This window comes from Dreissena polymorpha, chromosome 1, assembly GCF_020536995.1.
Source record: "Dreissena polymorpha isolate Duluth1 chromosome 1, UMN_Dpol_1.0, whole genome shotgun sequence".
NCBI lineage: Eukaryota > Metazoa > Mollusca > Bivalvia > Myida > Dreissenidae > Dreissena > Dreissena polymorpha.
The window spans coordinates 178,079,912-178,224,090 of NC_068355.1; the positions used below are offsets into that span (position 1 = coordinate 178,079,912).

Genomic DNA, 144,179 nt, shown 5'->3' on the forward strand with positions numbered 1-144,179 from the left:
TATGTATGTTGTTTTTTGTCATATAATGTACCAGAACAGCATGCCACCCGTATGAATTGTATTACAAACATCAAACATCAGAGCCGTGAGGCAAGGCATATAAGGAACAAAGACAACCATACGATTAACGACCTGCAGACACTGCAATAACGCCGGACGTTAGCAGAACTGGCGATAATTAATGCACAGGATTATGGTCAACCTGATTGATGTACCGAACCCATTGACACTTGTCCTGTTTATCATCACTAGAACGACAGGTCAATCTCACAAAAGCTCACATTTGTCATGCGAAGCAAATGTGTACCAGCTTCTATTCAGGCATTATAGTGTGGAACGGAAACTCGGAGCATGCCCCACAGTCTGCTCACTGCAAGGCTTCAATGAGCGCTGATAACAATTCCGTAGAGCGGGGACGCCTGTGTGCATACCCCCTTTGAAGGAATAGGCAATAAGCAGTCACACTGTCCGTCTATCTGCCTTGCACACGATTCCGTGTCAGTCATAATTGTGTCATATATTAATGAAATCTAAAATATATTTACACGAATGCAATCATAATCAGACGACGATTCGTCTCCCTATCTCAATGGTCATACTAGTAATAACTATTTAAAAATAACTTGCTTCTATTGACCACAATAAGGAGACGCCATGTCGTGTGTAACACCTGTCTCATTACCTCAATGATTATGTTCATAAATTGAGTTCAAATGTCAAAATTTGCCAAAAATCAGTTTGTCCGGACTACAGCTATGCCATTCAGTGTGCAATTTTAAATAACTTACCTTACCACCATAAAGAGACTGAGTGTCTCTTGTAGAACCCTTTCTTATTACATGTACCACATACTTCAAGGTCCCACTTAGAGAGCAACCGTCAAATTTGCCATAAAATGCTTGTGTTTGAGTCAAGTGAAGTTTTGCGGCAAAAGTGATGTGTGGGGGCATCCGGATCCTATGGGCACATGTTTTGTTGATAATTTATTCGCGCCTAAAAATCTACCTTGTATTGTAAAGCGTCCTACTTTACCCATGGGTAACATCATTTTAAATATAACATTCCGTTCCTCGAGTTCGTGTGTCGTGCATTACTAGAAAAGTATTGCTGCTAGAAAGATGAAACCTTTCAGAAAAACACCAACATGTGGACTTTCTGGCCGAACTTTTTTACCCCCGCACGACGAAGTTTTAAGGGGGAGGGTATACTGGTTTCTAGTTGTCCGTTAGGACGTCGTCCGGACAACGGATTTTTTGTCAGCGGCATACCTCGAAAACGTTAAAAAGTATAAACTTCAATTAGATCTCATCGGGTAAGCAGGCTGTGCACATAAAAAACATAATGAATCTGAACGTAGTATTTTGCTTAAATATTGATGAAAAACGTTACAAAAGCCTGATATTTTCTACGATTTCGATTTATTATTTCCTTTTTTGAATTTATGGCATTACTTATTTTTTAGTCTATGTTTTAATTGCCTTTGCAAAAGTGTGAGCACGTCCCTTAAAAACATAAATCAACCAATTATTTCATTCGAGGTATGTTCACAAACTTTAAAAATAAATATATTTTTAACGGATTATGGTATCTTTTTGTGACTAGAGCACACATTGCACAATTACTTCCCTTGTTCAAGGCTTTGCCATTAAAAACAGACGGTAATTGGAAAATAAACGCGTGCCTTATACAAAGGTGAAATCAAATGTTCATTATACGAAGAAAATTAAGGAGGACACAAGGTTGTGACAAATGTAGTGGTAAATTCAGTCGTACATTCCTAAATTTATCTATTTACACTTCTAAAGCACATTCGCACAAATGCGCACACTTAATTAATGCTATATTCCTCTTGAGCCCTGGATAATCTTCGTAATGAAATTACATCACAAATGTTTTTAATATATGACCATGAATCATTATAAACATAAGTATTAACCTTTATATTGTCTGGTCTTAATAATTTGTTGCTTTTTCAGATAGTACTGTCTGTAAACAACAAAATAACTGATTGTGTTGATAGTTACTTGATAGTGTCAAAATGCCATCTTGAAGATAAAGGTTCTTCTTGACCTTTGGATTTTTTGACAAGTCTGTTAAAGCTGTAACTGTTATAGATATCATTACATAATGATGAAGCCTTCTTATTGTGGGTTGAAATCCCAGTGCAATAACCTTTTTCGACAATCAGCTAAATGGCTGGAAAAACAATTTGATTAACTTGGACTAAATAATCTTATAAAAAAAGTACATTTTAGGTGATTAATATTAACAGAATGTTATGCCAGCTTCTGAAAATGGCTTAAAGCAAAGAACACCCTGGCGACTATTTCCGAAGACTATAGAGTCACTGGTTAATAATTTTGCATTAAACAACGATTTATAACCATAACACATGGTGCACAGCATTTTCTACAAACTGCAGGCACGGATTTACCAGGGTGTGTGTGGGGGCAAGAGGGGCACTTGCCCCCCCCCCCCCAACCACTAAAGCCTTTTTTTTCGTGTAAGTGTTTTTTTGTGCAACCAACTTGGTTCAGATTTCCCCCGATTTCCGACAGAGGGGTGCCCCTACTAACCAAACTGTCTATTATCCACAGGGGAGAGGGGGGGCACCTGTAACTGTTGTACGTTAACACTTCATTATCACGGTAGCAACAATCTCTTAAACTTGTAATATATGCGCTCCTTTCAGCAGTAGATCTTAAATGTCTGCATAACATTAAATAAGTGTCTGGATGACCTCCTACATTGTGTTGATGGCAATTATACCAATTAACAATGTGTTGTCAGATGTCATAACCCTGGGAACGATAAATAAGGAGACGTTTCTTGCGTTATATAAAACAGCATTTCATGGCACTGTCTTCTTAAAAATGAAGCCCGCTGGATCAATTTGTTGGTCCATCCAAAAAAACAAAAAACACAGAATCAGACTCTGAGCCAAAGTTGTTTAGTCTAAGGTAAGAATTTATTTAAAAATAATAATTTTGTATTATAAACTGTTTATTGCGCTAAGTTTAGTCAGTATGTTGTATGTTAAACTCTAAAATAATGAAAGAACAAAGAAAAATTGAGTTTAAAGTGATATAATGGGCTTCTAGCAGTTTATAGGTGTCTATTGCAACCGTTGTTTATTTTTGTTGGTTTCACTTCATATACACTTATATTTGTTAATGCAGCATCAACATACTAAAACAATATCCCGGAAAGAGAAACATAATGCATTTGAATATCAACCGTACTTTCGTTTGAAAACTGATCATGAATGTACGATGTGAACCTAAATTTAGTTTTAGTGCAGATTTGTTCATACGACACAAAGACACAATTTTGTTTTTACAGATCATTTCGGCTAAGAGGACTGGGTGAGTCACGTAAGAATATTGAATATAATATTATATTTTTATAAACAACTGGTAGCAAAATGAGTTGCAGATAATTGGTCAGTAACCACATTTTAACTAACTCTTTTTACCTGTTAATTCTTTTCAGCTCAATTCAACAGTGAAAAATGCCCATAATATCACTTTAAATTTATTAAAAAATGTATTTATACTGCTAGTAATATATTACAAATAAAGCACATACATATATGCCTGATCTGCTCTATATACACTTTTTAGATATACGTCTTATTAAAATTATTGAACTTTTTCAAACGTTTTGTGCACTTTTTTTCTGCTTTTGCATTTTTAACTAATAATATTAACATTTTATCACGCTCTGATAAAATATTGCTTATTGAAATATTGATCAGACTTACAGTATTTATGTATATTTTGAAATAAAATGTTTGCATAGTTAATTTTTATTCTGAATTTTACATTTCTAAATACTCTATCTTTTTATTTTCAGAACTCATCATGAAGATGACTGTAAGTATGTAAGAGTCCACCTACCAACTCCAGTGTGGTTAAAGCTGCCAGCCCCCTACCAATTGGAGCAACAGTGTATTTGGTACTTGTTGTACTGTTTTAAATTTACAATTTTAAATAAAAATCTTTAAACATCTGTAACACACAGCGTTTTATATTTACTTCTTTATGTTGAAATCACCTATATTAAGTGTTAACGTATTAATATATGAGTTTATTATGACAGTTCATTGTACACTGCCTCCATCCCCCCCCCCCCCCCCCCCCCCCCCCCCCCCCCGCAAATTGTGTGCCCCCTCCCCAGTTATGTCCTCTCTTGATTCGGCCCTGGACTGGTTTGTCTTTTTGTTATATCCCCAACCATTTTCGGATCATCTAAAGGGTTTCCAGCAAATAAAATATCAGCATTGCTCAAGACAGGATAATCTTTTGGTGTATGGCAAGAAAATAAATCATTTCTACAAAGCAATGTAGCTTTTGTGTAGTTTACCAACACTTAATGGCATATGTTCTGCTCCAAATACAGAACTTTCCACAATGTTTTAATTATATCAAACTTGACACTAGGAAATATGTCCTACTCTTAAACAGTTGTTAAAGTGAATTTTAAACAATATAACATATGATCAGATGGACGTTAACGTTTTATGTTCATTAACTGTGACAGATCTTGAGCATAATGGGCAAATAAGTCCATCTTTTTTCTTCAACGTCCTGGTATACATTGTTAATGACTTTGAGACCATAGGGCCAGTAGTTTGTGGTAATAGGGTCTTAATGAAGCCTTAATTGTAATATGTTTTTGAAATTCCTTTAGAAACAGATAACCAATTTGTTAAAAATAGTTTAAAAACAATAAAGTAACCAGTGATACCATTTAGATTTTTGTTTAGTATTGAGGCAGATTAGAGAAGACCCAGTTTTGTTAATCAGTGTTTGTTGTACAATACACTATTATAGCATGTTTAGAGCAATGCTTGGCCTCTGGTACTATCCATAGTAGCAGACAAACAATTGTTTTGAAGAAAAAAGTCAAATATTTCCTTTTAATTTGCTTGATTTATGAATGATAGAACTTTTGAATGGTAAAATACACCAATGTTATCAAGATTCCGATAAATTATGATATTTTATACCGTTCTTATTGTTGATTTTACATTCTATAAAGTTGTTGTTGCATTTATAAACAAAGTGTGTGCGCGCATACTAGTGTCTGGTTAAACCCGGTATAAAATAATGTATATCTGTGACTGATCGAATAAGGTGGTTCTTGAAAAATGGAAGTGGGGAATACATGTATGTTATATCATATTCATGTTGATCAGTCACTGAGTATGGTCAATGCAAATGAAATTTCATATAAAGATGTTCTATAACTTCAGTCTTTAAATATACCAAGTCACCAGAATGCAGGATTTTATGTTTCATTTTCAAAATGTTCTAGGGGGGAGGACCTCCAAACCATGATTGCAGGAGTACAACAATGGGGACTGTGTCAAAAAAATTCCGTAACACCTGCATCATGTGCAAACGTTCTATCAAGAGATTTCATGTGATCTCTATTCCCACGACTCAACAACAACCTACCATATCTATTTAGGCTGTCCAATTACAGCGATGTTTTTTCCCCATTGGGAAAAGTACTGGTACCAGCCCAAATTGGGAAAATTGTGCACGAAAAAAAATGAAATTGGCAAAAATTCACGTCTTGAAGTCTTCATATTGGGGAATTGGTGTATTTGATTTTTTGCTCCCAAATACTTTCAAATTGATAACTAAATGCTGTGAAGTTGTCATCATTTTATTTACCTAGATTCAAGCCATAGAGCTTCATAGGGAAACTAACTAAATGCTGTGAAGTTGTCGTCATTATATTTACCTAGATTCAAGCCATAGAGCTTCATAGGGAAACTAACTAAATTTTTTTTTTTTTTTTTTTCTTTGAGAAATTCGGAAATTTTTTGACAGCAATTCGGAAATTTGTAGTATTTTCCTAATTGTGTTGTGTTTTTTTTTATTCAAAATCAGGTCCAGGGGTGGTTTTCCAGAAGCATCTTAAGTTAAAAAAAAAAATTATCCTTAAATTGGGAATTTTTCTTAAGTGTTTCATTTCATACTGCAATAGTAAGGCATCAAAAATTACATCAAAATAACATCATTATGTCAATGTTATTTGAGGAATACTAAAAAAACATGCATGTCTGTATTGAGTAAAGAAATACAAAACATTGTAATTTTTAACTTAAGTGAAAATATTTAAAAAATTACTTAAGATGTTTCTGGAATACCACCCCAGTATTTGGCCTCATTCCTCAATGGACAAAGGTATATATTATTCCCAGATGATACCTACAAATTCCAAAATTAATATACCCCCCCCCCCCCTCAATTTTTTTTGGGGGATTTCAACATTTTGTTCATCTTCCATCCAGCTATATAACTTAATAAATGAACACAGCTTAATTCTCAATTTTTAAGTATATGTTACCAAAACAACAACAACACTAATTTCCCAATTGAAGTCGAAATGCTGCAAAATTTCCCAATCCAAAGGGACCAGGCCCCATTCCCTAATGGTAAAAAAAAACACTGTATGTTTCCACTAATGGTAAAAGGTTAAAGGTGCGGTTTATAATCTGCTTCGATATAGATCTTCAGCCGACTTCGACATTAACCCCCCGATCACTGGGATCTAAGTCGTCCGTTTACATATGGCGCACAAGGCAGCCACGGCACATTGGCTTATTTCCCTCACAGGTACCCATTTATACACCTGGGTGGAGAGGAGAAAGCGTGGGATTAATTTTTTGCTCAGAAAAATCCAGTGGCCTGGGCGGGATTCAAACTAGGGTCCTTTCGATCCCTAGACCAGCATCTTACCACTAGACCACTGTCCCCATCAATATAGTATTTTTTGTATATAACAAAAATTTCATGCGGACAAATATAAATGATTTTACAGTTATTGAGATCAGTCACATTCTTCAAAGACCATTGAGGACATATGGCCTACCACTGTGTTTTTTGTCGTTCAAATTTGGGTCCAATTTGGGGACCCATTCCCAATGGGAAAAAGTATATATTTTTCCCAAATGGGACCTAAAAGTTCCCAATTGAAGGTTTAAAAAAAAAAAGAATATTTATTAAATAAATCTAAACATGTCAATCATCTCCAAATCCAGCTCTACATGTATAAGTTGAACCTTGGAAAATGTAATCTTGAAATCACTTAAATTATCAATTTTTAAGCATTTGTAATCATAAAATCAACAACATTGATTTCCCAATTTTAGTAAAAAGGATGCCATATTTCCCAATTGATAGGGACCCAGCCCAGTCCCAAAATGGTAAAAAAAACAACACTACATAAAACAACTCTCGGACTACTTATCTGCCAACCTACGGTTTGTTTATAATTGATTATTCAGTAAATTTACGGTCATAATTGATTAATGACCTATTCCAATTGGTTTTAATGGAGACATAATTGATTACTGATATGGACTGATTGTGATTAGTTCTGCCATGGAACTGAAAGCTAGTCAGGTACAACAGTAACAAATTATTGATCCTATCAGCAATAAGTCAACAGGCCTTTTCCTGGACATTTAGGGAAAAATGCAATTTTGGGATCGTGATTTTTTCGCGCGAAAGTCCATTAATTTGAGAAAAACTAATTTAATATAACTCTTTATATTTACTTCAAATTATAAGAACAAAATCATATAAATTATGATTATATACTTAACGAGATTTTATTTAAATACTATTGAGATATATTTATCATAAAATCATAAGACACTTATTAGATTTTTTTTTCTCAAATTGGGATTTTTTAAAACCATTTTGCTTTGGGAATGGGTCAGTTTAACGAACTTGTAGACTAGATACGCCAGGAACAGACCTGGTCAGGTACCACAGTGAAGAGTTATTGACCCATAAGCAGGTACATGTGGGATGAATTGGATATCTTTGGAGCCGTGATGCAAGTACAATTATTGGTATATTGATCTGTACTCAGGTTTAATCTAACAGTTCCCATTTGGACGCAGTCAGCTGTTTTCATATCCCTGTGACATAATTCTGCTGACAAGTGTTCAGGGATCTATACCATTGATTTGTAATTTAGTATTGGCAGTGTTTGCCATTGTTTTCTGTTCATATCAGCTGGGATTTCCAATTTCCTGCCATGGTTGACAAGAATAACATGGATGTGCAGGTGAGTCGATATCTACAGAGTGATAGGTTTATGCAATATTCAAACAATAGAGATATGGATTACCCATTCTTACCAATTTTGCTTTTTCGTATTCAGAGTTAATGAGCATGGATCAATAAGGAATAAGGAATAGTCATTTGTATTATGCATCATTTTGTGATGATGATTGATGACAATTGAATGCAAGACTGTAACTAGATAACTTTTCTATAACAGGTACAATATTTTGACGCTGGAACATGGATGTGTGTGTGATAATAAAAGAAAGGTACAAAAACATACTAGTATCCAGTGATTTGTTTTACTATTTTGAAAATGGGGTGGGGCCCTATGGATTTGGACTTTAATTGGAAAATAAGTTTTGTTTCTTTTTGCTTACAAATACTTTAAAATTGAGAATAAGCGTTTTGAAAATATTTACCAAGGTTTAACCCATAGAACTGGATAGGGAAATGAAATGTTGAAATTCATGTAATAACACTGTATTATGTGAATTGGGAATAAGACATCAATTTGGGAATAAATTGAGTTTTATCAAAAGTGCATTATATGCAGTTTTATACGTTGCATTTATCTAGTTTTACAAATTATAATTAAAACATATACTTGCATATATAATAGCATCATTTAAATTGATTTTACTTCAAAACTGGATTTTTTATTAATTTAAAAAAAAAATCTCATTAAATGAAACTGTGTCCATGCCGCGCATGGACACGGTTTAAAAATACACTTTAAATGATACAAATTCAATCACTGTTAATGACAAAGTCATGAAAAATTTCTTATTAAGCTTAAATTATAGATAATATATTACAAATATATGTGCAGATCATGAAATGAATGGTTTTGTTTGAGAAAATCACCAAACTGATGTCCATTCCCAGTTTGATGTCTTATTCCCAATTCACATAATACAGTGTTTTTTTTTAAATATTTTTTGTGGAAACCTTTAAATGAACTTGTGGGCAGTAATTTTGGGGGCTGAGTTTTGGCCCCAAATTTGACCAAAAAGAACACTTTATCAGGAGACCCCTCAATCTGACTTTGATAGCAAGTACAAATGTACTCTATTTGTGTGATTTTAAATCTAGAGTGTTTGTAATCTGATATCTAGAGTGTTTTTCTCAGTTGGACATATCCGTTTTTCTCGCATTTTGCTGTTGACAACACCGGTGCAGTGTGTTGATACCATTCCACCATTTCCAGTGTAGACTTTCCAGTGGTCATTGTTGCAGTGACCAGTTGCTCGAGTTGTTGCAGTGGCAGAATTTCAACGGACCACTGACTAGAGTTGCCAGATTAAAGTGACCGTCAGCAGTGGCCAAATTTCAACTGACCAGTGACTTTCCAGAGTGGCTAGACTATAGTGACCAGTGACAGAATTACTGACTGACTGGTGGCGGGAGTTGGAGTAACCATGGTTACCAAGGACTGCCTGCATGTACGGCGGGTGTGCACTGACCGGGTATCACTACCTGCTATTGATCACCAGTATCAAGGTATCAACATGTAAGTGTCATGTAATTGGATTTTCAGAAATTACCGTTGCCTTAATACAGTTTAAAGGCACTTGTTCACTGATTTTTGTTCTGTCAAAAAATATAATGAAATTTATTTACTAACAAAACTTTAATATTTTGCATAGTTTTAAATAATTTTATTAACAAGGAAAAAGATAAAATCAAAAAAATGCCTTCCTACCATGGACATCTAGAAGCCAAAGATAACTTCTTTTTTTTTGCATTTAAAAATCTTTTTTTTTTTCTAAAACATGTTTTTAATTTTCTTCGTAAGATATTACAGACATACATGCAAGCATATTTTCACATAATATTTTAAGACATGTATTAGCCAAAAATAACTTGATGCCAGTACAATACGCCAGATTACAACATTAAAGGTTTATAGTTTAAACCCTATGCTGGTTATAAACATTTTGGCTAAATGATCAACATAAAAATTTACAAAACTTAATGCTTTATTATATTTTTTATTAAGGTTTATAAATAAATAAACATATACTTTAAACATTTTTTATAGTCAGGTGTGTTATTTAGCTTGTTTGAATTGCATGCATTTGTTTAGATCTATAAGGTTTGTTTGTACTGTCACTTTGCCAAACTGTGAACTAGTCACTTTAAATACTCTTTAATTATTAACATAAATAAATTATGGACATTCAATATGCCCATAACATGTTAAGAAAGATATATTGATAAATAAGATTCATTCATGCATTTCTTTATTTCATCTGTTCGCTCATTCATTGATTTCTTTATTTATTTCATTGATTTATTCATTTATTCAAAGCATACTGACAACTTTTCATGTTTACATAAAAGGGTATTAGTACTGTTAAGTCATTAAACCATGGTTGTAAATACGTTGCCCATATGCCTCATTCACACTTGAGCACATAAGCAAATACTGCTCTGTTTATTATTTGGACTCAGATATGGGTTTGTAAGTCCATCGGTAAGGTTAGAATGAATCATTTGAATTCCTGGGTCAAAGCAAACGACAGTTCTTTTATGTCATGGTATTTCATTAATAATAAGCTTGTTTAAGTTAACTGGGTTATTGTCACGAATTCTAAAGTTCCATAATTGACTTCATAACTTTTCACCTTTTGTTATGTCCTTTACAAGGCCGCAATTTCAGTTTGTTTGCTTTTTGAAAATTACTTAGCGGTTTTAAGTGCATGCATAAACAAAAGGAGAGGAGATATTTAATCCTGGATGAAAATTTTAGTAGATAAGCATGCATGGAATTGCATAAATTAACAAAAACCAAAGACAAAAAGGTGACAGGCACACGGATAAACTTTATCTCATGGGGAATTTTAACTAGAAATCAGAATTAATTTTTTGGCATGTAAAAACCAGTGAATTACATAGATATTCAAAGTAAAAAAAAACATTCTAGAATGAGCACGTCAAATCTTTACCAAAATTTTTCAAGATTTAACACACTTAAATTTAAAACTCCTGCGTAAAAAGCATAGATTTGAAAAACTAAACAGCTATATGTCTTACCAGCTTATCAAATGTAACATCCTAATATCTAAAAAATGACTTAATACAGTTTACTATCAATAATCAACTTTTTTACGATTATGAATTAATTGAAATCAAAGCTTAAACTTAACGTTTTCAAGCTTCAAATCCCAAAAAGAGATCAGAAAGAGAAGGTTATATCTTAAAAGCAATTTAAGACATTGTAAAAAATCAACAAATTAAATCAGGTAAGAGCTTAATCTATTGCACAAAGAGCCCTAAATCCTTGCATAAGTTTTCCAATATTGTTACGTATTTAAAGTTTCATTCAATATTATTTAATTTCAACACACTTAAACAAGTATTGTTGTATTTAACCCATTTATGCCTAGCGTCCTGAAAAAAGGACATTGCAAACAGCGTAGACCCAGATGAGACGCTGCATTATGCGGCGTCTCATCTGGGTCTGCACTGTTGGCTTAAATGAATTTCTTTATGAATTATTCTCAATATAGAAATAAATATACTTGACACCCCTAATTTTGGAAATAAATTGATCCAATTTAGAAGGATGGGAGAGTCCACTTGGCATAAATGGGTTTAAATTAGAGCGTTTGTTGTAGGTTTTATTTTCTATAATTATGCCAATAATATTTCCAATATTGTTACACAATTTAATCTTTATTCCTTCACACACTTATGAGAAGTTGCATTGTTGCATTTAAATCTTCAAGATATTGCACATGTTTTAGGATTTATTTTCTTTAATCTTAGCAATCAATATATATTAAATCTTCAGTGCATTGTGTGAGATTATGTGTCTTGTTCTGAGAAAACTGGGCTTAATGCATGTGCGTTAAGTGTCATCCCAGATTAGCCTGTGCAGTACACACAGGCTAATCAGGGAAGACACTTTCTGTTTTTATGACATTTTTCGTTTAAATGAAGTCTCTTCTTAGAAAAAATCCAATTTAGGCAGAAAGTGTCGTCCCTGATTAGCCTGTGCAGACTGCACAGGCTAACCTGGGACGACACTTTACGCACATGCTTTAAACCCCATTTTCATAGAACGTGACTCAATATATTAAATCTACAGTGCATTGTGTGAGATTATGTTGACACTAGGCTTACGACGGTCCCATTGATATCTCGGTCTCTATACATGAGCATTGCCGAGTTCAATAGCAAATCAATAATTCAATAAGTCTGTTCTACTATCAGATCAATGTATAGGCAGTGTGTGTCAGGTAGACTGGAATGGACTTGTAGGCATTTCTTTCTCTTTAATTATTGTGTGTGATTGTGAAATCCATAATGGTGAAATCACTGAGCTCCATAAATGGGGAATTAGCTTATTTAATTTAACTGGTTAATGATTTAATGATTTGTTGTTGTTTTTTTGTTACATTTGTTCTGGTGGAATATTTGTCTGACAGCTTTTATGCCACCTGAGGTGCACAAATTGGGCATTGGCTTTAATTTATGTGGTTAATGATTTAATGTGTTGATTTATTTTTGTTGGATTTGTTCTGGTGGAATATTGTTCTGACAGCTTTGATGCCACTGTATGATGTGATATGTCATCAAAAAGGTAATAATTATACATGTATGGTGTTGAACATTTCAATTCCTGAAAATTGTTATTGTGTTTCTGATCAACATCTGAATTTAAAATAGCTGTTAAATAGATTTGATTCTATTTAAAAACAAATTGTTAGTCTGAATATCACCTACATTTATGCCGTAATTTATGTCTATTATAAACTCAATTATTTCAATTTAAATTATTATCATTAGTGCAATTATTATTTTTATTATTTTCATAACTGCATATTATTCCAATTACTTTTACAATTATTTCAATACTCAAATATTTCAATTATGTATTACATTAGTCCATTAAATAATTTGATTATGCATTCAATAAATAAATAAATAAATATAAATATATATAAATATATATATATATATATATATATATATATATATATATATATATATATATATATATATATATATATATATATATATATATATATATATATATATATATATATTATATGTGTGTGTAATGTTCATTATGAAGTGATTGGTATGTTACATATAGACTTAACTACACGTTTTGACAGTTTTTGTGTTCATGTAATGTTTTGTTATACCTGTCATCTCTTTGACATTAACATTGAAACAGTTTGGTATTTATACTTAAATGTTAATGTTTTATATGTTACATGTTGAACTGAATGGTTCTGCACGATCGATTAAAAAAAATATAAGACTTGTTTGTGGAGAAAAAGTGCTTAATGCATGCAAAGAAAGCAAAGTCCGTGATAAGCCTGTGCAGTCCACACAGGATAATAAGGGAGGACACTCTTGGCCTCATCTGATTTTTTGTTTAGAAAAGTGTCTTCCCTTATTAGCCTGTGCAGACTGCACAGGCTTACATGGGACAATACTTTACGAATATGCAAATATATCCCGGTTTTACCACAGCGGTCCCGCAGTGCCTGGACTTTAAAAGCAATTTTGCCGGGGTGCATGTTTTTCCGATCATGTCACAGTGACGCTTGAAAATTTCACAAGCACTTGCGAGTTGAGGAATAATACAGAAAGAAAGAAAGGGTTGTTTTTTAAATAGCATCAAAGTATTGTAGATTTTTATTAATTGCATATAAAAAAATCGACACGTGGAAGGGGGCGCACACCCTTACCCACCAACCCCATTCCGCCACCAACCCCATTCCGCCACCAACCCCATTCTGCCACCAACCCCATTCCGCCACCAACCCCATTCTGCCACCAACCCCATTCCGCCACCAACCCCATTCCGCGCTGTCTGGCCGCTGTGCCTGAGAACAATCCTGGAGAATAGCTTGAGGTACCATAAACAATCATTGAGCTCTTTCATTCTTATATATACCACAAAATATGTTAATGGTATGATGTCTAAAATACAAAATAAAAAAAAGAAAATGTGTGAACAATACATAATAAAATGGAAATCTGTGATATATATCAATAATAGGAAAATCTGTGAACAATAAAAAATAATACAAAACTCTGTAAACAGTAACAAATACAATGAAAATCTTTGTTAGAAACATCCCTTTAATGGTTCCATACTATTAGCAGTACATGTACTGGATGTTATAATTATTGGACTTACTTACATGCTTTTTCATTATCAACGTCTCTGCAATCAGTGAAAAGGTACTTGATAGATAGCTAGTGACAAATGACAACATAGCATTGATAACATTCAGGGTATCACTTATCTTGCAATATTTTCTCTATGTGCAAAAACTGTAGGAACCGATTCATTAACAATACATTCTTTGTGGCGTTATCAATAGAGAACTCCAATATGTTGACTCAGTATTAACCCCATCTGAAGTTTGTGACCAGAAAGAGATACTTTCGTCATGTTTTGGGGATTAAGAATCCATAGAAGTACAAACATTTACACATGACAATTTGATAAGACACCAAGTTAAAATTAAGAATGCATAAAAGTGAAAACATTTTCAATGAATAATGTGATATTAGACACCAAATACAAATTAATGAAAATTGCTGGGTTTTGTTTAAGTTTACAAGATTTCTTTTTGAAAGGTCAGCTCTTTTAGAGTTACATAATTTATATGATACTTGTCCTGGGAAAACAGGCCTTAATGTATGTGTGTAAAGTATCGTTCCAGATTGGCCTATTCAGTTCACAAAGGCTTATCAGGAAAAATACTTTTATGGAATTTTTCATCCAAAGAAGTCTATTCTAAATGAAAATCCAGTTCAAAAAATGCTGTCCCTGAATAGCCTGTTCAGACTTCACAGACTAATTTGTTAAAATACTTTACGCATATGCTTTACCACATTTTCCAAGAGCAATACATTTAAATTTCAATATTATCTCTATCTCTAAATTTCAACATTATCTCTATCTCTAATTGTCAACATTATATCTATCTCTAATTTTCAACATTATCTCTATATCTAAATTTCAATATCTATATCTCAATTTCAACATTATCTCTATCTCTAAATTTCAATATTATCTCTATCTCTAAATTTCAACATTATCTCTGATGCGTTTTCTTCTGTTTCAGTGAGCAAAGAAAGCTGCAGCAGTTGATTGGACTTTTGAAGCAGACAGAGCCGCAGAAAAAGGTGAGCTTTACCTTTCACCACATATATTCAGGCATTTGTAGTCCGTTAGAGAGTTCAATTTAATTTAAGACCTTTCTTACTAGATTCAAGTTTTAAAGACCTCATTTCCAACCCTTAGATTCTGATGAGCAGTAAACATCATAAAACCTGAACAGACTGCAAGTTACTCGCAGGCTGTTCTGGTTTTATGCTGTTTGCACATCGCCATTTTCACTTTGCTTCTGAGAGGGAAAGGGTTAACTCATGCAGTTTTATGCTTAAACTAATCTTCCCCCAAGATTTTTCCTTCCCATGCAATTACTTGATATACAACACATGCCAAAAGTGACTTTATTTTCACGCAAAATAAGGTGGTATAAGGTCCAAAGTCCCTGCAGGTGAATAAAAGTCAAAGAGTCAAACACAATTTGCAGTGTTGTATTCTGGAAAAGATTTGGGCCCAGCTCGATATCTCTGTAACTTCTGTGGGTATTATTCAATTGAAACTTCTGCGTGTTTAGGTCACTGTCAAAGCAGGCTCATATCTCTCACCTACAATAGAGAAGTATTATTCCCCTTGTTAGGTCCCTTTTTCATGAAATGAGCCTCATTCTGGGTAAATAGGGCTTAAATCATTTGGCTGAAGTGTCCATCCGCAAAGGCTAATCAGTGACAACACTTCCTGCTTTTATAAACAATTTTGTTTTTAAAAAGTCTTTTCGTAACAAAAATCCAGTTTAAGTTGAAAGCGTTTTCTCTTTATTAGCCTGTGCAGACTTCACAGGGCATTCTGGAACAACACTATGCACATGCATTAAGCCCTGTTTTCCCAGAACAAGGTTCATTTTAGAATACCTACATTGAAGTCCATGTTTTAGGTACTAGACAGCAGTCCAGCGGTCAGTCAGACTGGACAGTGGCCGAGTGTTCACAGGGTGAAGGGTCAGAGCCTCCCACCAGAGACCTCCGAGCTGCAACGCTTCTGGTATGCTTCCACTCTGTTAGATCCAAGCAGGGATTTTTCACTGGTACTGTAAAATCGTTGTTATTCATGGGACATAAATATTTGTTGAGTGTATGGGTTGGCCCACAGGTTTTGGGCGCGTGGCCAATTCATATAATATTGATAGTGTTTCAGTGAATTGGCCACGCGCCCAACACCTGTAAGTTGACCAGTCAACAGATTCAACACAAAAACATTGAACAAATGACAGATGCAAATTACTATTTTTTTAACCAAAATCAGAAATCCAGGAAAGTGTCCACAAAAATGCATTTTTTGAAAAAACATGAAATTAATACCATCAAATTTAAATGATTTAACAGTATTGGAATGACTCTGTCAAATTGATTGTTTGTCCATCAGTCTGCATGAAATATGGGGCAACTACCTTTATATTTGTCAAGGGATGACATTTAATCTTCCTATACGTCAACACCATGTTTTGATGTGGGAGACAATTTTGATCCCCAGTGATTTGTCATAGTTTTATCCTTGTGATGCTCAAATTCTACAGTTTTTTTGCCCTTCAAGAGAGCTGCAAAAGTGTTTTGGATGTATATTTTATGTTTGTGACAAACCCTAGTTCTGGTTTTGTTTAAACCTATTTGTTTTTAGCTCTATTGCTTTTCAATCCAAAGGGTTATTCAGACACTTGAGTTCATTTCTAGGTAGGAACCAGTACTTGATGCCTTTGGAGAAATGCTTGAGTGGGGATTGACCCCGCAACATTTCAACTAGCTAAGCGGTTCTTTACTCAAATCAGGACTTAAGGCTCAACTGGTGAAAATTAATTGATGGCTTATACAATATAGTATAAATAGCATGTTCCTCATATTATTATTATAACCCATGAAAACAAAAATACCTGCAACTTTTATTTTAGCCTTCAGAACCATGGTGTATTTTAGCCTACGGTGCTATGTTGGTGTATTTAGCCCACATTACCATGTTTGGTGTAATTAAGCATACAGAACCATGCTATATTTTAGCATACAGTACCATTATTGTGCATTTTAGCCTTCAGTTCCATGTTGTATATTAGCCTCCTGTAGCATGTAGATGTATTTTTGCCTACAGTATCATGTTCTATTTTAGCCTACAGTACCATGTTGGTGTATTTTAGCCTACAGTTTTGAGTATCCTAAAGTATTGTGTATTTTAGCCTACAGTACCATGTTGGTGTATTTCAGCCTACATTTCCACCTTGGTGCATTTAAGCCTGCAGAACCATGTTGTACTTTAGCCTACAGTACCATGTTTTACCATGTTGTATGTAAGCCTACTGTAGCCCCCCTCAATCAAGCCCTTACTAATTGTTAGCCAACATTTCCTTCTTTGGTGCATTTTAGCCTACAGTACCATGCTGAGAGGAACTTCAGCAAACATGCTTGTCATAAAAAGTTCCTGGAGCTGTTTACACTGCTTATCAAGCTTCGACTTTGCAACAGGTTGGTCCACCCGTTGAACTCCCACGTAGAACAATCTGTTCAAGTGTTCGCAGATGTTAACTTTATAAATTTAGTCTCGCTCTAGGATAACTGGGCTTTATGCATGTGCGTTAAGTGTTGTCCCACTTTCTGCACAGGCTTTAAATCAGCAGTGTTGTTTTTTCATCATTTTGGAAATGAGGCTGGGTCCCTATGAATTGGGAAATATCGCGTTCTTTTGGCTAAATTTGGGAAATTAATGTTGTTGATTTTATGCTTAAAAATACTTTGAAATTGATAATAAAAGTGATTTCAAAATGATATTTTCTAAGGTTCAACTTCTAGAGCTGGATTTGGAGATAATTTTCATGTTTTTTGGAAACCTTCATTTGGGAATTTTCAGGTCCCATTTGGGAAAAATATATACTTTTTTCCATAGGGAATGGGTCACCCTACCGGACCCAAATTTGAACTAAAAAAACACACTGATCAGTGACAACAATTCCTGTCTACACTAGATTTTTCATCTAGTTTCAAATATTCCATAAAAGCTGAAAGTGTTTTCCCTGATTATCCTGAGGACACTTCACACACATGCATTAGGCCCGTGTTTTTAAGAGCTATTCTCAAATCTGTTTAAAACATATACCAGCTTACAGCAAACATGTTCACTGCCTTATATGTTTAACAAAGTTTAAATCCATAAAATAATTTGCTTTAAAATCATACAAATGTTCATTCCTTTATTTCAATTACTATTTAAAATAATATTTTAACAAGGTTTAACGCTTTCCCGCATAAGAAGGGAATTGAAAATGGCTATGTGCAAACACCATAAAACCAGAACAGCCTACAAGTAACTCGCAGTCTGTTCAGGTTTTTATGCTGTTTGCTGCTCATCAGTATCTTAGGGTTGGAAATTAAGCCTTTTAAACTTTAATTTAGTAAGAAAGGTCTTAAATTAAATTTAACTTTCTATCTGACTACAAATGTGTGAAAATGCATATCTAAGTGGTAAAGGGTTAAAAACGTATCTAAGTGGTAAAGGGTTTAATACATATCTAAGTGGTAAAGGGTTAAACACGTATCTAAGTGGTAAAGGGTTAAATATGTATCTAAGTGGTAAAGGGTTAAATGATGCGCATGTTTTCAGTGCCTGGATGGTGGAATCTGTCCCGGACTCGGTTCTTCAGCTGCTGATGTGCCTGAGGATCATGCTCCGGGATCCGGTGTACCAGGCGCACTTCTTCACGCTCCGGGCTGAGGACCAGCTGTCTGGGTACATGGAACGGGCGACCGGGACATACCTGCAGTTTGGGGAGACTCACTGCATGGTGGACATACTCAAGGAAATGACCAGTAAGTGGAGTGGGTTAGTGAAATACATGAGTTATGCTCTGGGAAGATGTAGCTTATAGGGACCATTTCATGTTTTGGTAAATTGACAAATTAAAAAAAGTTGTTTAAGATTCGCAAATTTTTGTTTTAGTTTTGATATTTGTGAGGAAACAGTAATACTGAACATTTAACATGCTCTAAAAAAGCCATTATTTGCATCTTTTGACGATTTAAAAACCTGAAAATCATAAAGCGTTGCAACGGGAAACGATTGAATAATTTGGAGAGTTCTGTTGTTGTTGTTATATTTTGTGAAACTACTAGGATTGCTTATATAAAGTAAAAAATACATCCTTTATATCATGAGCACGGATGGTCGAGTGGTCTAAATGGTATATTTTTACTCCAGGGTCGTTCGAGCCCTGATGAGGGTTACTTTTTTTCTTTTTTTTAATTTTATTCTTGATTTTTTACTGGACCTTTTTAAATACAATGTTTACATTTATCTATATAACGCATTTAATGACAAATTTCAATACATGCCAAAATCTGTGAAAAAGCCCCTTTAATGCATGTGCGTAACGTCGCTGTCGTTCTCAAACCTTGTAGCTACATAATGCCAAGTTTTCAGGAGAGAGAAAAAAACGTCTTATTTTTAATCAGGCAGGACACTTTCTGCTTTGATTTGATTTTTGTTTAGAAGAGACTCTCTTTAATCGCATTTTTGAAGCGGAAAGTTTTGTCGCGGATAAGCCTGTAAGCCTGGCGTATAAGCCTGTCCTGGGACAACTCTTCAGGCATGTGGGCCCATTTGTCCCGGAGCAAGGCTCAAATATTCAGGGTTTTCATGCATTGTAGTTGCGTTCTGAGAAAACTGGGTTTAATGCATGTACGTAAAGTGTCGTCCCAGATTAGCCTGTGCAGTCCACACAGGCTAATCAGGGACGACACTTTCCGCTTTAATGGTATTTTTTGTTTAAAGGAAGTCCTTTTTACCGAAAATCTTGTTTAGGCGAAAGGTGTCGTCCCTGATTAGCTTGTGCGGACTGCACAGGCAAATTTGGGACGACACTTTTCGCACATGCATAATCCCCAATTTTCTCAGAACAAAACACATTTTATTGCCGTGTTGGTCAGTCCTATAGACACATTTTTAGCTCGGCTGTTTTCGAAGAAAACCCGAAGTATTGTCATAGCCAGCTCGTCCGCCGAAGGCGTTGTGCTAAAACCTTAACATTGGCTCTAAAATTACAGGGCTCACCTACAACTTTGAAACTTCATATGTAGCTGCACCTTGATGAGTTCTACAAGACACATACATTGTGGGGTCACTAGGTCAAAAGTCAAGGTCACTGTGACCTCTACAATTGTTTAATAATTTAAAACTGCAACCGCAGCTGAGCGCTGGCACCCGCTATGCGTTGCTCTTGTTAGGTATTATACCATTGTGTGGTTATCATTTCTGTGTGTCTTTTTTTCACCATTTTGGGAATGGGGTCGGGTCCCTTTGGATTGGGAAAATTTGTGGCGTGTTGACTAAAATTGGGAAATTAGTGTTGTTGTTGTTTTGCTAAAAAAGGATTCAATATTGAGAATACATTTTTTTAGCTCATCTATTTTTTGAAAAAAAATTATGAGCTATTGTCATCACCTTGGCGTCGGCGTCCGGTTAAGTTTTGTGTTTAGGTCCACTTTTCTCAAAAAGTATCAATGCTATTGCATTCAAACTTGGTACACTTACTTACTATCATGAGGGGACTGGGCAGGCAAAGTTAGATAACTCTGGCGTGCATTTTGACTGAATTATGTGCCCTTTTTATACTTAGAAAATTGAAAATTTTGGTTAAGTTTTGCGTTTAGGTCCACTTTTTTCAGAAAGTATCAATGCTATTGCATTCAAACTTGGTACACTTACTTACTATCATGAGGGGACTGGGCAGGCAAAGTTAGATAACTCTGGCGTGCATTTTGACAGAATTATGTGCCCTTTTTATACTTAGAAAATTGAAAATTTTGGTTAAGTTTTGTGTTAAGGTCCATTTTATTCCTTAAGTATCAAAGCTATTGCTTTCATACTTGCAACACTTACTAACTACCGTAAGGGGACTGTGCAGGCAAAGTTATGTAACTCTGACTGGCATTTAGACGGAATTATGGGCCCTTTATACTTAGAAAATTGAAAGTTTGGTTAAGTTTTGTGTTTTGGTCCACTTTACCCCTAAAGTATCATAGATATTGCTTTCATACTTGGAACACTCGCAAACTATCATAAGGGTACAGTAAAAGGACAAGTTGCATAACTCTGGATGTCATTTTTACGGAATTATGGCCCTTTTTTGACTTAGTAACTTTGAATATATGGTTAAATTTTGTGTTTCGATCCACTTTACTTCTTAAGTATCAAGGCTATTGCTTTCAAACTTCAAATACTTTCATGCTATCATGAGGTTACTGTACCTGGCAAGTTGAATTTTACCTTGACCTTTGAATGACCTTGACTCTCAAGGTCAAATTATTAAATTTCTCTAAAATTGCCATAACTTCTTTATTTATGATTAGATTTGATTGATACTTTGACAAAACTACTCTTACCTGACATACCACAATAGACTCCACCCAAACCATCGCCCGTGCCCCCCCCCCCAACCCCCCCCCCCCTATTTTTTTTTTTTTTTTTTTTTTAAGATCATCTCACAAATGACCACCACACCCTCACACTATACCCCCCCCCCCCCACCCCCTCCCCAATTTTTTTTTTAAACGGTTAAAAAACACAAATATTTATTTTTATTATTTTATGTTTGAAATACCGTCCAACCATCGCACCCAAGAATCCCCCCCCCCCCCCCACCCCCCCCCACCCCCGATTTTTTTTTTCCTTTATTTCGCATTTTTGGAAGAAAATGTAATAAATGTCCACACCCCCACACAATGCACCGCTCTTCACTCCACCCCTCCCTCCTTTGTGATTGAAAATGAGAGTCCCTTCACCTTTAAAAAGAAAATTGATGAGCGGTCTGCACCCGCAAGGCGGTGCTCTTGTTTTCAGTATTATATTAACTGGTTGAACTTAATTTATATGGATGGGAAATGAACAAAATATTGAGATCTAAAAAATAAATATAATTATTAATTTTTGTTTGAAACCTTCCATTGGAAAATTTTTAGTTCCCATTTTGAAAAAATATGTCCTTTTTCCGATTGGGAATGGGGCCCTTTACCAGACTCAATTATGAATGAAAGAAAACACTGCATTCATGCCCATCCCTGTACTCGTACATGAATATGAGTCTTGCTTTGGGAAAACAGGCCTTAATGCATTGTTTAAAGTGTCGTGCCAGCTTTGTAGTCCCACAGGCTAACCAGACACAACACTAAAGTAGAGTAATCAGAAATTTCAATTGAAGCAGAATCATGCGTGTTCATGCAAGTAGTTTGCAATTTAATCATTATTTATTCCATCAAATTAACTGCCATGCATTATTTAAACAAGAATCTAACTCTCAAAAACACATTATATCATACAATATGTGTTGTTTGCATACTATTGCAAAACAATATATTCAAGGTTTTAAATAAATATGCAGCAAACAAATTACTATTGACTTCAATGTTTTGAACCCTGAAAATTTCATTTAACCATTACAATTTAAACAGGGATCATATTTTCCCGCAACATCAATCGGTCCGGATATAAATGGGGAAAAGTATCCGAAAATGTATATACGAAATCATGACAAATTACGTTAAAATATATACCATTGATTTTGCCATTCATGAAGGTGGTATAATACATGTAGAAGTAAAATTTCCTTAGGCATTTTTTTTAAAGGGAACCAGTTTTCTCAACTGGTTTTATCATTTGGTATTTCATTGTTGTTTCGTGTGCTGTTTTATCAGACTTTTTTCATCGTTGTCAATATTATTAATCTGTGTTAGTCTATACCGATGTTTTTAATTGTTGTCGACTCGATAATAGCTTACAAACATGCACTGAACCAAACAGATGTCTGTGCGTAGGTTGGCTACTGACAACAACAACCAAATATTTAATAAATAATTTGTTCATGGCCGATAGTTTAGATGCGTAGGGATTTAATCACGAGAGCGAAGCATTTGAAACCACGCATCTAATTTTCCGGTCGTGAGTTATTCAACAACAAAGTATAAAGTACACGAATTATTTCGACTCTAACACGGTTTTACTAAAGATTTATTCAATGTATATTATTTTTCTTGTGTACTATTTTATGTGAAGTTCCGCCCATAAAAATAACTTTCGGCTGTTCTGTCGATCAGATCCGCGACTTTCATTCATAATTATATTACCGGATTATTATGCTGGTGAAAAATGTATCGGCATGTTTTGTTTAGTAACAGCGCGTGCATTCAGACGCGTCTTTTCGGATGCGTCTTTAAGGTAGCGCACCTCTAATGATTTCCCGCGATTTCTTCGAAGGTTGAAGAGCCTACTATTAGGTGCCGTAGCCTAGTGGTTAAGGCGATAGACTAGAAATCTTTTGGGATATTTCCGCGCAGGTTCGAATCCTGCCGACGACGTATACTTTTTTGCCACGTGTCTTATTTATTTTCTAACGTAATTTGATTTAATATGGCATATAAGCTATATTTATTGTTTAATATGTTGCAGTTTTTATGCACATTCTTCAATTATTAAAATTATAACAACGTTATGGCGAAATTGGGTGATTTACTGTTGAAAATACGAACCATGCATGTTGCATTTTTATTTCAAAAAGTAAACGGTAAATCTGTCTATTTCTTGGTATTTTTGCTGTAAATAGTGTTTCTATAAAAACTAAGTTTAAAATATGACTTTAATGATACTATTTTGAATTTTATGACACTTTGTTTTTAACCGACCCAATTTTTACTTGGCTGAAATCACTTACATTTCATGGCGCTCTTCCATAGATAAAAATTTGTAAAAAATAAATGTCTGTAAAAGAATACTTATTTCATCTTGTTTAAACTTTAAACACCTTTACAGCATCTGTACACACCAACTGCATGCCCATATTTGGAAATTTGAATGAATTATGGAACTTTTATATACCCCAGGGGTGAAAATAAACTGGACAAAAGCCGAGCGTGGGGGTGGTTTTGAAAAAATCGGTATATTTTTTTAAAAAGCATGGAAAGCCTACCTACAAATTTGCATGTAGTTCAGTGAAATGATGCTGATTAAGAAAATAATTAATTAGATTATATTTGGATATGTGCCCATTAGAGGTGCGCTACCTTAATCCGCTGTTCACAAGTTTTTGATTCTTGGTCTGACGCGCAATAAACCGGTCCTGACCGGTTTAGAGACTGCAGCGAATGGTTTATCACACCTAATCGAGATAAGAATGTCATAAGGGTGTGTTAGCATGTACACTGTGTAATCGATTTCATGACATGAATAGCAAACAGAATCGGACCGACTGTTTGGGATTTTCAATCGGTCTTTCATGACCCCAATCGGTCTAGGACCGACAAAACCGAAAAAAATATGATCCCTGAATTTAAAGCACTGGGATTATTTGACTTAGGATTTTCAAAATCTATTGAAAACCCTGATAATGATTTTACTTTATTAAAAACTAATCAAATCTTGAAATGATGCTCTTTTTTTATCTTGAAAATCAGAAGAAGGGCTGATAGGGGCTTATTCTCTTTCAGATATTTTCCAGAAATAAAAATATATTAAATTTTACACAAGGGGGTGTAACTAGGAACAATCAGTAACAATGCACATTTTAAATTGTCACCCTCTATCAGACTTTTTTTTTCAAATTGAAAACCTGGTTTTGTGACAATTATGTTCCTTGTTTTTCAGATATTTTCCAGAAGTTATCTTCCATTGTGGAGCAGCAGCAGAGAGTGATTGCATGTGGTGCCCACAGGGTAAACTTTCCCCTTTATGCCTAGTGGACTCTCCCATCCTTCTAAATTGGATGAATTTATTTCCAAAATTAGGGATGTCTAGTATATTTATTTCTATTTTTAGAATATTTCTTACAGAAATTCCTTTAAGCAAACAGCGCAGACACTGATGAGATGCCGCATCATGCAGCGTCTCATCTTGGTCTACTCTGTTTGCCAAGGCATTTCCCTCATAGTTCATATGAGCAGTGCTCTGCTAAAACGGGGCTAGATGCATATGAGTTAACCCTTTGCATGCTGGGAAATTTGTCGTCTGCTAAAATGTCGTCTGCTGAATTTCTAAAATTAGCATTTTCTTCGATTTTTATACGCCCGTCTATGACGGGACGTATTATGGTATACCCCGCGTCTGTCCGTCCGTCCGTCTGTCCGTCCGTCCGTCTGTCCGTCCGTCCGTCCGTCTGTTAATGTCGTACGCTACGTCAAATATCCTTTGACAGATTTTCTTCAAATTTTAACACAATCTTAATATTGATAAACCCTGATCCCCTTTCGTTTTTGACGGAATTCTGAATTGTCGTTCCAGAGTTATGGGACTTTGTTCGTCAAAATTTCGTGATTTCATTGAATGTCCTACTGTAGCTCAAATATCCTTCGATGGATTTTTTTCAAATTTCAACACAATCTTAATATTGATAAACCCTGATCCCCTTTCGTTTTTGACGGAATTCTGAATTGTCGTTCCAGAGTTATGGGACTTTGTTCGTCAAAATTTCGTGATTTCATTGAATGTCCTACCGTAGCCGTCCGTCCGTCCGTCTGTTAATGTCGTACGCTACGTCAAATATCCTTTGACAGATTTTCTTCAAATTTTAACACAATCTTAATATTGATAAACCCTGATCCCCTTTCGTTTTTGACGGAATTCTGAATTGTCGTTCCAGAGTTATGGGACTTTGTTCGTCAAAATTTCGTGATTTCATTGAATGTCCTACTGTAGCTCAAATATCCTTCGATGGATTTTTTTTTTTTTTTTTTTAGTATCCCTGAAAAATTGAACAAGGTGAGCTTTTTTCTATTCCGATTGTACACTACCACTTACCCATCTACATTTCTCTTTTATTATTGGTCAAAATATCTATAACAGGTTTACTTCAACTCCATATCCTCTAAAGAAATGCATACATATACTCAAAAAAAGATATGGTATGAATGTCAAGGAGACGGCGCTCCATGCTCATGTACTTATAAAATAAACCATGTATTCAAATACAAATAAACTGAAGTAAAAAAATGATTCAAAGGCTTATTTATTACCTTACTACTTCATTGGCGAACGACGGGCGTATCATGCGCTCATGGCGCAGCTCCTCAGTTTTCAAAGAATTTTATTAGAATAGCAAACAGTTTGGTTCCTGATGAGACGCCACATTCTGTGGCGTCTCATCTGGATCCAAACTGTTTGCAAAGGCCTTCAAAATTCGGTTCCCGCACTGAAAGGGTAAAGTATTGTCCTAGATTAGCATTTACATTTTGCACAGGCTAATCAGGGATGACACTTTCCATCTAAATTGTATTGTGGCTATGAAGAAATGAACCTTTAAACGAAAATTAACATAAAATTGTAAAGCATGCCGACTACACAGGCTAATTTGGGTCACTTTACACTCATACATTAAGCCCAGTTTTCCTAGAACATGATTCAATTATTGATATGGTTGTATATTCAGGGCTTAACATTTAAGGTACTGGGACAACCAAATTTTGGTTTGGCTGTTCATGGCACTGGTGTTACATCAGTTGAACTTAATGTGAACAGTTTGAATGTTCATGGCACTGGTGTTACAACAGTTTAACTTAATGTAAACAATTTGGCTGTTCCAGGCACTGGTGTTACAACAGTTGAACTTAATGTGCACAGTTTGGCTGTTCCAGGCACTTGTGTTACATCAGTTGAACTTATTGTGAACAATTCGGCTGTTCCAGGCACTGGTGTTTCATCAGTTGAACTTAATGTGAACAGTTTGGTTGTTCCAGGCACTGGTGTTACATCAGTTGAACCTTATGTGAACAGTTTGGCTGTTCCAGGCACTGACGTTACATCAGTTTAACTTATTAGAACAATTAACTGTTGCAGGCATTGGTGTTACTGCTGACGTCAGGTGATGTTTTGCTTCTACACTGCGCTCTGGCCACGCTTGTTTGTTTAGCACAATGGTAAGGGCGTGATTTATAAGTCATACTGAGATTGAAAATTTACTATGAATGTTATGTAACAAACATTTTAAAACTTTTAAATCCTAAATACAATTTAAGTTGTTGAGTGCAAAGTCACCTTATTAAGAGTATGCTATCTGTTTTAATGTTCGAGTATTTTGTTTGCTTCTGAACAGTATAGGTTGGAAATAAAGCCTTTAAAACTTGAATCTAATACAAAAGGCCTTAATTAAATAAAGACTCTAAGGGACTTTATACGCGTCTACTTTCTAATTGCATGTCTGAGCAGTAACCGGTTAAGATATTGTAAACTGTTATTTTTGTAGCCAGAGGACCTGTGAACAGCTTGTGGACATGAACTGTATTGAACAGCTCCTGATCATTGTGCAAGGCTACGACAATGTCTCAAAAAAGTAAGTCTCTCTTGTTTGTACTGTAATTTCATAGATATTTGTTGGTGTAACATTTCGCAGTGTTTGTCTCAAAAAAGTAAGTTCCTCTTGTTTACTGTAAATTCATGGATATTTGTTGGCGTAACATTTCGCAGTTTTTGTCTCAAAAAAGTGAGTCAGTCTCTTGTTTGTACTGTAAATTCATGTTTATTTGTTGGCAATACTTTTCGCATTTTTGTCTCAAAAAGTAAGTCTCTCTTGTTCGTACTGTAAATTTGTGTATATTTGTTGGCATAACATTTTGCGTTTTTTTTTGAAAAAATGACTTAACTGTAGACACACACATTTGTGGTCTTCTGATTTGGAAAGAAAGGGATTTTTGGTTGTGTTTGTGTTAAATTTGTGGATTGGTCAACCCACTAAATCTATGAAAATAAATGTTCTAAGAATAATAAAGATTTTACAGTAACAGTTGTTTTGTTGTGTTTTTGTTTGTGTAGTATTGCAGCAACCAATGTAACCACCGTTGATCTAGTTTATGTTGTCAATCAGTTGGTTTCACTTTTCATATGTTATTATGGTCAACATTCCTTTAACCATTAATAGATTATTATTTCATGCCTATTTAATAAATACCATACTTTTCATCACCATGTTCAATAAGTATTTATTATTTGTAGCTATTAAGGTCTTATGTATGTTGGTTGGCTATTTACTTATGTATTTACCAATAAATTGACTGACCTACTTTTGACAAATGTACAACCTAACAAACAAAAACAATTTACTCATTATGAGCCTGCGGAAGAAAGAATAAGTTCCCTCAAGATGCTTTTTCAAATGCTTTTTTACAAATCACTTGCTGTCGTTGCTAGGCAAGCCACGCGGTTGCTAGGCCAGCTGTGCCAAGATGTTCGCACGGCAACGGCCCTCAAGCTTCACGATGGTGTCCCGATACTGCTGAGTCAGCTGGTGTCGGACAGCGCCAGTCTTCTGCACCAGGTATAGGATGGAACTTAGTGGAGTCGTGTTTTGAGAAAACTGGACTTAATGTATGTACGTAAATTGTCATCCCAGATTAGCCTGTGCAGTCTGCACAGGCTAATCAGGGACAACACTTTCCGCTTTTATGGTATTTTTTTGTTTAAAGAAAGTCCCTTCTACACGAAAATCCAGTTAAGGCGAAAAGTGTTGTCCCTGATTAGCCTGTGCGTACTGCACAGGCTAATCTGGGACGACACTTTACGTACATGCATTACACCAAGTTTTCTCAGAACACCAATTAGTGGTTACCCTTGCATCCAAGGTCGGTAGATTTATGTCCAGGCAAGTCAATGGCAAAATTTGGTTGTCCGTCCAGTTCACCAGCTTTTAAACAAGCAAAATCATTGAATTGATATCCCCCACCAATTTCAAAATGTTGTGACGGACAGACAAAATAACAAATGGAATGACAGACAACACCAATTCTATATTCATTTGCCTTTGGAAGGGGATAAAAAAGCTTGAAATAGTTTTCCCACATTTTATCATTTTATTTTTAAAAGCAAGAAGATTTAGACTTATAAATGGACATCATGCAGTGAGTCATGATATTCTTCAATTGAACCGCGCTCTGTGAAAAGGGGGTTTATTGCATGAGCCAAAAGTGTCGTCCCAGTTAAGTTTTCACAGTGATCACTGCAGAGGCTAATCTCATACAACACTTTCTGCACAAGCATTAATCAGGACAAGGCACAATTAGATAATAATGATATGTAGTGGGTTCTGGGCTACCTACTCTTTGCTTGAGCTACCAAAGCACTAAGAGATGTTTGCATGTCTTGGCAACCTTCAGTAAAGTATATATTTCTATCCTTATAGGTAGTGAGGTGCATCTGCAGCCTGTGTGTCGACTCTGAGATCAGCAAGAACGTGAGGCAGATGGGTGGGATACCCCTCCTCCTGTCCATTCTCAAGTGAGTGCAGACAACAGATTAGCCTGTGCAGTCTGCATAGACTTATCAGGGACAACACTTTCCGCTTTTATGATATTTGTTGTTAATGTGAGGCAGATGGTAGGGAAATGTCCATACTCAAGTGAGTGCAATTTTATTGTTTTTTTTCACCATTTTGGCAATGAGACCAAGGCCCTTTGGATGGGAAAAATTGCTTCATTTTGAATAAAATTGAGAATATTTTTTTTTAAATAACTTTAAAATTGGGAAGAGTGTTTTCAATATTATATTGACTAAGGCTTAACTTATAGCTATGAAGATGAACAAAATATAAATAAGAGGTACTTTTTAGAAACCGTCAATTGGGAATTGAAGGCTCTCCTTTGGGAAAAATCAGGCTCAATTTTGTAACCAAATTTGACAAAAAACAAGTGAGTGCCACAAGTATTGAGACACACAATCGGGGCATTTTTTCTTTCCTCAGCATGGACCCAATACACACAAAGGCCCTTTTCTCCTAAGAAAATTACTTTTAATGTATAGTAGTAGTTAACAACAGACAAAGCATATAAGTTAGTGAAGTGTCTTGTAAACTTTACAATTTTACGAAGTTGTGTGTTGAAAAAAACATACAAAGTACATAAAAAGGAAAAAAAAAGCATCTTCCCGTGTGAAAAGACAACAAATAATGTTTACATTGTAATAACGCTTGATTGGTCATTGTCGGCTCAGGTATCACCCCGGGCACTCCCAAGTAACAAAAAATCAACAAATTTAATGTCCCACAAATAACAACGATTTTACACTATTTGTTTTGGCTGATGTTGCAGTGACCGGACTTTCATCTCGGAGCAGACAGAAACCAGCGGTACGGGCAGCGCTGGGTTACATCAGAGGACAGGAGTGCCTGACCAGGTCTGACAAATGTATTAAGCCCTGATTTCCCATACTCACATGTAATAAGCCCTGATTTCCCATACTCATATGTATTTAGCCCTGATTTCCCATACTCATATGTATTAAGCCCTTATTTCCCATACTCACATGTTTTAAGCCCTGATTTCCCATACTCATATGTATTAAGCCCTGATTTCCCATACTCATATGTATTAAGCCCTGATTTCCCATACTCACATGTATTAAGCCCTGATTTCCCAGAACATGGATCATTTACATGAAATTCTTAATGATATTCATTGATCGTTCTTCGAACAAAAACACAAGTATCCCTTTTAAACAATCATTTCTATAGATGTATTCTTGTATTTATTTATGAGTAAAGTATATGTCACACAACCCAAAATTGATTATTTTATCTTTTCTATATTTCAGGATTTTAGTGAGACACAGTACAAGTTGAAACAAGGTAGATGTTTTCCCGTAATTATGTCAGTCCTTCAGTACATTTTAATTGTTAGTTAATTTTAATGGTTTGGTTATTTGAGTGTTAATGTCCCCCCCACCCCCTAGATAAGTAAATGGCAGGTGAAGACTCGTTTCATTTTAGCCTGCAGCAATGTCCTTTCTATGCCTATTCCAGCCTACTGCAATGTCCTTTCTATGCCCATTCAAGCCTACTGCAATGTCCCTTCTATGCCTATGCCAGCCTGCTGCAATGTCCTTTCTATGCCCATTCAAGCCTGCTGAAATGCTCTTTCTATGCCCATTTAAGCCTGCCGCAATGTCCTTTTTATGCCCATTCCAGCGTGCTGTAATGCCCTTTCTAAGCCCATTCCAGCCTGCTCCAATGTCCTTTCTATGTCCATTCCAGCCTGCTGCAATGTCCTTTCTATGCCCATTCCAACCTGCTGCAATGTCCTTTCTATGCCCATTTCAGCCTGCTGCAATGTCCTTTCTATGCCCATTCCAGCCTGCTGCAATGTCCTTTCTATGCCCATTCCAGCCTGCTGCAATGTCCTTTCTATGCCCAGTTCAGCCTGCTGCAATGTCCTTTCTATGTTCATTCCAGCCTGTTGCAATGTCCTTTCTATGCCCATTCCAGCCTGCTGCAATGCCCTGTGTCAGCTGGTATTGAGTGACACCAACGCTCAACAGATAGCGGAGGCCAATGGCGTGTACAGTCTGGGTCAGCTGATCTTGCCACCATCAGAGGGAGCTGTGTCCGCCCGGGAACGCAAGGCTGCAGCACAGCTACAGGTAGGCGCAATTGAAACAAGCCTCGGCCAGGGAAATTTGGGCTTAATTCATTGGCCCAAAGTGTTGTTGCAGATGGTATATATAGGCTTATCAGGAACGACACCTTCCTCTTTTATTGCATTTTTTGTTTAAAGAAAGTCTTTCTTAACAAAAATCCAGTTAAAGGGTAATTCACTTTAATCTGGGCTAACTTTATAGAGGTCAATATTCTGGACCATAATTCACTATTAACTGTGCTTACTTAACAAAGGTATCTGTGCTAAGTTTACAGAGGTCAACATTCTGGACCATACTTCACTATTAACTGAGCTTACTTAACAAAGGTATCTGGGCTAAGTTTACAGAGGTCAACATTCTGGACCATAATTCACTATTAACTGTACTTACTTAACAAAGGTATCTGTGCTAAGTTTACAGTGGTCAACATTCTGGACCATACTTCACTATTAACTGTGCTTACTTAACAAAGGTATCTGTGCTAAGTTTACAGAGGTCAACATTCTGGACCATACTTCACTATTAACTGAGCTTACTTAACAAAGGTATCTGGGCTAAGTTTACAGAGGTCAACATTCTGGACCATAATTCACTATTAACTGTGCTTACTTAACAAAGGTATCTGTGCTAAGTTTACAGTGGTCAACATTCTGGACCATAATTCACTATTAACTGAGCTTACTTAACAAAGGTATCTGGGCTAAGTTTACAGAGGTCAACATTCTGGACCATAATTCACTATTAACTGAGCTTACTTAACAAAGGTATCTGTGCTAAGTTTACAGAGGTCAACATTCTGGACCATACTTCACTATTAACTGAGCTTACTTAACAAAGGTATCTGTGCTAAGTTTACAGGGGTCAATATTCTGGACCATAATTCACTATTAACTGTGCTTACTTAACAAAGGTATCTGTGCTAAGTTTACAGAGGTCAACATTCTGGACCATACTTCACTATTAACAGTGCTTACTTAACAAAGGTATCTGTGCTAAGTTTACAGAGGTCAACATTCTGGACCATAATTCACTATTAACTGTGCTTACTTAACAAAGGTATCTGTGCTAAGTTTACAGAGGTCAACATTCTGGACCATAATTCACTATTAACTGTGCTTACTTAACAAAGGTATCTGTGCTAAATTTACAGTGGTCAATATTCTGGACCATACTTCACTATTAACTGAGCTTACTTAACAAAGGTATCTGTGCTAAGTTTACAGAGGTCAATATTCTGGACCATACTTCACTATTAACTGTGCTTACTTAACAAAGGTATCTGTGCTAAGTTTACAGAGGTCAATATTCTGGACCATACTTCACTATTAACTGAGCTTACTTAACAAAGGTATCTGTGCTAAGTTTACAGAGGTCAACATTCTGGACCATACTTCACTATTAACTGAGCTTACTTAACAAAGGTATCTGTGCTAAGTTTACAGAGGTCAACATTCTGGACCATAATTCACTATTAACTGAGCTTACTTAACAAAGGTATCTGTGCTAAGTTTACAGAGGTCAACATTCTGGACCATACTTCACTATTAACAGTGCTTACTTAACAAAGGTATCTGTGCTAAGTTTACAGAGGTCAACATTCAGGACCATACTTCACTATTAACTGAGCTTACTTAACAAAGGTATCTGTGCTAAGTTTACAGTGGTCAACATTCTGGACCATACTTCACTATTAACTGAGCTTACTTAACAAAGGTATCTGTGCTAAGTTTACAGAGGTCAACATTCTGGACCATAATTCACTATTAACTGTGCTTACTTAACAAAGGTATCTGTGCTAAGTTTACAGAGGTCAACATTCTGGACCATACTTCACTATTAACAGTGCTTACTTAACAAAGGTATCTGTGCTAAGTTTACAGTGGTCAACATTCTGGACCATAATTCACTATTAACTGTGCTTACTTAACAAAGGTATCTGTGCTAAGTTTACAGTGGTCAACATTCTGGACCATAATTCACTATTAACTGTGCTTACTTAACAAAGGTATCTGTGCTAAGTTTACAGAGGTCAATATTCTGGACCATACTTCACTATTAACTGTGCTTACTTAACAAAGGTATCTGTGCTAAGTTTACAGAGGTCAACATTCTGGACCATACTTCACTATTAACTGAGCTTACTTAACAAAGGTATCTGTGCTAAGTTTACAGAGGTCAACATTCTGGACCATAATTCACTATTAACTGAGCTTACTTAACAAAGGTATCTGTGCTAAGTTTACAGAGGTCAACATTCTGGACCATACTTCACTATTAACAGTGCTTACTTAACAAAGGTATCTGTGCTAAGTTTACAGTGGTCAACATTCTGGACCATAATTCACTATTAACTGAGCTTACTTAACAAAGGTATCTGTGCTAAGTTTACAGTGGTCAACATTCTGGACCATAATTCACTATTAACTGAGCTTACTTAACAAAGGTATCTGTGCTAAGTTTACAGAGGTCAATATTCTGGACCATACTTCACTATTAACTGTGCTTACTTAACAAAGGTATCTGTGCTAAGTTTACAGAGGTCAACATTCTGGACCATAATTCACTATTAACTGAGCTTACTTAACAAAGGTATCTGTGCTAAGTTTACAGTGGTCAACATTCAGGACCATACTTCACTATTAACTGTGCTTACTTAACAAAGGTATCTGTGCTAAGTTTACAGAGGTCAATATTCTGGACCATACTTCACTATTAACTGAGCTTACTTAACAAAGGTATCTGTGCTAAGTTTACAGTGGTCAACATTCTGGACCATAATTCACTATTAACTGTGCTTACTTAACAAAGGTATCTGTGCTAAGTTTACAGAGGTCAATATTCTGGACCATACTTTACTATTAACTGTGCTTACTTAACAAAGGTATCTGTGCTAAGTTTACAGTGGTCAACATTCAGGACCATACTTCACTATTAACTGTGCTTACTTAACAAAGGTATCTGTGCTAAGTTTACAGAGGTCAACATTCAGGACCATAATTCACTATTAACTGAGCTTACTTAACAAAGGTATCTGTGCTAAGTTTACAGAGGTCAACATTCTGGACCATAATTCACTATTAACTGTGCTTACTTAACAAAGGTATCTGTGCTAAGTTTACAGAGGTCAACATTCTGGACCAAACTTCACTATTAACTGAGCTTACTTAACAAAGGTATCTGTGCTAAGTTTACAGAGGTCAACATTCTGGACCATACTTCACTATTAACTGTGCTTACTTAACAAAGGTATCTGTGCTAAGTTTACAGTGGTCAACATTCAGGACCATACTTCACTATTAACTGTGCTTACTTAACAAAGGTATCTGTGCTAAGTTTACAGAGGTCAACATTCTGGACCATAATTCACTATTAACTGAGCTTACTTAACAAAGGTATCTGTGCTAAGTTTACAGAGGTCAACATTCTGGACCATAATTCACTATTAACTGTGCTTACTTAACAAAGGTATCTGTGCTAAGTTTACAGAGGTCAATATTCTGGACCATAATTCACTATTAACTGAGCTTACTTAACAAAGGTATCTGTGCTAAGTTTACAGTGGTCAATATTCTGGACCATAATTCACTATTAACTGTGCTTACTTAACAAAGGTATCTGTGCTAAGTTTACAGGGGTCAATATTCTGGACCATAATTCACTATTAACTGTCCTTACTTAACAAAGGTATCTGTGCTAAGTTTACAGAGGTCAACATTCTGGACCATACTTCACTATTAACTGAGCTTACTTAACAAAGGTATCTGTGCTAAGTTTACAGAGGTCAACATTCTGGACCATACTTCACTATTAACTGTGCTTACTTAACAAAGGTATCTGTGCTAAGTTTACAGAGGTCAACATTCTGGACCATACTTCACTATTAACTGTGCTTACTTAACAAAGGTATCTGTGCTAAGTTTACAGAGGTCAATATTCTGGACCATAATTCACTATTAACTGAGCTTACTTAACAAAGGTATCTGTGCTAAGTTTACAGTGGTCAATATTCTGGACCATAATTCACTATTAACTGTGCTTACTTAACAAAGGTATCTGTGCTAAGTTTACAGGGGTCAATATTCTGGACCATAATTCACTATTAACTGAGCTTACTTAACAAAGGTATCTGTGCTAAGTTTACAGTGGTCAACATTCTGGACCATAATTCACTATTAACTGTGCTTACTTAACAAAGGTATCTGGGCTAAGTTTACAGAGGTCAACATTCTGGACCATAATTCACTATTAACTGTGCTTACTTAACAAAGGTATCTGTGCTAAGTTTACAGTGGTCAACATTCTGGACCATACTTCACTATTAACTGTGCTTACTTAACAAAGGTATCTGTGCTAAGTTTACAGGGGTCAATATTCAGGACCATAATTCACTATTAACTGTGCTTACTTAACAAAGGTATCTGTGCTAAGTTTACAGAGGTCAACATTCTGGACCATACTTCACTATTAACTGAGCTTACTTAACAAAGGTATCTGTGCTAAGTTTACAGAGGTCAACATTCTGGACCATACTTCACTATTAACTGTGCTTACTTAACAAAGGTATCTGTGCTAAGTTTACAGAGGTCAACATTCTGGACCATAATTCACTATTAACAGTGCTTACTTAACAAAGGTATCTGTGCTAAGTTTACAGAGGTCAACATTCTGGACCATAATTCACTATTAACTGTGCTTACTTAACAAAGGTATCTGGGCTAAGTTTACAGAGGTCAACATTCAGGACCATAATTCACTATTAACTGTACTTACTTAACAAAGGTATCTGTGCTAAGTTTACAGAGGTCAACATTCTGGACCATAATTCACTATTAACTGTCCTTACTTAACAAAGGTATCTGTGCTAAGTTTACAGAGGTCAACATTCAGGACCATAATTCACTATTAACTGTACTTACTTAACAAAGGTATCTGTGCTAAGTTTACAGAGGTCAACATTCTGGACCATAATTCACTATTAACAGTGCTTACTTAACAAAGGTATCTGTGCTAAGTTTACAGTGGTCAACATTCTGGACCATACTTCACTATTAACTGTGCTTACTTAACAAAGGTATCTGTGCTAAGTTTACAGTGGTCAACATTCTGGACCATACTTCACTATTAACTGAGCTTACTTAACAAAGGTATCTGTGCTAAGTTTACAGTGGTCAATATTCTGGACCATAATTCACTATTAACTGTGCTTACTTAACAAAGGTATCTGTGCTAAGTTTACAGAGGTCAATATTCTGGATCATAATTCACTATTAACTGTGCTTACTTAACAAAGGTATCTGTGCTAAGTTTACAGAGGTCAACATTCTGGACCATACTTCACTATTAACTGTGCTTACTTAACAAAGGTATCTGTGCTAAGTTTACAGAGGTCAACATTCTGGACCATACTTCACTATTAACTGTGCTTACTTAACAAAGGTATCTGGGCTAAGTTTACAGAGGTCAATATTCTGGACCATACTTTACTATTAACTGAGCTTACTTAACAAAGGTATCTGTGCTAAGTTTACAGAGGTCAACATTCTGGACCATAATTCACTATTAACTGTGCTTACTTAACAAAGGTATCTGTGCTAAGTTTACAGAGGTCAACATTCTGGACCATAATTCACTATTAACTGAGCTTACTTAACAAAGGTATCTGTGCTAAGTTTACAGAGGTCAATATTCTGGACCATAATTCACTATTAACTGAGCTTACTTAACAAAGGTATCTGTGCTAAGTTTACAGAGGTCAACATTCTGGACCATACTTCACTATTAACAGTGCTTACTTAACAAAGGTATCTGTGCTAAGTTTACAGACGTCAATATTCTGGACCATAATTCACTATTAACTGAGCTTACTTAACAAAGGTATCTGTGCTAAGTTTACAGAGGTCAATATTCTGGACCATAATTCACTATTAACTGAGCTTACTTAACAAAGGTATCTGTGCTAAGTTTACAGAGGTCAACATTCTGGACCATACTTCACTATTAACAGTGCTTACTTAACAAAGGTATCTGTGCTAAGTTTACAGAGGTCAACATTCTGGACCATAATTCACTATTAACTGTGCTTACTTAACAAAGGTATCTGTGCTAAGTTTACAGAGGTCAATATTCTGGACCATAATTCACTATTAACTGAGCTTACTTAACAAAGGTATCTGTGCTAAGTTTACAGAGGTCAACATTCTGGACCATACTTCACTATTAACAGTGCTTACTTAACAAAGGTATCTGGGCTAAGTTTACAGTGGTCAACATTCTGGACCATAATTCACTATTAACTGTGCTTACTTAACAAAGGTATCTGTGCTAAGTTTACAGAGGTCAATATTCTGGACCATACTTCACTATTAACTGTGCTTACTTAACAAAGGTATCTGTGCTAAGTTTACAGTGGTCAACATTCTGGACCATAATTCACTATTAACTGTGCTTACTTAACAAAGGTATCTGTGCTAAGTTTACAGTGGTCAACATTCTGGACCATAATTCACTATTAACTGTGCTTACTTAACAAAGGTATCTGTGCTAAGTTTACAGAGGTCAACATTCTGGACCATAATTCACTATTAACTGTGCTTACTTAACAAAGGTATCTGTGCTAAGTTTACAGAGGTCAACATTCTGGACCATAATTCACTATTAACTGTGCTTACTTAACAAAGGTATCTGTGCTAAGTTTACAAAGGTCAACATTCTGGACCATAATTCACTATTAACTGAGCTTACTTAACAAAGGTATCTGGGCTAAGTTTACAGAGGTCAACATTCTGGACCATACTTCACTATTAACTGAGCTTACTTAACAAAGGTATCTGTGCTAAGTTTACAGAGGTCAACATTCTGGACCATAATTCACTATTAACTGTACTTACTTAACAAAGGTATCTGTGCTAAGTTTACAGAGGTCAACATTCTGGACCATACTTTACTATTAACTGTGCTTACTTAACAAAGGTATCTGTGCTAAGTTTACAGAGGTCAACATTCTGGACCATACTTCACTATTAACTGTGCTTACTTAACAAAGGTATCTGGGCTAAGTTTACAGAGGTCAACATTCTGGACCATACTTCACTATTAACTGTGCTTACTTAACAAAGGTATCTGTGCTAAGTTTACAGGGGTCAATATTCTGGACCATACTTTACTATTAACTGTGCTTACTTAACAAAGGTATCTGTGCTAAGTTTACAGAGGTCAACATTCAGGACCATACTTCACTATTAACTGTGCTTACTTAACAAAGGTATCTGTGCTAAGTTTACAGAGGTCAATATTCTGGACCATACTTCACTATTAACTGTGCTTACTTAACAAAGGTATCTGTGCTAAGTTTACAGTGGTCAATATTCTGGACCATACTTCACTATTAACTGAGCTTACTTAACAAAGGTATCTGTGCTAAGTTTACAGAGGTCAATATTCTGGACCATAATTCACTATTAACTGTGCTTACTTAACAAAGGTATCTGTGCTAAGTTTACAGAGGTCAACATTCTGGACCATAATTCACTATTAACTGAGCTTACTTAACAAAGGTATCTGTGCTAAGTTTACAGTGGTCAACATTCTGGACCATAATTCACTATTAACTGTGCTGACTTAACAAAGGTATCTGTGCTAAGTTTACAGAGGTCAATATTCTGGACCATAATTCACTATTAACTGTGCTTACTTAACAAAGGTATCTGGGCTAAGTTTACAGAGGTCAATATTCTGGACCATACTTCACTATTAACTGTGCTTACTTAACAAAGGTATCTGTGCTAAGTTTACAGAGGTCAATATTCTGGACCATAATTCACTATTAACTGAGCTTACTTAACAAAGGTATCTGTGCTAAGTTTACAGTGGTCAATATTCTGGACCATACTTCACTATTAACTGAGCTTACTTAACAAAGGTATCTGTGCTAAGTTTACAGGGGTCAATATTCTGGACCATACTTCACTATTAACTGAGCTTACTTAACAAAGGTATCTGTGCTAAGTTTACAGGGGTCAATATTCTGGACCATACTTCACTATTAACTGAGCTTACTTAACAAAGGTATCTGTGCTAAGTTTACAGAGGTCAACATTCTGGACCATACTTCACTATTAACTGAGCTTACTTAACAAAGGTATCTGTGCTAAGTTTACAGAGGTCAATATTCTGGACCATACTTCACTATTAACTGAGCTTACTTAACAAAGGTATCTGTGCTAAGTTTACAGTGGTCAACATTCTGGACCATAATTCACTATTAACTGAGCTTACTTAACAAAGGTATCTGTGCTAAGTTTACAGTGGTCAATATTCTGGACCATACTTCACTATTAACTGAGCTTACTTAACAAAGGTATCTGTGCTAAGTTTACAGTGGTCAACATTCTGGACCATACTTCACTATTAACTGAGCTTACTTAACAAAGGTATCTGTGCTTACTTTACAGAGGTCAGCATTCCGGACCCTCCGGTTCTTGTTCAGCATGGAGCGGAACCGCCGCCTCTTCAAGAAACTCTTCCCTGCCGAGCTGTACATATTATTCATAGACGTGGGTCATTACAACTGGGACATGGCAGCGTACAAACCCCTCGTACAGGCCATCAACGGTCTGTCCCCGGACCAGCTGAAATCCGTCCGGGATGGTGTTGGGGAGCTTAATCAGAACCGGACACCCACCCACTACATCCAGGACTATGCGGTTTTCGAGCACTTGGGACGAGGTGCTTTTGGAAGTGTGTATAAGGTTCGAAAGAAAGTTGGACAGACTTTCTTGGCATTGAAAGAGATTGACATGAAGAACCCAGCCTTTGGCAAGAGTTCCACAGAGAGAGACAAAAGCATGGGAGAGGCACTGAGTGAGCTGCAAATCATGAGGCAGGGCATTCGGCACCCCAACATTGTGCGCTACCACAAGACATTCGTGCAAGCTAGCACCCTGTTCATCATCATGGATCTCATCGAGGGTGCCCCCCTCAACGAGCACTTCAACTCCCTCCGCGAGAAGCAGTCAAGGTTTGCGGAGACCCGTATATGGCACATCCTCCTACAGATGCTTCAGGCTCTACGGTATCTCCACAAAGACAAGGGCATAGTGCATCGTGACCTCACCCCTAACAATATCATGCTGGCAGAGGACGACAAAGTTACAATCACTGATTTTGGCCTGGCTAAGGTGAAGGGCACAGACACCAGCAAGATGACGTCCCAGTGTGGTACCATCCTCTACTCAAGCCCAGAGATGGTGGAGGGGGCCCCGTACACAGAGAAGGTCGATGTGTGGGCACTCGGTTGTATCCTCTACCAGATGTGCGTCCTTGACCCTCCGTTCTACAACACCAACATGCTCAAACTTGTAACAGATATTGTACAAGGCATCTACAAGCCAGTACCAGATGGGCTGTATTCAGACAGATTAGTAAACCTAATCAAACGTTGTATCTGCCCGCGTGCAGACTTGCGTCCGGACACTGAGCAGCTTGCGGGCTCGCTGTCTGACGTCATCCTACGTCACATGGATGCCGTGCAGGCAGCCCAGGTCTCCCTGCAGAACAAACTTGACCGTGAACGGAGGAAAACTCAGAAGCATTTTGTGGAGTCAAATCAGTTAATGCAGGGTTACCACCGACTGTTTGCTTCGCCGTACCGGCCGTGTAATCTCGGAGACAGTCACGGCCTCGGGACTTCGGGTTGCGACAGTCAGCAGTCGTCTGCACTCAATAGTCCAATGGAGAACGAGTCTGTCAGTTGGACGTCGGATGAAGACTCTTGGCAGAGCAGCGAGTGTGACTCCCTGAGCCGGGAAAGCAGCGCTGGGAGCTCCAGGGGTGGAAGTCAGCGGCTCCACAGCCATCTTCCACCAGTGCCGACACCACATTCACTCTCACAGCAACTGGCAGTTGATATTCCTCAAATAGCTAAGGTCAGCAGGGACTCTGGTTTTGGATCATGCGACCCCTCGCCTGTGTCCCCGGATGCGCGCCGGTATTCACGATCTTACAGCACCCCGGGCAACAGTAGCGGGCCAAAGAAGAAAACGTTAAAAGCAAAAGAGCCGCAGACCCTGACGATATCCAATCGACGCGTGCGTCAGATCAACGACCCGATCACGCAGCTGCTGCACACGCTTCACAAGATTGTCTACATCTCCCAGCTGCCTCCCACACTGAGTCCAAATCCCCGCAGACGCGTCATTGAGAGGTTCAAGAGGGCACTGTTTGCACCAGGCAGCTCCTCTTTGCACCTGAAAGGAGAACTACATAAGCTGAACATCGGATCTCGAGAAGTGATCGATTTAAACGTGGGATCCCTCAGTGAAAGAATCAACTCGGCCGGTTCTGACTGGAGCCTAGGATCCGGTCGCAACGCTGGAACCAGCGACACAAGTCTGGGCTGCAGAAGCCGCGAGGGTAGCGGGAAGTTACGATCTCGGAGCTCATCACGACCTCGAGTCGGTTCAGCGGGGTCTGGAAGTTCAGACTCATCCCTAGGCTCGACTATCAAAGACACCCCGACCCCTCGATCTCTCAGCGATACTCTGGGCTCTACCATCAAAGGAACGCCGACCCCTCGATCTCTCAGCAATACTCTGACCACACGGGATCCACCGGATTCTCTGATCGTCGATGTGACCCACTTAGAACAGGAGGACAATGTGACCTACGAGCAGCTGCAGTCGATGATTGAGACGGTGTTGGTGGAGTGTGGGTACTACAGCGGCGGGAATGAATCTCGAAACGGGTCTAAGAAGGCAAGGACCCCGGATGTTGCAAGGGCACGAATACAGTAATGAGAACTTAAAGACAAATTTAGATTGCATCTGAATTTTGGAGTTTTAATACAATGTGAAAATAGCCATGGCTCTTGTTTTGTGTTTGATACGATTGTGGGCCCATAGTAATTACTAACAATCAAAGATTGAAAGACGCTTTAATTTTTCAATTGAGTTTTATATATTTATTACCTGTTATTTATTTAATTTAAATATTATGTTTAGATTGTTTCACTCTATGGTACCCGTACATATCATGAATGTATTCCGATTGCAATACATGTATTCTTTTTTGTTTTCTGTTACCTTAGTTGAATAAGATAAAAAAAGTATTGCTTTATTTAATATTTACAGATATATACTTGTTGATTATAATAATATATAATAATGCTTACTTGTTATGCAAGTGAATTAAATTATTCACTCTTATGCACTCATGTGAAAATAAAATTGTTGTCATTAAGTGAATTGTTAACTTCGTCGTACATACCCCAGCAGGTCGTTTGTTACAAGGGTTTGCAGCAGTATCAGGCATTGACTGACATGAAACAGTTTAAATGGGCTCAGTTAACCCTTTCCCACTCAGAAGCAAAGTGAAAATGGGTGTAATGTGTAAACATCATAAAACCAGAACAGCCTGCGAGTAACTGGCAGTCTGTTCAGGTTTTATTATGTTTGCTGCTCATTAGTATCTTAGGGTTGGAAATGAAGCCTTTAAAACTTGAATCTAGTTAGAAAAGCATTTAATTAAATTAAACTTTCTCAGGGACTACAAATGAGTAAAAATACGATCAAAGTGGTAAAGGGTAAAGAATAAACTACATTTGAAGAATTGAGATGAGCTTTAGTGGAACCTCCTGTTCTTGTTCCCACTCTACCCCCAACCCCATATTTTTTTTAATGAACAGCTAAACACCTTTCAAACTCTGGTCAGTCTTGGTCTTTTGGTGTACTATATCCATTTTTACATTCCTCAAAGTATTTAGAAGGGTACAACATATCCATTATGACATTGATCACAGTTTATACAAGGAGATACCAATTCACTATGGCATTTTCTTCAAATTTTATAGGAGGAGATCGGATATCCATTACTAAATCGTCTCAACGTTTATACAAGGGGATATCATATCAATTATTACGTTGCAAAAATAAGACAAGGATCAATCTGTGCAATATTTAATTGAGTTCAATGAAACTTTTAAAATCAACATGACCGTACATATAAATGTAGATATGATATAAATGTGAAACAAGAGATGTGTTTGTCAGAAACACAATACCCCCTATTGCACCGCTTTGAAATAAAATTTCAATATATCATTTGGCAGGTTTAGAAATTATCTCCCCTTTAAAGCTTATTACTTCCCTTGGATTGTTTTTTTTTACTTTTGACCTTGACCTTTCACCACTCAAAATGTGCAGCTTCATGAGATACACATGCATGCCAAATATCAAGTTGCTATCTTCAATATTCAAAAAGTTATTACAAAACTTTTAAAACTTAACAAAGGTTAAAGTTTTGGGAAAAACACAATGAACGGATGACAGGCCAAAAACAATATGCCTCCCGATCTTTTGATCCGGGGGCATAAAAAATGAAATAATCATATAATGTTTTTGACAACACAATTGAATCATTTCTATTAGATATACACTTGAAGATTTTACTGCATTTATTTTTTCAAATAATGAACATTTGAACATAATATTAAAACAGTACAAGTCAGGACTAGGCAAACATTTTGGTTGAACGATTCAGGTAACTTTGTTCTGTTTTGCCATTATAGATACATCACAAAAGCCTATTCTAGTTTGGCAAATACAAGTTTTATTGCATCCATTCTACTGCACATTCAACTCAAACCTTTATCACAGCTACTTAAACATGGAATAAATTAACCTGTATATTCATAGTTCAACAAGTATGAATTCAGAATTTCGCAACTGAGTAAATACAAAGACATACATGCCATAAATTGTCACACCAATAAAGAGCTTTTTATACAGATTTTGAAGACGTTATATTGGGCCATTTTTTGTGCACTATTTTATTCAACAAAGTAATAATTTTTCAAATGATATTATTTATAAAAACAGTAAGGTTCGCAAATTTAAAGCAGTGATGCTAAGTTCCCAATTTCAAATCAGTTCTCCAGCTAGGATTTGAAAAGGGCAGTGGGGCCTATTTTGTCAAAGGGGCACTTTCAAGCGCGCAGTATTTTGTAAAAAGGCACTTTCGAGCGCACGGTTGTATCTGGAATGCTCCCTGTTGCATTTAAATTTTTATATTATTAATAATTGTTAGAATATATTACCTCCCTTATTATTAAACCATGCAAATAAAATGTTTATAATCAGGAATTAATTAATGTGACTCTATGTATCTCAATGTAATATGAGATTTTTAAATTAAGACATGTCTAAACAGAATATTTATTTTTTTAAATAAATAAAAGGGCAGGGCTAGGCGTCGGGAGGGCAGGGCAGAGCTTCGGAAGGGCAGGGCTAGGCGTCGGGAAGGCAGGGCAGAGCTTCAGAAGGGCAGGGCAGAGCTTCAGAAGGGCAGGTTAGAGCTTCGGAAGGGCAGGGCAGAGCTTCGAAAGGGCAGGGCTGACGTCGGGAGGGCAGAGCTTCGGAAGGGCGGGGCGTCGGGAGGGCAGGGCAGAGCTTCGGAAGGGCGGGGCATCAGGAGGGCAGGGCAGAGCTTTGGAAGGGCAGGGCTGGGCGTCGGGAGGGCAGAGCTTCGGGAGGGCAGGGCTGGGCGTCGGGAGGGCAGAGCTTCGGGAGGGCAGGGCGGGGCGCCCTTCCATTCAGGCCTAGCTGGAGCATTGTAAAATATTTAGGTCAACTTCCAAAAATGATTTTTAATAAAACCCTCATAAGTTGGTATGAGGGCTTTATTAAAAATCAATATCTGTTACAATAATTACTATTATATCTGCGTCAAAACCTTGAAATGATATTTAATGGACGGCTTAAAGTTCATGAAATGTTTGTACTCCTGGACATCTGCTCCGAAGCGTTTCAAGCGCTGTACAAACTCCCGTTCCTCGATATCGATCCACGGTCGATTTGAATCCATGATCTGATAGGGTGTCACGTGGACCAATAGACGCACTCCAAGGTTAACAATATTCTGCAGCACATCATAGTCTGTGATATAAGCATCCTTCCGTCCTATGTGTCCGCCATCAATCCAATAGATAGCTTCCAGTCTAGACAGAAACTCTGCCACGTCTGTATTTTCCTTTAAGCCACCCAGTTCAAACATAAGCTGGTTTAACACCACACAACCTTTACTGAAACCTACAAGAGATATGGGCACTTTTTCAACTAAACTTGGCTCTGTTGACACTGACTGAGAACAATTGAGTCCTACGCAAGTTAAAGGAACATTGTCACCGTCATGTGCTACACATTGGTCTGTTGAATCAGACAGAGAGCTGGCTTTTTCTGACTTTTGAACAGTATCCACTTCGTTTTCAACACTCCTCACTTTGTTTTCAGCAGTCCTCACTTCGTTTTCAACAGTCCTCACTGCGTTCTCATAAAGCTGAGCAAGATGTATCAATGCACCAAAATTATTGCTGAATTCCGGTCGCCCATCTTCATCAAAGCTGAGAAAGTTGCGGAAGATGCTGAACGTGTTGAGCAGCATCTCCGAGGGTCTCACCACAAACACGGTGGAGCCAGGGAGGCGTGTGTGTAGAATCCTGGCCACTGTCTCTAGATCCCAGGACGCGTACTCTGGGTTGTAAATGGACATGTTCTCCTTAAAGTCCTGAAAAATAAAATAGCCAAATCTTGCGTACTCTGGTTTGTAGATGGACATATGGACATGTTCTCCTTAAATTCCTGAAAAATAAAATAGCCAAATCTTGCATACTCTGGTTTGTAGATGGACATATGGACATGTTCTCCTTAAATTCCTGAAAAATAAAATAGCCAAATCTGGCATACTCTGGTTTGTAGATGGACATGTTCTCCTTAAAGTCCTGAAAATTGAAATAGCCAAAACGCCCAATTGGTGCAAAAAGGTTCCATGTGCCTTCTAATTTCACTGCCACATGGTACCTTTTTGCACCAATGGAACAAAATAGGCGTGTATTCATGTATTATCTCTTTTATATATGAACTTGATAAGTCCTTAAAAGTGTACAATGATGAACTGATTTTTTGTAAATAATTTTTTGAATCACTTACAATGAGCCATTATTTTAACTTTAGGAAATTAATGTTAATACATTTCAATTTGATACTGAAAGATGATAATTATGCATGGGACATCAAATTTAGTTCATTTTGTGGCTTGACTTATCCACATATTTAATACAAACACAAAATGACCAACATAAATTCTTCAATTTTTCACCAAGATATTAAATCCATGAATTTACATGTCCACAAAAAAGTTACATAAAAAAACATGAAATTTTATGCCGACAAATTTTAATGATTTATAGGTTATGTTGTCCGGATATAAAAATACTGAACAATTGTTTTTTTTCGTTCTAATTTGGGTGGATCCGGTAGGGGGACCCATTCCCAATAGAATCAAGAGCTGTCAGAGGACAGCGCGCTCGACTATTCTAGTGCTTGACAGTATAATGTAAGCCATCATGGGGAAATTGTTCATATTCAATAATTTATTGGAGGATCTTTCAAAAATAAAAAAAAGGAATTTTTTTAATATTTTTTTTTTGGGGGGGGGGGGGGGGTTGGGGGGTATAATGTGGGGTGTGGTAATTTATTAGATGATGTTTAAAAAAAAATTGGGGGGGTGGGAGGTGAGAGGGGGGTATAATGTGGGGTGGGGTAATTTATTAGATGATGTTTAAAAAAAAAATGGGGGGGGGGGGTGAGGTTGGGGGGGGATTCTGGTAGGGGCGTGGGGTTTTGTTTGGGTGGAATCTATTGTGGTATTCAGGTAAGTGTTGTTTTGTAAAAGTAATAATAAAATGTGATCATAAATAAAGAAGTTATGGCAATTTAAGCAAAATGTTCAATTATCTAAGTGTAAAAGGGGCCATAATTATGTCAAAATGCTTGATACAGTGGTCTGCTCTTGTTTACAGGTTGGGTTCATGTTGCTAGACAAGTATGCAACATATAAAAGCAATATCTCAAAGGATATAGGAAATATTTGGGGTAGTATGCAAACTTAAACATAGATTTATCAATAATATGCATATTCTAATTATAAAAGGGGCAATAATTATGACAAAATGCTTAATAGAGTTGTCCGCTCTTATTTATAGGTTGGGGTGATGTTGGTAAACAAGTATGCAAAATATAAAAGCAATATGTCAAGGGACAATGAAAATAAATGGGGTAGTACGAAAACTTTAACATTTGCTGCATATTCTAAGTGGAAAAGAGGCCATAATTATGACAAAATGCTTGATAGAGTTGTCTGCTCTTGTTTATAGGTTGGGGTCATGTTGGTAAACAAGTATGCAAAATATGAAAGCAATACCGGTATGTCAAGGGAGAAAGAAAATATTTGGGGAAGTACGAAAACTTTAACATTTGCACGCAGACACTATCGCAGACGCTATCGCAGACGCTAACGCCGATGCCGGGGTGAGTAGGATAGCTCCACTATATATATTTCATATATAATAGTCGAGCTAAAAAGTATACATTTTTCCCAAATAGGACCTACAAATTCCTAATTAAAGGTTTTCAAAAAAGATTTTTTTTAATAAGTCTAAACATGTCAATTATCTCCAAATCCAGCTCTATAAGTTGAACCATAGAAAATATAATATTGAAATTACTTTTGCTGTCAATTTTAAAGTATTTGTAAGCATAAATCAACAACATCAATTTACTAATTGTAGACAAAAGAACGCGATATTTCTCAATCCAGAAGGACCCAGCCCCATTCCCAAAATGGTGAAAAAAACACTTGCACGTACTTGGACATCACCGCCAAAGTAGATGACGTGTCTTTTCTCTTGACTCGTATCAAGGCTCCTACACACCACTATATCATTAGCCTTGGACATGTGGCCTTGGACACAACACAAACGACTGATCTTGAAACCTGTCCTATCTTTTGATGCATCCATAGTAACAGGCACTGAAAGAAACAAATTAGTATAGTAATTATCCCCACGCTTTTTGAAAAAAAGGTGGGGATATTGTGGTGATCTCCGCCGTCCGTCCGTCCGTCCGTCTGTCCGTGTCCGTCCTGGCCACTATCTCCTCCTACACTAAAAGCACTAGAACCTTGAAATTTACACACATGGTAGCTATGAGCATATGTGCGACCCTGCACTATTTGGAATTTTGATCTGACCCCTGGGTCAAAAGTTATAGGGGTTGGGGTGGGGCCGCGTCAGAAATTATCACTCATTTTTTTAGGTTATTTTACATTTACTTCTTTATTTCTACACCGATTCACTTCAAATTGATACTGGACCTCACCTATGACAATACGGTCAATCTCAACCATGCATGGCCCCATTCCCAACCCTGGGGCGCCCCGCCCACATAGGCCACACCCACCAAAAATTTCCATTTACTATAATTTTTTCATTTCTACACGGATTCACTTCAAATTGATACTGAACTTTTGTTATGACATTAGGGTCAATCTCAACTATGCATGGCCCCAATCCCAACCCTGGGGCGCCCGCCCACATAGGCCACACCCACCAAAAAATTCTATTTACTATAATTTTTTCATTTCTACACGGATTTACTTCAAATTGATACTGAACTTCTCTTATGACATTAGGGTCAATCTCAACTATGCATGGCCCCATAACCAACCCTGGGGCCCCGCCCACATAGACCACACCCACCCAAAATTGCCTTTACTATAATTTCTTCATTTCTACACCGATTCACTTCAAATTGATATTGAACTTCTCTTATGACAATACAGTCAATCTCAACTATGCATGGCCCCATTACCAACCCTGGGGCGCCCCGCCCACATAGACCACACCCACCCAAAATTGCCTTTTACTATAATTTCTTCATTTCTACACCGATTCACTTCAAATTGATACTGAACCTCTCTTATGACAATACGGTCAATCTCAACTATGCATGGCCCCATTACCAACCCTGGGGCGCCCTGCCCACATATGTCACACCCACCCAAAATTGCCTTTTACTATAACTTCTTCATTTCTACACCAATTCACTTCTAATTGATGATGAATTTCTCTTATGACAATACGGTCAATCTCAGCTATGCATGGCCCCATTACCAACCCTGGGGCACACCTAGGTCAAACATTCGGCGTGGGGATACGCGTCGGCCTCTGCCGCGCCATTTCTAGTCCTATGTTGTAAATAGCCCTACAAAATACGAAATAAAATTCTCTTTGAACACAACCTGCCTCTACAAGCTTTTTTGAGTAAGAGTTTTGATAATGTAGAGGCCTTTTACAAAATATTGACATAAATGTGAACATAATTAATTTGAAAAAAAAAGAGCCAACAACAACCAATTTAGCGTTATATTTCAAAGGTACGTTTTAGTATATTTTCTGTAAACGGGGTACTATTAGTTACACCGTTAGTAACTGACGGTGTATGGGATAAACACCCTCACTAATTTTATATGAAATTACTGAGGGTGTATATACCATACACTGTCAGTTACTAACAATGTAATGATTATATCTCAACCGACTACTCGATTACTCGGGTAGTATGAAAATTACTCGGGGTGTATGGAAAATACTCCATGGGTATGTGACTGCTCTAAGCCAATCGGATTAGGTCATTCTGTAGGAGATGAGATATATTTAAGTAACCTTAAAAGTACCTGGGGTACATTTAAATATTACCCAAGCCGACAATAATCAATCGAGCTGAACTTGCGTCACCTGTTGCCATGTTGACAAAAGATCTCAGGTAATTTCAATGACAAGACATAAACCTAACAGAGAGAGGTCATTTGTGTTTGTACCTGATGTAAAATTTAAACTAACAACTATATCAGAAGAATTAATATAATGTGAATGAGTGTACAACAGACTAATTATAAATATGAAATCACAGTACATATATTCAGCGTAGTAAAATACCATTGAAGTAATGAAACATATGCAAAAAGTTTCACACGAGGAACTCGTGTAAATGTACATGTACTTCAACACATTTGCACTTAAAGGGAGTATGTTATTATTTTTTCAAAACTGATAAAGCGTTGATGAACCAAAAACTAGAATAACAATTCAGAAAAAGTAGTACCAAAAAAGAATTAAAACAAAAGTTTTCTTCAAATGCATTTTTTCTGCTCTTAATGTTCACAATACTCTGTACTCTGTGGTTAAAACCCCATGAGTCTGAACACTTTGACATTCGTTTTAAAACAAATTCGAATAAAGGTGTCAGTACCTGCTTTCCCTTGCTGATTATGAATTTCACTCAAGTGAACAATATTTTGTTCATGGTATCATATAAAGATTTTAAATTAATTTAAGTTGATTATTTAAATTGTATTCCTCAGTTGTATTCATAATGTGAAAATACTGAGCTCAGGCCGGGAATTGAACCCACGACCTCCAGAGTGGTAGTCCGACACTTTAACCACGTCGCTAAAGAGCTAGCCCAACAGCAAGGCTGTTGGAAGTGACCTTATTTCACTACACTCCTCCCCCTTTTAATGTTTCACTACATTCATATGCTGATTGTTAGAATAAAATGCTGACATTGAAATATACTCAGTGACTCACTTTAATTTCATAAAATATAATACAATAAATTCTTAGCACATTTGAAAATACAAACAAGAGCACAGGCAGAAAAAACAAATAGGCGGGTATCTAAACCAAAACTTTTTTACCTTTAATACAAATTATGAAACAAATGACAAGACCTTGATTTAACCAACTGTGCTGACATGCTTATACTTCGAAAATAACCCTGTTAAGCCTATATAAAATACTCACAATTATGTGGTCAAGATGTATACATGCACAGAGCCAAACATATTTGATTTAAATGCAGACAAGTAGAATTAGGAATATACCGAATTGATGGACAGGTTCTCTCTCGACGCAGACAGACAGTTAAACCGACGACAGAGAGGGATTTCAATATATTCTTAGAACATCTATGTTTTATCTTGATTCCTTATAAATTATCACCTTTAACTTGGAATATATATGAATCAATCTAAAAATTGCAATGTTACGAAGCTTTGAACTAGTTGGAATAATAAGAATCCGAAAAAGTATTTCTATCCGAAATGCTAACACTTCAAACAAAACTAAAATTAACAACTAAATGACGAGTGTCAAGCGGTAAAATTATAAATGCCACGAATAATAATTGTTTCTACACAAAATAAAATTCTTCTTTATGTGAATTGTTGTACCAAAATACTTAAAAACAAACTTACAACGCCCTCGAATTGTTGTTGTTGTTGTAATTTGTATGTTGTTTGCTGGATCATATCCGAGATGTTCCGATTGTCGTAGATAGAGGTGAAGGACCTTCAAGTTTAGCCAAGGTAAAGTCATGTTTGATACATTAATACGTTAAATACCCTTGGTTCCTCAAGTTGTGTTTACTTCATTTTCTTTGTTATATCTTCACCCAGTGTTATATATCTGTAAACAGTAACAATTAGTTTATTTATTATCTCACAACTGCTGTTTACAAATGTGTGATTGTTGTCATAAAAATCATACAAACAGTCACAGTCATGCACATGTTTATTATTTTAGAAGTGACAATGGAAAACAAATAGTGATCTGTAACATGTTTTCTACTTTGAAGTCCCTAAAACAGTTGTTCTGACAAAGAAGGTCAACACAATGTGTTACACATTTTGTGTGGATTTTAGATTTATGAACAAAGAATTTCATCAGTGATTTTTTTTCCTTCTTTATAAAGTACCCGTAAAAGGGTTCCAAATTAGGGAAAAACTACCAAATTCCTTATTACCGTCTGAAAAATTCTCAAATGGAAGAAAGATTTTATCAATTTTGTTCCAAAATTGCATTATCTGCAAGTGAACAAATAACATGTAAACGAATAATTCCCAATCAGAAGATTTCACAACACAAAGTTTGTTAGGGTTTTTAGTTTTTCCTGATTGTACCAGTAACGGTTCTTTTTCAAATTCAATGGCAAAAAAAAATGCTGTTCATGAAGTAACTGAAATCTGAATACAACAAAATTATTTTGAAACAATTAGAAATGGAATGTAACAATGCTAGATTTAGTTTGTTTCTTCTAAAACATCTTTATATTCATTTTCTAATATGTTTTTTCAAATGTATAGACCATACACTACATCCATATTCTAATGTGGGTCGAACAAGCGATTTGTATAAATGATTAAACATGTCCTTGTCAAGATATTCAAATGTTCGGTGTATCAATCCTAGAATTCTTTGTGCTTTACATGTGATATTAAAAATATGTTGATCAAAATTGAGCTAATTATCAAAAGTTATTCCCAAATCTTTCTCATTTGTCACAGATTCAACATAAACAAAATTTCCATCCTTCTCTCTCATTGAGTATCTGAACACTTCTTCATTATTTCCTATGTGCATGACCTTACATTTATCGGCATTAAAGGACAATTTCCACTTTCACTCCAGTCACAAAGTTTGTCAAGATCAGCCTGAAGCTTTTCACACTCTTCAATATTGGGAACTTGTGAATATAATTTAGTATCATCAGCAAAGATTTTCACTATTCCAGAGACAACATCAGGCAAGTCATTGATAAAGCAGAGAAATAGAATTGGACCTAGTACACTTCCTTGGGGTACTCCACTTACTACATTAGCCCATGAAGAAACAGATGAACCAACCCGTACGCACTGTGTCCTGTTATGTAAAAAGTCTTTCACCCAGTTGAAAAGTTGACCTACAATTCCCAATTTTTTCAGCTTAAATAGCAGCAAATCATGAGATACACGATCAAACGCTTTAGCAAAGTCAAGATAAATAATATCTATTGGTACTCCAGAGTCTTGCATATTTGCCCATTCATCAAAAATTATAGAAGCTGAATAACACAAGAACGTCCTGATATGAAACCATATTGAGCATCTGCAAAAAGTCTGTTGGAAACCATATGAACTGTTAATCTTTCTCTAATCAATTTTTCACAAAGTTTGCATACAACTGTTGTTAAACTAACAGGTCTATAGTTTGATTGGTCCTTTTTGTTTCCTTTTTTAAAAATAGGCGACACAATGACCTTTCTCCAATCATCTGGAATATAGAGAATACTAGGTCGGTGCCGAATAAAGCAAAGTTTATTTTGCGAGGCTTAGAAAATCTGAACCACGAGCCTTAGCGAGTGGTTCAGATTTTCGTGCCGAACAAAATAAAATTTGCTTTATTCGGCACCGACCTAGTATTCAATTTATCCCATCAATTTTCTTAGACGTAAATTATTTCGTTAAAAATAGAAAAGGAAAATCGAACTACACGGAAAATCCCAAAGTTATTTTAAGCAAACATGGTTTCCTTATTTTAATCGTGCCGAGCCTAATACATTACAAAAAGATCAGTAACTAACCTGTTTTTCTGTTTATCATACCTCTACGTCCCCGATTTTTAAGAAATGATGAAAAAAAACACTAAACAACTGAGCTTTAGCGTGAAAGAACATGCATTGTGTCGTATGACGTGTTAATAATGACGTCACGAGTACGCGCGCTAAATATTTGTGAATAATGTTTTTTTTGCTTTTTGAGTTGCATTATGTGTTAAAAATATATTACATCGTGGTATCAAATTATTAGTTTTGTTGAATCTGATTCGATTTTACTAAAAATGATTACTTTATAGTTGATTCCGAGTAATATGACCATTCTTCGCCGCGCGTGACAGCTATATTTCAGCACTGCTGAAATAGAGGAAAGTTTATTCCACAGTGGTTTATTTCGACAATGCACGTCTGATGATGGGATAAAACTCCTTCATTCAATGATTTGTTGAAAAGCAATGTTAATGGTTTAACCAACTCATTTGTAGCTTCACTAAGCACTTTAGGATAAATACAGTCTGGTCCTGGTGACTTTTCTGGGTTTATTAACTTTAACGCTTTTAAAACCTCAATTTCACTAAAACTTTTGTGATTTAAAATTTCAATGTCATCCATGACTTCTATGTGTTCTTCTGTTTCAATCTCTGCTTTCACAAATACACTGCTGAAAAAAGTGTTGAGTAAATTGGCCTTTTCTTCATTAGTTTCTGCCTCCGAATCATCAAGCTTGATCAATGCACCGATAGTGTCTTTAGTTTTCCTTTTGGAGTTCACATTCCTCCAAAAGGACTTATTATTGTTTTTAACTTCTGAAGCTACTTTTCGTAAGATTTTTTACTATTTTTTATTGTCTTTGCACAATCTTGTCTGCTGCTTGCATATTTCTGATAAGCTATAGGTGATCTTGAGTATTTGTACTTTTTCCAATACTTGTTTTTCTCATACATGCCAGAAATGTTCGGGTCCAAATCGGGACAGTCCATTAAAAATGTTGGGACATTTTACCAAAAAGCAGGACACCTAAAACGATCAATCATGCCACCTTTACTGAAGTCAGTAATCAGCTAATTACTTACAAAACCTCATAATTTCTGGCAAATATTGATGATAAATGTGTTTAGAATTGCATGAACACAGACGTTCTCCATTTTCCGGAAGTAAACAAACATGTGCAGTATGCAGATGAACCCATTTGTGACTAAGGCAACGTTCAACGGGATGTGCGCACATCGAGCACTGTTTTTATTCAACCAATCATCCATTAACTCTAAATTTAGATTGATGCAATATGTACAAATTATTTTCTGAAAATCAGCCAAAAACATAAGTAAATTTATGTCTCTGGTATCGGTCAGCGCTCGATTTGTTTGACATATAATACACTGAATACCGCGTAATAATAGTATCTTTGGACTTGATTTGGGCCATGAAATACAAAAGCAATCTGCTTAATGCACTACGATGCATCTATCCCAAGCAATTAACGACCCTTATCATAAAAATTCCCTGGTGTGAATGCCCGATAAAGTCAATAATTTGCCGATATATCGCTGATAATGTGTCAAAAACAACACTGGATCACTCGACTAGTAGATATGGTTTGTTAATAGGGGGCAATAAAGGGATTAGCGATGGTAATTAAAGCCAGGCAGAGCTTGAATAGGGATTTTTATTGTGAACTTAAAGAGCGTATATCGTTTTGTTCGAATGTCGGGACAGATAGTGTTACATCGGGACACCGGGACAAACAGCCCAAAAGCAGGACTGTCCCGCCAAGATCGGGACGTCTGGCATGTATGGTTTTTCTTCTGTATTGCTAGTCTAGCTTTTTTATTCAACCACAATGATGACTGTGCACAGCGAATATTTTCAATGCTACGATTTGACTTAAGTGGAATATGTTTGGATGTTACCTCTTCAATAGTAGTTTTAAATAATGTCCATGCACTGTTTGTATCGCTGTTAGTAAATAATAAGTCCCAGTCCACAGAAGACAGATCAGCCCTTATACTGTCATAGTCGCCCTTGAAATATTGACGCCTTTCTTGGTGTTCTGATAGATCATCCGTAAATAAACACAATTTGCAGCACACAACAGAATGATCACTTTTACCAATGGGCGCTGTAACAACAACTGAGTAATCCAGACAGCTGGGATTATGACCCTCTCTAAAACGCGTACATACCTTGATGCAGAAAACAATCCAATACTGTATAAAAAAATTGATGACCATCCGAGTTAATGGCATAGTTACACTGTAGAGATGTCCAATTAATGTCTTTGAAATTAAAATCTCCCATAATCACATGATGTGAATATTTTAATTTACAGACTTTGTTGATTAATTCAAACGGTCTTAAATTGTTGGCACAATTAGAGTTGGGACTCCTGTAAATCATTCCAATTAAAATATTGTCTTTCCCTTTTAGTTTCAAATCACACCGGACATGTTCAGCAAATTTATTTAAATCCAATGCAACAACACTTGAAGCTTTCAGTATTTGTTTTTACTAATAACACCCCTGCTTCAATCTGTAATTGGACAAAACACATCATAGCCGGAAAATTTAATGTCATTTACACTCAGCTTCTCATGTGCAAATTTGGGAAAAACTTCACATATACCAAAAATATCTGGATTTTCATTCGCTAGGAATGCTTCCAACTCTGCAACCTTATTTGACAAACTGTCAATGTTTGTAAAGCCAATTATAAATGAATCCAAAAATGAACTTTTGGTACTTACATTTACATTCGTTTTGTCTGTAGTAATGCTCGAATCAGATGTCTCAGTTACAAATGACACAATACTATCTGTACTTTCAGTTAAAAATGATAAATCAGAAGGTAATGAAGAACAATTAACTTTAGAACTATTAAACTGTTTAACATTAACTGTGTTGAACAATAAATCCTCTAGTTGGCATTCCCGTCCCCCGCTGCGGGTAACTTTTGGTAGCTCAACTATTTTATCTCTTCTTATTCCCCAATTCCTATTAGGGTCATCTTTCCTCTTTATTGTCAACTCCTTCCTTAATTCATGATTAATTTCTCTTTGTCTAATGGTAAGGTCCCTTCCAATCCCTACTTTGCTGAATCCTTCATTGTTTTTCATACGAAATGCATTATTGAGGATCATACCTCTAATGTCCCTACTTTCGATTGTAACTCTTAACAGTCTGACCTTAACTGATTTGTTGTCAAATTTTCCAAGTCTTGTAATAGATGATGCTTCAACATGCCCAATTTATAATAATGCACCTGGTACCCCTAATACTTCTTCAAGAATTGATTTTAGCATATCCTTATCAGCGCTGAGGTTCCCATTATCTTTTACATTAAAAAAGATCAAATTGTTTACCGTTGCACTTTCCTCGTGTCGCTCATCCAAAATATCCTTAACTGTGCCTGATATGACACTATGTAGGATTGCTTTCAAATCCGTTATGTTGCCATTACATTCCTGAACATTTTTCGAAAGATTTTTCATCTCGCTTTCCAGCTGGTCTTGCCTTTTGTGTACCAATGTTAGCATTTTGAAAACTTTTTGGGATGCCCTTTTACAACTTATGCAAAACCATTGAATACTGTCATCAGACTTGATAAGGAAAATTGTAATCACTTACGCTCACTCGCTGACATTTTATGTGATTTTATGTGTGCAGTGTTTCACAAATTCACACACTAAAAAACCACTTTACATCACTAATCACACCACTGAATCCTAAAAAAACACTTCCTAACACAAATAATATTAATAAAACCACTTTAGTATCCATATTTTTACTAAAAACACTTAAAACACTTAAAAAAATATCCACTGATTTTTTTCCCGACTGAACGCTCGCGCATGCGCAAGCAGAACTTAAATCGTGTATTTCATAGTATAAATAATTATTCAGTAACAAAACCGGTAGTCTTATTTTATTATGACTATTGTTATATTTTTATGCCCCCGGTAGGGTGGCATATAGCAGTTGAACTGTCCGTCAGTCAGTATGTCAGCCAGTCTGTCCGTCCGTCTGAAAAAAACTTTAACATTGGCCATAACTTTTTAAATATTGAACAAACCAACTTGATATTTGGCATGCATGTGTATCTCATGGAGCTGCACATTGTAAGTGCTAAAATTACAAGGTGAACATCATCCTTCAAGGTCTAGGGTCGAAAAAACAAATCCAAGGGAAGTAATAAGCTTTAAATGGACATAATTATCTTCCCTGCCAACGTATATATTCTTGTTAAATCAATCAAAGTGGCGCAGTAGGCGGCATTGTGTTTTTGACAAACAAATCATGGTAAAAGGTTATGGTCATCCTTCAAGGTCTAAGGTCAAAAATACAAATCAAAGGGAAGTAATAAGCTTTAAAGGGAGATAATTATTCAATATTGAACATAGCAACTTGATATTTGGCATGCATGTGTATCTCATGGAGCTGCACATTGAGTAGTGAATCTACAGTCACGGTAGTGACTTTTAATTATTTGCTGCTAAAATAGATAGTGGCTTTTAATTACAGTGAAAACTCTCTTTACGACCATCTCGGTATTCCGACCAACTCGCTAAGTCGACCGCCATTTTTCAGTCCCGATTTTTTCCTTCTATATTTCAATGGTCGTTACACTCACTAATCCGACCAACCCGCTAATCCGCTATTACGACCACTTTAATCAGTACATATCATCGATATTGTTCTTAATTGACACCCGCCAAACGACCAGTAATTTTCACACCTTACTTGATCTGGTGTTGTGGAACTATCGGGATTGTGTACGAAGCCATTCTGACCCAATAAACCACAAATAACGACAACGGTTTTTGGATCGATTTGCGACACAGGTGCTAATTTTTCGGCACTTGTTATAATTTTTAACCCTTGTCCTTGATTGACGATTAGCTATTATTATTATTGAGTCTTTGATGGGTAAATTGGTAGTTGTTTGGTACACACTTTAAAGATTAAATACGGCGAATAATTTAACAGTGAGGATATTTGAGTAACATGGTTTTGTTCGTGATGGATATAAAAACCGACCTTTATACCATATCGTTATTCAAAATGGAGAGACGAAAACGGAAAGAGTTGTGTTTAAAAGAAAATATTGATTTGATCGACGCGAGTGATGGAAAATCTCAACGACAGTTGGCCGATTTATTCGGCATTGGAAAGACTCGGGTTCAAGCTATTCTAAAAAGAACAGCTCAATTTTATTCGACGAAATGTTAAGCAGGCGACAATTTACTCATTCGTTAAGTAAACATCAAGGATCTTGATGAAAAGTACATGTACATGTATTTACACTTCTTTAACGAACAACTTGGAATACTTTCTTTGTACAATGTACAAATGTATAAATACAATGTATAAACGGATGACTGTTATATAGTATGCAAACAGATTAAAGTTCAGTGAATATTTACGTTGTTGTAATTATATGTCCATCAAATTCATGAAAACTCAGTATTAAGACCACCTCGCTATTAAGACCACTTTTGAAAAGTCCCACAAGTGGTCTTAATAGCGAGTTTTCACTGTATTTGCTACTAAAAATAGAGATTTGTTAGAGACAATTATATTCAAGGGAAGTAATTTATATAATTATAAATCTCATATAATATATTATATATTTCCTTTCCAAGAATTTAACTTCTTTTCACAGTTACTGTACAGATCTATTATTTGGATTATTTATAACTCAAATGAATGATTTGTCAAAGTTTTTTTTTAATGATATAATTATCATTTCTTTACTGTACTTATTTGTGAATGGTAGGGTTGATTACATGTACATACCTCTGGACTTATGTCTATAAGTACATGATGAGCTCTGGCTATGATCTCTTTGATAAACCACAGACCTTGGTTGTCAGTGATGTCTGACTTTGTCATTTTGACTGTCTACAGACCCCCCACCCCCACCCTGGTTGGATTGGACAAAATCCAAGGGAAGTAATATAAATAAGCTTTAAAGGAAGATGACTTCTATACCTGCCAAATGATAAATAGAAATTTTATTTCAAAGCGGCGCAGTAGGGGGCATTGTGTTTCTGACGATCACATCTCTTGTTTCATTACTACATACCATGCATTATGACTTTTAACCGTACAATATACATAATTCTGTGCAAGCAAGTTTTTTTCAAACATAGCATCTGTAATAATAGTAAAATTTAATTAATTGAGTAACTGACACATACAAATTAGTATATGCATGATAGGTAAACTTGGTATTATATAATTTTAGGAATTAATGTAGGATAACAATAAAAGCAGGTTAAGAAGTGTTATGAGACTTCATTTGTGTACCACTTAAGTCAATGAAAATATTGGAAATATCCAGAGAATGTGAAAAGAAAAATCACATTTTAGAACCAGGCTGTGCACACGTACCACTATGCAATATGGTAAAGAACTTGATAATATGACCAACAATTTTCTGTTTATTATTTGAACAACTTAACACTGAAATTCCTATTGAGTATAATTGACCTGGTGATGCATTTGATTTAGTATTTAAAGCCTACAGCAATACAAAACACAGGTAATGAAAAACAAAAATAAACATTTCCTTTGTTAATTTTGTTTTGATATTTATCAAAAATTCTGGGAACCCATTTTATGAACATAAGGATTCAAAAGTAACTTGTTGAAAAAAGTTGTTTCAGATTCGAAAATTTTCGTATTAGTTATGATATTTGTGAGGAAACAGTATTACTGAACATTTACCATGGTCTAATATAGCCAATATATGCATCTTTTGACGATTTAAAAACCTAAAAATTATAAAGCCTTGCAACACGAAACTATTGAATAATTTGGAGAGTTCTGTTGTTGTCGTAAAATTTTGTGAAACTACGAAGATTACCTATATAATGCATCAAATACATTAACTAAGTATGCTTGGCAGAATAGCCGAGCGGGCTATTGCGTTTTTACTCCAGGACTCCGGGGGTCACTGGTTCGAGTCCAGATGCGGCTACTTTTTTTCCTATTTTAAATTTTATTCTTGATTTTTTACTGGAGCTTTTAAGATCCAGTGTTTACATTTATCAATATAAAGCATTAAATGACTTATTTCAAAACAGCCCCTTTAACTGAATATAGGAATGTTTCAATACTAAAGCAGATGTAATTTTCTTTGGTCTGAGTCCGTGTTCTTCGCCAAGGCTTGCGAAGTTTGTTGTCACCACTTCTAAATCTAGTAGACCTGAATTCAGTTACATCATTTTAGTGCTAGGATGGTCAAGGTACGTCTCAGGCAATCAAGGAATCAAATGTTGGTGTTAAATCACCCATTTATTTCATCACTGTTGTAATTCCACAATATTGTGCAAGCAAAATAAGTTGTAAATGTTGGTTCGTTGTTCTAGTAATTGAGTTTCACTGGCATCATTTATTTTCCTTTGCAGGGTCTAACTTTCTGTTTAAGAGCAAGAGACACACACCCTTTGGCTCCTTTAAATTAAGGTGTTTTGAAAATATAAATAAATTTAATACATTAGTGTGACAATATAACGATATTATAACATGACCTACGCTCCAGGAGTGAAATAACGTAATGCTCAATTTTGTTTATTACACGGTTGTTATTACACGAGTTATATAACTGTGAAATGACGTCATTTTTTTTACGAAATGATGTCATTATTCCGGCGAATTTCTTGAGTTAAACTCTTTTACAATGTGAATAAATGGTGAAAAGAGCATAAAATAGAAAGAAAATTTGTTGGTCATGTTATAAATAGAATCTTAAGATTCGTGGTCATTTTGTATTGAATTTATTAAACTTGTCATCTAAATAAAGATAAAAACTCGGGAAGCCTCGTTTTATCTGTATATAAATTCAATACAAATTGACCACTCATGCAAGATCCTATATTTAATTAAATCAAAATCACTGCTCTTGAAACAAAAATATAGTTATGCTAATTGAACTGTAAAGATTGTATTCACAGGTTTGTTTGTCAATTTTATCTTTCTGTCCTTTAAGTACTCAAGTACTCTATCCTTCTATAAGTAAAACAACTTCTACTGTTACCCACTATATCACATGAAATATTTGCTGCTTATTAACCCTTTGCATGCTGGGAAATTTGTCGTCTGCTAAAATGTCGTCTGCTGAATTTCTAAAATTAGCATTTTCTTCGATTTTTTTCAAAGAATACTATCAGAATAGCAAACAGTTTGGATCCAGATGAGACGCCACGTTCTGTGGTGTCTCATCTGGATTCAAACTGTTTGCAAAGGCCTTCAAAATTCGGTTCCCGCACTGAAAGGTTTAAAATAGTAGACCTTAGATAGTTGGCAAAGAAAAATGTGGCAGATGGCAAAGTTAGCCCTACGTTTTCTTGATCTAGCATAATCATGCATTGAACACTGTACGATGTGAATTTGCAAACTTAGAATGAACATAATATTGGTGATTTTCTCATAAAAAAACTGTTCATGTTTGGAATGTATTTTTGTATTACTCTGTAAATATGTTAAGTAAAATAATCTTTTTTCCATGACTTTTTAGCCGGATTTTTTTCGAAAAAATCTCGGCTTATAGATTGATGTTGTCGGGCGGGCGGGGGGGGCGGGCGGGCGGGCGGGCGGGGTGGCGGCGTGCTCGAAAATGTTAAAGTTCTTATTTCATGGTATAACTTTGGTATGCTTGGACCTAGTCTTCAAACTTGACATGAAGGTTGGCCAGGATTAACAGATGACCACTGGTCATTTCAAGGTCATTCATTTGAAGGTCAAGGTCACTGTGACCTTCAATATAAAAAATGTTAAAGTTGTTATAACTTTGGTATGCTTGGACCTAGAGTCTTGAAACTTGACATGAAGGTTGGCCATAACTAGTTAGTAACCACTGGTCATTTCAAGGTCATTCATTTGAAGGTCAAGGTCACTGTGACCTTGAATGTAAAAATGTTAAAGTTCTTATTTCATGGTATAACTTTGGTATGCTTGGACCTAGAGTCTTCAAACTTGACATGAAGGTTGGCCAGGATTAACAGATGACCACTGGTCATTTCAAGGTCATTCATTTGAAGGTGAAGGTCACTGTGACCTTCAATATAAAAATGTTAAAGTTGTTATAACTTTGGTATGCTTGGACCTAGAGTCTTGAAACTTGACATGAAGGTTGGCCAGAACTAGTAAGTAACCACTGGACATTTCAAGGTCATTCATTTGAAGGTCAAGGTCACTGTGACCTTGAATGTAAAAATGTTAAAGTTCTTATTTCATGTTATAACTTTGGTATGCTTGTACCTAGAGTCTTCAAACTTGAAATAAAGATTGGCCAGTACTAGAAGATGACCACTGGTCATTTCAATGTCATTCATTTGAAGGTCAAGGTCACTGTGACCTTAAATGTTAAAATGTTAAAATTGTTATAACTTTGGTATGCTTGGACATAGAGTCTTCAAACTTGACATGAAGGTTTGCAAGCACACTTAGATGACCACTGGTCATTTCAAGGTCATTCATTCTAAGGTCAAGGTCACTGTGACCTTGAATGTAAAAATGTTAAACTTCTTATAACTTTGGTAGGTAAAAATGTTAAAGTTCTTATTCCATGTTATAACTTTGGTATGCTTGTACCTAGAGTCTTCAAACTTGACATAAAGGTTGGCCAGTACTAGAAGATCACCACTGCTCATTTCAATGTCATTCATTTGAAGGTCAAGGTCACTGTGACCTTCAATGTTAAAATGTTAAAATTGTTATAACTTTGGTATGCTTGGACCTAGAATCTCAAACTTGACGTAAAGGTTTGCAAGCACACTTAGATGACCACTGGTCATTTCAAGGTCATTCATTTCAATGTCATTCATTTGAAGGTCAAGGTCACTGTGAACTTAAATGTCATTTAAATCAAAAATCCGGCTTCAATGCGGTCATCTCCGACCGCGGAACTCTTGTTCTTTAACTATTATGTTATTTTGTATTATTTTAAATGTTTTTTTATAAATTGTGCACTGCTCTTGAATGTATAGACAGGTTTTCATTTGTTTAAAGGGATCTGTTCATGGTTTTGTAAATTGACAAAATTGAAAAAAGTTGTTTCAGATTCGCATGTATAAACGGATGACTGTTATATAGTATGCAAACAGATTAAAGTTCAGTGAATATTTACGTTGTTGTAATTATATGTCCATCAAATTCATGAAAACTCAGTATTAAGACCACCTCGCTATTAAGACCACTTTTGAAAAGTCCCACAAGTGGTCTTAATAGCGAGTTTTCACTGTATTTGCTACTAAAAATAGAGATTTGTTAGAGACAATTATATTCAAGGGAAGTAATTTATATAATTATAAATCTCATATAATATATTATATATTTCCTTTCCAAGAATTTAACTTCTTTTCACAGATACTGTACAGATCTATTATTTGGATTATTTATAACTCAAATGAATGATTTGTCAAAGTTTTTTTTTAATGATATAATTATCATTTCTTTACTGTACTTATTTGTGAATGGTAGGGTTGATTACATGTACATACCTCTGGACTTATGTCTATAAGTACATGATGAGCTCTGGCTATGATCTCTTTGATAAACCACAGACCTTGGTTGTCAGTGATGTCTGACTTTGTCATTTTGACTGTCTACAGACCCCCCACCCCCACCCTGGTTGGATTGGACAAAATCCAAGGGAAGTAATATAAATAAGCTTTAAAGGAAGATGACTTCTATACCTGCCAAATGATAAATAGAAATTTTATTTCAAAGCGGCGCAGTAGGGGGCATTGTGTTTCTGACGATCACATCTCTTGTTTCATTACTACATACCATGCATTATGACTTTTAACCGTACAATATACATAATTCTGTGCAAGCAAGTTTTTTTCAAACATAGCATCTGTGATAATAGTAAAATTTAATTAATTGAGTAACTGACACATACAAATTAGTATATGCATGATAGGTAAACTTGGTATTATATAATTTTAGGAATTAATGTAGGATAACAATAAAAGCAGGTTAAGAAGTGTTATGAGACTTCATTTGTGTACCACTTAAGTCAATGAAAATATTGGAAATATCCAGAGAATGTGAAAAGAAAAATCACATTTTAGAACCAGGCTGTGCACACGTACCACTATGCAATATGGTAAAGAACTTGATAATATGACCAACAATTTTCTGTTTATTATTTGAACAACTTAACACTGAAATTCCTATTGAGTATAATTGACCTGGTGATGCATTTGATTTAGTATTTAAAGCCTACAGCAATACAAAACACAGGTAATGAAAAACAAAAATAAACATTTCCTTTGTTAATTTTGTTTTGATATTTATCAAAAATTCTGGGAACCCATTTTATGAACATAAGGATTCAAAAGTAACTTGTTGAAAAAAGTTGTTTCAGATTCGAAAATTTTCGTTTTAGTTATGATATTTGTGAGGAAACAGTATTACTGAACATTTACCATGGTCTAATATAGCCAATATATGCATCTTTTGACGATTTAAAAACCTAAAAATTATAAAGCCTTGCAACACGAAACTATTGAATAATTTGGAGAGTTCTGTTGTTGTCGTAAAATTTTGTGAAACTACGAAGATTACCTATATAATGCATCAAATACATTAACTAAGTATGCTTGGCAGAATAGCCGAGCGGGCTATTGCGTTTTTACTCCAGGACTCCGGGGGTCACTGGTTCGAGTCCAGATGCGGCTACTTTTTTTCCTATTTTAAATTTTATTCTTGATTTTTTACTGGAGCTTTTAAGATCCAGTGTTTACATTTATCAATATAAAGCATTAAATGACTTATTTCAAAACATGCCAAAAACTGTTAAACAGCCCCTTTAACTGAATATAGGAATGTTTCAATACTAAAGCAGATGTAATTTTCTTTGGTCTGAGTCCGTGTTCTTCGCCAAGGCTTGCGAAGTTTGTTGTCACCACTTCTAAATCTAGTAGACCTGAATTCAGTTACATCATTTTAGTGCTAGGATGGTCAAGGTACGTCTCAGGCAATCAAGGAATCAAATGTTGGTGTTAAATCACCCATTTATTTCATCACTGTTGTAATTCCACAATATTGTGCAAGCAAAATAAGTTGTAAATGTTGGTTCGTTGTTCTAGTAATTGAGTTTCACTGGCATCATTTATTTTCCTTTGCAGGGTCTAACTTTCTGTTTAAGAGCAAGAGACACACACCCTTTGGCTCCTTTAAATTAAGGTGTTTTGAAAATATAAATAAATTTAATACATTAGTGTGACAATATAACGATATTATAACATGACCTACGCTCCAGGAGTGAAATAACGTAATGCTCAATTTTGTTTATTACACGGTTGTTATTACACGAGTTATATAACTGTGAAATGACGTCATTTTTTTTACGAAATGATGTCATTATTCCGGCGAATTTCTTGAGTTAAACTCTTTTACAATGTGAATAAATGGTGAAAAGAGCATAAAATAGAAAGAAAATTTGTTGGTCATGTTATAAATAGAATCTTAAGATTCGTGGTCATTTTGTATTGAATTTATTAAACTCGTCATCTAAATAAAGATAAAAACTCGGGAAGCCTCGTTTTATCTGTATATAAATTCAATACAAATTGACCACTCATGCAAGATCCTATATTTAATTAAATCAAAATCACTGCTCTTGAAACAAAAATATAGTTATGCTAATTGAACTGTAAAGATTGTATTCACAGGTTTGTTTGTCAATTTTATCTTTCTGTCCTTTAAGTACTCAAGTACTCTATCCTTCTATAAGTAAAACAACTTCTACTGTTACCCACTATATCACATGAAATATTTGCTGCTTATTAACCCTTTGCATGCTGGGAAATTTGTCGTCTGCTAAAATGTCGTCTGTTGAATTTCTAAAATTAGCATTTTCTTCGATTTTTTTCAAAGAATACTATCAGAATAGCAAACAGTTTGGATCCAGATGAGACGCCACGTTCTGTGGTGTCTCATCTGGATTCAAACTGTTTGCAAAGGCCTTCAAAATTCGGTTCCCGCACTGAAAGGTTTAAAATAGTAGACCTTAGATAGTTGGCAAAGAAAAATGTGGCAGATGGCAAAGTTAGCCCTACGTTTTCTTGATCTTGCATAATCACGCATTGAACACTGTACGATGTGAATTTGCAAACTTAGAATGAACATAATATTGGTGATTTTCTCATAAAAAAACTGTTCATGTTTGGAATGTATTTTTGTATTACTCTGTAAATATGTTAAGTAAAATAATCTTTTTTCCATGACTTTTTAGCCGGATTTTTTTCGAAAAAATCTCGGCTTATAGATTGATGTTGTCGGGCGGGCGGGGGGGGCGGGCGGGCGGGGTGGCGGCGTGCTCGAAAATGTTAAAGTTCTTATTTCATGGTATAACTTTGGTATGCTTGGACCTAGTCTTCAAACTTGACATGAAGGTTGGCCAGGATTAACAGATGACCACTGGTCATTTCAAGGTCATTCATTTGAAGGTCAAGGTCACTGTGACCTTCAATATAAAAAATGTTAAAGTTGTTATAACTTTGGTATGCTTGGACCTAGAGTCTTGAAACTTGACATGAAGGTTGGCCATAACTAGTTAGTAACCACTGGTCATTTCAAGGTCATTCATTTGAAGGTCAAGGTCACTGTGACCTTGAATGTAAAAATGTTAAAGTTCTTATTTCATGGTATAACTTTGGTATGCTTGGACCTAGAGTCTTCAAACTTGACATGAAGGTTGGCCAGGATTAACAGATGACCACTGGTCATTTCAAGGTCATTCATTTGAAGGTGAAGGTCACTGTGACCTTCAATATAAAAATGTTAAAGTTGTTATAACTTTGGTATGCTTGGACCTAGAGTCTTGAAACTTGACATGAAGGTTGGCCAGAACTAGTAAGTAACCACTGGACATTTCAAGGTCATTCATTTGAAGGTCAAGGTCACTGTGACCTTGAATGTAAAAATGTTAAAGTTCTTATTTCATGTTATAACTTTGGTATGCTTGTACCTAGAGTCTTCAAACTTGAAATAAAGATTGGCCAGTACTAGAAGATGACCACTGGTCATTTCAATGTCATTCATTTGAAGGTCAAGGTCACTGTGACCTTAAATGTTAAAATGTTAAAATTGTTATAACTTTGGTATGCTTGGACATAGAGTCTTCAAACTTGACATGAAGGTTTGCAAGCACACTTAGATGACCACTGGTCATTTCAAGGTCATTCATTCTAAGGTCAAGGTCACTGTGACCTTGAATGTAAAAATGTTAAAGTTCTTATAACTTTGGTAGGTAAAAATGTTAAAGTTCTTATTCCATGTTATAACTTTGGTATGCTTGTACCTAGAGTCTTCAAACTTGACATAAAGGTTGGCCAGTACTAGAAGATCACCACTGCTCATTTCAATGTCATTCATTTGAAGGTCAAGGTCACTGTGACCTTCAATGTTAAAATGTTAAAATTGTTATAACTTTGGTATGCTTGGACCTAGAATCTCAAACTTGACGTAAAGGTTTGCAAGCACACTTAGATGACCACTGGTCATTTCAAGGTCATTCATTTCAATGTCATTCATTTGAAGGTCAAGGTCACTGTGAACTTAAATGTCATTTAAATCAAAAATCCGGCTTCAATGCGGTCATCTCCGACCGCGGAACTCTTGTTCTTTAACTATTATGTTATTTTGTATTATTTTAAATGTTTTTTTATAAATTGTGCACTGCTCTTGAATGTATAGACAGGTTTTCATTTGTTTAAAGGGATCTGTTCATGGTTTTGTAAATTGACAAAATTGAAAAAAGTTGTTTCAGATTCGCATGTATAAACGGATGACTGTTATATAGTATGCAAACAGATTAAAGTTCAGTGAATATTTACGTTGTTGTAATTATATGTCCATCAAATTCATGAAAACTCAGTATTAAGACCACCTCGCTATTAAGACCACTTTTGAAAAGTCCCACAAGTGGTCTTAATAGCGAGTTTTCACTGTATTTGCTACTAAAAATAGAGATTTGTTATAGACAATTATATTCAAGGGAAGTAATTTATATAATTATAAATCTCATATAATATATTATATATTTCCTTTCCAAGAATTTAACTTCTTTTCACAGATACTGTACAGATCTATTATTTGGATTATTTATAACTCAAATGAATGATTTGTCAAAGTTTTTTTTTAATGATATAATTATCATTTCTTTACTGTACTTATTTGTGAATGGTAGGGTTGATTACATGTACATACCTCTGGACTTATGTCTATAAGTACATGATGAGCTCTGGCTATGATCTCTTTGATAAACCACAGACCTTGGTTGTCAGTGATGTCTGACTTTGTCATTTTGACTGTCTACAGACCCCCCACCCCCACCCTGGTTGGATTGGACAAAATCCAAGGGAAGTAATATAAATAAGCTTTAAAGGAAGATGACTTCTATACCTGCCAAATGATAAATAGAAATTTTATTTCAAAGCGGCGCAGTAGGGGGCATTGTGTTTCTGACGATCACATCTCTTGTTTCATTACTACATACCATGCATTATGACTTTTAACCGTACAATATACATAATTCTGTGCAAGCAAGTTTTTTTCAAACATAGCATCTGTGATAATAGTAAAATTTAATTAATTGAGTAACTGACACATACAAATTAGTATATGCATGATAGGTAAACTTGGTATTATATAATTTTAGGAATTAATGTAGGATAACAATAAAAGCAGGTTAAGAAGTGTTATGAGACTTCATTTGTGTACCACTTAAGTCAATGAAAATATTGGAAATATCCAGAGAATGTGAAAAGAAAAATCACATTTTAGAACCAGGCTGTGCACACGTACCACTATGCAATATGGTAAAGAACTTGATAATATGACCAACAATTTTCTGTTTATTATTTGAACAACTTAACACTGAAATTCCTATTGAGTATAATTGACCTGGTGATGCATTTGATTTAGTATTTAAAGCCTACAGCAATACAAAACACAGGTAATGAAAAACAAAAATAAACATTTCCTTTGTTAATTTTGTTTTGATATTTATCAAAAATTCTGGGAACCCATTTTATGAACATAAGGATTCAAAAGTAACTTGTTGAAAAAAGTTGTTTCAGATTCGAAAATTTTCGTTTTAGTTATGATATTTGTGAGGAAACAGTATTACTGAACATTTACCATGGTCTAATATAGCCAATATATGCATCTTTTGACGATTTAAAAACCTAAAAATTATAAAGCCTTGCAACACGAAACTATTGAATAATTTGGAGAGTTCTGTTGTTGTCGTAAAATTTTGTGAAACTACGAAGATTACCTATATAATGCATCAAATACATTAACTAAGTATGCTTGGCAGAATAGCCGAGCGGGCTATTGCGTTTTTACTCCAGGACTCCGGGGGTCACTGGTTCGAGTCCAGATGCGGCTACTTTTTTTCCTATTTTAAATTTTATTCTTGATTTTTTACTGGAGCTTTTAAGATCCAGTGTTTACATTTATCAATATAAAGCATTAAATGACTTATTTCAAAACATGCCAAAAACTGTTAAACAGCCCCTTTAACTGAATATAGGAATGTTTCAATACTAAAGCAGATGTAATTTTCTTTGGTCTGAGTCCGTGTTCTTCGCCAAGGCTTGCGAAGTTTGTTGTCACCACTTCTAAATCTAGTAGACCTGAATTCAGTTACATCATTTTAGTGCTAGGATGGTCAAGGTACGTCTCAGGCAATCAAGGAATCAAATGTTGGTGTTAAATCACCCATTTATTTCATCACTGTTGTAATTCCACAATATTGTGCAAGCAAAATAAGTTGTAAATGTTGGTTCGTTGTTCTAGTAATTGAGTTTCACTGGCATCATTTATTTTCCTTTGCAGGGTCTAACTTTCTGTTTAAGAGCAAGAGACACACACCCTTTGGCTCCTTTAAATTAAGGTGTTTTGAAAATATAAATAAATTTAATACATTAGTGTGACAATATAACGATATTATAACATGACCTACGCTCCAGGAGTGAAATAACGTAATGCTCAATTTTGTTTATTACACGGTTGTTATTACACGAGTTATATAACTGTGAAATGACGTCATTTTTTTTACGAAATGATGTCATTATTCCGGCGAATTTCTTGAGTTAAACTCTTTTACAATGTGAATAAATGGTGAAAAGAGCATAAAATAGAAAGAAAATTTGTTGGTCATGTTATAAATAGAATCTTAAGATTCGTGGTCATTTTGTATTGAATTTATTAAACTCGTCATCTAAATAAAGATAAAAACTCGGGAAGCCTCGTTTTATCTGTATATAAATTCAATACAAATTGACCACTCATGCAAGATCCTATATTTAATTAAATCAAAATCACTGCTCTTGAAACAAAAATATAGTTATGCTAATTGAACTGTAAAGATTGTATTCACAGGTTTGTTTGTCAATTTTATCTTTCTGTCCTTTAAGTACTCAAGTACTCTATCCTTCTATAAGTAAAACAACTTCTACTGTTACCCACTATATCACATGAAATATTTGCTGCTTATTAACCCTTTGCATGCTGGGAAATTTGTCGTCTGCTAAAATGTCGTCTGCTGAATTTCTAAAATTAGCATTTTCTTCGATTTTTTTCAAAGAATACTATCAGAATAGCAAACAGTTTGGATCCAGATGAGACGCCACGTTCTGTGGTGTCTCATCTGGATTCAAACTGTTTGCAAAGGCCTTCAAAATTCGGTTCCCGCACTGAAAGGTTTAAAATAGTAGACCTTAGATAGTTGGCAAAGAAAAATGTGGCAGATGGCAAAGTTAGCCCTACGTTTTCTTGATCTTGCATAATCACGCATTGAACACTGTACGATGTGAATTTGCAAACTTAGAATGAACATAATATTGGTGATTTTCTCATAAAAAAACTGTTCATGTTTGGAATGTATTTTTGTATTACTCTGTAAATATGTTAAGTAAAATAATCTTTTTTCCATGACTTTTTAGCCGGATTTTTTTCGAAAAAATCTCGGCTTATAGATTGATGTTGTCGGGCGGGCGGGGGGGCGGGCGGGCGGGGTGGCGGCGTGCTCGAAAATGTTAAAGTTCTTATTTCATGGTATAACTTTGGTATGCTTGGACCTAGTCTTCAAACTTGACATGAAGGTTGGCCAGGATTAACAGATGACCACTGGTCATTTCAAGGTCATTCATTTGAAGGTCAAGGTCACTGTGACCTTCAATATAAAAAATGTTAAAGTTGTTATAACTTTGGTATGCTTGGACCTAGAGTCTTGAAACTTGACATGAAGGTTGGCCATAACTAGTTAGTAACCACTGGTCATTTCAAGGTCATTCATTTGAAGGTCAAGGTCACTGTGACCTTGAATGTAAAAATGTTAAAGTTCTTATTTCATGGTATAACTTTGGTATGCTTGGACCTAGAGTCTTCAAACTTGACATGAAGGTTGGCCAGGATTAACAGATGACCACTGGTCATTTCAAGGTCATTCATTTGAAGGTGAAGGTCACTGTGACCTTCAATATAAAAATGTTAAAGTTGTTATAACTTTGGTATGCTTGGACCTAGAGTCTTGAAACTTGACATGAAGGTTGGCCAGAACTAGTAAGTAACCACTGGACATTTCAAGGTCATTCATTTGAAGGTCAAGGTCACTGTGACCTTGAATGTAAAAATGTTAAAGTTCTTATTTCATGTTATAACTTTGGTATGCTTGTACCTAGAGTCTTCAAACTTGAAATAAAGATTGGCCAGTACTAGAAGATGACCACTGGTCATTTCAATGTCATTCATTTGAAGGTCAAGGTCACTGTGACCTTAAATGTTAAAATGTTAAAATTGTTATAACTTTGGTATGCTTGGACATAGAGTCTTCAAACTTGACATGAAGGTTTGCAAGCACACTTAGATGACCACTGGTCATTTCAAGGTCATTCATTCTAAGGTCAAGGTCACTGTGACCTTGAATGTAAAAATGTTAAAGTTCTTATAACTTTGGTAGGTAAAAATGTTAAAGTTCTTATTCCATGTTATAACTTTGGTATGCTTGTACCTAGAGTCTTCAAACTTGACATAAAGGTTGGCCAGTACTAGAAGATCACCACTGCTCATTTCAATGTCATTCATTTGAAGGTCAAGGTCACTGTGACCTTCAATGTTAAAATGTTAAAATTGTTATAACTTTGGTATGCTTGGACCTAGAATCTCAAACTTGACGTAAAGGTTTGCAAGCACACTTAGATGACCACTGGTCATTTCAAGGTCATTCATTTCAATGTCATTCATTTGAAGGTCAAGGTCACTGTGAACTTAAATGTCATTTAAATAAAAAATCCGGCTTCAATGCGGTCATCTCCGACCGCGGAACTCTTGTTCTTTAACTATTATGTTATTTTGTATTATTTTAAATGTTTTTTTATAAATTGTGCACTGCTCTTGAATGTATAGACAGGTTTTCATTTGTTTAAAGGGATCTGTTCATGGTTTTGTAAATTGACAAAATTGAAAAAAGTTGTTTCAGATTCGCAAATTTTCGTTTAGTTATGATATTTGTGAGGAAACAGTATTACTGAACATTTACCATAGTCCAATATAGCCATTATATGTATCTTTTGACGATTTGAAAACCTCAAAATTTAGTGCCCCAGATAATTATTTCGGAAATAGGGTTTTCACCCACTGATTTTGAAAAATAGGGTGATTTCATTCTTGGAATAGGGTGAAATGAGTTATAAGATGCATACAGTAAAATCATTGCTGCTTTACTTCTGTTGAAGCTGCACACAATTGTATTGATTCAATAAAACTGTAAACTAATATAATTAACTTTAATAAACTGATGTTTCATAACATCTTTAATCTTTGAAACTGTCAATAATATAAACTTTAAACTTAAAAAAAATCGATAACACGAATGATTCGGCACTTATTGGCTCTTGCTTTCTTGGTTCGAAAAAGTTAGCGATCGACTGATATTTTGGCACAACAATTGCGGACGTCTTTCTCTTAGACATTTTTATTACGCATCGTATTAGAAACTGAAAGTGCAGAAGCTTTACAAATACATGCACAATGAACGACGGATTAAGTCAGATTGAAAACACATGTATGTCGTCGTAAATAATTTGGTCAGCCGCTTTATTAACCAGGTTTTCCGAAGGAAAAAACTGGTTATTAGATTGGCGAATGCGGGCGGGCTGGCTGGCTGGCGGGCTGGCGGAATAAGCTTGTCCGGGCCATAACTATGTCGTTCATTGTCAGATTTTAAAATCATTTGGCACATTTGTTCACCATCATTGGACGGTGTGCCGCGCGAAATAATTACGTCGATATCTCCAAGGTCAAGGTCACACTTTGAGTTCAAAGGTCAAAAATGGCCATAAATGAGCTTGTCCGAGCCATAACTATGTCGTTCATCGTCAGATTTTAAAATCATTTGGCACATTTGTTTACCATCATTGGACGGTGTGTCGCGCGAAATAATTACGTCGATATCTCCAAGGTCAAGGTCACACTTTGAGTTCAAAGGTCAAAAATGGCCATAAATGAGCTTGTCCTGGCCATAACTATGTCATTCATTGTGAGATTTTAAAATCATTTGGCACATTTGTTCACCATCAAGGGACGGTGTGTCCCACGAAAGAATCACGTCAATATCTCCAATGTCAAGGTCGCCACGACTAAAAATAGATTTAAAAAAAAAAAAAATTACAAAGGGGGTTAATTTTTTTTGGTCATTTCAAAAGTTCAGTTTGAGTTTTCTCCCTTTATCAGATTTTTTTTTCACAATGAAAACCTGGTTTTGTGACAATTTTGTCCCTTGTTTAACTATGAAATCTAGTACGCAGAGCGTTTGAATAGCTTTGACTGTCATCCGTCATCCAGGCGCTTGCTGAATAAAAACGTCGCCACGTAACGAAAATAATAACAAAAAATACCGAAAATGAGCAAAGTATTTTCGATCAAAGCTATTGTATCGTACGCATCAAATAAGACGAATGTGCGTAAAAGGCAAATCGGGTGCGTTTTCAATACACATGATATTGTATTTCTTTGCGTTTTTAAACATTTTAATATGGTGAAAGACGCAGATACGCAGCTTATCTGGGGCACTGAAATTATAAAGCGTTGCAACGCGAAACAATTGAATAATGTGGAGAGTTTTGTTGTTGTCGTTTAAATTTACGAAATCACGCAGATTGCTTATATAAGGTATACAATACTTGACTTGTGTATACCCGGCAGAATAGCGGAGAGGGCTAATGCGTTTTTACTTCAGACTAACTCCAGGACTCCGGGTGTCACTGGTTCGAGCCCTGGTACCGACTACTTTTTTTTCCTTTTTTTAATTTTATTCTTGATTTTTTACTGGAGCTTTTAAGATCCAATGTTTACATTTATCAATCTAAAGCATTTAATGACAAACTTCAAAATATGCCAAAATCTGTGAAAAGGCCCCTTTAAGAATTAAAACAAAGCCAATTAGGCTTCCAATTTTGTATCAAAATTAATTTGAGCCTACCTCTGTGAAAAGGGGTTTAATGCATGTGCGTAAAGTGTCAGCACAGGCTAATCAGGGACGACGCTTTCCATCTAAACTTGATTTTTGCTAAGAAGAGACTTTCTTTAAATGAAAAATATCATGAAAGCGGAATATGTCATCCCTGATTAGCCTGTGTGGACTCTACAGGCTTATCTGGGACAACACTTTACAAACATGCGTTAAAGGGCATTTTCACAGCGCACAGCCCATTTAAATGATGCAATCATAATTTAAAGTTTCTTATACTTAATAATTTGTTAAAATGGATTAATAAAACTGCAAATTATGAGCAGTTGATAAAGCACAGTTTATTCCAAGATTGATGTCCTATTCCAACTTCAGAAAGTACCTAGTTTGTTTATAGCGGTTTTAAATACAAGCATTTCTTCAGATGTTGTCGCGGAGGATCATGTTCCTGCCCAACCTGGGTGCAGCCATCAGACATGTGCGGGCATTCTCCTGGCAGAGGAGCGGGGAGAACACAGAAATACTCTACAAAGTGGTCGGTGATACAGACACTGGTAGGGTCAACTTTTTATGCCCCAGGTAGGGTGGCATATGGGAAGCGGACAACGACAACGAGCGAGGCATGGTATTGTAATGTGCATGGGGGGGGGTTAACCCTAACTCTAACCTAACCATAACCCAGGGTTATCTCCCCTATACCATGCCTCACTCGTTGTAATTGTCCTCTTCGAGTGGCATATAGCAGTTGAACTGTCTGTTGGTCCGTCAGTCTGTCCGTCCGTCCAAAAACTTTAGCATTGCCCATAACTTTTGTAGGGTGGCATATAGCAGTTGAACTGTCAGTCCGTCTGTCTGTCAGTCTGTGATTCCATCCAAAAACTTTAACATTGCCCATAACTGTTGCAATATTGAAGATAGCAACTTGATATTTGGCATGCATATGTATCTCATGGTGCTGCACATTTTGAGTGGTGACAGGTCAAGGTCATCCTTCATGGTCAAAGGTCAAATATATGGCTTCAAAGCAGCACAATAAGGGGCATTGTGTTTCTGACAAACACATCTCTTGTTATTGATGATTTTCTGAAAATCTTCATTATCAGGGTGCAGGGTGACGTTGTGGGGTTCCACCTTTTAACTTTAATGGATGTACAAGTATACACGACGTAAGTGGTGATTTATTTCAAATAACTGTTTACAATTATTTTTCATAAGAATTTCAACTAGTGCATAAAAGACAGATTTTTATGCTGCTTATGGCAATATGAATTACATCGGAATTACTTAACTGAATAAGCCTGTGTTTTGTTTAACAAATTTGGTATCTACTGCATTAATTGTACACAGTTATGCTTCATGCAACAATAAATTTTGTCAACAATTTCAGACGTATTCAAGGCTTTATTTTAATACCTCAAGACAGTGCTCCAGATAACATGCGTAAAGGCGTAAAAAGGAATTAAATTTCTTAAATAATGATTTAGATTTAAAATCTTTGCGTTAAATTACGCATTGAAAAAATAAAACACGAATTCAAAATTTTAGAACGTGCGTAAAACTTCCAGTAGCAAATTATATACGGTAAACATTTCATCCCGGTTCTGATTCGTCTAGGCGCTCAATTAAAACTACAACTATAAGTTAACGTCACTCAAGCGTTTGCTGTGAGGAAGAGCCACACCTAAGAACGGTCAAAAGGCCAAACGGTCTCGATTCTGTTCTCCTAGTATTGCAGGCGAGTCATTACTGTTTATTGTACCTTTTTAATTTCCCTTATCGTAATTTTTATACACAAGTAATATACTGTATACCTATCCAAAATGTCATTAAAATTAAATGTTAAATATAGTTTTTGACATGACTTTAATGGCGACCAAAAGGCCATTATGACCTAAGCCGAAGTGTCAGTGACCCATTCTATACATAGATGGTGACGTCACTTCGTTATTGTCACCTCTATGCTAAGACGCATCACATTCCCCTGATTTGGGGATTTGTGCTCACGCCAAAAAAGTTCTGCGTAGGAATGAATATTTTTCTATAATAAGAAAAACGGTGTTAAATATGTGTTTAAAATGGAATTTTGTTTAAAGAAATGTTATTTAGTATGTTTAAATGCGATTTTGTATCTCAATTAAGACTGCTAGCGATTTTCAGAAGCACGATTACTTGACTTACTTTCGCTTTTACTTTTCACTTGTAAAGGAAGTGCTACCCACAATTTCTTGCGCGTTAGTACACAGGTCAGTAAGACCGGTGTGTACACAATGGTCAGTGACCGTTTTACATAGAAATCAAAATGGCCGACCGAAGCGTGGAAGGCAAAAAAGCCATTTCAGTGTCAAAAGTCCACGCTGCATGCATTCTTTCAATTAGATTCAAATACCCAAAGCATGGTTTCGTCAATAATTGATGAATTTATAAGCTCTTGCGTAAATGACTCAATTTTTTGATGTGTCAAAAACAATGAATAAACAATTATTTTGTAATATATTGTTAAGAATTAATTTTATAAATACACATAAAATAAGAATTAAGTTTTAAAATAGGGAGTAAATAAGAATTAGACCCAAATTTTATCTGGAGCTCTGCCTCAAGATATCGGCACAAACTGCAAGAGACACTATCTTTTATGCACTAAGGATATTTGCAAATGTATTTCAATGACTTTCTTAACGGTGTGTTTACATTCTGTCCAGCCCGTGTGAAAAACCCAGGAAACCCCGTTGATTCTGTACCCTGATTATTTGTGGGACATTAATGTTCATTGATTTTGTGGGTCGACCGATCCATGAATTTAACACAAACACGTTGGAAAATGACCGACAAAATTTCATCTTTTTTGTTCAAAATCAGAAATTCACAAATTTACGTTTCCACGAAAAATGAAATTTAAAAAAATGCAAAATTTTATTTCAACAAATGTACATGTCAATGTTTTTTTACAGTCAATGAAGAAGGGATTTCTTCACAGATTGAAAATTCAACAATTATGCAAATATTGTGTCATAGATTCCAATAAGAGTATACATGTACATCAAACAAGCAAAAATGAATGAAACAGTATTTAAATATATATTTTTATGTCCCCCACTATAGTAGTGGGGGACATATTGTTTTTGCCCTGTCTGTTGGTTGGTTGGTTTGTTGGTTGGTTGGTCTGTTGGTTGGTTTGCGCCAACTTTAACATTTTGCAATAAGTTTTGCTATATTAAAGATAGCAACTTCATATTTGGCATGCATGTGTATCTCATGAAGCTGCACATTTTGAATGGTGAAAGGTCAAGGTCAAGGTCATCCTTCAAGGTAAGAGGTCAAATATATGTGGCCAAAATCGCTCATTTTATGAATACTTTTGCAATATTGAAGATAGCAACTTGATATTTGGCATGCATGTGTATCTCATGGACCTGCACATTTTGAGTGGTGAAAGGTCAAGGTTATCCTTCAAGGTCAGAGGTCAAATATATGTGGCCCAAATCGCTTATTTTATAAATACTTTTGCACTATTGAAGATAGCAACTTGATATTTGGCATGCATGTGTATCTCATGGAGCTGCACATTTTGAGTTGTGAAAAGTCAAGGTCATCCTTCAAGGTCAGAGGTCAAATATATGTGGCCCAAATCGCTTATTTTATTAATACTTTTGCAATATTGAAGATAGCAACTTGATATTTGGCATGCATGTGTATCTCATGGAGCTGCACATTTTGAGTGGTGAAAGGTCAAGGTCATCTTTTAAGGTCAAATATATGGGTCAAAATTGCTCATGTAATGTCACTTCTGCAATATTGAAGCTAGCAATTTTATATTTGAAATGCGTGTGTATCTCAAGGAGCTGCACATTTTAGTGGTGAAGGGTCAAGGTCAAGGTCATCCTTCAAGGTCAAACGTCATATAGGGGGACATTGTGTTTCACAAACACATCTTGTTATCACATGCCATACCCTGTTTCCCATGTAATATAACCATTACAAATATTTTTATCTTACACATGTGTAATATACTTTTTAAGCGTTTTCATTGGCTTATTTTCGTTCGATTGACCAATCGCATTTTGTTATTTTGATTAAATGACGTTGCAACGTCAAATGACGTCATGAAATGTAAACAACATTGGGGATTTATCATTATGTTTCTTTAAATATTTATTTAATTTGCTCATTTAAACGCATGTTATAAAAAATATCTGACACTCGTCATTTCATACCATATTTTATTAAACTCGTCCTGGAAATTCCTGAACTCATTAAATAAAATATGGTATGATATGACAACTTGTGCCAGATCCTATATATCACTATGACTTGTATGATTTGTTAGCAAAAACTCTACAACACTAATTTCCCAATGACACAATTTTTGCCAGCCAAAAGGGACCATTGCCCGATTCCCAAAATGGTGGGAAAAAAATCATTGTTTGTTTATTGAGTTTGATATAGTTTACAATTTCCTACTCAGATACTTAATTTGATGGGTTTGGAGTCCCTTAGAAAATCTATTTAGAATAAAAATTTCTTACTGGATTCAAGTCTAAAATGCTTCTTTTTATACCCTAAGACATGGATGAGCAGAAAACATTATAAAACCTGAACAGACTGCGAGTCACTCGCCCGTTGTTGTTTTTATGCTGGTTGCATGTAGCCATTTTCACTAAGCATCTGAGTGAAAAAGGTCCATACATTCAACAAATTTCTGCTTTATAAAAGCAATTGAACCATACAGAAAACATTTTTAATCTCATTTAAGGCAATTATACTGTCTGGCCAGACAAGAAGCTGGGACCATTCGGTCCACAAGACAGCCGGTTCCCGTTCCCAGGCAATGTTGGTCACACATTGGAGTCGCCAAGCGTGGCCCGGAACGATTTCCTGAAGGGGCCCAGGGCAGCTGTTAACACAGAGGCCATATTTGAATTGTTACCTGATGAGCATCGAGGAAAGATTCTCACACAAGCTTGTGACGCTATTGAAGCTGTGAGTCTCCAGTGATTATTTTTCATTCAAATTTGGGTCCGGTAGTGGGACCCATTCCCAATGGGAAAAAAGTATATATTTTTCCCAAATGGGACCTAAATATTCCCATTAAAGGTTTCCAAAAAAATGTAATTTTTTAATAAGTCAAAACATGTCATTCATCTCCAAATCCAGCTCTATAAGTTTAACCTTAGAAAATATAATATTGAAATTACTTTTATTATCAGTTTTAAAGTATTTTTAAGCATAAAATCAACAACATATTTTCCCAATTTTAGTCAAAAGGAAGCAATATTTCCCAATCCACAGGTACCCAGCCCCATTGCCAATATGGTGGAAAAAAACACTTGTATCTGTTTGTACCCACATAAACAAAGTATTAGAGTGGGTACGCAGAACTGTTTGTTGAGTGAAATATTTTTAGTATTTTTCAACCAATTATATTGAAACAAATGTTTGTCTGATGTAGCGTAACTGTAACATTAAGTGAATTTTTGAAAATATATTGCTTTTTAATGACTTAATCACAAAACAATTTCAAATCATCATAATCCTATGTAAAATGCCTAAACAAACCTGAAGAAATATATAAAGATTTAAATATTGCTTAAACACAACTTTGTTCCCTTTTGAATTAAAAGCACTTATAACTAATGATTAACAAAACTTCAAAATCACATCGTCACAAAGTACAATCACAAAGTAACGAAGTACAATCACAAGGTCACGAAGTACAATCACGAGGTCACTAAGTACAGTTGCACAAGTTTCGTTTGTACTGAGCATGCTTGTTATATTATCTTCCTCTCATGTAATAATGTTAGAATTAGGGGTTGCTTGGTCAAACTGTTAATTTGAATTGCTGTTTCTATGAGGAAATGAGCCTTGCTCTGACAAAACAGGGTTTAATGCATTTGGGTGTCGTTTTAGGTTTGGCCTGTGCAGTCTAATGAGGGACAACATTTTCCGTTTTTATTAAATATTTTGTTTAAAGAAGTCTCTTCTAAACAAAAATCCAGTCAAGGCGGAAAGTTTCATCCCAGATTAGCCTGTGCGGACTGCACTGGCCAATCTAGAACAACACTTTAAGCACATGCATAAAGCCAATCTAGAACAACACTTTTAGCACATGCATTAAGCCAATCTAGAACAACACTTATAGCACATGCATAAAGCCAATCTAGAACAACACTTTAAGCACATGCATTAAGCCAATCTAGAACAACACTTTTAGCACATGCATTAAGCCAATCTTGAACAACACTTTAAGCACATGCATAAAGCCAATCTAGAACAACACTTTTAGCACATGCATTAAGCCAATCTTGAACAACACTTTTGGCACATGCATTAAGCCAATCTAGAACAACACTTTTAGCACATGCATTAAGCCAATCTAGAACAACACTTTTAGCACATACATTAAGCCCTGTGCTCCCAGAGCACTGCTAAAATGGTTTTTGCTTGCAGATGGATGAGGCGTCATCGCCCAGTCCTGATGATCTCCTCGAGTGTGTAGCCTATGACTGCCCGCACTTCATACGGAAAGGTGTGCAAATAGATGTACATGTATATAAAATAATTTTGTTGCGGAAAGGTGCACAATCACACCGTTACACAATTATTTGGTTGCGCATCTTAGTGGATACGGTTACCCCCTAGTGACCTGGATGTCAAGGGTTTGATACTCACTTTAGGAAGGGTCCGTCTGTCCGTCCAAAAACTTTAACATGGTCCATAACTTTTTCACTATTGAAGATAGCAACTTGATATTTGGCATGCATGTGTATCTCATGGAGCTGAACATTATGAGTGGTGAAAGGTGAAGGTGAAGGTCATCCTTCAAGGTCAAATGTCTAATATATGGCATCTGTCCGTCCGTCCAAAAACTTTAACATTGGCCATAACTTTTTCACTTTTTATTGAAGATAGCAACTTGATATTTGGCATGCGTATCTCATGGAGCTGAACATTTTGAGTGGTGAAAGGTGAAGGTCAAGGTCATCCTTCAAGGTCAAATGTCAAATATATGGCGTCTGTCCGTCCGAAAACTTAAACATTGGCCATAACTTTTTCAATATTGAAGATAGCAACTTGATATTAGGCATGCATGTGTATCTCATGAAGCTGCACATTTTAGTGGTGGAAGTTTAAGGTCAAGGTCATCTTTCAAGGTCAAAGGTAAAAAAAAAATCAAAGCGGCGTTCTCATGAAGCTGCACATTTTGAGTGGTGGAAGTTCAAGGTCAAGGTCATCCTTCAAGGTCAAAGGTAAAAAAAATAAAAAATTATCAAAGCGGCGCAATAGGGGGCATTGTGTTTCTGACGAACACATCTCTTGTTTTAATATGTTTTTATGCTCCCGGTAGGGTGGCATATAGCAGTTGAACTGTTCATCAGTCAGAATGTCAGTCAGTCTGTCCGTCCGTCCGAACAAACTTAAACATTAGCCATAACTTTTTCACTATTGAAGATAGCAACTTGATATTTTGCATGCATGTGTATCTAATGGAGCTGAACATTTTGAGTGGTGAAAGGTGAAGGTGAAGGTCATCCTTCAAGGTCAAATATATGGCGTCTGTCTGTCCAAAAACTTTAACATTGGCAATAACTTTTTCAATATTGAAGATAGCATCTTGATATTTGGCATGCATGTGTATCTCATGGAGCTGAGCATTTTGAGTGGTGAAAGGTCAACCCAAGGTCATCCTTCAAGGTCAAATGTCAAATATATGGTGTCTGTCCGTCCGAAAACTTTAACAATGGCCATAACTTTTTCAATATTGAAGATAGAAACTTAAACCCCCTAGTGACCTGGATGTCAAGGGTTTGATACTCACTTTAGGAAGGGTCCGTCTGTCCGTCCAAAAACTTAAACATTGTCCATAACTTTTTCACTATTGAAGATAGCAACTTGATATTTGGCATGCATGTGTATCTCATGGAGCTGAACATTTTGAGTGGTGGAAGTTCAAGGTCCAGGTCTACCTTCAAGGATAAAGGTCAAATAAATATAAAAATATCAAAGCGGCATTCTCATGAAGCTGCACATTTTGAGTGGTGGGAGTTCAAGGTCAAGGTCATCCTTCAAGGTCAAAGGTCAAAAAAAATATATAAAAATTTCAAAGCGGCGCAATAGGGGGAATTGTGTTTCTGACGAACACATCTCTTGTTATTCATTCATTTATTTATTCATTCATTCATTTATCTATTCATCTCTTCATTTATTTATCCATTCATTCATTTATCCATTTATTCATCACTTCAATTGTCGTTTATCTATTCATCCATTCATTTATTTATCTATTTATTCATTTATCTATTCATCGATGTATTCATTTATCTATTCCTCCATTCATTTATTGAAATGATCATCAGTGTTAGTGAGATAAATAATTCTCAAATCTTCAATGCAGCAATTAGATGTAATGAAATGTATTATTTTCCATAGTTCAAAATAGAACAAGTTCTTAAATATAATGGTTAGACTTAACCTCCAATAGGTCAAAACTTGTCTGAATGCAATTTTTGGACCATTCTGATGCAAGTGGCTGACCATTCTAGTGGGAGTTGTAAATGATACTGGTGTATATTGTTGACTTAACTGTTAACCAATTAAAAGCAGTTTATTTCTGGGTCATATGGGTGATCTTAAAAATGTTGCAAATTATAAAATATGCAAAAGTATGCACTGGATTCAAGACAATCTGTTACCATGTAATACATGTACATGGCTCTCCATGTGTATGTGACGTAGTCTGTACACTGTATTTGAATCAATGTTTACAACAAATTCTGTTAAAAACATTATCTGAACAAACTGACCACTGATTTATTATACCCCCACAAACGAAGTTTAGGGGGTATATAGGAGTGAACTTGTCAGTCGGTCTGTGTCCGCTCTCTAATTCAAGTAGTTTTCATCCGATCTTCACCAAACTTGGTCAGAAGTTGTATCTAGATAATGTCTAGTTGTATTTAATCACATTATTTTCTGGATTATGTACCCTGTACTGGTCTTAAATAAAACGCTTGTCTTGTCATATAATAAATGAATATGTTTGCAGACTTTGCAGACCTATTTCCTGAGAAGAACATCATGTCCGGCCCTTTTACTGTGATCACCATCAGTCAGAAAACCAAACAAGATATGACAGGCTGGTCTGAGGAGGTGGAGAATGAGAGAGAACAACTTCTTAAAGCAGTGAGTATGACAGGCTGGTCTGATGAGATAGAGAAGGAGAGAGAACAACTCCTTAAAGCAGTGAGTATGACAGGCTGGTCTGTGAAGGTAGAGAAGGAGAGAGAACAACTTCTTAAAGCAGTGAGTATGACAGGCTGGTCTGATGAGATGGAGAAGGAGAGAGAACAACTTCTTAAAGCAGTGAGTATGACAGGCTGGTCTGAGGTGGTAGAGAAGGAGAGAGAACAACTCCTTAAAGCAGTGAGTATGACTGGCTGGTCTGAGGAGGTAGAGAAGGAGAGAGAACAACTCCTTAAAGCAGTGAGTATGATTGGCTGGTCTGAGGTGGTAGACAAGGAGAGAGAACAACTCCTTAAAGCAGTGAGTATGACAGGCTGGTCTGAGGAGGTGGAGAAGTAGAGAGAACAACTCCTTAAAGCAGTGAGTATGACAGACTGTCTGAGGTGGTAGAGAAGGAAAGAGAACATCTCCTTAAAGTAGTGAGAATGACAGGCTGGTCTGAGGAGGTGGAGAAGTAGAGAGAACAACTCCTTAAAGCAGTGAGTTTGTCTGGCTGGTCTGTGGAGGAAGAGAAGTAGAGAGAACAACTCCTTAAAGCAGTGAGTATGACAGGCTGGTCTGAGGTGGTAGAGAAGGAGAGAAAACAACTCCTTAAAGCAGTGAGTATTACAGGCTGGTCTGAGGAGGTAGAGAAGGAGATAGAACAACTCCTTAAAGCAGTGAGTATGAAGGGCTGGTCTGAGGAGGTAGAGGAGGAGAGAGAACAACTTCTTAAAGCAGTGAGTATGACAGGCTGGTCTGAGGAGGTAGAGAAGTAGAGAACAACTCCTTAAAGCAGTGAGTATGACTGGCTGGTCTGAGGAGGTGGAGAAGGAGAGAGAACAACTCCTTAAAGCAGTGAGTATGACAGGCTGGTCTGAGGAGGTAGAGGAGGAGAGAGAACAACTCCTTAAAGTAGTGAGTATGACTGGCTGGTCTGAGGAGGTGGAGAAGGAGAGAGAACAACTCCTTAAAGCAGTGAGTATGACAGGCTGGTCTGAGGGGCTGGAGAAGGAGAGAGAACAACTCCTTAAAGCAGTGAGTATGACTGGCTGGTCTGATGTGGTAGAGAAGGCGAGAGAACATCTCCTTAAAGTAGTGAGTATGACAGGCTGATCTGAGGAGGTAGAGGAGGAGAGAGAACAACTCCTTAAAGTAGTGAGTATGACATGCTGGTCTGAGGAGGTAGAGGAGGAGAGAGAACAACTCCTTAAAGTAGTGAGTATGACAGGATGGTCTGAGGAGGTAGAGAAGGAGAGAGAACAACTCCTTAAAGTAGTGAGTATGACAGGCTGGTCTGAGGAGGTAGAGAAGGAGAGAGAACAACTCCTTAAAGCAGTGAGTAAGACAGGCTGGTCTGAGGAGGTAGAGAAAGAGAGAGAGAACATCTCCTTAAAGCAGTGAGTATGACAGGCTGGTCTGAGGAGGGGGAGGAGGAGAGAGAACAATTCTTTAAAGCAGTGAGTATGACAGGCTGGTCTGAGGAGGTGGAGGAGGAGAGAGAACAATTCTTTAAAGCAGTGAGTATGACAGGCTGGTCTAAGGAGGTAGAAAAGGAGAGAACAACTCGTTAAAGCAGTGAGTTTGACAGGCTGGTCTGAGGAGGTGGAGGAGAAGGAGAGAGAATAACTCCTTAAAGCAGTGAGTATGACAGGCTGGTCTGAGGAGGTAGAGAAGTAGAGAGAACAACTCCTTAAAGCAGTGAGTATGACAGGCTGGTCTGAGGAGGTGGAGGAGGAGAGAGAACAACTCCTTAAAGCAGTGAGTATGACAGGCTGGTCCGAGGAGGTAGAGAAGTAGAGAGAACAACTCCTTAAAGCAGTGAGTATGACAGGCTGGTCTGAGGAGGTGGAGAAGGAGAGAGAACAACTCCTTAAAGCAGTGAGTATGACTGGCTGGTATGAGGTGGTAGAGAAGGAGAGAGAACAACTCCTTAAAGTAGTGAGTATGACAGGCTGGTCTGAGGTGGTAGAGAAGGAGAGAGAACAACTCCTTAAAGTAGTGAGTATGACAGGCTGGTCTGAGGTGGTAGAGAAGTAGAGAGAACAACTCCTTAAAGCAGTGAGTATGACTGGCTGGTCTGAGGAGGTAGAGAAGGAGAGAGAACAACTCCTTAAAGCAGTGAGTATGACAGGCTGGTCTGAGGAGGTAGAGAAGGAGAGAGAACAACTCCTTAAGACAGTGAGTATGACTGGCTGGTCTGGATGGTAGAGAAGGAGAGAGAACAACTCCTTAAAGCAGTGAGTATGACAGGCTGGTCTGAGGTGGTAGAGAAGGAGAGAGAACAACTCCTTAAAGCAGTGAGTATGACAGGCTGGTCTGAGGAGGTAGAGAAGGAGAGAGAACAACTCCTTAAAGGAGTGAGTATGACTGGCTGGTCTGAGGTGGTAGAGAAGGAGAGAGAACAACTCCTTAAAGCAGTGAGTATGACAGGCTTGTCTGAGGTGGTAGAGAAGGAGAGAGAACATCTCCTTAAAGCAGTGAGTATTACCATTCTTGCTTTTTCTCACTATTTATTAAAATGTGTTGGTCAATATACTTTAACTAAATTTTAATGAGTTAAATCCAGAGGTATGTAATCCAACTCAAATAGTAAAAGTTGCCTTTAATAAAACAAAACTTAAGAATCCACTTTTTGCAATCTTTCCTAGGGTACATGTCTGTGTTTCAGTTTGTTGAAGGAGCATCAGACATATGCGAGGCGCTACAATGTGCAGGATTCTGGGCTGACTTTATTGAACCCTCGTGTGGAAAGCCTGTGAGTACTGTAAAATGATTTGATATGACATTTTGTTTTTGTTTTCAAAATAGGACTTTTTTGTTTACTCGTTAATCTGCAGATTTCTGATTTTGGAAAAAAGAAATTTGCGCTGGTCATTTTCGTGTTTTTGTTAAATTAGTAGATACCGTATTTTACCATGCATAGCGCGCAGTTTTTTACCTTCAAATTTCAAAATAAAAATTCAGTGCGCGTAATACATTGACACAACGCTTTCCTGGTTGCTAAATTGCAAAAAATCCATTTCATAATGGTAAATCTTCACAATTGCCGCCATTTTTTTTTTTGAAGAAAACTACACCCTATAATGTTATAGACTGAAGGGGCCGTTGTCGAAACAACAAATAGCGGGAAAGGTTAGGAATGAACGGGGTAGTAACAGTTTTGACAAAAATTAAAAGAGGAAATAAATGTCTTTGTTGGTGTTTTCACACTTCTTCATTGATTGTTCATTAAAAAAAATCGAGGTATATCGATCCCCGTGCGTCGCGGTAGTGTTTGTTAAAGTTTTTGTTGTCATGAAAACTTGTTGATTTACAACGCAAAACGTCTTATTTGAACTGAGGCTAATTATTTCAATCATATTTCTCAACTTCGCTTTTGCTTTATTTTGATAATTTAATCCAAAGTTTAATGTTAGCAATTCCGAAAATTTGCACTCTATGTGAATTAACAGTTTGACGTCATCAAAGGAAAGCCGCTTCCTGTCTGCAGCAATAAAGCGACAAGTTTCTCGACGACAAAATTGGCTTCCTTTGTCTAGCAATCAACATGCCGAACCAATCGTGTTTTTGTTCCTCAATGGCAATCGTCCAATTAAATAATAGCACGTGCAAAGCTCCGCCTTCGAACCTTTTGCAGAGAACGGAGGTGGAGTTCAACGGTTAATTGAGCAAGTGTTTTACGTAAGTTGAGTTCCGATTTGCCGAAATTACTCGGCCCTAGGCATTGAAACGACGAATACATTTATCAATGATTTTCCGATCTCTGCATTAATATGCTACTGTGCGAGTATACTACGTAGGTTACAAACCAACAATAGAGATATAGACTAGTTTTATTTTCTTTCAATAGAGACAAACAAATGATATTTGTCAAATGGCATTACGCCGATAACACCAACTGTATGGAATTGAGCGTTCGGGTGTATTGTTTGTCTCACTATAAATACTATAAATACTTATTAACTAGACGCAGTGAAGGCGCGAAATACTGGGTCAAACTGGAATTAATGGGGAGCATCTCTTAATGGGGAAATATTAAAGGCGATGAAAAATAAAATGGGATCCACGGACGATTTGTGTAAAATTGGACATTGCAATGTTGCGGGTCTGCAGAAGAAGATGTCATACGATGTTGTGAGCGGCAGGTAATGAAAATGTTACACTGTTAAAATATGAGGAATAGGTAATAGTGGTTCGAATTTAATGCGCAGGGGTCTTGAAAAAACACGTGCAGTGGGCGGCAATAAGGACATATCAGTGTTCTCGAGAGAATAATCTTAAAAATTGTCGAAAATATAGTATATAATATGCAACCAACCCTCCTGATCGTATAAACGCTCCCTACTTTAAAAAAAAAAAATAAGCCCCCTGAAAAACTCCGATTAAATGATTGCGCAATATAAGAATGGCGGCCATTTTCGGCCAAATTTTCAGGTTTTGGTCTTGAATTCTTTTTTTTCCTCCATTTTGGCTTTAAAAAATCGCATGCGCGTTATACATGGTAGCGCGCTATACATGGTAAAATACGGTAAGTCAACCCACAAAATCAACACAAATTTATGGCCTACGAGTAATAATGATTTTACAGTACTTGTTTCATGATTTGACATCTTTAGATTAAACAGAAACATACAGTATATACATGTAAATACAATTCCCCAGAACACCAAATTCTGGTAATTTTAATCGATCCCTTTGCACAAAAGAAAATCAGAACAGATTCAGTGCAAAGGCATGCATGAAACATGTCGTATTGTGTACAACATTTCTTGTGCCATGTCTAAAAACAGAGCAGGGGTTTTCCCTATTTTTCTTAGATCATTACGGCAATGTATTAAATTAAGCATGCAAATCATATATCTGAAAACAATTGTTTGATCATGTAGAATTTAATTTTGTCAGATGGTGCATGCATGGGAGCTCTATGATAGCGTCAATATTTACATGACATAAATAAATGCCTAAAGCAATTAAAAGTACTTGTTCACAGAACTTTGCACATCAGAAAGCGAAATACAAATAATGACATAGCTTCACAATGAGAATTACCGTAATTACTCTATGTTTTCGGACACTCTAAGTTATTTTTAAGTATCCGAAACCATAGAGTAATTACGTTAAATCGAGTTTGAGCTCTTTTACTGTTACTGTAAGCATATGCTTTTCATTAGCCTTTTTTGTTTTGCAATGAAATATTTAGAGTATGTACTGTAGAATTCATGAAGACCAAGCTTGGAATAGCATTTGGGGCCATGCAAGGTCACTTGTCAAGGTCAAGGACATGGTAACGTAGCATAGAAATCCAGCAAACAGGTGTTTTCCTGTCAATAACTTAAGTTCGCATTGACCAATCATGATCTTGCAAGACGGGACTTGATGTATGCGCGTTAAGTCCCCACAGGCTAATCAGGGACAACTCTTTCATTTAAATGGAGTCTATTCTAATTGAAAATCTAGTCTAGGCCAAAAGAGTTGTTCCTGATTAACCTTTGTGTATTACACAGGCTTATCTGGTACGACATGCTACACACATACATTAAAACCTTTTTTCACAAAACAAGGCTCATGCGCTTATCATTAACATATTCCTTATGTATTCCTTATGTATGTTTCTTGTCCAGTTCCTTGGAGAGCACACAAATGCGTCCCTATACGAGACAGACGAGCGCTACCGCAAACTTGGCTTTGAGATTGAAGACCTTGGCTGCTGCAAAGTGATCCGCCATCACGTCTGGGGCACCCACGCCTATGTCGGCTGTCTGTTCACCAACGCCCCGGCATCGCACCCTATTCTGGCTTTGATGAAGCGGAACTCCTGAAGTTGTTTTTTTAATTCGTGAGGACACCTTAGACGCTCTCATTAAGCCCCGTTTTAGCAGTGTGTGACTCATGTGTATCATTCTCTTTAGAGGACTATAATTCCATAAGCGCCAGTAGTAAGGCTCGATTGGTCTTTGCTGGCTCGGGTACTACTTAAATGTACCCTGGGTACTCTTAAGTATACTTAAATGTACCCTGGGTACGGAAAATATACTAAAACTTACCCGGCGAATTTATACTGTACCCGAGTTTTATTCCCGCCAAAAAAACGAAGTCTTAAAACGTGCTACGCAAGAATTTAAACTGTACCCGAGTTTTATTCCCGCCAAAAAAAAGAAGTCTTAAAACATGCTACAGAATACAATAAAAAATCTCTAAACAATACCTGCCTAAACATGCTTTTAGAGTTGGAGTTTTTATAATATAGAGGCCATTTTACAGAATATGGACATAAATATGGAACTAATTAATTTGAAAAAAATAGCCGACAACAACCAATTTAGCATTAGAATTTGTGGGTACGTTTCAGTATATTTTTCGTACCCAGGGTACATTTAAGTATACTTAACGGGGTACATTTAAGTAGTACTCGAGCCGACAATCACCAATTCAGCAGTAGTAACTGTCAATAATTGTTTTAAACAACAATATGCTTGAACATGTGTGTTGATGATGCATCTGTCATTTCAAGAATTTTTATCAAGAATGACAGACTGGGTAATTGTATATGAGCGCAAGGGAATAGGCTACAATAATGTGGTCACTCATTTGGTGAAGTTGAAGTTATCTGTAATGATATAAACATCATTAAAAAACATTGTATTTAGATTTTATTTTATCATTTGAGGTTACACATTATCTTTATTTGCCAATTGTGAGATTCTTCAGTTGAATAAAGTATTGAAAACAGATGAATAGTGTTCCGAAATATTTACAGTAAAACAAGACGCATAGACGGCACCAATCTGTTGTTATTGTCTTTGCTGGTAAATGCAAACAAAATGTTGGGGCTTAAACCAATTAAACCCTTTCCCACTCAGAAGCAAAGTGAAAATGGCTGTGTGCAAACAGCATAAAACCAGAACAGCCTGCAAGTAACTTTCATTATTATGAAAACACTTAAATGTACATGTAAGTAATAATCAACATCAAAACAGCACTAGTCAAATAAAATTCAATTACAAGAGAATACATTACATTTAAATAAACAAGACTATGTCTGCATGCAGAACACAGCAACATAATCTTAAGTTTATCCGGCACGATGAAATGAAACTAAAACAAGTATTAACTACTGGAAGATAAAAGACTTTGGGTTAAATGAGCCGCATTTGGGGAAAACTTAAACAAAATGTAAAGTAGGGTAAAGTGTTGTCCTTGATTATAATATGTTGTCCGCACAGGCTTCGCTGTGTTTTACTCATTAACAATACACCAACATCTTAAATGCCATAGCAAAATATTATACAAGTAAATACCGCTTACATATCTGTTTAACTCTTTCAGTGCGGGAACCAAATTTTGAAGGTATTTGCAAACATTTTGGATCCAGATGAGACGCCACAGAATGTGGCGTCTCATCAGGGTCCAAACTGTTTTCTATTTGGATAGTATTCTTTGAAAATAATCAAAGAAAATGCTAATTTTAGAAATTGAGCAGACAACATTTTAGCAGACGACAAATTTCCCAGCATGCAAAGGGTTAAGCAGGTATTCCGAACAAGATACTGGTTGTAGATACTTTGTCCCTCTTAACCATTATAATTATTAGCACATGGTCGAAAATCGACCACGCTACTAACGATATTTCGAGAGAAAAAAACATTTCAGTTTAAACCTATTTATTTTAGCTCGATTGCATAGAAAGCCTAAGGCTTATTTGAGACGCTTTCGAGTCCGTTTCCTGGGCCTAGAACCAGTACTTGGTGTCTATAGCAGAAATCTAAAGAACGCTTCCACTGTGGGGATCGAACCCGTAACCTCCCGATCGAACCCGTAACCTCCCGATCGCACCCGTAACCTCCCGATCGAACCCGTAACCTCCCGATCGAACCCATAACCTCCCGATCGCACCCGTAACCTCCCGATCGAACCCGTAACCTTCCGATCGCACCCGTAACCTCCCGATCGAACCTGTAACCTCCCGATCGCTAGGCGGACAACATATCCACTACACGACTGTGAGCTGTAAATTAACCACTTTCAGCATTGTATGTATCTGGTCTGTGTGACTCATGAATATTCATACGAGCCATATCGTTTTCCTAATAAATGTGATGTTTTCATGGTGTAAAAACCCACCGAGAATGATGAAATTGAAATTAAATTCAAAGAATTATAACGCGCTGTACTACTCTCGGTGACTTTTTGAATGCAGCACTTTCAAACTTTTATATCTCATTTAAGCCTAAATATTTTGATTTATAATCGTACATGTGATCATTTAACTACAGTATGTGCAAGCAAACGATACAATCATTCATCCGTGACGATCGGATATGCTTCAGCAAGTGGGGAAGGTAGCCTGCAACATCATCGAGTCATACATTTCAATTCGGATCGTTAATCTCGTGGCGAGCGGACGTGTTTCTAGCCTTAATCGGATTATTGGATTAGCTTAACTAATTTTTATCTTACAACCGTGTTTTCCAACTTAGAGTCTTAGAAAATCTCGTAACAAGCTCAATCTTAAGTCAGGGTCTATCCTCTGAAGTCCTACTTCGGGGAAAGTGCTCTAACAGCAATAAGCTCCAAGTGAATCAGTGTTAGGAAATTAAGGGAAGATAAGAATTATTCAAATCAATAGGATCATAGTTTTCTTTCTTTTTACTTTTTTACAGTGTCTTCTCTAGGAACAAATCTGTCAGAAATTACTTAATCAGTGAAGTAGTGAACCATAAGTAATTACAGGGATTAATAGAGGATAATTAAATAAGATTACCAAAGTCGGATCAATATCATTAGTGATTTAATCTCTCTTAAGTGTGATAAAGTGGGTGGACTTTGAGAACAAAGAAGGGTCGCGGAAGTAGTAAGTCTTGCCAAGTGCCAAATCTAACATTATTTACCACTTTTAACCCATTGAACTAATCCTTTTTCTCAACAGTTAAACAGTTAAACTAGTTTTAGGTAGTAGTACATTGGCTGTACCTCCAGATTTCAGAAATTAACTTGGGTTATTACTTCTCTTTAGTTCACCTCATTAGCAAGCCAGTAACAGTCCGGTTTAATACAACCGCGCACCTGCCGGTAACTCCATCACGTCCGCGCGCTCTTAGTTCCAATATAGGTGACCTACTTTACAAATACAGACTCAAACCGCCGATAATACAACGTAGATCGTGTACTAATAAGACCAACCCACAAAGGGAAAAATGCAACGTGTCACAAAAACGTTAAAAATGAAAACGTATGCAAATGTAACCGCTACGTTAATGGTGACTCCAAAGATTCAAAAATCTTATTTCCGCGCCGGAGACCTCTCAATAGACTCGGAAACGGATACACCATACACAGTCACGCTAACCCCTAAGGAACCCCTGACCCCTAATCAACACGCACGGTTTGATTGACCTTTGAAGGGGTAGAGTTTGTCGGGTGCGTCGCGTCATTTGTTATCAGAGTGGCCGTGAATTGAGGGGAGTTAGGGATGGTATCCGGGCTTGGATCCGAGTTACGCGGGACGTGTTGATTGTAACTTCAGGCTTAAACGTACTTGATCATCAAGAAAGGGCCTTGATAACAAATGTAAAACACAGACAATGTTACTTTTGGTAAAATTATGGCATATAATATGGGACATGTGTGCATACTCCTTTTGTCACCTGATGTCCTCTTTCCCGTGAGTGCTTTTTAATAAATCTGGACAAAATACAAACCAAGTTTGAGTCTGGGCCACGTGTGTCAAAAAACTATGTATCCAGGTCATATCCAACAAAACTCTGTCAGCGCTACATGCCATATGTATGACTCAATCCCGGGGTACAAGTAGTACCCGAGCCGACTTTGACCAATCGAGCATTAATAATGGAATCAAATAAGATTCGAGTGTTGCCGACTGACCTATATGCTTTCATTTATTTTCATGCTTCTTGTGTTTTTATATTCTGTTAATAGAGATATCTGAGTAATAATATCTAATAAAGCGAAATAAGTCACGAAATCTGGCGCAGCACCTCGCAATTGACGTGTGATGCAGCTAAGAACTGTGCAGAAAAAAACGGCATTCGCTATTTTTGTTCTTTTTTTGATATTTAAGAAATAGAAAACCTCACTGAGGGCCCTATGGCAGAATAGTGACCAGCCAGGCAGCCCCAAATAGTATATTGACCGAAGCCGAACCTTTAATTGGAAAATTTAAGGTCCCAATTGGGAATAATATATACTTTTTTTAGGGATGCAAGAGGTTACATAAATCATTAACCGGTTAACCCTTTCCCGTAACCGGTTATTAACCGGTTAACCGAAACGCCTTAAGTAGTGAAAATGATTTAGAGTACGTAAAAAGTTTCATACCGCTCGAACAGCTCTGTAGAAACAAAAGTTATTTCAAATTTGAAATCGCTTGCGTTGATAACATGCCAGTTTCGTTATAAAATGTATTGTACAATTTATTTTAATAATTTTGTAAATGTATACTTTATATTTTATTTAGGAGTCCTGCGTACATGCACAGGGGTAAAAAAAATTAAGAACTACACAATGTTCATTTTCACGTGTAAATAACTTATTTTTGGTTGGGCCGCTTATTTTACGTTCGCGTCGTATCGCTCACAAAAATGGTGTGTTCATTCTGTTTTAATTTTTGAAACTCAAATTGGCTTAATTAAGAAAAGTTTTTTCCCTTTCTATTCGACGTAAAGTGGGTCATGTGTGTCCAACGGATTCGCATCTCTTCTTATTCGATACTTACATATTTTGTTGTTTGCATTTTAGCGTTTGTAGCCGAAGTAGTATCGTTTGATTTTCATTATACAATTAAAAAATGTGGGTAAAATAAAGAATACGAATGCAAATTAAATTAATTTTGCACGATATGTAAGTTGAAAGTTTAATATCATCAGTACATTTATTTAATAGCGAAGTAGCTAAGTATAATGATCTCAACTACTGATAGTTAAGTATGTTAACGTACCATAGCGCGAAAATTTTAAGCAATAACACAAATACTAAATTCAACGGTTTTATTTTGTATATATTTTTAATTGATGTTTAATTATTTAATATAACAATATTGTATTATTAAATTATCTGTTGCCTTGAATTTGTTTGAAAACAGTTAAATATGTTAAATTGATTATTTAAGACTTTCATTATTTCCCCCCAAAATAAGGCGTTTCGCGCATTTTTTTCCCCTTAAAAAATGCAAGGTCTTTCCCAAATATCAGATAAAAATCTTTGACGTATTTGCTTTGTGAAAAAAAGGTGGAAGCAATTAGAGAGGTGATATGGATAATCGTCATTCGTTTAAACCTGTAAGTTTCATACATCTAAAGCTTTTAATATTGTTGTGAATTCACACCAATGTTTAAAGCTTAAGACTTCCAAAATGTGCTGATTTACTTGTTATAGTCCATAAATTAATATCACAAAATCAGGTTTGTATAAGCATTAAAATTACCTTGCAAAATACCAAATAAAAAATATATTTAGGGAGGGGGGAGGTACCCCTTTCAAACCCTTCCCGGTTGGGCCCCCCAGTAAAAAAATCCTGCGTACGGCCCTGGGTGACTAAATGTGCTGTTTATACGTGTGCTTATAAAATGCTAAATATCAAGTAACAACGCTGTAATATATATGCTTTGTACTTGAAACAATTGTTTAAACCTATTACCTGTTTACAAGAAATCTAGTGGTTATTTTATTCTTTTTCTTAAAAAAATATCTGACTTTTAAGCAGAAAAATCCAAACGTGTTAAATTACCATATCGGATGTTATAATATCATTCTATATATTTTATGTAGATCTATATTTGCCTTTTAATTACAAATTGTTTCCAGTCTCTCAGCTTTTAAACACTTGCTTTTTCTTATGCATCATGTTTTATAGTAGGTTGTACAAGCTGTCTGAGCTTATGTTTGTTGTTTAACTCTTGCCGACTCAAAATAAATCTTATCTTATCAACGCCGTATATCTTTTTTAAAAGATATTTTTTGTTTCTTTTATCTTCTTGGGACGATGATGGAATTATGTTCGTCTTATGTTTATGTGATATGATGTCATGGGGATTGAAGTCCATGCATTTCTTGGGTCTCTGGATGAAACAAAATCACATTGAACAGTTGAACCATCAATTGTGTTCATTTGTTAGATCAGTGGAGTCGACAACGTCAAATTACTTCCAAATAATAAAGTCAGTACCTACAACGGGTTACATCCACAACTGCGACTTGCGATAGCAACATTTAAAAGCTTATAAGTCTCGTGCCGTCTAGTTATTTGAAGCTTCAGGTAATTAGTTATAAAAACACTTTTACCATTTTTTATCTGTATGCAATGCTCACATATTTGATATAGAATGTATTTCACAGTTGTTTATGTTTAGACATGTTTTGGAACTACATCTGTTTTTCGGACGTGATAATCATAGTGTCGACCTGTTTAATGAAGTTTTGTATTGCAAATTCTTTTTAGACCAATGCATCTAAGAGACTACATCAGTTTGTCATTAAATTACTCACTTTATTCTGAAATAAAAGTTCATTGAGATTTGTCGGTGCATTTTGTATAAGATATCCAGTGCATTCCACAGGATTTTTGTCAGGCGCCCTGGGGCTGATAGGGGTGGTTTGGGATGGGTGTTCCCTCCCGACGTTGACTTTTAAAAAATTTATGTGTCAATTGACATTCTGTGGTGCGTTATTTCTCAAAGAAAAACAGCGTCAAAATATGTCATTTGGTGCGCAATGACTCTTCAAGAAAATCCCCCAGTCATTTAAAAAAAATAATTTTTTTATATTGTTTTAAAACTTTCCCGCACAGATAGTAAAATCCCGACTCGAACGATTCCCCAATACATCCATTTCAACCTGACTCTATTTCTGTATACTTACTACTTTTCAAGTTTCTATTTATTACCCAATAATCCCGTTTATTCCGTTTTTATAAATCACTTTCTGGTAAATATTTACTATAAAAGTTCTCAATTATTTCTTTAACACAAACCTTGCCATTTTTCTAGGGTATCAAATAAATTTTAAGTGACTATTTATAGATTTGATGAAATATTGCCTCTGAACATGCGTCAATCCCCTGACGTGTTGTGTGCTTGTTAAAACGCTCAATACATGCACAATACACATGACGCAACGTTGTACATGCAGCATGCTGCATCATTTTCGCGCTCTTTTTAATTGAGAAAAAGATTCAACACAAAATAAATTTGCGCTGCTAATTTGAAGCAAGAATATTTTAATGTTGCAGTAACATTTGCATTCGGAAGTGTGTTTCGGATTAAAAAGGCGTTAACATTGACCTACGGAATGGGTTTCGGATTACAAATTTAATTATTCCCATTTGAGGTTTCAACAAAAATTAACAGTTGTGTTATGAATTAAACGATAATTTGTTTAAGCACTTTACAAGTCGAATAAAATTTTTGACGGAATTATGCATGAAATTCAAATTGTCCATGAGGATTACGGTCGGTTGCCATCATCAGTCTTCTAAGTATTGATTAGCGGATGAAATATTTACAAGTGTGCGTAATTAATTCAACGAAAATTTGTTAAAGCGCAGTACGTGTCGAAAAAATGTCAGAAAAATGTCGTGAATCAGTTCTATAAATGGACATGATGAAATATACATGTACTGGAATTAAATTGTTATCGCATAATTGTAACCGGGAGTTAGTATAAGTAAATAATTGTTGACCACTTGCAATTAATTTCTCCTATTAAGTATTAGTCATAGGTAACATTTGTTTACAGTAAAAAGGTGTGATGATGATGCCCGAAACCGTCTTTAATGTACTGTACTAGTTACTGGTTTTATATTACGTAAATGGTTCAACTTTTTGTTAATCAAGTTACGATAAACTCTTATTTCGTGCTCGACGTCAATAAAATATAATGGTCGATAGTTAACCCCTCCCTCATAAGCATTCGCCTAACCGATTGGACGATGAACATCACAGTTTGACGACTGGAAAGTTTCATGATACATCCTTGTCAGCATTTAAATGACTGTGTAATGTGGCTAGAATAATCGATACGCGCGTAATGCTATTCTCTTATCAGTGGATTATTCATTACCCCATGTAGTGTTAATGGGGATTACTTGCGAAAGTAGGTACCGAGTGCTCTTTTAAAACAGGGAATATTAATACACTGATAGAGAAACCTTGATTTTTTTTTACAATCTCCACTTTCTTTTACTGAAAAATACACTGATCGGAAAATTTCAAGCGCCCCGGGGACTCTGATTTTCAAATTCAAGCGCCCCGGCGAGGGATCGTAAAATGGCCTGTGGAAAGGCCTGATATCCCCTATTCTCATAGTTTCGGTCCTCCTCGTTGTATATGTATATTGCCAAAAACCCATCAAGAAGCGCTGGACAGTAAATGTTTTTCATTTTAAGAAGTTTTCATTTATTTGCTGATGTACATAGTCTGTTAAGTTTGCGTTTAACGAATGTTCTGCGTTCTGAAAAAAACTGGGCCTTAATGTACTTTCTGTCTATTCTCGATTTTCCTTTAGATGAGATAACTAAAATAAAAATTCCATGTTACTGGAAAGTGTCATCCCTGATTAACTTTTGCGACATGCACAGGCTAATCTGAGATGACACTTTACACACATGCTTTAAGCCCTGTTTTCCCAGAGTGTGGCTCAATCATTAGTTCACTCTGCATCTAATACAGATAGGACAAAAACGGAATAATCTAATACTGATAGGACAAAAACGGAAAAAATCTAATACTGATAGGACAAAAACGGAAAAAATCTAATACTGATAGGACAAAAACGGAACAAGGACAAAAACGGAAAGAATCTAATACTGATAGGACAAAAACGGAAAAATCTAATACTGATAGGACAAAAACGAAAAATCTAATACTGATAGGACAAAAACGGAAAAAATCCCAATGTTTAAATGGTAAATATCAAAACTTGTTTGATAGCATCTTCATATGAATTGATGTGTTCAAATAAGAATTGGGATAATCATTTTTAAGCAAGTATTATTTTTAACCAAGCACCCAAATATTTCAAAGCATGAGCAAGTAGATTTAAATTTCAAATGTAAAGTAAGTGCAGGTTTTTTTTTACTAAGAAAGTGACGCTGTTTGTCGTCTTCCCCTACCAGAATTTTTTCCCCTCAAAATACAATTTCCCCTCCAAGAATATCATTTTTCACTAAAACATATCTTTTTAAGCATTTATTAATAAAGCTTTGTATCGAAAATTGTTAATTTTGATTGCTTATTTATCCATCGCAATACTAGCTCATTTGTGGTGGTCGCAAAATCACGTTAAAATAGAAATAAGCGTCTATGGAGTTGGATTGGATTAGAATGTGTAGTCTGCGGTTCCTATTAATTTTTGCAAAGTCATGCAGAACATTTTGCACTTTATCGCTGTAAATTTTGGTAGAAGAATCCTCAAACTAAACGAGCTTACATCTGAGTCGTTAAGCACATGCTATATATGACATAATGGATAAAGGGAAGTCACTTGAAATGTCATTAGTGTTTGTTAACGTTCTTTTTTTATGATTTTGACAGAAAACTTCTTTATTGTAAACTTATTGGGAAAAATGTCATCTAGATTTGATTGGGAATGGGGCCGTTTTTTTTTTGCTTTGGGAATGCCTCCATTTTCCGGAGGCGCAGACGATGGTGAAAATCCCCTGAAATCATAGAAGATGAGTTATAGACATTGATTAAAACAGTTTTTATTTTTTCCCCAAATATGTCTCTTTCGCACTCTATTTTCCCCTTTCACCCAGCGTCCAGCGTCTTCCCCTTTTTAAAAAAACAACCTGAAGTGACACAAACTATTAAAAGTGATATTTTATGTTTAATAACATAAATGCCATTGACACTATACACAAAAATTGACTTTATAATAAGGAGTTGCAACTATCAATATTTCCAATATTGATTTATCTGTATTGCACATACCTAAAATGCCCAAACACTGACTTAGGTACATTGTAAATAAAGGTTCTTTGTATTAAAGTTGACAGTCGAACTTCAATTACTAGAAAAAGACAACTCCCTTTGGCTAAAACTTTGAACTTCAATTACTAGAAATAGACAACTCCCTCTGGCTAAAACTGTCCACTGATGTCAGTTGAAAATATTAACTGAACAAATCTTTAAATTGTCATTCATTTTCTGTTGCCAAAATTTCCTGTGGAAAACTTAAAAATAGATTTTAAGGATAAGTTGGACATTTATGTCATATTTGCATTTTGTAAGGTTGACTTCTATGCAAAAGAAATATCTTCAGGAATAAATAGTGACACTATATGTCTTTGTACCTTTTCAAGTAAGACATTTTATTTATTTTTTTGTTATTTTTTACAGCTAAAATAACATTTTACTAAATTATACCAAAAAAGTGTTAAATTCTTACTTTCCTGTTTGGCATTTTTTAGGCTTATGCAAAGTAATTTCTGTGCATTTTCTTTTTTATTTATTTGGAAGTTAAATACAAACTAATAATTGAATATATTACATTATTACTGTTCATTAACCCTTTCAGTGTCAGTGCGGGAACACAATTTTAAAGGCATTTGCAAACAGTTTGGATCCAGATGAGACGCCACAGAACGTGTTTAAGTTATTTTAAGTTTTGTGGATTAATTAATAAACTGTACCCTACAACAATTTTACAAATGAAATATGTAAAATATTACTTTAATATAAAAACATAGCCATGTTATTCTTATATACGAACTCAACAAATAAATGCTGTTTTTAGCTCATCTATTTTTTGAAAAAAAATTATGAGCTATTGTCATCACCTTGGCGTCGGCGTTGGCGTCTTGTTAAGTTTTGCGGTTAGGTCCACTTTTCTCAGAAAGTATCAATGCTATTGCATTCAAACTATGTACACTTACTTACTATCATGAGGGGACTGGGCAGGCAAAGTAAGATAACTGGCGTGCATTTTGACGGAATTATGTGCCCTTTTTATACGCCCGTATAAAATACGGGACGTATTATGTGAAACCCCTTGGCGGGCGGGCGGGCGGGCGGCGGGCGGAAGGCATCACTTTGTCCGGACTCTAATTCAAATTGTATTCATCCGATCTTCACCAAACTTGGTCAGCAGTTGCATCTAGTTGATATCTAGGCCAAGTTCGAATATGGGTCATGCCGGGTCAAAAACTAGGTCATAGGGTCAATAAGTGCATTTTCAAAGGGGCCACTTTGTCCGGACTCTATTTCAAATTGTATTCATCCGATCTTCACCAAACTTGGTCAGCAGTTGCATCTAGTTGATATATAGGCCAAGTTCGAATATGGGTCATGCCGGGTCAAAAACTAGGTCATAGGGTCAATTAGTGCATTTTCAACGGCGCCACTTTGTCCGGACTCTAATTCAAATAGTTTTCATCCGATCTTTACCAAACTTGCTCAGAAGTTGAGTCTAGACAATATCTAGGCCAAGTTGGAATATGGGTCATGCCGGGTCAAAAACTAGGTCATGGGGTCACTTAGTGCATTTCAAGGATTTCATGGTGTCCGCTCTCTAAATGAAGTAGTTTTCACCCGATCTTCACCAAATTTGGTCAAAAGTTGTGTCTATATGATATGTAGGTCAGGTTTAAATATGGGTCATGCCGGGTCAAAAACTAGGTCACGAGGTTACTTAGTGCATTTCAAGCATTTAGCATGGTGTCCGCTCTCTAATTGAAGTAGTTTTCATCTGATCTTCACCTAATTTGGTTACAAGTTGTGTCTAGATGATATGTAGGTCAAGTTCGAATATGGGTCATGCCCGGTCAAAAACGAGGTCACATGGTGCATTTAAAGCATTTAGCATGGTGTCCGCTCTCTAATTGAAGTAGTTTTCATCTGATCTTCACCAAATTTAGTCAGATGTTACATCTAAATGATATCTAGGTCAAGTTCAAATATGGGTCATGCCAAGTCAATAACTAGGTCTTGAGGTCACTTAGTGCATTTCAAGCATTGAGCATGGTGTCCAAAACCTTCGAACGGGCGTATCTTGTGACAGTTTGGCACTCTTGTTATACTTAGAAAATTGAAAATTTTGGTTAAGTTTTGTGTTTAGGTCCATTTTATTCCTTAAGTATCAAAGCTATTGCTTTCGTACTTGCAACACTTACTAACTATCATAAGGGGACTGTGCAGGCAAAGTAATGTAACTCTGACTGGCATTTGGACGGAATTATGGGCCCTTTATACTTAGAAAATTGAAAATTTGGTTAAGTTTTGTGTTTTGTTCCACTTTATCCCTAAAGTATCATAGATATTTCTTTCATACTTGGAACACTCGCAAACTATTATAAGGGTACAGTAAAAGGACAAGTTGCATAACTCTGGTTGTCATTTTTACAGAATTATGGCCCTTTTTTGACTTCAAACTACGTTTGAATATATGGTTAAATTTTGTGTTTCGATCCACTTTACTTCTAAAGTATCAAGACTATTGCTTTCAAACTTCAAATACTTTCATGCTATCATGAGGTTACTGTACCTGGCAAGTTGAATTTGACCTTTGAGTGACCTTGACTCTCAAGGTCAAATTATTAAATTTTGCTAACATTGCCATAACTTCTTTATTTATGATAAGATTTGATTGATACTTTGACAAAAACTACTCTTACCTGACATACCACAATAGACTCCACCCAAACCATCCCCGTGACCTCCCCCCCTCCGAATCCCCCCCACTATTTTTTTTTTTTTTTTAAGATCATCCCACAAATGACCACCACACCCTCACACTATACCCCCCGACCCCACCCCCCAATTTTTTTTTTTTGAAACAGTTAAAAAACACAAATATTTATTTTTATTATTTTATGTTTGAAATACCGTCCAACCATCGCACCCAAGAATCCCACCCCCACCCCACCCCCCTCCCCACGAATCCCCCCCTCCCCCCTAATTATTATTTTTTTTTTTTTAAGATCATCTCACAAATGACCACCACACCCTCACACTATACCACCACCCCCCCCCCCCCCCCCCAGAATTTAATTTTTTTTGCATTTTTTTTTTGCATTTTTGGAAGATAATGTAATAAATGTCCACACCCCCACACTATACACCCCTATTCACTCCACCCCTCCCTCCTTTGTTATTGAAAATGAAAGTCCCTTCACCTTTAAAAAGAAAATAGATGAGCGGTCTGCACCCGCAAGGCGGTGCTCTTGTTTTTATTATTGTTTCCTAATTAATTTCAGTAAGAAATATCAGGCCTTGAAGAATTTTTCCAGAGCCACTCGCCCTGCAGGGCGAGTGGGCCTGACAATCCACTCGCCCGTCACTTTAATCTACTCGCCCTGCATTAAAAAAATATATATCTATATTTATAGTTTTGATGACCTTTCTTTCTGTTCTCTGTCTCCACCACCTTGCAGATATTTTAAAATAGAACCCTTTTCCATGCTGAGTTTTAATATTTCAGGCAAACTTTTACTGAAAGACACGCTTGAATGACAAATGGTTACAATATGGTAAATTTTTGCTAAGGCTTCTGATCAAAAATTATTCTGTTTATTAATATTTTATTTTTTTTTTGATTAAATATAAGAAGTATTATAATTAACCAGTTGTTTTAATCTTTTTTATTGATATTTACATCAAAATGAAATTTTATTCTTCACGGAATGACCAATATATTTGACTGTGTTTTTCATTTTTAATTGATTAGCTGACAGCACTGACACCTACGAAAAGAGAGCAGCCGATTTCAAGAATTATTTTGACTGTGCCTGTTACGTCATTTTTCAGTGTCAAAACGAAAGTGCAGTTTCTTTGTGTACTAAACCTATTTTTTGTTTGTTCAAACAAGTGTTCGCAATTTGTATTGATGTGGCAGGAGTTCTGGAACTGAATTTATATTTCTCAACTTGAAAAACAGCACTCGCCCGGTCGGTCGAGTATTTAACAAACTTTACTCGCCCGACCATCAACTTCATTCGCATATGCGAGCGGTTGAGTGGATTCTTCAAGGCCTGAATATGACATGTATAAGATATTGTTTTGATTATGTTACATTTCAGAGCAAAGCAAACTCACCTCAAAAGCTAATTTTCCTTTGTTACAGAATAACAATGAAAACAGGTTTTACAATGACTCTGATGTACATGGTATTTAACTATTTCAGTGCTGGAACTGAATTTTGAAGGCCTTTGCAAACAGTTTTGATCCAGATGAGACGCCACAGAACGTGGCTTCTCATCAGGATCCAAACTGTTTGCTATTCTGTTGTATTCTTTGAAAAAAATTCGAAGATAATGCTTATTTTAGAAATTCAGCAGACGACATTTTAGCAGACAACAAATTTCCCTGCATGCAATGGTATATAAAAGAGAACAGTGAAGCTGTTTCTGATCCTCTTCAGAGTACCGCTGACACAACACCTTATTCAATACATAAACACAGCAGCAATTTTGTTCCTTCTTTATAAATTACGAAAAAACATCACTTTCCCAATTAGGAAAAAATCTACAAATTTCCCAATTGCTCCAAAAAAAATCCCAATTGAAGGTTAAATTTATTTTTTTTTTTAAATTTATTATATATATTTTTTATAATAAATAATTAATTAAAAATAAATTATGGCTTGAACCTAAGTAAATATAATCTTGGCAGCTTGACAACACTTGGTTATCAATTTTAAACTATTTGGGACCCAAAAATCAAATACACCTATATCCCAATATGAAGACTTCACGATGCGAAGTTTCCCAATTTCAGAGGTTTTCGCGCATATTTTTTCCAATAGGGCTGGTTCAGGTACTTTTCTCATTTGGCAAAAAAATCTCTGACAGATTAAAATAAATACTTAATTTACAATTTGTAAATAATTGTGTATAATTTAAAATATTTTTTTTTAAAGTGTGTCAATGATTATATTGTTTGTTTTATGATGCCGTAATACAATTTATTCGTGTTCTCAGAAAATAGGGCTTAATGCATGTGCATAAAGTGTCGTCCCAGATTAGCCTGTGCAGTCCACACAGGCTTATCAGGGACGACACTTTAAGCTTTTTCAACATTTTTCGGTTAAATGAAGTCTCTTTTTAGCAAAAATCTAATATAGGCGGAAAGTGTTGTCCCAGATTAGCCTGTGTGGACTGCACAGACTAATCAGGAACAACACTTTGCGCACATGCATTAAGCCCTATTTTCTTAGTTTCAGTTTCATTTGTTTTTTTATAAAAAAAAACATCGATATGAACAATGTCGAACACTTAAACAAAGAAAAACAACAACAACAAAAAACCAATGCTATTCATTGCATGTAGAATGTGCTTTTAAAACGTATGTGATAATTATTAATCTGTTTATGTCCCTTATAAACCTCTAAGTTGCATACAGAGGGTTGGCTGATATTCATTGTAAAGCACTATTCAAAGGTATCAGGGTACAGCCTTATAAACCTCAAAGGTGCATACAGAGAGTTGGCTGATATTCATTGTAAAGCACTATTCAAAGGTATCAGGGTACAGCCTTATAAACCTCTAAGCTGCATACAGAGAGTTGGCTGATATTCATTGTAAAGCACTATTCAAAGGTATCAGGGTACAGCCTTATAAACCTCTAAGCTGCATACAGAGAGTTGGCTGATATTCATTGTAAAGCACTATTCATAGGTATCAGGGCTGCATACAGAGAGTTGGCTGATATTCATTGTAAAGCACTATTCATAGGTATCAGGGGTGCATACAGAGAGTTGGCTGATATTCATTGTAAAGCACTATTCATAGGTATCAGGGGTGCATACAGAGAGTTGGCTGATATTCATTGTAAAGCACTATTCATAGGTATCAGGGGTGCATACAGAGAGTTGGCTGATATTCATTGTAAAGCACTATTCATAGGTATCAGGGCTGCATACAGAGAGTTGGCTGATATTCATTGTAAAGCACTATTCATAGGTATCAGGGCTGCATGCAGAGAGTTGGCTGATATTCATTGTAAAGCACTATTCATAGGTATCAGGGCTGCATACAGAGAGTTGGCTGATATTCATTGTAAAGCACTATTCATAGGTATCGGGGGTGCATACAGAGAGTTGGCTGATATTCATTGTAAAGCACTATTCATAGGTATCAGGGGTGCATACAGAGAGTTGGCTGATATTCATTGTAAAGCACTATTCATAGGTATCAGGGGTGCATACAGAGAGTTGGCTGATATTCATTGTAAAGCACTATTCATAGGTATCAGGGCTGCATACAGAGAGTTGGCTGATATTCATTGTAAAGCACTATTCATAGGTATCAGGGGTGCATACAGAGAGTTGGCTGATATTCATTGTAAAGCACTATTTATAGGTATCAGGGGTGCATACAGAGAGTTGGCTGATATTCATTGTAAAGCACTATTCATAGGTATCAGGGCTGCATACAGAGAGTTGGCTGATATTCATTGTAAAGCACTATTCATAGGTATCAGGGGTGCATACAGAGAGTTGGCTGATATTCATTGTAAAGCACTATTCATAGGTATCAGGGGTGCATACAGAGAGTTGGCTGATATTCATTGTAAAGCACTATTCATAGGTATCAGGGGTGCATACAGAGAGTTGGCTGATATTCATTGTAAAGCACTATTCATTTGTATCAGGGCTGCATACAGAGAGTTGGCTGATATTCATTGTAAAGCACTATTCATAGGTATCAGGGCTGCATGCAGAGAGTTGGCTGATATTCATTGTAAAGCACTATTCATAGGTATCAGGGCTGCATACAGAGAGTTGGCTGATATTCATTGTAAAGCACTATTCATAGGTATCAGGGGTGCATACAGAGAGTTGGCTGATATTCATTGTAAAGCACTATTCATAGGTATCAGGGGTGCATACAGAGAGTTGGCTGATATTCATTGTAAAGCACTATTCATAGGTATCAGGGGTGCATACAGAGAGTTGGCTGATATTCACTGTAAAGCACTATTCATAGGTATCAGGGCTGCATACAGAGAGTTGGCTGATATTCATTGTAAAGCACTATTCATAGATATCAGGGCTGCATACAGAGAGTTGGCTGATATTCATTGTAAAGCACTATTCATAGGTATCAGGGGTGCATACAGAGAGTTGGCTGATATTCATTGTAAAGCACTATTTATAGGTATCAGGGGTGCATACAGAGAGTTGGCTGATATTCATTGTAAAGCACTATTCATAGGTATCAGGGCTGCATACAGAGAGTTGGCTGATATTCATTGTTAAGCACTATTCATAGGTATCAGGGGTGCATACAGAGAGTTGGCTGATATTCATTGTAAAGCACTATTCATAGGTATCAGGGGTGCATACAGAGAGTTGGCTGATATTCATTGTAAAGCACTATTCATAGGTATCAGGGTGCAGGATCACGTGACTTTGTGGGAACCAGTAAGTGGTGCTGTTTTTCGAATAACTTTTTTACACAATTTTTCTTAAGAATTTCAACAAGTGCATAAATGACAGATTTTTATGCTGCTTATGGGTTATGGCAATGTGAAATACATCAGAATTATTTTATTTAATAAGAATGTGTTCTTGTTAAAATTTTCTATGTGTACTGTATTAATTTATACGGTTTTGCTTCACGCAGCATGAAATGTTGTCACTGATTTCAGACGTATTCAAGGATTTATTCTCATACCTTAAGATATTGGCACAAACTGCAAGAAAATCTGTCTTTTATGCACAAAAGAATTTTGCAAATGATTTTCAATAACTTCAGATCCATGTATTTGCAAAAAATTAAGGTCTTAATGGTGTGTTTACATTCTGTCCAGCCTGTGTGTTAACCCCTGATAACCGTGTTAATTCTGCTCCTTGGTTATATTTACATGTAAGAAGGTGTAATTGCTGACAGTAGTTTGATTTTACCTGATAAATAAATAGCCTCAGATTACTAGGCTTGTATGACTGCGTACCAAAATACCACAGAACTCCCCCAAAAGACAAAATTCAAGTACTGGTTCTACCCAGAAAACTGACTCAAAAGCGTTTCAATTAGCGTAAGGCTTTGATGCAATTGAGCTATATTAAATAAGTTTCAACTAAAAGTGATCTTAATTACACTACTGGTTGTTGTTGCATAGTGGATATAGTTTCTGCCTAGTGATCAGGAGGTCAGGGGTTAGAATTTACATGTAGAAATCAAAAGTAAACGCTGCTATGTAGCTATGATTAACACCTTTAACATCAGAATTGTATCTAATATCATGTTTAATAGACATTTAAAAACATCTGAACAATCAAGGATTGTGCATGTTATGTGACATCAATTGGCATTGGGTTTGTAGGTTGGTTGGTCTGTTTCCAAAATAGCAGCTCAACCTAGAACGTATTTCTGTACTTTACCATGTATTATGCGCAATTTTATAGCCACACATCTCAATTTTAAAAGTGTGTTCGCGTTATACAAGTTTTTTCTTACTAACTCTATTAGAAAACTTTTTTCCTCTCCATTTTGCTAAGAAAAAATTGGTTTAATTTAATTAATTATTTATTTTCATTAGTTTTGAGTTAGCTCTTGTTATTGTCTCAATATCGTTTTGTGCAACGAGTAAATGCAGGTATTATATACTGCTGTTAATGATTGATATTATGTATGTACATGTACGTACATTGTAGTATTCATAATGTTCAGCAACCTTGCTTACTCCTAAGTACTGGTCAGAAATATGTATATGGTACTATAAATGACGTCATCAATTGCATGTACTTAAATGTGTCCACATGGGCTAGTGGTCGTCTGGAAATGTTGTAAATAAATCTTGAAATCTTATATGATTGCGCGTAACACATGGTAAAATACAGAAGTGAATATAAAGAAGCGAAACTCCAGCTGCTGCAGCAGTATTGCATTCTTATTATGCACAATTTCGTGGTTCTTTATTAAAGGCAAGTGACCAATTGCCAAAATAGTATGGCACAATACGAAACAACAAACACACTAAGCAAAATAAAGCTGGGGTCACCGCCTTGGAACGATCAATCATTGCACTGGGAGTTTAAACCGGTTTTAGAGTGCTCAACCTCACACTTGGCCCAGCAATATTTATTAAGGGGTTTAAACCGATTTTAGAGTGCTCAACCTCACACTTGGCCCAGCAATATTTATTAAGGGGTTTAAACAGATTTTAGAGTGCTCAACCTCACACTTGGCCCAGCAATATTTATTTAAGTGTAAATAAAATTTAGCCTCATAGGATTGCAACTCAAATGTTAATTCAAAAGCTCTTGTTTAAACTTTGTTTTTATCATTATAGTTTTCTCAGCCAACATGAAGTTTTCAAAGCTGAGTTACGGGATCGGGGCAACTGTGCTGGCAGCATTTGTGTATTTGCTCTACCAAAGCCATACCGGTACAGAGCCACATACTGCTGGGGACATTTACATGCAAGCTCCCCCAGCCAATCAAAAAGCCCCGATTCTCCAGGGCTCGTTTTCAGCTGAACGTCGTTCTGCTGTCCATGAGCAGAGTTTTCAACCGATGGTGATCCCCCGTGTGAGGAACGCGTCTTTTGACTATAAGGTAACAATATCAGCATATTCCCAAGTAGCCTGAAAATGTGATTCATACCCTATCCATCTTGTTTTACTGGTGACAAAAAGCGCCACCTTGTATTACATTAAGGTATAGCTCAATATTACCAGAAAAGATTACATTTTATGGAAATAATGTTGCAAACATACAAAACATACACAAATTATATTTTTTATCTTCATCTGTGAAATTTTAGGGATCAGATTTGACCTCACTAATTCCTTCCAGTATTCCTTTTCTAAAAAAACACCCTTTCTAATGATATATAACACTTGATAGTTTTTTTGCTGAGGTATGATACATGTACAGTCCTACAGGGTAATTTGAACAGTATTCCTTTTCATAAAAAAAGACCCTTTCCGATCATATATAACACTATATAACACTTGATAGTTTGATGAAAGAGAACATTTGGCCTGTCTTTGTTATATAAGGCCGCCATGGAGAAGCTTAACGAGGCGAAGGTCAGTCAAGACGACCCGAGATTGATTCAGCTCATTCGGGACTACTACATCGAGCCGCCGTCTGTAGAGGCATATCATCTGGACAGCCCAGACCGTCTGGAGTTTTCAAACGGGCAGACGCCTTTCATCGACAGCAGGCTAAACTATATGGTACATTTTGTATTTTATAAATACTGTAAAATCTGTATTATTCTTTGGAATGAAATTTCATATTTATTTTTTTTAGACTTATTTATAGACACATTCATTTGTCGATTTCTAATTTTGGAGAGAGAGAAAAAGGGTTTTATCGGTCATTTTCAGATGTGTTTGTGTTATATTCTGTATTTAATAATTTTTTTGCTCAATTATATATAGTAGTTTAATATTATTATTTGGAAAGAGATAGTCAATAAAAAGGCATGAAATGATAGAAAAATCAAGAAAAATCAATGCACCCAGAACGAAATAGTCAGTTGAAATCATCATTCAAATTAAGTTGGTGGTTACACGACACTTGGTGGTTACACAACATTTGGTGGTAACACAACATACTCATACTCTTCATTTCATTGGTGTATTTAATGTAAAATCATTATGATCATGGGGATTTAAGTTCTATTTCTTTCATCGGTCGACTGATCCACAAATTTAACACAGACACATCAGAAAATGAGCGACGCAAATTCCTGATTTTTTGTTCCTCATTGACAAATACCTTTACCAGTAATAATGGACAATGCTGACAAAAATAGTGATTTTACGGTATCTTCCAAATATTGTTCCTGCATACCAGAAGATCATTTATTATGCCCCCCTTCGAAGAAGAAGGGGTATATTGCTTTGCACATGTCGGTCGGTCTGTCGGTCCACCAGGTGGTTTCCGGATGATAACTCAAGAACGCTTGGGCCTAGGATCATGAAACTTCATAGGTAAATTGATCATGACTTGCAGATGACCCCTATTGATTTTGAGGTCACTAGGTCAAAGGTCAAGGTCACCGTGACTGGAAATAGTAAAATGGTTTTTGAATGATAACTCAAGAATGCATACACGGCCAACAGGGCACACTCTGAACAATATTACTGAAGCAACTGGTCTGTAATCCTAAATCTATAATTATAATTCCAATCAAACATCTTCCTTTTAGTAAAATACAGTGGATCAGTAAAAATATTATCAGAATATGAGATTTTTTGTATATTTTGTATATTAAATATTGTGTTAATGTTTAATTTTGTTGATTAATATAAATATAAGCAGGACAGGGGAGGTAATTGTTACAGCATTTGCCTCCCTTGTTTGCAAAAAGCACTGAGATTTACTGAGTTGCCCCAGTTATGTCAGGAGCTGGGGCCTTTTGGATGGGAAAAAAACATGTTGTTTTGACAAAAATTGAGAAATTGTTTTTTTTTTTGTACTTACACATACTTTAATATGAGAATAAAAGTGTTTTGCAGTATTATACATACTAAGGTTCAACCTATAGTGCTGGATGGGGAGTTATTAAATCTTAAATTAATCAAAACATATTTCTTGGGGGTAAACCTTCAACTTGGAATATGGGAAAAATATATGCTTTTTATGCCCCCCTTCGAAGAAGCGGGGGTATATTGCTGTGCTCATGTCGGTCGGTCGGTCCGTCCGTCCGTCCACCAGGAGGTTGTCAGACGATAACTCAAGAACGCATACGCCTAGGATCATGAAACTTCATAGGTACATTGATCATGACTTGCAGATGACCCCTATTGATTTTGAGGTCACAAGGTCAAAGGTCAAGGTCACAGTCCCCAAAATAGTAAAATGATTTTTGGATGATAACTCAAGAACGCTTTTGCCTAGGATCATGACACTTCATAGGTACATTGATCGTGACTTGCAGATGGCCCCTATTGATTTTCAGGTCACTAGGTCAAAGGTCAAGGTCACAGTGACAAAAGTCATATTCACACAATGGCTGCCAGTACAACGGACAGCCCATATGGGGGGCATGCATGTTTTACAAACAGCCCTTGTTTGACATTCAGAAAGGGGCCTAATTTCAGTAAGACAAAAAAACACACTGTACTGTTTACTTTTTTAGGAAGGAGGTTTCTATGTTGAATGTGGAGCTTTGAATGGGGAAAAGGGGTCAAATACTCTGTTCTTCGAAAAAGTCCGCAAGTGGAATGGACTGCTGGTGGAGGCTGATCCGTCTAACTACCAGGCCCTGAAGTCCAAACATCGAAAGGCTTTCACTGTCAATGCCTGCTTAAGTCCACAGCCCTATCCTGCCATGGTAAGTATAGCTGAAGTCCAAACATTGGAAGGCTTTCACTGTCGATGCCTGCTTGAGTCCACAGCCCTACCCAGCCATGGTAAGTATAGCTGAAGTCCAAACATCGAAAGGCTTTCACTGTCAATGCCTGCTTGAGTCCTCAGCCCTACCCAGCCATGGTAAGTTTACCTGAAGTCCAAACATGGAAAGGCTTTCACTGTCGATGCCTGCTTGAGTCCAAACATTGGAAGGCTTTCACTGTCGATGCCTGCTTGAGTCCACAGCCCTACCCAGCCATGGTAAGTATAGCTGAAGTCCAAACAACGAAAGGCTTTCACTGTCAATGCCTGCTTGAGTCCTCAGCCCTACCCAGCCTGTCGATGCCTGCTTGAGTCCACAGCCCTACCCAGCCATGGTAAGTATAGCTGAAGTCCAAACATCGAAAGGCTTTCACTGTCAATGCCTGCTTGAGTCCTCAGCCCTACCCAGCCATGGTAAGTTTACCTGAAGTCCAAACATCGAAAGGCTTTCACTGTCGATGCCTGCTTGAGTCCAAACATTGGAAGGCTTTCACTGTCGATGCCTGCTTGAGTCCACAGCCCTACCCAGCCATGGTAAGTATAGCTGAAGTCCAAACATCGAAAGGCTTTCACTGTCAATGCCTGCTTGAGTCCTCAGCCCTACCCAGCCATGGTAAGTTTACCTGAAGTCCAAACATCGAAAGGCTTTCACTGTCGATGCCTGCTTGAGTCCACAGCCCTACCCAGCCATGGTAAGTTTAACTGAAGTCCAAACATCGGAAGGCTTTCACTGTCAATGCCTGCTTGAGTCCTCAGCCCTATCCTGCCATGGTAAGTTTACCTGAAGTCCAAACCTCGAAAGGTTTTCACTGTCATTCCTGCTTGAGTCTGCAGCCCTACCCGGCCATGGTAGGGTTAGAAAAATCCAAACATTGGAAGGCTTTCACTGTCAATGCCTGCTTAAGCCCACAGCCCTACCCAGCCTTGGTAAGTTTACCTGAAGTCCAAACATCGGAAGGCTTTCACTGTCAATGCCTGCTTGAGTCCACAGCCCTACCCAGCCATGGTAAGTTTACCTGAAGTCCAATCATTGGAAGGCTTTCACTGTCAATGCCTGCTTGAGTCCACAGCCCTACCCAGCCATAGTAAGTTTACCTGAAGTCCAAACATTGGAAGGCTTTCATTGTAAATGCCTGCTTGAGTCCTCAGCCCTATCCTGCCATGGTAAGTTTACCTGAAGTCCAAACATCAGAAGGCTTTCACTGTCAATGCCTGCTTGAGTCCACAGCCCTACCCAACCTTGGTAAGTTTACCTGAAGTCCAAACATCAGAAGGCTTTCACTGTCAATGCCTGCTTGTGTCCACAGCCCTACCCAGCCTTGGTAAGATTACCTGAAGTCCAAACATCGGAAGGCTTTCACTGTCAATGCCTGCTTGAGTCCTCAGCCCTATCCTGCCATGGTAAGTTTACCTGAAGTCCAAACATCGGAAGGCTTTCACTGTCGATGCCTGTTTGAGTCTGTAGCCCTACCCAAACATAGTTAGTTTACCTGAAGTCCAAACATCCGAAGGCATTCACTGTCCTGCTTGAGTCCTCAGCCCTACCCAGCCTTGGTAAGTTTACCTGAAGTCCAAACATTGGAAGGCTTTCACTTTCGATGCCTGCTTGAGTCCTCAGCCATATCCAGCCATGGTAAGTTTACCTGAAGTCCAAACATTGGAAGGCTTTCACTTTCGATGCCTGCTTGAGTCCACAGCCCTACCCAGCCATGGTAAGTTTACCTGAAGTCCAAACATTGGAAGGCTTTCATTGTCTATGCCTGCTTGAGTCCACAGCCCTCACCAGCCATGGTAAGTTTACCTGAAGTCCAAACATTGGAAGGCTTTCATTGTCTATGCCAGCTTGAGTCCACAGCCCTACCCAGCCATGGTAAGTTTACCTGAAGTCCAAACATTGGAAGGCTTTCATTGTCTATGCCTGATTGAGTCCACAGCCCTCCCCAGCCATGGTAAGTTTACCTGAAGTCCAAACATTGGAAGGCTTTCATTGTCTATGCCAGCTTGAGTCCACAGCCCTACCCAGCCATGGTAAGTTTACCTGAAGTCCAAACATGGGAAGGCTTTCACTGTCAATGCCTGCTTGAGTCTGTAGCCCTATCCTGCCATGGTAAGTTTACCTGAAGTCCAAACATGGGAAGGCTTTCACTGTCGATGCCTGCTTGAGTCCACAGCCCTACCCAGCCATGGTAAGTTTACCTGAAGTCCAAACATTGGAAGGCTTTCACTGTCGATGCCTGCTTGAGTCCACAGCCCTACCCAGCCATGGTAAGTTTACCTGAAGTCCAAACATTGGAAGGCTTTCACTGTCAATGCCTGCTTGAGTCCTCAGCCCTACCCAGCCATGGTAAGTTTACCTGAAGTCCAAACATTGGAAGGCTTTCATTGTCTATGCCTGCTTGAGTCCACAGCCCTACCCAGCCATGGTAAGTTTACCTGAAGTCCAAACATTGGAAGGCTTTCATTGTCTATGCCAGCTTGAGTCCACAGCCCTACCCAGCCATGGTAAGTTTACCTGAAGTCCAAACATTGGAAGGCTTTCACTGTCAATGCCTGCTTGAGTCCACAGCCCTACCCAAACATGGTAAGTTTACCTGAAGTCCAAACATTGGAAGGCTTTCACTGTCGATGCCTGCTTGAGTCCACAGCCCTACCCAGCCATGGTAAGTATAGCTGAAGTCCAAACATCGAAAGGCTTTCACTGTCAATGCCTGCTTGAGTCCTCAGCCCTACCCAGCCATGGTAAGTTTACCTGAAGTCCAAACATCGAAAGGCTTTCACTGTCGATGCCTGCTTGAGTCCAAACATTGGAAGGCTTTCACTGTCGATGCCTGCTTGAGTCCACAGCCCTACCCAGCCATGGTAAGTATAGCTGAAGTCCAAACAACGAAAGGCTTTCACTGTCAATGCCTGCTTGAGTCCTCAGCCCTACCCAGCCTGTCGATGCCTGCTTGAGTCCACAGCCCTACCCAGCCATGGTAAGTATAGCTGAAGTCCAAACATCGAAAGGCTTTCACTGTCAATGCCTGCTTGAGTCCTCAGCCCTACCCAGCCATGGTAAGTTTACCTGAAGTCCAAACATCGAAAGGCTTTCACTGTCGATGCCTGCTTGAGTCCAAACATTGGAAGGCTTTCACTGTCGATGCCTGCTTGAGTCCACAGCCCTACCCAGCCATGGTAAGTATAGCTGAAGTCCAAACATCGTAAGGCTTTCACTGTCAATGCCTGCTTGAGTCCTCAGCCCTACCCAGCCATGGTAAGTTTACCTGAAGTCCAAACATCGAAAGGCTTTCACTGTCGATGCCTGCTTGAGTCCACAGCCCTACCCAGCCATGGTAAGTTTAACTGAAGTCCAAACATCGGAAGGCTTTCACTGTCAATGCCTGCTTGAGTCCTCAGCCCTATCCTGCCATGGTAAGTTTACCTGAAGTCCAAACCTCGAAAGGTTTTCACTGTCATTCCTGCTTGAGTCTGCAGCCCTACCCGGCCATGGTAGGGTTAGAAAAATCCAAACATTGGAAGGCTTTCACTGTCAATGCCTGCTTAAGCCCACAGCCCTACCCAGCCTTGGTAAGTTTACCTGAAGTCCAAACATCGGAAGGCTTTCACTGTCAATGCCTGCTTGAGTCCACAGCCCTACCCAGCCATGGTAAGTTTACCTGAAGTCCAATCATTGGAAGGCTTTCACTGTCAATGCCTGCTTGAGTCCACAGCCCTACCCAGCCATAGTAAGTTTACCTGAAGTCCAAACATTGGAAGGCTTTCATTGTAAATGCCTGCTTGAGTCCTCAGCCCTATCCTGCCATGGTAAGTTTACCTGAAGTCCAAACATCAGAAGGCTTTCACTGTCAATGCCTGCTTGAGTCCACAGCCCTACCCAACCTTGGTAAGTTTACCTGAAGTCCAAACATCAGAAGGCTTTCACTGTCAATGCCTGCTTGTGTCCACAGCCCTACCCAGCCTTGGTAAGATTACCTGAAGTCCAAACATCGGAAGGCTTTCACTGTCAATGCCTGCTTGAGTCCTCAGCCCTATCCTGCCATGGTAAGTTTACCTGAAGTCCAAACATCGGAAGGCTTTCACTGTCGATGCCTGTTTGAGTCTGTAGCCCTACCCAAACATAGTTAGTTTAGCTGAAGTCCAAACATCCGAAGGCATTCACTGTCCTGCTTGAGTCCTCAGCCCTACCCAGCCTTGGTAAGTTTACCTGAAGTCCAAACATTGGAAGGCTTTCACTTTCGATGCCTGCTTGAGTCCTCAGCCATATCCAGCCATGGTAAGTTTACCTGAAGTCCAAACATTGGAAGGCTTTCACTTTCGATGCCTGCTTGAGTCCACAGCCCTACCCAGCCATGGTAAGTTTACCTGAAGTCCAAACATTGGAAGGCTTTCATTGTCTATGCCTGCTTGAGTCCACAGCCCTCCCCAGCCATGGTAAGTTTACCTGAAGTCCAAACATTGGAAGGCTTTCATTGTCTATGCCAGCTTGAGTCCACAGCCCTACCCAGCCATGGTAAGTTTACCTGAAGTCCAAACATTGGAAGGCTTTCATTGTCTATGCCTGCTTGAGTCCACAGCCCTCCCCAGCCATGGTAAGTTTACCTGAAGTCCAAACATTGGAAGGCTTTCATTGTCTATGCCAGCTTGAGTCCACAGCCCTACCCAGCCATGGTAAGTTTACCTGAAGTCCAAACATGGGAAGGCTTTCACTGTCAATGCCTGCTTGAGTCTGTAGCCCTATCCTGCCATGGTAAGTTTACCTGAAGTCCAAACATGGGAAGGCTTTCACTGTCGATGCCTGCTTGAGTCCACAGCCCTACCCAGCCATGGTAAGTTTACCTGAAGTCCAAACATTGGAAGGCTTTCACTGTCGATGCCTGCTTGAGTCCACAGCCCTACCCAGCCATGGTAAGTTTACCTGAAGTCCAAACATTGGAAGGCTTTCACTGTCAATGCCTGCTTGAGTCCTCAGCCCTACCCAGCCATGGTAAGTTTACCTGAAGTCCAAACATTGGAAGGCTTTCATTGTCTATGCCTGCTTGAGTCCACAGCCCTACCCAGCCATGGTAAGTTTACCTGAAGTCCAAACATTGGAAGGCTTTCATTGTCTATGCCAGCTTGAGTCCACAGCCCTACCCAGCCATGGTAAGTTTACCTGAAGTCCAAACATTGGAAGGCTTTCACTGTCAATGCCTGCTTGAGTCCACAGCCCTACCCAAACATGGTAAGTTTACCTGAAGTCCAAACATTGGAAGGCTTTCACTGTCGATGCCTGCTTGAGTCCACAGCCCTACCCAGCCATGGTAAGTATAGCTGAAGTCCAAACATCGAAAGGCTTTCACTGTCAATGCCTGCTTGAGTCCTCAGCCCTACCCAGCCATGGTAAGTTTACCTAAAGTCCAAACATCGAAAGGCTTTCACTGTCGATGCCTGCTTGAGTCCAAACATTGGAAGGCTTTCACTGTCGATGCCTGCTTGAGTCCACAGCCCTACCCAGCCATGGTAAGTATAGCTGAAGTCCAAACAACGAAAGGCTTTCACTGTCAATGCCTGCTTGAGTCCTCAGCCCTACCCAGCCTGTCGATGCCTGCTTGAGTCCACAGCCCTACCCAGCCATGGTAAGTATAGCTGAAGTCCAAACATCGAAAGGCTTTCACTGTCAATGCCTGCTTGAGTCCTCAGCCCTACCCAGCCATGGTAAGTTTACCTGAAGTCCAAACATCGAAAGGCTTTCACTGTCGATGCCTGCTTGAGTCCAAACATTGGAAGGCTTTCACTGTCGATGCCTGCTTGAGTCCACAGCCCTACCCAGCCATGGTAAGTATAGCTGAAGTCCAAACATCGTAAGGCTTTCACTGTCAATGCCTGCTTGAGTCCTCAGCCCTACCCAGCCATGGTAAGTTTACCTGAAGTCCAAACATCGAAAGGCTTTCACTGTCGATGCCTGCTTGAGTCCACAGCCCTACCCAGCCATGGTAAGTTTAACTGAAGTCCAAACATCGGAAGGCTTTCACTGTCAATGCCTGCTTGAGTCCTCAGCCCTATCCTGCCATGGTAAGTTTACCTGAAGTCCAAACCTCGAAAGGTTTTCACTGTCATTCCTGCTTGAGTCTGCAGCCCTACCCGGCCATGGTAGGGTTAGAAAAATCCAAACATTGGAAGGCTTTCACTGTCAATGCCTGCTTAAGCCCACAGCCCTACCCAGCCTTGGTAAGTTTACCTGAAGTCCAAACATCGGAAGGCTTTCACTGTCAATGCCTGCTTGAGTCCACAGCCCTACCCAGCCATGGTAAGTTTACCTGAAGTCCAATCATTGGAAGGCTTTCACTGTCAATGCCTGCTTGAGTCCACAGCCCTACCCAGCCATAGTAAGTTTACCTGAAGTCCAAACATTGGAAGGCTTTCATTGTAAATGCCTGCTTGAGTCCTCAGCCCTATCCTGCCATGGTAAGTTTACCTGAAGTCCAAACATCAGAAGGCTTTCACTGTCAATGCCTGCTTGAGTCCACAGCCCTACCCAACCTTGGTAAGTTTACCTGAAGTCCAAACATCAGAAGGCTTTCACTGTCAATGCCTGCTTGTGTCCACAGCCCTACCCAGCCTTGGTAAGATTACCTGAAGTCCAAACATCGGAAGGCTTTCACTGTCAATGCCTGCTTGAGTCCTCAGCCCTATCCTGCCATGGTAAGTTTACCTGAAGTCCAAACATCGGAAGGCTTTCACTGTCGATGCCTGTTTGAGTCTGTAGCCCTACCCAAACATAGTTAGTTTAGCTGAAGTCCAAACATCCGAAGGCATTCACTGTCCTGCTTGAGTCCTCAGCCCTACCCAGCCTTGGTAAGTTTACCTGAAGTCCAAACATTGGAAGGCTTTCACTTTCGATGCCTGCTTGAGTCCTCAGCCATATCCAGCCATGGTAAGTTTACCTGAAGTCCAAACATTGGAAGGCTTTCACTTTCGATGCCTGCTTGAGTCCACAGCCCTACCCAGCCATGGTAAGTTTACCTGAAGTCCAAACATTGGAAGGCTTTCATTGTCTATGCCTGCTTGAGTCCACAGCCCTCCCCAGCCATGGTAAGTTTACCTGAAGTCCAAACATTGGAAGGCTTTCATTGTCTATGCCAGCTTGAGTCCACAGCCCTACCCAGCCATGGTAAGTTTACCTGAAGTCCAAACATTGGAAGGCTTTCATTGTCTATGCCTGCTTGAGTCCACAGCCCTCCCCAGCCATGGTAAGTTTACCTGAAGTCCAAACATTGGAAGGCTTTCATTGTCTATGCCAGCTTGAGTCCACAGCCCTACCCAGCCATGGTAAGTTTACCTGAAGTCCAAACATGGGAAGGCTTTCACTGTCAATGCCTGCTTGAGTCTGTAGCCCTATCCTGCCATGGTAAGTTTACCTGAAGTCCAAACATGGGAAGGCTTTCACTGTCGATGCCTGCTTGAGTCCACAGCCCTACCCAGCCATGGTAAGTTTACCTGAAGTCCAAACATTGGAAGGCTTTCACTGTCGATGCCTGCTTGAGTCCACAGCCCTACCCAGCCATGGTAAGTTTACCTGAAGTCCAAACATTGGAAGGCTTTCACTGTCAATGCCTGCTTGAGTCCTCAGCCCTACCCAGCCATGGTAAGTTTACCTGAAGTCCAAACATTGGAAGGCTTTCATTGTCTATGCCTGCTTGAGTCCACAGCCCTACCCAGCCATGGTAAGTTTACCTGAAGTCCAAACATTGGAAGGCTTTCATTGTCTATGCCAGCTTGAGTCCACAGCCCTACCCAGCCATGGTAAGTTTACCTGAAGTCCAAACATTGGAAGGCTTTCACTGTCAATGCCTGCTTGAGTCCACAGCCCTACCCAAACATGGTAAGTTTACCTGAAGTCCAAACATTGGAAGGCTTTCACTGTCGATGCCTGCTTGAGTCCACAGCCCTACCCAGCCATGGTAAGTTTACCTGAAGTCCTAACATTGGAAGGCTTTCATTGTCTATGCCTGCTTGAGTCCACAGCCCTACCCAGCCATGGTAAGTTTACCTGAAGTCCAAACATTGGAAGGCTTTCATTGTCTATGCCAGCTTGAGTCCACAGCCCTACCCAGCCATGGTAAGTTTACCTGAAGTCCAAACATTGGAAGGCTTTCATTGTCTATGCCTGCTTGAGTCCACAGCCCTCCCCAGCCATGGTAAGTTTACCTGAAGTCCAAACATTGGAAGGCTTTCATTGTCTATGCCAGCTTGAGTCCACAGCCCTACCCAGCCATGGTAAGTTTACCTGAAGTCCAAACATTGGAAGGCTTTCATTGTCTGTGCCTGCTTGAGTCCACAGCCCTCCCCAGCCATGGTAAGTTTACCTGAAGTCCAAACATTGGAAGGCTTTCATTGTCTATGCCAGCTTGAGTCCACAGCCCTACCCAGCCATGGTAAGTTTACCTGAAGTCCAAACATGGGAAGGCTTTCACTGTCAATGCCTGCTTGAGTCTGTAGCCCTATCCTGCCATGGTAAGTTTACCTGAAGTCCAAACATGGGAAGGCTTTCACTGTCGATGCCTGCTTGAGTCCACAGCCCTACCCAGCCATGGTAAGTTTACCTGAAGTCCAAACATTGGAAGGCTTTCACTGTCGATGCCTGCTTGAGTCCACAGCCCTACCCAGCCATGGTAAGTTTACCTGAAGTCCAAACATTGGAAGGCTTTCACTGTCAATGCCTGCTTGAGTCCTCAGCCCTACCCAGCCATGGTAAGTTTACCTGAAGTCCAAACATTGGAAGGCTTTCATTGTCTATGCCTGCTTGAGTCCACAGCCCTACCCAGGCATGGTAAGTTTACCTGAAGTCTAAACATTGGAAGGCTTTCATTGTCTATGCCAGCTTGAGTCCACAGCCCTACCCAGCCATGGTAAGTTTACCTGAAGTCCAAACATTGGAAGGCTTTCACTGTCAATGCCTGCTTGAGTCCACAGCCCTACCCAAACATGGTAAGTTTACCTGAAGTCCAAACATTGGAAGGCTTTCACTGTCGATGCCTGCTTGAGTCCACAGCCCTACCCAGCCATGGTAAGTTTACCTGAAGTCCTAACATTGGAAGGCTTTCATTGTCTATGCCTGCTTGAGTCCACAGCCCTACCCAGCCATGGTAAGTTTACCTGAAGTCCAAACATTGGAAGGCTTTCATTGTCTATGCCAGCTTGAGTCCACAGCCCTACCCAGCCATGGTAAGTTTACCTGAAGTCCAAACATTGGAAGGCTTTCATTGTCTATGCCAGCTTGAGTCCACAGCCCTACCCAGCCATAGTAAGTTTACCTGAAGTCCAAACATTGGAAGGCTTTCATTGTCTATGCCTGCTTGAGTCCACAGCCCTACCCAGCCATGGTAAGTTTACCTGAAGTCCAAACATTGGAAGGCTTTCATTGTCTATGCCAGCTTGAGTCCACAGCCCTACCCAACCATGGTAAGTTTACCTGAAGTCCAAACATTGGAAGGCTTTCACTGTCGATGCCTGCTTGAGTCCACAGCCCTACCCAGCCATGGTAAGTTTACCTGAAGTCCAAACATGGGAAGGCTTTCACTGTCAATGCCTGCTTGAGTCTGTAGCCCTATCCTGCAATGGTAAGTTTACCTGAAGTCCAAACATTGGAAGGCTTTCACTGTTGATGCCTGCTTGAGTCCACAGCCCTACCCAGCCATGGTAAGTTTACCTGAAGTCCAAACATTGGAAGGCTTTCACTGTCAATGCCTGCTTGAGTCCTCAGCCCTACCCAGCCATGGTAAGTTTACCTGAAGTCCAAACATTGGAAGGCTTTCACTGTCGATGCCTGCTTGAGTCCACAGCCCTACCCAGCCATGGTAAGTTTACCTGAAGTCCAAACATTGGAAGGCTTTCATTGTCAATGCCTGCTTGAGTCCACAGACCTACCCAGCCATGGTAAGTTTACCTGAAGTCCAAACATTGGAAGGCTTTCACTGTCAATGCCTGCTTGAGTCCACAGCCCTATCCTGCCATGGTAAGTATAGCTAAAGTCCAAACATTTGAAAGCTTTCACTGTCGATGCCTGCTTGAGTCCACAGCCCTATCCTGCCATGGTAAGTATAGCTGAAGTCCAAACATTTGAAAGCTTTCACTGTCGATGCCTGCTTGAGTCCACAGCCCTATCCTGCCATGGTAAGTTTACCTGAAGTCCAAACATTCGAAGGCTTTTACCGTCAATGCCTGCTTGAGTCCACAGCCCTACCCAGCCATGGTAAGTTTACATGAAGTCCAAACATTGGAAGGCTTTCACTGTCAATGCCTGCTTGAGTCCACAGCCCTACCCAGCCATGGTAAGTTTACCTGAAGTCCAAACATTGGAAGGCTTTCACTGTCATTCCTGCTTGAGTCCACAGCCCTACCCGGCCATGGTAAGTTTACCTGAAGTCCAAACATTGGAAGGCTTTCACTGTCAATGCCTGCTTGAGTCCACAGCCCTACCCAGCCATGGTAAGTTTACCTGAAGTTCAAACATTGGAAGGCTTTCACTGTCAATGCCTGCTTGAGTCCTCAGCCCTACCCGGCCATGGTAAGTTTACCTGAAGTCCTAACATTAAGAGGCTTTCACTATCATTCCTGCGTGAGTCTGCAGCCCTTCCCAGCCATGGTAGGGTTAGAAAAATCCAAACATTGGAAGGCTTTTTTCTGGGAAATTAATATTGTAACAATTTTTGTGAAGAGATACAATATTTAGTTGTTTTAATTGTTTAATATTTACACAAACTTGTTTTTAATTGTTTAAGATAAAAGCAATTGGGGGGGCGGGGTTGTTTTGGGAAAATTCCATGATAGAGGGGTCAAATACCTAAAGGAAAAAAGTCCAATATCCAGTGGTTCTCAAAGAAAAAAACAACGTGGTAGTACCTGACTCCCTACCTTGCAGCTCAAGGTCACACCCTACCTTACAGCTCATGGTTGCACCCTATCTTTCAGCTCAAGGTTGCACTTAAAGGCCTCAGATCAAGTTTGGCCCCCAAAAAAGCATGGAACATTCCTGTTTCAGCCATGACTACCATAATTATATTATTCATGTAGCCTTTATTTTCTATTCCAGGTGACGTTCAATAAAGCATTTAACCGTGGTCGTGTTGTAGACAACAACGAGGCAAAAGACTGGATCCATCAACAAGGGATCTCGAAGGACGAAGTCTCCGTCCAGTGCTTCCCTTTGTACTCCCTGCTTCTGGCGCTGAACCAGCTCACGGTGGACTTCTTCAGCCTGGATGTTGAGGGTGACGAACTTCGCGTTCTTAAGACGATCCCTTTTGATAAGGTGGACATAAAAATGATGACGGTCGAGTATGTACATCAGGTGGGAAAAGACGGGGACCTGAAGAGTTTTGTTGAGAAGAAGGGCTATGATAACATGCTGCAGATGTCCCGATGGGACGGGGGTGTGAATGATGTTATATTTAGAAAGAAGGGTCTTCAGCATTAGGACTTAGGGGCTGGGGTGTTATTAAGGGGGGGGGGGGGGGGGCTGGGGTTTTATTAAGGGGGGCTTTTGGAGCTGGGGTGTCATTAAGAGGTGTTTTGAAGCTGGGATGTTATTAAGGGGGGCTTAAGGGGCTTGGGTATTATTTGGGGAATGTCATTATGATGAAGGGTCTTCAGCATTAAGGTTAGGGGCTGGGATTGTGTGATTTCTTATAACTGGGATGTTTATGCAAAGCTTGGGTTGGGGTCGAGATTTCCTTTAACTTATTTAACTTATGTACATAGTGGGTCCTCTTGCGTTCAAATATGCGTAATCTCTACAAATAACTGTTTGAGTATTCAGTGCAATTCGGATCATTCCTTTTTGTTTGAATATGAATACAGTGTGTTTATGATTGTATTTGAAAACATTGTTCATGATCGTATTTGAATACAGCATGTTTATGTTTGTATTTGAATACAGTTGGTTTGTGATTGTATTAGAATATAGTATGTTTATGATTTCTTCAATAGTGGATGGTTATGAATGTTTTTGAATACACTGTGTTTATGATTGTTTTCTAATAAAGTGTGTTTATGCATTTTTTTAAAGTGAATGGTTATGATTGTATTTGAATACAGTATGTTAATGATTGTCTTTTAATACAATGTGTTCATGATTGTTTTAACCCATTTATGCCTAGCGTCTAGAAAAAAAGGCCTTGGCAAACAGCAAAGACCCAGATGAGACGCCGCATCATGTGATGCGGCCTCTCATCAGGGTCTGCGCTGCTTGCTTAAAGGAATTTTGTAAGAAAAATTTTAAATATAAAAATAAATATACTAGACATCCCTAATTTTGGAATTAAATTGATCCAATTTAGAAGGATGGGAAAGTCCACTAGGCATAAATGGGTTAATTATATAACATTGTTATTGCCATTCAATATGTAGCAAATTCTTAACCCAAAAATGGTTGTTTAAGTTCAAAGAGTTAAGACTACATTTGATTAATCTTGGATGCCAAATAATTAATTATTATTTTAGGTACACATGTTGTGAAGGCATTTTATCAACATAAGTTGAATGCACAAATGAATATAATCACTCAAATAATGATGCTGTTACTCATGCTTATTATATACCCTATTTCCATGCAAAATGTGTTTCACTTTTGGGTGTGTCTTGTACAGGGATACACAGTAATTACATGAAGTCACAAAAGAATTCTGTTCAACTTCTAATCGGAGATACATTACATTAAAGAATCTGATAACATACTTAAAATTAGGAAATTTTCAATCACTCTTTTGTAAGTATAAGGATCTAATTGACAACATGACAAAACATGAATTCTTTCTAAATGTTGTTGTAAAATATGTGTTTTTTTGTTACCAAGGTGGCAAACTGAATTTGTGCTGTTTGTTTCATGTTTATTTCACTGTAACCTTGTTGTTTTTTTTCTAAACAAATATCTGTTATGTTTGAATATTGTATTATTTATTGAAAGCTTTCTTTTCTCCACTATCTGTTAAAGGGGCCTTTTCACAGATTTTGGCATATTTTGAAGTTTGTCATTAAATGCTTTATATTGATAAATGCAAACATTGGATCTTAAAAGCTCCAGTAAAAAATCAAGAATAAAATTAAAAAAAGGAAAAAAAATAGCCGGTACCAGGGCTCAAACCAGTGACTCCTGGAGTCCTGGAGTTAGTCTGAAGTAAAAACGCATTAGCCCTCTTGGCTATTCCGCCGAGTTTACACAGTTTAAGTATTTTATACCTTATATAAGCAATCTTCGTAGTTTCGTAAATTTAAACGACAACAACAGAACTCTCCAAATTATTCAATCGTTTCGCGTTGCATATATGATATACATATAATATTTAGGTTTTCAAATCGTCAAAAGATACATATAATGCCTATATTAGACTATGGTAAATGTTCAGTAATACTGTTTCCTCACAAATATCATAACTAAAACGAAAATTTGCGAATCTATTAAACCGTAAAAAGATCTCTTTAAAGGCTTTCAATTATTTTCAAATTATTATAGCCTCGCTCTGAAAAGGGGTTTTAAATTCAGGTCCAGATAAGATGCGTATATGCGTAAAATACTCATGGAAAATTTCCAAATACACATCAATTATTCTTTTGATGAATGAAAAAAATAATCATAAAATTGACAAGAATTTTGTGCAATTATCAGTTGGACAAACAGTGCCCCAATTCGGATTATTTGATCAGCCATTTCAAAATGCATGTTTATGTAAACAAGAGTAGATGTTCTTTATTATGAATACATGTTTTCTGCATGTTCATGTATATTTTTTTTTATAAAATTCAAAATCAAAGACTTTTAGACTTTTGCGGGAGTATTTTAAATACACACGCCAAAGTCTTTGATTTTGTATTTTAATCATCAGCTAAAAAGGTCATGAGTGAAATACTCTTTATCTTAAAAAATTATCTGGGGCTCTGCAGTTTAATGCATGTGTGTAAAGCGTCGTCCCAGGTTTTTTTTACACACATGCATTAAACCCTTTTTTCCCGGAGCAAACATTGTATTTATTTTAATGCCATGTTGATCTAAAAACTCTCGTCAGAATCGCCCATATGCTTATTTCCCGTCTTATATTTATGTACCGGAAAATCAGTATTATATCAGAAGATTTACCAAATCTTTTATGCATTATTATTTATTACAAATATTTAGATGTTTTTGGTCTTATGTAAACCACCCTCTCCATATAGTATTTATAGGGATGTTCATGTTTCTTATTATATAAAGAAATTGATGTTTCTAATTATATGAAAAAATCATGTTTCTAATTATATACAGAATTAGATGTTTCTTATTATATGAAGATTTCTTGTTTCTAATTATATGAAGAATTTCATATTTCTTATTATATAAAACTTGTATTTCTTACATATTATTAAGCATTAAATCTAGGGATGGTGTCAAGGTTATCATGTGATATTTTAACACACCAAATACGTCAATCTTTATTAAGTAATTTGTATAGCACCATATTTGCATGCGAAGTCGTTTTTGTTCAGTCTATTCATTTTGTGAAATCTTTCAAAGTTCTTGCTGAATTTCTGTCAATGCTTTATTAGTTTTATTTGTTTCATTGATGTTGTGAATATCTATTTTATATCTATTTTATTTTCTTGTATGATGTGTTCCAATGCACATTTTATACAGACAACAGTAGGAGTAATGTTTTGCAATACTTTTATATATACTTTTATATAGACAAAAGCTTAAATAATCAGCATTTAGTATTATATGTTTGAACTGCAACTGGCTATATGTTTGTACTGCAACAAGCTATATGATTGAAAGTTATCAAACATTTCTACATTTCAAAGCCTTCACTTTCAGACGAAAGCACGGATACCGATACACCCCCCCCCCCCCCCCCCAGTTAATAAGTATAATTGTAGTATTAGCAATAAATAACACTTATTCAATTGTATTCAGAAATTCAATTGATTGAAAAACAACAGCATTGTTTTCTGTACTTTTTGACACAATATAGCGATATTTATAACTGTGGGTTGGGTGACGTAACGGGTACCCAAATAGCCCAAAGTTGGTACAGTAGAAGGAGATGTACTGATAATATCTATCTTATCTGTTTAATAACATATATCGATATTTGAAAATGACAATGCACAACACAAATCATTCGTGTCATTTTTACGCGTTCATAACGGGAAATTAGGTAATTCTATCAGTTGAAGCTGCAACCCTCAGTGGCAATCGCGGTTACAGAAATTTCCCCAGTTTACGACGTGTTCTTATGGTATAAGAATTAAAATATTATCTACAATGTTATTTATCCATTTAGTTTATGACAAAACAAAACCTTGTTAGAAAAACTTTTTTTCACACATAAGTTATTAATGGCGGGGATTTCGATGCACGATCAGCGGCGAGTACCGTAATCCCTCCTGTAAGTACAGATGAAAGGGGATATTTATCATATGCTTGCTTTAAGGGATCTTTTCACGCTTTGGTAAATTGACAAAATTGAAAAAAGTTGTTTCTGATTCGCTAATTTTCGTTTTAGTTATGATATTTGTGAGGAAACAGTAATACTGAACATTTACCATGGTCTAATATAGCCATTATATGCATCTGTTGACGATTTTAAAATCTAAAAAGTATAAAGCGTTTCAACGCGAAACGATTGAATAATTTGGAGAGTTCTGTTTTTGTCGTTAAATTTTGGGAATCTACGAAGATTGCTTATATAAGGCATAACATACGTCTCGGCGGAATAGCTCAGTAGGCTAAAGCGTTTTTACTTCAGGACTCTGGCAGGACTCCAGGGGTCACTGGTTCGAAACCTGCTCCGGGCAATGTTCTTTTCCTTTTTTAATTTTATTCTTGATTTTTTACTGAAGCTTTTACGATCCAATGTTTACATTTATCAATATAAAGCATTTCATTAATAAGTTAAAAAATGCCAAAATCTGTGAAAAGGCCCCTTTAAAAGACATGAACCAATCTTTGTAACGGAAAGTACACACATCATTCAGGTACTTTTATTTAATAAAATAGCATTCTATACTAGGGATTTTGATAATTTCACATATAAAATGACCACGCTCATCTCTAGCGATGGAAGATCTACCGAAATCTCGCAAGTTACGACGTGTTACAGTGGTGCTAGAAATAAATAACTTTTCGCAATAGGTATTCATCGATGTATATTTTTTTTAATATTATTTGTTACGTTATATAACTCAACGAAATCCCCGTAACTGATAGCTAATTTGATTGATGAACTATTTGTTTTGTAATTTCACAATAAGTAATTGATAGTAACACTTATATCAGTGTGATAAGAAATTATAATTTTAATTGCTGTTATATCGAAAATTTCGGTTCATGGTCGAACATTACCAAAATCCCGGTAATTGATATAATAATGGCCTTTTAACATCCTCTTTTTCTTCCAATACTGCACATTTATCCCACCGGGGTATTTTCGTACAGAGGTGTATATACAAAGGCGTTGTGCGGAGTGTAAAGTGCAGATTAAAACCAAATAAAAAAGCTATGTCTTGGTCTATGGTGTGCCTGCAAGACCCCTCTTGAAGGCCTCAAGACTTACTGCCGTGGTCTGCTGCAGTTGTAGCTGGTTCCACAATTGAATCGCCGAGGGGAAGACGGAGTACTTAAATACATCTTTTCTGCAGAATGGTACGAGAAATCTGTGTCCATAGCCATGTCCACCAAGAGTCAGATGATGTAAGAATCTCACTGGTGGGATGTCGATTAAGTCATTGTTTATGCGGTAGACCATAATCATTTTCGAGTTTGCACGGCGATGTTGTAGCATACTCCATCCAAGCTGACTAATCATATTGCTGGTACTACTTGTTCGTCTGTAATCACCCTTCACAAAACGGGCTTCACGTCTTTAGGATTGGTCTGACAAGCGTTTTGTATGAATGCGCCTTGATCTCTTGTCGGCAACTTGCCAGATTAAATTCTCCTCAGGAATGCTAGGCTGTTGATTGTCGTTTTCACAGTGCTTATATACATAATAATTAATACATTTATTACTTAAATCCAATACGTTTCGTTATTTTAAAATATTATCACTTCCTACAGTTGAAAAAATAAAGCATATTGAGATTTCTCGGGACCTCTGTAATAACGAGTAGATCTATTTCGATATGTCTACATACTAAACTTTTAGTGATGTTGGCGCTTTGATAATAGTATATTAGTCGGATTTAATTTCCACTCATCATGTGCTATCATACAAATCTTTTCATAGGTAAATAAATTTATTCGCTTAAACATTAAGTTTTCGTTCGAAATCATTTAGAACGAACGCACCATTCGAACGCACGTGACCGTTACGTCACATCCTTCAAAAACCGGTGTCGAGAGAAGAGCATAGTTCGCTGACCGAGAAATGGCATTGCTACGGAACAAAATAGTGCAGATTCTGTTAAACCAACAGGTATTTATTTGATTCAACTTATTAAATATAATATTATCATCTATGGATATTTGATTTAATTTATTGTCGTTTGGTATCACACATTTACATTACAATGCCAAGGACAGCACCTTGAATCGATCGGTGTAAATCCAAGGGGGTGGGGTGAGTGTCAAACTGCAGGTTTAGTTTTCGGCAATTTCGTTTGAACACTTTTTCGCATGTAGTAAGTATTACCACAAGATTTACTCTTTGCATTGACAGAACTGATTCATATTCAGATTTCAGGACTTACTAATTTATTGAACAACACTTGTTGTCAAGCAGGAAGGGGGAAAATAACAAATGTGTCGCGTTCTGAGAAGATTGGGCATAATGCCTGTGCGTAAAGTGTCGTTCCAGATTAGCTTGTGCAGTCTGCACAGGCTAATCAGGGTCAACACTTTCCGCCTAAACTTGATTTGCAGGAAGGAGGGACTTCCTTGAAACTAAAAATACCATAAAAGCGGAAAGTGATGTCCCTGATTACCCTGTGCGAACTGCACAGGCTAATTTGGGACTACTTTTTACTCACATGCATTAATCCCAGTTTTCTCAGAACACGATACAAATTTCTGCGCAGAATCATAAGTTTTGATTGCAGATCACAGTTTACAGCACACAGCCTTTAGGTGCATGTGACGACAGTGTGAAATATATATCATGCCTAGTTTTTTTCCATGACAATCCTCTCAACTAGATTATTACTTCAAGAGACATACAAACACACTCATAGAGCCTTTGATATTTTATGCTATGGCGGCTCTGGGAGTTCATATGCACCCCTTCATAAACACGATGGCAGTTTTGCACACAGATTTGGTGACCATCACTATAGGGATAATAAACGTTTTCGAGTGCATGATCATCTGCGGGCGCTCGAAAAATCCGTTCCTACCAGAGTGCCCGAGAGCGCCCGCAGATGATCATGTCCGAGAAAATGTGTATTTTCGCTTTTATTGCATAAACAAATCACACATACCAAAATAAATTAAAATAACATTGAAAATAAAATGTCTTGTTCATTCGACATGGACAAAATAATTCGATTATTTCATATGACGTCATAAAGTTCAAGGTTGTGTTTTACATATGCCTCACTTGGTCATCATCAGAAATGACGAGGCTTTACCTTCGGATAGGCAGTTTTCGATTGAAAATGTGTTTAAACAGTGGATTAATGCAAAGTTGAAATGCAGCCGCGCAAAGTAAGAAATGAGGAATTATTTTGGAATGTACTGGTCGTGACGCATAAATATATCATCAGAATAAGTCTTTGTTTTCATAGATGTTTCATTCGACGATGATTCATACAGGTCCATCTTATTTTGTTCCTACTAAGTTTTCTAAAAATTAATACTGCCAACATATTGTCACTGAAGTATTTCAAGCATGCAGCAGGATCGTTGAAGGTTCATAAACACTTACATTTGCATAGTCACTTGAAAGTGTTGAGTAAATAACCTTAACTTCATTGACGTTGCCAATAAATAAAGTTGTTGTCAAGAGAGTGCATATGGCATAATTTGAAAAGTGGATTGAAATATTCATTGCCTTTATCCCTGCATGCATGAGGAAACTGGTGCTTATTCAGTTTCCCATTTATGCTTGGAAAGTTGTTGAAGTCTGGAGTTATTAACACAGTTCATAATAACTTCATTGAATCCAATGAAAAATGGGAAGTAACTTCGCGTTGACCAGTCAATGGATACGAAAAACACATAACAGGGCTTGAACGGCATGTGAATTGCCTTGTTAATACACGATTTCTCCCGTTCAAGCCCTCCTTTTGCAAAGTTTCTGCACCCCACCAGAGGGTATTTTAGATAGAGTTTGTGCAATAATAAACAGGCATCGTTCGTAACCAATTAAGGAAAGCGATGAATAAACTTTCAATGCACATTACATTTACCTAAATGGCAGCCTACGGACTTTATCCTTTGCATGCAACCTATAAAAAACACGACAATGTTTCAATACTGTATTCTTGCTTCCATTTTCATTTTGAAATTTGGAATAGTGTAAATATTTGACACCTGTTTGACATTGTTATCAACTAAGGTTACATCAAATATTATGATCTGCAAAAGATTGGTACACTGCGACCTAACCGATAGCGACACTTTTTGTCAGCAACATTATGACAGTTTCCCAATAATGGTGGATAGAGCGTTCGAAAGAATAACAAAGTAAATAAAAAGCAATTATTTTTTGCTTTAATGGTACCATTTGCATGAGTTAGTGCTTTAAACAGGTAAAGTTGATATGTTTTTGCAGTATCAGTGTTCCTTATCATTTTTAGTAGTGATTAAATTTTCACCTTTGCACAAACGACGGCGCATTGCATCTCTCAGCAACACTTTGGGTTATAAAGCTGAGAGTTGAATTATTGCAACTAGAGACATTATGAACATGTCTGATTCACTGTAAAATGACATAATTTTATATAACATCACTGTTAGCGGGAAAATGTTGCAGCTACTTTAAAATTGACAACACCATATAATGACATGCATCTGCTTACATTTTCAGTCGACGTTGGGTTCCTGCAAATATGCCACTGCATCTTCAACAGTGAGTATTCATGTAAACTCTCAACACATGCTTGACTGACATTCTGTTTCATTCATTAATGTGATTGATTCAAGCAAACAAATTAAATTTGCACAAAAAATGTGTCTTTAACATACTTGGGTATACATAAAAAGTAAAGTGGATGTTAAACCTGACTCAGAAAATTCCCATTTCTATTTAAAACACTGTACAAAATAGAAAAATACTTAAAATACTTTATTTTTGTTACTTTATCACTAGCATTACAACTTCCCAAAGACAGTCTGGTTGGTTGACTGCTATTGGTTTATTAGTCCCCTACTGGTGTAACTTAACCCTTTCCCCCATAAGAAGCACATGAAAATGGCTTTTGCAAACAGCATAAAACCAGAACAGCCTGTGAGTAACCTGCACCCTGTTCAGGTTTTATGCTGTTTGCTGCTCATCAGTTACTAAGAGTTGGAAATAAAGCCTTTAAAACTTGAAACTAGTATGAAATGTATTTCATTAAATTTAAGTTTTTTAGGGACTACAAATGCGTCAAAATAAGTATTTGTATAAGGGGTAAACGGTTAATAGTTGTAGAGGTTTCCTTCTCTTCCGTCCGCCTATGGGTTTGTCTGTCAGTCAGAATCTGGATCCTGTGATAACTCAAAAAGTATTTGGACTATTTGGATGAGTTGAATGGTGTGTGGTTAGAGTGCTTTTTTGTGATTATGCATGGTTATTTATTTTTTTGTCTTGACAAAAATTGTGGCTGTGATGGTGACAGAAATTGTGGCTGTGATGGTGACAGAAATTGTGGCTGTGATGGTGACAGAAATTGTGGCTGTGATGGTGACAGAAAAAAACAATCATCTGAATCCTGCAATTACTCATCAATGACAATAGCTAGGCTGGTGAGAGCCTACAGGGAATATGCAATTTATTTCAGTTTTGTTTATCTGGCACCAAATCATAGGAAACCCTACACTGCAGGTTTGCTTAAGCATTTTTGAAAAAGGAGTCTGGTCAAAATAGAATTATTTTAATGGATAAAATGGCAAATTTGGGAATTTTTTATCGACAAAATGGACCAAATTTGGATATTTTTTTCAACAAATATTGGCACATCTGGCCTTTTCATGGCTATTTTGGGAAAAAAATCATATAACAGCTATGTACTTTGTTAGATGTTTAGAAATAAAATTTAGATATAATATTCATTAGACACTTCTTTAAAAAATAATAATTGGAAATTGGGATTTTTTTTACAATTTGGGTAATGGATTGGGTCTGTTTGCTTTGGGATCAGGTCCGTTTTACAGCCTTTTTAACATAGCAGAAAAACCCCATGAACTGTTTTTTCTTTTGCAGAACCTGCGTGAGGTGCTGACCAATCTGATCCCAGAAAAGCAGGAGGAAGTGAAAAAGTTTCGAGCAGAACATGGCAAGACTGTGGTTGGCAGCGTCACAGTGGATTCGGTACAAATTTCACACTTTCCTGAAAATCATTTCGATTCATTTGACCGTTTTCCACAATCAGTGCATCATCATGGCCTTATCATGCCTTTGTAATCCAGCCAGACAAATCCCCAACCACAATGGGGATTGACCCCGGGGACCGCCCGGTTCCATATCAAAAGCTAGCAGATATAGCAAGGCAGTATAAATTCCCCTTATACCGAACCCTGCTACAGACACCCCCTCTAATTGAGAAATTCTTCCATGAATTTCCCCATGCCACAACATCTGAGGGACATTTGACACACATGGTGGGTTTTTTATGTGGGAGCCAATGTAACCAAGCCAGAAAAATCCCCAACCACAATGGGGATTTAACCGGGGACCTCCCTGTTCCAAATGAGACAGCCACTATCGCGTCACTATAAAAGCTAGCTCATATAGCAAGGCAGTGTAAGTTCTCCTTATTCCGAATCCTGCTTCCCCTTTAAACCAGTTTTTCTCATACTGGGGCTAAAATATCCCTGAGGTTTCAAAACTTTGTGCGTTTCAGATATTAGACTGCTATATGATTGAATTACTATAAAAAACGTCAAAAAACCCAAACAAGCAAATATTCCCCAAGTCTGTTGCTCATAATTTAAACGACCAGATAAACTAACAGCTGTAAATATATGGATGAAGCTGTTCATTTAACTGTATTGTTAACTCTTTAATATATGTTTAAATTGTAGACAAACTTGTATGATCGAAAAATTCCATATGTTTGATAATGACCTAGCTATGAAAATGAATTTGATATGGGTTCAATGTTAATAGAAAGTTACCTTAATCCTTTTGCACTCAGAGCCAAAGTGGAAATGGCTTTGTGCAAAAAAGCATAAAACCTGGACAGTCTGCGAGGAACTCGCAGTCTGTCCAGGTTTTATGCTATTTGTTGCTCATCAGTGTCTGAAGGCTGGAAATGAAGCCGTAAAAACTAGAATCTAGTAAGAAAGTTCTTAAATTAAATATAATTTCTAAAGGACTACCCCCGCAATGTTTTATGATGTTAATCCGGTTGTAAAATCCCATGATCAAAGTGTCATAAGATATCGAAAACAGGTTCGAAATTTGGTTAACTTAGAGACATAAATAACGGATGAAAACTCGTGTGTCCGAAAATAAAGAGTCACGAAAAATAATTATTTTGGCTAAAAAAGAGGGTGTCCGAAAACTTAGAGTGACTGAAAACATAGAGTAATTACGGTACAAATGAGTGAAAGTACGTATCTAAGTGGTAAAGGGTTAATTGGCTGTAAGTTTTAAGCAACAAGGTTCCGAAATTTAGAACCAGTGTATTTTTCAGATTTATGGGGGCATGAGGGGCATCAAGGGTCTGGTGACAGAGACCTCCGTCCTGGATGCCAACGAAGGCATCCGTTTCCGTGGTTACAGCATTCCAGAGTGTCAGAAGCTACTGCCAAAAGGTACATACCACACTGTAACATGTATTACGCGCAGTTTCCAATTTTATGGTGGTGTGCCTTATACATGGAATAGCACTAGGATTGGATTTGCTAGGTTTTTTTTTGTCTAGGATTTTTTTCTACAGTGTTGCATTGTGCACCATAAAGTATGGTACAGCAGTTGTTTTTATTTCCCCTTTAGAAGAAAAGGGGGTATCAAGTTTTCACACTGTCTGTCAGTCTGTCACACTTTTCGTGTCCGCTCTCTTATTCAAATAGTTTTCATCCGATCTTTGCCAAACTTGGTCAGAAGTTGTATCTAGACAATATCTAGGTCAAGTTCGAATAAAGGTCATGTCGGGTCAAAAAGTAGGTCACGGGGTCACTTAGTGCATTTCAATAACTTCTATCAAAGCGTTTATTGGGGGCATATGTCATCCAATGGAGACAGCTCTTGTTTTGACCCATTACAGCATCGATTTGACTTAAATTGTTATTATATTTGATAAGCAATACTTATGCATTTTTTAAGCATTGAGAATTTGTTTTATTTTCAATTCGATATATCATAATTAAAGTTATACTAATAAAACTGGATAGGGATACAAACACTGAGTGATAATAATCCATAATTTGAAAAAGTCTATTATTAGTTTTAAACTACATACATGTTTTGTATGAGTCGTGCTCTGTGAAAAGGGGATTTAATGCATGTGATTAAAGTGTTCCAGATAAGCCAATGCAGTCTGCACAGGCTAATCAGGGACGACACTTGCCGCATTTATGATATTTTTCGTTTCAAGAAATTCTCTTCTTAGCAAAATTCCAGTTAAGGCAGAAAATGTCATCCCTGAGAAGCCTGTGTGAATGTACACAGAGTATATGTGTCGTGTTCTGAGAAAACTGGGCTTAATTCATGTGTGTAAAGTGTCGCTCAGATTAGCCTGTGTAGTCCGCACAGGCTAATCGGGGACGACACTTTCCGCTTTTATGGTATTTTTAGTTTCAAGGAAGTCCCTCCTTACCGAAAATCAAGTTTAGGCGGAAAGTTTCGTCACTGATTAGCCTGTGTGGACTGCACAGGCTAATCTAGTGTTTTATCCAGGCCGTTTTAGCGTGGTGCGGCGCCACGCCGCTTTTTTGAAGCGCCTCGCTGCCCCTTTCAAAGCAAATCAGCGCCACGCTGCCCTTTTCAAAGGCCGCCGCCCTGTTTTCCGGCGTGCGCGACCTTATTGATAACATCTTAATTGCCTCTTAACCAAGCTTCTAAGCCGACTTTTATCAGCGAAGATTCGCGCGGTTGTGAATACGTCATGCGTGAATAACCATGTGTCAATATCAATCGATAATTTCAGTGGCTTTGTAACACCAATCGGTCCGGATACAATCATGCACAGTTACATAGGAGACTTGATGAAAACCTCGATGTTATTCACGTGGAAATTGTGCATTTCATGCATAATTCAGTTATATCAAAACATTTATTTTTACGCGTAATTAAATTTAAAAAAAACACCAGTTGTATCTGTAAAATATTGATTTGATTTCAATTTAATGCAAAACAGTTTTAAGTTAATAAAAATTAATTTAAAACAGGGCTTGCACTAAGCGGCGTACGGCCGTATATTAGGCCCGATAATTGTTTCCATACGCCGATTACAAAACCCCATGACGTCCACTGTACTTCCTGAAAATTGGCCATACGCTGAAAATAGCAACCCGTGACATATTAAAGCTGTCGATTAAAATAACGCTCCGCCTCCTATCCAATACAATTGGCGCAGTCTCATATTAAAGCTGTCGATTAAAATAACGCTCCGCCTCCTATCGAATACAATTGGCGCAGGCTCACAGTAGATGTGTGTTGATGAATTGTAGCAGACGACAATCTTAACACGTTTGCTGTTCACGGTTAGGCAGACCGCGCTTAATTGGAGCACGTGCTTGTTTATAGACCGTTCCATAATTTAGTAATTACCCAATTATCTCCCCTGAATACTCTCCGCGTCCGCCATTACACTACTGCCAAACAACCGGTAACATATATAAGAGAGCACCGATTATTCAACGGGTGAATTTCTTTCTTTTTGTAAAACGTGTTTGTTTGTCATGCAAATTGTATGAAATAAAGTTTTTCTGCTAGAGGAGATGTTAAGTTAGTGTTATAACAGAAAAATGTTTGAAAACGTGCATTTTTTAGGTATTTGTCTAGGAAAATAAACACGTTAACACATTAAAAAAAAACATTTAATTAAACTAAATGCAATATTTATCATTTGATTATATGCATCAATCTTAAAATCGCGTAATCCTTTGCATTCCAGTGTTGAATTGCCCGTTTGTTCTGCATAATCCGATTATCTCGTTTTGATCAGATATTATCCAGACTTAACTAACAACATGGCGTCATCCCGGGGTGTCATAAACCACACTGGGTGGCAGATGACAGTCTGGTCATTAAACACAATTGATGATGCCACCATGTCTTCTCTTTCTGGTAGTATAAAGCAGTCATTTGGTTTAATATTTTACCTCCGACATACTTAACAGTTGCGTTCATTAGATATGTTACATATTGTACAAATTAAAAGTAATGTCCAATATAGAATATCAGAAATTGTACACCGTAAAGATACTAGCCCGTTTAATCCCTGGTTTAATTTATGAAAAAAAGTATTTGATAATTATAAAATTTACCTAAAAACATAACATTTAACGTATTTAGCGGGTATCGGTTAATTAAAACTACGTCATTTCGTATGAAGATTTAATGTTACGGCAATGCACGAACGACATCATAAAACAAGAAATTACATTTGACACGAACGGGGGTAAATATTGTTTAAAAAAAATATTAATATAGATATATGTGTGTTAAAATGTTAGATATTTGCCACTCATACTCACTAGTAACGAGTTTTCAATATACATGAATACACAGTTCAAATTGCATCATGTAAAGTTGTGTTTTTCAGTTGTATGTTTATATTCCTCAATAGCGTCATTCTCTGTACAAAACCCATCAAATTAAAATTACATGTTAATACTGTCATGCACTTCGCTTTTAATAGGGCTTTGTAGTACGTTTATTTTCAATGCACCCCTTATACTTTCTATTACTCACGTGTTTATCACACTAACGTACTCATGCCATTCATATTTATATTTTTATAATTAGATGTACATGTATTACTATTGTAATTTATTGAAGCTTTTCTGCAAAAAATATTACGGCTTATGCATAGAGCTCTTTGTTGTGTCAAATTGTCGGCCTTTCAGTCTTCAGATAATCTTTAATTTGATGCTTATGCCGCGTTTTTAAAGTTGCAAATAAATGTATTAATAAATTCGTTTGGCGCTTAATAATATATTTTTGAAATATTATTTAGGTGTTTTTTTTCGGAGTTTTTTTGTGTGGATTAATTGACTAAACATTTGGTGTCGTTATCCATATGTTTTGCGTTACTTCAAAGACCTATAAAATACATTTTTTAGTATTTTTTAGCTTTATAGCTGTTAAATGATTCACAGATGAAAATATAGATATATCACATAGATCACATTCTCTTCATCTTCCGAATAATCACATAAAAGATCGTCAAGATCAATATCACTCTCTCATAATAAAAAGCTCGTTTTTTAACGTGACAAAATTCCATAATTAAATATAAATCCAAACCACAATTTTTTATCTTTGATATCAGTTAGAACAAGAAAAATAATGGAAGGCGTATCAAAAATATCATACTTTATATAATATGTTATGATTTTGGAATGTAGATTTTTACCACATGAGACCAATTACAAACAATTAGCGGTAATTAATTGCGCGAGAATCTTTAATAAGTATTAATTAAAATATAAATTGCTTGATGTTGCGGCTATTAAAATCAACACAACAATACATGCGCGAATTGTATGTGAAACATTAAAAGTAACAAGTCTAATCAAAGACATAGTATGAGCGACTGAACCGGCAAATTTTCGCCGATGATTACCACTTGATTACAGATATAAAAAAAACAAATACACGAAAGCATTTTAAACATTTTATTTGTAACAATCAATCTCAACTTCAAACAATCATTTAAAAAACAAAAATGTGATAATCGCCTCACATTAATTCATTAAGTAATTTATTTATCCGACAACGGTTTAGCGGGTATTCTCTACGTTTTTGGCTTTTGGAATCGCAGTCTCGCACCAGTTAGCAGCAGTGTAATGGCGGACAGTCACGTGACTGACAATATGGCGGCGGTCAATTTATCGATTATGAAACGGTCTATTGTCACGATGTTTTGATTACAATAACGTGTGAATGTCGGCAAAGAAGTTGATACCCCGTCTTGGACCCTGTTTGGCCAAAAGTTGTTAATTGTTGTAACAGTAGTAGGCCTGCACCATTGGTTCAATTAAGGACATTATGACCCGTTTGTAACTTGTCAAAATATGTTAATTGGCAAACACAAATATGCATTTTACAAAAATATTGAACTTGTACCACTTATCATTCGTGTTTAGAATGTCGCAACGTACGCTTTCCGATTTTGGCATTCCACTTTCGACGAAACGTAAATTAGAAATTGATGCAAATTGCTTTGTAAGCAAAACAAGTTTATATTGGAGACCAATTAACGTGTGTTGAATTAATTGACAATGAACAAAAGACAGTACGGCGCCGTTTCTAGTTACACTTTTTTGCGAAATAAATGTTCTCAATACAACACATGGTCATGAAAACAATGACATTACGCAGAACTTTCTGACTATTCAACAAAGTGTTAGTGTATGTGAATCTCCATTTAAGATGCATATAAAGGACAATGTGTGTAACGTTTTAAATATAAATAATGGTTTACGAGGGTAACTCATTTAACAGTATTCTAAGACATCTTTGAAAAGCTATAGTTTGCATAAGATATATATCCTATGGTGTTTAATCTTGTTTTTTGTTACTACATGAAAATATAAAACACATAATAAAATATACATTCTGGATTTTGTTGGTTTAATTATTCAACAATTAATCTCAAAACTATACATACAATGTTTGTGTGTAACAAAGCTTGTAATTAAGTCACTATACAGATATATGTGTGCCCTTTTTATGGATGTCGCGCGCTAAAGTGCCCTTTTTTGAAATTTTGCACCACGCCCTTTTTCCTTCCTGTATAAAACACTATAATCTGGGACAACACTTTACGCACATGTATTATGCCCAGTTTTATCCGAACAAGACACATATATATTCCCTATAAAACAACAGAATACATAAAATAAACGATTAATAAACCTCACCCAACAACACATTGTAGTATAACTGTTGGAAAAATGCGTCTTGATGTATGTGTGTAAATCCTCGGCCCAGATGATCATGTGCATGCTGCACTGGCTAATCAGGGACTACACTTTTCGCTTAAAGGCATTGTTTTGTTGAAAGAGAGTCTCAGAAAAAAGTCGAATTAAGGCTTGAAGTCTTGTCCCTGATTAGCCTTGAAGTATTGTCCCTGATTAGCCTGTCTCTTGAAGTATTGTCCCTGATTAGCCTGTCTCTTGAAGTATTGTCCCTGATTAGCCTGTCTCTTCTGGAAAGGTTCTAAGAGGAAGCCTCTTCTAAAAAAAACTCCAGTCAAGGCAAAAAGTGTTGTCCCTGATTAAGCATGTGTGGACTGCACAGGCTTATACGGGATGTGACTACACACATGCATTAAGCCCAGTTTTCCCAGAATGAGGCACATTTTAATGTTGTTTTTCACCATTTGGGGAACGGGGCTGGGTCCCTTTTAATTGGGATAAATCACGTTGTTAGACTTAAATTGTGAAATAAGTGTTGTTGATTGTTTTGCTAAAAATGCTTTGAAATTGAAAATTAAAGTTATTTTAATATTTTAATATTTTTTAAACTAAGGTTCAATTTATAGAGCTGGATTTGATAATTAAATGTTATGACTTATTTAAAAAAAATAATTTGTTTGTGGAAATCTTAAATTGGGAAGATATATTTTGGAAAAATATTTACTTTTTTTCTATTATTTGAACGGAAAAGAAACTTCATATAGTTTCATTTTCTGTGATAATAATTATTTAAATATTTGTGGTTGCTTGTATGAAGTGCTAGTTATCCCCCGCAAAAGGCGGAGTGATATTGTTTTGGCGTTGTCCGTCCATTTTTTCGTCCTTCCGTCTTTTCGTCCGTCCGGAGCCGCATGGAAGTGCTTTGGCGGATTTCATTGAAAGTTGGTATGAGTATATCTATGGATAAGAGGATGATGCACGCCAAATGGCATTGTACACCATCTGTTAATAACGAAGTTATGGCCCTTTGTATCTTGAAAAAGTGCTTTTAAGCTTGACTATTATATATGAAATATATAAAGTGAAGCTATCCTACTCACCCCGGCGTTGGCGTTGCCGTTTCTGTTCCCGTGTCCGTTTGCGTGCAAATGTTAAAGTTTGCGTACTACCCCAAATATTTTGTCCTTTGACATATTGCTTTCATATTTTGCATACTTGTTTACCATCATGACCCCAACCTATAAACAAGAGCAGACAACTGTATCAAGCATTTTGACAGAATTATAGCCCCTTTTATACTTAGAATATGCATATTATTGATAAATCTAAGTTTGCGTACTACCCCAAATATTTCCTGTGTCCCTTGACATATTGCTTTCATATTTTGCATACTTGTTAACAATCAAGACCCTAACCTATAAACAAGAGCACACAACTGTATCAAGCATTTAGACAGAATTATTGCCCCTTTTATACTTAGAATATGCATATTATTGATAAATCTATGTTAAAGTTTGCCTACTACCCCAAATATTTCTTGTGTCCCTTGACATATTGCTTTCATATTTTGCATACTTGTTTACCAACATGACCCCAACCTTTAAACTAGAGCAGACAACTGTATCAAGCATTTTGACAGAATTATGGCCCCGTTTATACTTTGACAAAACAACACTTACCTTACATTCCACAATGCACTCCATCCAAACCATCCCCCACACCCCCCCTCCCCCCCTGCCCACAGAACCTCCCCCCCCCCCCCCCACAACCTCCCTCCCCCCCAATTTTTTTTTCTTATTTTTCAAAGATCATCTATTAAATGATCACCCACCCACATTATACCCACCCCCTCCCCTCTCCATGATGGCTTACGTTATACTGTCAAGCACTTGAATAGTCGAGCGCACTGTCCCCTGACAGCTCTTGTTTATGTCCCCCACCACTATAGTGGGGGACATATTGTTTTTTCCCTGTCTTGGTTTGTGTGTTTGTTTGCTCCAACTTTAAAATTTTGCCGTAACTTTTGCAATATTGAAGATGGCAATGTCAAAGGTCAAATATATAGCTTCAAAGCGGCGCAGAAGGGGACATAGTGTTTCTGACAAACACATATCTTGTTAAGTTTCAAATATAACACTTTTGTGTCCAAAAGCATATTGGCGGGGGATATCAATTCAACGAATTTGCTTGTTTTCCCAAATTCAGCTAAGACATTTAAACATCTCATAATCTTCGGCCCAATATCACAACTATATTTCAAACTTGTGTGTTTCCAGGTAACGGAGGTACAGGTGAGGAGCCCCTGCCAGAGGGCCTGTTCTGGCTGCTGTTGACCGGCCAGATGCCCACCCAGGAACAGGCTGATGCAGTGTCCAGGTATTTCCTGGGGTTTTCCTGGGCCTGTCAAGGCTTTTTTCCTGGTTTTGTGAAGAGGTCTTGGCTCCCCCCACTCATTATGTGAAAAAATAAGTAGTGAACTGGTGAAAAACGGCCATTCTCACAGAAGGAATCTTGGGCTGATTTTTCACCGATCCATTCATAGATTTGAACCGCGCTCTGTATAAACTGGGTCTTATGCATGTGGGTGAAGTGTATTCCCAGATAAGCCTGTGCAGTCCACACGGGCTAATCAGGGACGACACTTTCTGCTTGCACTGGATATTTGTTCAGAAGAGACTTACTTTCAACGAAAAAATTCCATGAAAGGGGAAAGTGTCGTCCCTGATAAGCCTGTGTACGCGCAGGCTAATCAGGGATGACCCTTTACGCTCATGCATTACCGGTAAGCCTGATTTTCCTAGTGCGCGGCTTATGTTTTTTCTTTAAATCTCTCTTTTGTAATTTATTGAAGAAACACGATGATCAGTCATGTGTCTTTTAGTATTTTGCGAGCTAGAAACTCAGTAATGTTGTAAGACAACACGTAAATATGCTGGTGGTTAAACCCAAATTTCAAGAGTGTGGTCCATTGTTTGTTTCTTTCCTTCCAGAGAGTGGAACAAGCGTGCGGCCATTCCCAACCACGTGATCCAGATGTTGAACAACTTCCCCAGCAACCTGCACCCCATGTCTCAGTTCAGTGCAGCCATCACCGCCCTCAACACGGAGAGCAAGTTTGCCAAGGCA

General features: G+C 37.1%; 6 protein-coding genes across 13 annotated transcripts in view; 5 read left to right on the top strand and 1 right to left on the bottom strand.

The window, feature by feature from the left end:
- Positions 1-7,529: 7,529 nt before the first annotated feature.
- On the top strand, positions 7,530-17,772 carry LOC127864625 (uncharacterized). Its single transcript, XM_052404482.1, has 5 exons — positions 7,530-8,094; positions 9,333-9,606; positions 15,197-15,257; positions 16,115-16,221; positions 17,589-17,772. Exons 2-5 carry the CDS (start codon positions 9,515-9,517, stop codon positions 17,770-17,772), a joined length of 444 nt encoding a protein of 147 aa, XP_052260442.1. The 5' UTR covers positions 7,530-8,094; positions 9,333-9,514.
- Positions 17,773-18,825: 1,053 nt separating this feature from the next.
- LOC127862983 (serine/threonine-protein kinase Nek10-like) lies at positions 18,826-42,658 on the top strand. Its single transcript, XM_052402278.1, has 10 exons — positions 18,826-19,025; positions 24,847-24,914; positions 27,031-27,110; positions 27,437-27,523; positions 28,378-28,504; positions 29,366-29,460; positions 30,270-30,354; positions 30,772-30,805; positions 31,442-31,596; positions 40,044-42,658. The coding sequence occupies exons 1-10, from the start codon at positions 18,827-18,829 to the stop codon at positions 42,381-42,383; spliced, it is 3,270 nt and encodes a 1,089-aa protein (XP_052258238.1). The 5' UTR covers position 18,826; the 3' UTR covers positions 42,384-42,658.
- Positions 42,659-43,528: 870 nt separating this feature from the next.
- LOC127863017 (mitochondrial protein C2orf69 homolog) lies at positions 43,529-51,950 on the bottom strand. Its single transcript, XM_052402368.1, has 3 exons — positions 51,739-51,950; positions 48,290-48,453; positions 43,529-46,149 (listed from the first exon to the last, which is right to left on the bottom strand). The coding sequence occupies exons 1-3, from the start codon at positions 51,857-51,859 to the stop codon at positions 45,301-45,303; spliced, it is 1,134 nt and encodes a 377-aa protein (XP_052258328.1). The 5' UTR covers positions 51,860-51,950; the 3' UTR covers positions 43,529-45,300.
- A 1,104-nt stretch (positions 51,951-53,054) lies between these two features.
- LOC127863024 (cobalamin trafficking protein CblD-like) lies at positions 53,055-91,298 on the top strand. 5 transcript variants are annotated; one of them, XM_052402425.1, is made up of 8 exons: positions 53,055-53,168; positions 75,770-75,899; positions 80,096-80,322; positions 81,793-81,871; positions 84,389-84,492; positions 84,613-84,645; positions 87,236-87,322; positions 90,189-91,298. In XM_052402425.1, the coding sequence occupies exons 1-8, from the start codon at positions 53,145-53,147 to the stop codon at positions 90,384-90,386; spliced, it is 882 nt and encodes a 293-aa protein (XP_052258385.1). In that variant the 5' UTR covers positions 53,055-53,144; the 3' UTR covers positions 90,387-91,298. The 5 variants fall into 5 exon arrangements, with proteins under 5 accessions (XP_052258385.1, XP_052258363.1, XP_052258352.1 ...); XM_052402403.1 differs by lacking the exon at positions 84,613-84,645 and adding an exon at positions 85,390-85,422; XM_052402392.1 differs by lacking the exon at positions 84,613-84,645 and adding an exon at positions 85,510-85,542.
- Positions 91,299-96,748: 5,450 nt separating this feature from the next.
- LOC127863028 (uncharacterized) lies at positions 96,749-124,334 on the top strand. Of its 4 annotated transcripts, none has more exons than XM_052402448.1 (6): positions 96,749-96,838; positions 109,812-110,077; positions 110,524-110,703; positions 112,617-112,742; positions 113,808-113,876; positions 123,942-124,334. In XM_052402448.1, the coding sequence occupies exons 2-6, from the start codon at positions 109,826-109,828 to the stop codon at positions 124,323-124,325; spliced, it is 1,011 nt and encodes a 336-aa protein (XP_052258408.1). In that variant the 5' UTR covers positions 96,749-96,838; positions 109,812-109,825; the 3' UTR covers positions 124,326-124,334. The 4 variants fall into 4 exon arrangements, with proteins under 4 accessions (XP_052258408.1, XP_052258417.1, XP_052258422.1 ...); XM_052402457.1 differs by lacking the exon at positions 113,808-113,876 and adding an exon at positions 116,448-116,516; XM_052402462.1 differs by lacking the exon at positions 113,808-113,876 and adding an exon at positions 119,088-119,156.
- Positions 124,335-130,146: 5,812 nt separating this feature from the next.
- The window catches only part of LOC127863001 (citrate synthase, mitochondrial-like), a 21,011-nt gene continuing 6,978 nt past the window's right edge, over positions 130,147-144,179 (top strand). Inside the window, exons 1-6 of the mRNA XM_052402341.1 lie at positions 130,147-130,296; positions 132,847-132,888; positions 134,224-134,331; positions 135,659-135,779; positions 143,330-143,429; positions 144,044-144,179. The exon at positions 144,044-144,179 is cut by the window's right edge and continues 36 nt beyond it. Coding sequence (XP_052258301.1) covers positions 130,249-130,296; positions 132,847-132,888; positions 134,224-134,331; positions 135,659-135,779; positions 143,330-143,429; positions 144,044-144,179 — 555 coding nt within the window. The 5' untranslated portion in view covers positions 130,147-130,248. The remainder of the gene's footprint in view (positions 130,297-132,846; positions 132,889-134,223; positions 134,332-135,658; positions 135,780-143,329; positions 143,430-144,043) is intronic.

Excerpts from the sequence above, each read along its gene's own strand:
- LOC127863024 (XM_052402414.1), top strand. The coding sequence starts at position 53,145 with ATGAAGAAACAGATGAACCAACCC. Across the intron at positions 53,169-75,769 it reads AGAAACAGATGAACCAACCC|ATGTTGTCGCGGAGGATCAT; the intron begins GTACGCACTGTG and ends GCATTTCTTCAG. Across the intron at positions 84,526-87,235 it reads GAGAACAACTTCTTAAAGCA|TTTGTTGAAGGAGCATCAGA; the intron begins GTGAGTATGACA and ends TCTGTGTTTCAG.
- LOC127863028 (XM_052402440.1), top strand. The coding sequence starts at position 109,826 with ATGAAGTTTTCAAAGCTGAGTTACGGGATCGGGGCAACTGTGCTGGCA. Across the intron at positions 110,704-112,616 it reads ACAGCAGGCTAAACTATATG|GAAGGAGGTTTCTATGTTGA; the intron begins GTACATTTTGTA and ends TTACTTTTTTAG. Across the intron at positions 112,812-123,941 it reads CACAGCCCTATCCTGCCATG|GTGACGTTCAATAAAGCATT; the intron begins GTAAGTATAGCT and ends TTTCTATTCCAG.
- LOC127862983 (XM_052402278.1), top strand. The coding sequence starts at position 18,827 with ATGGTGGAATCTGTCCCGGACTCGGTTCTTCAGCTGCTGATGTGCCTG. Across the intron at positions 27,524-28,377 it reads TACGACAATGTCTCAAAAAA|GCAAGCCACGCGGTTGCTAG; the intron begins GTAAGTCTCTCT and ends TGTCGTTGCTAG. Across the intron at positions 29,461-30,269 it reads CTCCTCCTGTCCATTCTCAA|TGACCGGACTTTCATCTCGG; the intron begins GTGAGTGCAGAC and ends CTGATGTTGCAG.
- LOC127864625 (XM_052404482.1), top strand. The coding sequence starts at position 9,515 with ATGGTTACCAAGGACTGCCTGCATGTACGGCGGGTGTGCACTGACCGG. Across the intron at positions 15,258-16,114 it reads AGACAGAGCCGCAGAAAAAG|GTACTAGACAGCAGTCCAGC; the intron begins GTGAGCTTTACC and ends TCCATGTTTTAG. Across the intron at positions 16,222-17,588 it reads TCCGAGCTGCAACGCTTCTG|CCTACAGTACCATGCTGAGA; the intron begins GTATGCTTCCAC and ends GGTGCATTTTAG.
- LOC127863017 (XM_052402368.1), bottom strand. The coding sequence starts at position 51,859 with ATGACTTTACCTTGGCTAAACTTGAAGGTCCTTCACCTCTATCTACGA. Across the intron at positions 48,454-51,738 it reads AACAACAATTCGAGGGCGTT|TGCCTGTTACTATGGATGCA; the intron begins GTAAGTTTGTTT and ends TGTTTCTTTCAG. Across the intron at positions 46,150-48,289 it reads ACTTTGGCGGTGATGTCCAA|GACTTTAAGGAGAACATGTC; the intron begins GTACGTGCAAGT and ends TTTATTTTTCAG.